Source organism: Onychostruthus taczanowskii, unplaced genomic scaffold, assembly GCF_017590055.1.
Source record: "Onychostruthus taczanowskii isolate IOZ18803 unplaced genomic scaffold, ASM1759005v1 scaffold13, whole genome shotgun sequence".
Lineage (NCBI taxonomy): Eukaryota > Metazoa > Chordata > Aves > Passeriformes > Passeridae > Onychostruthus > Onychostruthus taczanowskii.
The window spans coordinates 9,565,537-9,704,105 of NW_024498462.1; the positions used below are offsets into that span (position 1 = coordinate 9,565,537).

General features: G+C 48.5%; 7 protein-coding genes and 1 long non-coding RNA gene across 17 annotated transcripts in view; 4 read left to right on the plus strand and 4 right to left on the minus strand.

Annotated features, from left to right (window-relative positions):
* Positions 1 to 2,640: 2,640 nt before the first annotated feature.
* LOC121331922 lies at positions 2,641 to 6,864 on the plus strand. Its single transcript, XR_005952076.1, has 2 exons — positions 2,641 to 2,761; positions 6,090 to 6,864. It is a non-coding gene; the product is annotated as an uncharacterized LOC121331922 (long non-coding RNA).
* Positions 6,865 to 7,778: 914 nt separating this feature from the next.
* On the minus strand, positions 7,779 to 16,512 carry LOC121331923 (V-set and immunoglobulin domain-containing protein 4-like). Of its 2 annotated transcripts, XM_041396758.1 has the most exons (9): positions 16,420 to 16,512; positions 14,626 to 14,982; positions 13,740 to 14,012; positions 12,733 to 12,840; positions 12,035 to 12,100; positions 11,383 to 11,505; positions 11,104 to 11,125; positions 10,081 to 10,299; positions 7,779 to 8,310 (listed from the first exon to the last, which is right to left on the minus strand). In XM_041396758.1, the coding sequence occupies exons 1-8, from the start codon at positions 16,472 to 16,474 to the stop codon at positions 10,122 to 10,124; spliced, it is 1,182 nt and encodes a 393-aa protein (XP_041252692.1). In that variant the 5' UTR covers positions 16,475 to 16,512; the 3' UTR covers positions 7,779 to 8,310; positions 10,081 to 10,121. The 2 variants fall into 2 exon arrangements, with proteins under 2 accessions (XP_041252692.1, XP_041252691.1); XM_041396757.1 differs by having other exon boundaries at positions 7,779 to 10,299.
* A 3,083-nt stretch (positions 16,513 to 19,595) lies between these two features.
* LOC121331904 (V-set and immunoglobulin domain-containing protein 4-like) lies at positions 19,596 to 29,182 on the minus strand. 2 transcript variants are annotated; one of them, XM_041396737.1, is made up of 9 exons: positions 29,038 to 29,182; positions 28,015 to 28,371; positions 27,188 to 27,460; positions 26,226 to 26,294; positions 25,488 to 25,565; positions 25,081 to 25,149; positions 24,303 to 24,416; positions 23,162 to 23,183; positions 19,596 to 22,071 (listed from the first exon to the last, which is right to left on the minus strand). In XM_041396737.1, the coding sequence occupies exons 1-9, from the start codon at positions 29,090 to 29,092 to the stop codon at positions 21,888 to 21,890; spliced, it is 1,221 nt and encodes a 406-aa protein (XP_041252671.1). In that variant the 5' UTR covers positions 29,093 to 29,182; the 3' UTR covers positions 19,596 to 21,887. The 2 variants fall into 2 exon arrangements, with proteins under 2 accessions (XP_041252671.1, XP_041252670.1); XM_041396736.1 differs by lacking the exon at positions 26,226 to 26,294.
* A 3,336-nt stretch (positions 29,183 to 32,518) lies between these two features.
* LOC121331912 (heat shock factor protein 3-like) lies at positions 32,519 to 48,073 on the minus strand. Its single transcript, XM_041396744.1, has 15 exons — positions 48,048 to 48,073; positions 47,584 to 47,775; positions 47,361 to 47,415; positions 46,694 to 46,802; positions 45,040 to 45,167; positions 42,065 to 42,189; positions 41,125 to 41,200; positions 40,400 to 40,461; positions 39,880 to 39,961; positions 39,463 to 39,596; positions 38,436 to 38,681; positions 37,146 to 37,251; positions 36,536 to 36,601; positions 35,609 to 35,675; positions 32,519 to 35,063 (listed from the first exon to the last, which is right to left on the minus strand). The coding sequence occupies exons 1-15, from the start codon at positions 48,071 to 48,073 to the stop codon at positions 34,732 to 34,734; spliced, it is 1,806 nt and encodes a 601-aa protein (XP_041252678.1). The 3' UTR covers positions 32,519 to 34,731.
* HEPH (hephaestin) lies at positions 47,259 to 69,591 on the plus strand. 7 transcript variants are annotated; one of them, XM_041396705.1, is made up of 21 exons: positions 47,259 to 47,278; positions 50,502 to 50,698; positions 52,800 to 53,044; positions 53,532 to 53,744; positions 54,265 to 54,444; positions 54,784 to 55,038; positions 55,538 to 55,706; positions 56,900 to 57,039; positions 57,826 to 57,957; positions 58,122 to 58,333; positions 59,936 to 60,086; positions 60,398 to 60,610; positions 60,919 to 61,123; positions 61,389 to 61,528; positions 62,524 to 62,655; positions 63,548 to 63,654; positions 64,401 to 64,626; positions 65,937 to 66,076; positions 66,440 to 66,602; positions 67,301 to 67,333; positions 68,874 to 69,591. In XM_041396705.1, exons 2-21 carry the CDS (start codon positions 50,538 to 50,540, stop codon positions 69,116 to 69,118), a joined length of 3,462 nt encoding a protein of 1,153 aa, XP_041252639.1. In that variant the 5' UTR covers positions 47,259 to 47,278; positions 50,502 to 50,537; the 3' UTR covers positions 69,119 to 69,591. The 7 variants fall into 7 exon arrangements, with proteins under 7 accessions (XP_041252639.1, XP_041252642.1, XP_041252643.1 ...); XM_041396702.1 differs by lacking the exon at positions 47,259 to 47,278 and adding an exon at positions 47,750 to 47,914; XM_041396704.1 differs by lacking the exon at positions 47,259 to 47,278 and adding an exon at positions 47,750 to 47,907.
* A 15,510-nt stretch (positions 69,592 to 85,101) lies between these two features.
* LOC121331772 (probable G-protein coupled receptor 83) lies at positions 85,102 to 92,951 on the plus strand. Its single transcript, XM_041396509.1, has 4 exons — positions 85,102 to 85,975; positions 87,570 to 87,695; positions 89,338 to 89,471; positions 89,982 to 92,951. The coding sequence occupies exons 1-4, from the start codon at positions 85,598 to 85,600 to the stop codon at positions 90,604 to 90,606; spliced, it is 1,263 nt and encodes a 420-aa protein (XP_041252443.1). The 5' UTR covers positions 85,102 to 85,597; the 3' UTR covers positions 90,607 to 92,951.
* Positions 92,952 to 117,308: 24,357 nt separating this feature from the next.
* LOC121331797 (probable G-protein coupled receptor 83) lies at positions 117,309 to 123,778 on the plus strand. The gene is made up of 5 exons (XM_041396556.1): positions 117,309 to 117,381; positions 117,550 to 118,178; positions 118,967 to 119,092; positions 119,744 to 119,877; positions 123,136 to 123,778. Exons 2-5 carry the CDS (start codon positions 117,795 to 117,797, stop codon positions 123,728 to 123,730), a joined length of 1,239 nt encoding a protein of 412 aa, XP_041252490.1. The 5' UTR covers positions 117,309 to 117,381; positions 117,550 to 117,794; the 3' UTR covers positions 123,731 to 123,778.
* An 8,537-nt stretch (positions 123,779 to 132,315) lies between these two features.
* Positions 132,316 to 138,569, minus strand: part of EDA2R (ectodysplasin A2 receptor) — a 13,302-nt gene continuing 7,048 nt past the window's right edge. For both annotated transcript variants that reach the window (XM_041396422.1, XM_041396421.1), the window contains exons 6-9: positions 137,967 to 138,113; positions 137,345 to 137,823; positions 137,061 to 137,109; positions 132,316 to 136,684 (exon numbers count right to left, since the gene is read on the minus strand). In XM_041396422.1, the coding sequence (XP_041252356.1) occupies positions 136,389 to 136,684; positions 137,061 to 137,109; positions 137,345 to 137,823; positions 137,967 to 138,113 (971 nt within the window). In that variant the 3' untranslated portion in view covers positions 132,316 to 136,388. The remainder of the gene's footprint in view (positions 136,685 to 137,060; positions 137,110 to 137,344; positions 137,824 to 137,966; positions 138,114 to 138,569) is intronic.

The following is a 138,569-nucleotide window of genomic DNA, read 5'->3' on the forward strand; positions in this document are numbered from 1 at the left end:
TCAAGGCCTTATCCATCCTGGCCTTGAACTGTGACAGGGTTGGGCCTTTCACAACTTCCCTGGGCAATTTGTTCCAGTATCTCCCCACGTTTACAGGAAATAATTTCTTCCTAATATCCAGCCAAAATTTCCTCTTTCAGTTTGCACCCATTACTCCTTGTCCTGTCACTACAGTTCCTGATGAAGAGTCCCTTTCCAGCTTCCAGTATCTGTAGTTCCTTCAAATACTGAAGTTGCTATGAGGTCTTCACAATCCTTCTCTTCTCCAGGCTGAACAGCCGCAACTCTTTTCCCTGTCTTTGCTGGAGAGGTGCTCCAGTCCTCTTATCAACTTTGTGGATCTGCTCTGCACTTGCTCCAAGAGTTCCATGTTCTTTTTTGTTTCCTGTCTGTGTGGATTGATCTGCACAGAGCAGCATAGGTATTAAATGAGTCCCAGTTTTTCCATGTCCAGTACAAACATGCTGATCCTTCTGCTGATCCTTCATGTCAGGTAAAAAGTACAAGAATTTGAGACTGCAGTGTGAGAGAATTTGCTGCATGCTAATCAAATGGATACACTTCTTTTCAAGTGATTTTCCAAGAAAATTTGGGAAGCAGTATGCAGAAGCCTCTGAAACATTATTTGATGGCAGTCTGTGATGCCCACAGCTTCTCTACCTCCTTTCTTCCTCTTCCCAGAGCAAGCTACAGAGCTCTGAAAACAGTCCCTTCATTGGGAAATGCTGAGTGTGATTTCAAGGTTGTTGCACAGAGTAGGGCAGTGTGGTGACATCTGCAAAGTATAGAGGAAATCAGCTTCCCTGAAAGCCTTCCACCTTGGATGTTACTGTAGGCCCATAGGACTGGGCTGGGGTCAGGTGCAGGCAAAGCAGTGTCCTCTCTGGGGAAAGATGCTTGATCTCCCACTGCCCCAGCTGATGAGTCTCAGGTTTCTGGTGGCATATTGGCTAGAAAACCTTCATGGACTGAAGCTCATGCTGGCTTGCATAAAAAAAGCCTACATAGACTGCATGAACAGCCCTACTCCTTGCAGCCAGTTAAAACCAAAGTAAAAACAGATCAAAACCACCCAGACCTGTCCATTCCTCTTTTACTGTATATTTTAAAACACAGGCAAATGAAAGAGGAACTGGACAGTAACTGTATTCCTCATTATCTGACTTTTCCTCAGGCACAGGGAACGGGTTTGACTGTTGGCAGGCTGGCTGGTCTTACTATGTCTTCACAGAGTCTCAGAGTAGCTTGAGCATGCTCCCAGGGGATCAGTTATTTGGAGGCATAAATAAGTGCTTTCCAGATTAGGGGTTTGGCCAGAGCTGCAGAAACATAAAGTCTGTGGTTGCAGTCCTGGCACGCTGATAATGTAACTGAAAGCTGCTGGACTAAGGCAGGCCCCAGACACCAGCACTGGGTGGTGTCTGTGGGGTTTGGTTGAAGAGCCAGACAGCAGTGGGGAGGTAAAACTGGAAAGGAAGGGCTGCAGCTGAATGCTGGGAGTGGGAAAACCAATCCTGCAAGAGAGATATCCCTCAATTGTCCATCACACTATCAGGCCTAGCTGATGGCAAACATACCTGGGATGGTGCAGACACAGAACAATATATTTTTAATGAATCCTGGCTTTACAAAATATACTGTATCATACTGGCCTAGAAAGATGAGGAATGCCTCTAAAATTCCTGGGTTTCCTTGAAGTCGTTTTGGTCTTGCGTGGCCAGCCTGTGCTGCTGGCCTGGGCAAATGCAGCTTGCTGGTCTCTGTCCCCACAGCTGTGCTGGCCAGCTGGGGTTCTGGCCAGGCTGGATGACAACAGTACTGATTGTAGGTGCCACCTGAGACTGCCTCATACTGAGGGTGGTACAGGAGAGGAGAAACTCTGGGGCTTGCTTTGGTTACAATCTGAGCTATCCACTGGTGTTTACTTTTCTGTGCAGGCATTGTGGATGCTCCAGAGACGGGGACAGGGACCTCAGTGGACACCAGAGGGTGTGTGGAGGGACCGGCAGGGGCATGGAGGCAGGGCCAGCTTCTTGGTTGGGTGCTGGAACTGAGAAAGCCAATCCTGTCTGCTCGTGTGAGTGGAAGGGAACAGAAGAGCTGAGGCATGGCCATGAGTTCAAAAGCAAGGTGAGCCTTGCGGGGCAGCTTTTGGAACAAAACCTCGTGCAATGGCTGGAGCCTTGAGAACAGAACTCTGCTTCCCTGCACCTCACTCAGACTCCTCAGGGTAAGAGATGCACTCCTGGGCATGAGCCTGTGTCCCAAACCAGAGCCCTTCTGGCTGTTTGTGCCTTCACAGCCTCCTGCATGGCTCCTCAGCAGCCAGGGCAGCGGAGCATGACCACTGTGAGATGGAGGTGGCCGGACTGGGGACAATCATTGTGGCAATGAGGTGTCCTTCCCTGTGCTGCCGGTGGCTGTGTGTTGCAGGCCCTGTGTGCCCAGCCCCTGAGGGGTCACATAGGGCCTGCACTGGGCAAAGGCCGAGGCACTCGCCCTCACCCCGCTCGTGAACCTCGTGCAGGATGGGGAGAGCTGCTTTCACAACCTGGATGTGTTGTCACTCACATCCAGACATTTCCTGTTATCTAACCTCAGCCTTATCTTCCCCATTTGCAGCTTCCTCTTGAAGGAGGAGCAGCCCCTTCAAAACCGAGCTGTGTGCCCGGGCTGAGCCCCCACCGCGCTCCTGCACGACCCCCGCCACAGCCCCGCGCTGCCGGCTCGGCCTGCCGCGGCTCCAGACAGCCCCGCCATGGTAGGTGCCAGGTCCCCATCCTGCCCGTGGAAGGGGGGCTGGGGACAGGGGAGAATGTGTCCTTTGGGGTTCATCCCAAAGGCCTGTGGGTGTTGGGATGCAGAAAGGTGTGGGGTGTCCCTGTTCCTGGCAGTGAAGAAAGCTGTCCACCCCATGTTACACCTTGAACTTCGAGGGGTCTAAATCCTGCTTGGGTTTGGGCTGCTTCCCTTTGGTGCTGGGGCTGTGTCTGCCTAAGCCAGAGGGGCTTTTTGGTGGCTTCTTTCAGGGATGAGGGAGCATTTGGCTGGGTGTGCTTGGGGAGGGCAGGCTCAGGGATGGAATGCCACTGGTCCCAGCCAGGAAGCACGCACCCTGGACCATGGCTCCTTGATGAAGATAAATTATGATTAGCAGTGATATGTAGCCTTATTCAGCAGCAGGATACATGTGTGCATGCTCCCTCAGCTCACAGACACACACATGCTGCCTGGGAGCTGCTGGCAGCGGGAGATTTTGATCTAAATTAGTCATAGATGAGGCAGCTCACAATGAGCAGGGGAGGGTGTGGGATGGAGGAGGGTCTAACCAGGGAGAAACCCTGTCCCAGCTGTGTGCGAGTCTCTGCTCTTCAGCTCCATTTCTCACTGTCCCCATGGTTTCACTAGAGCAGATGAAAGTTTACTGCACGTACCCTCTTCCCCACTTTGGATGTCTGGGGATGGGGACAGAGTCCAATGTGCACAGACAGGGGCTGATGGGCTCAGGGCAGTGTGAGGGCTGTGGGAGCATGTGAGGGTGACCTGAAGGTAATGGGGGCATTATCAGGCCCTTCCTGGGGGCCTTGAAGTGAACCAGCATTTGTCTGGCAAAGCTCCTTGCAGTGTCCACTGCAGGGCTGGGGGCATAGGAAGGTCATATATGGAGCAGGACAGCATGCAGTGGAAGTCTGCCATGAGCAAAGCCTTATTTGTCTCTGTTAATGACAAACGCTTCCACCTCCTAGGAGAAGCACAAGCCAAGGTTTCAGCTGGCCAGGGGTGCAGCAGACCCTGTTGCCACTGATCTCTAGGGACTCTTGCTTTCAATTCAGGCTGTGATTTGTGTTTCACCAGTTGGAGAACAGAGATGACCTTGATTCCAGTTCCAATCCTGCAAAATAAAGGCATGCCTTGAAATGGCTGCAGCCTGCATCCTAGGGCTCTGCTACTCAGCATGTGAAAACCACACAGCCACACTTCCATGCATGCTGTTATTAGGTTTAGAGTTGAATCTCTCCAATAATCTTACTTTTCATTTATTTTCATGACAAGTTGCAGAACAGTCTGACAGCCCTGTAAAAATACCTGAGCGATGATGTGCAGCCCAGAGGGGACTTTTTGTGAATTTGGTAAGGGACTGACTTAAGAATGCAGGAAGAAAAATTCTTTCTGTTTGGCCTTCAGAGTATGCAGTAGATTGCCCAGTTTTATAACACTGAGCTTTTACTTGGGAATACCCACTTTAGCTTGAAACCAGAAGCTCTGACAATGACAAATCTATTCACATCAGATATGATCTCTATGGGTAGAGTTTCAAGTTCCATTCCCATCTGCTGATAGCATTATCTCCATTGTGTCCCCACCCCTTATCTGTCCCTCACAGCAACATTTTAAGCGGCTGTTTTTCTCCTCAGAAAGCCACAATGGGGGATTATTTTAAGCTTCAATTGCAGAAGCAGTGCTGCCTTGTTCTCTTCTTCCCCCTCCAAGGCCAGATCTGCCCCAGTTAGACATCTGCACTGAAGCTGAAGGCAATCTGCTCTCTGGTAACTGTGGAAGAGCCTGCTTAGTCTTTCTCTAGTGGCTTCCCCACATTTTGGTATGGCTTAGAGTCCTTTGGGGAATCACAAGTTCACATATACTTCAGTAGGCTGATCTTAAATCAGCTCATTAACATAGTTTTCTTATCTTCATGAAGTGCATATGCTGATTTTATCCATTGCCACATAGTTTTATCTGCCATGGCTGAACTGCATTTGGAATGAGGAGGCAGAGCACAGAACTGGTCACTATCTACATTGCACCCAAGGCGAAGGTGGAGACAGGGGAATGCCAGAATTGCAAAGCATGGTAGTGACTCAGTCTAGAAACAGCTTTTACCTTTAAAACTGTAGCTGTTTTCTTGCTCTTAAGTCTTACTCCACTCTCTTCTGGTTTTGGAGAACATGTATTTGCTATGCTTTCACCTGAAAAAACCTTTTCCTTTCCAGGTATGTTTCTGTATGTGATATTAGATGGAATGCTATGATCATCTGTGTAAAACAGTCACAGAAGTTAGAGGCAGAAATGATTGATGAATTGCCCAATGTATGATATTGTTAATATACTTAATCTAATTCTACTTTAGTAGAATTTTAATGGTCTACCTTAAAAATATAATTGCAAACATTGCAGTCTTTATTTTGATACTAAAAATACTTTCTCACAAACTGGTGATGCTGGTCATGTGAAATTAAAATCTGTGGACTGGCAAGGAAGCTAAAACACCATGCTAAAAACTCAGTTATATCTGGATATGTCCACAAAGAGAATGAATGACATAAACAGTGTGGTGCCGAATAGGTGTGTAACTTAGGAGCCAGTATTACGGATTTTTCTGGGAGAGTTCTACAGTATCAGAATTTCAAATCTGTTTCTAGAGTGATTTTCTAAACAGTCAACATCTGAGAAGGACACAGAACAGAGTAATACTGTGCAACATATTCTCTTGTGTATGTTTTGTTATTTAGTTTTCTTTAGGTGCATTTCTGCATTTCCTGCACACTCTTGTTAAAAGAACATGGGAATAACAGTAAATTTTGTATTTGTGCAAAGTGTGTGTGAATATGATGTTCACCTTTAAAGGCTGGATTATGCCAGCGTTTGGAGGTGGAAAGCTCCACTTATTGCAGGAAAGGTTTTCTGTGTTTGTTAGAAATTAAGCAGAAGGGGGTTAGTTTGTCAACGGAAGAGAAAGTTTCACTTCACTTCTGAAGAAATTCATTGTTTCCCATTGTGGAGCTTGGTTTTCTTTCAGCATCATAATCTTTACAGTAGTCTGCCCAAATAGAGGAGCCTCCAACAGAGTCAGTGATGAACCCCTATCTGTATGCCCAGGGGCACAGTTGTACTTCTTTTTCTGACTTTTGAATTAATGGAGTGGATATTTTCCTCAGCAGAAGGCAGTGTCTGCTGCTGTGGTTCTCTCTCATCCCAAAAAGAATGTAGGAGGGGGAAATATGGGAGGATAAATGATGCTTTTTGCTAACTGGAAAAAGCCTGTGAAGTTAACAACAGCTGCTGTGCTTCTTTTCCCTCTGTGTGCCCAGGCTGGTATCCGGCGAGGCCACTGTGACCCCGGGGAGCTGCAGTGTGGCACTGCGTGTATTTGACAAGCTGAGTCCGACACTCAGTGTGCAGAGTGTCAGTTTGTCAAATACCCCAAGTGAGGCACTGCTGAGCAACGCGACGCCGAGGGTGCAGCCCTTTCCTCCTGCTCTGGCAGGAGCCTTCCTCTCCAGAAACCCAGCGAGGTACTGAGCAACACATCCCATTGTTCCAGAACACCCGACGGATCCTGTGCTGCCAGGTTTCCCTTCCACCCCGGTTTTGGAAGTATCTGTTGGGGTACCCCTTCCAATAGTAAATCAGAGCAGAAGTGGTGCTGGTGCAACTTCTCTGCACTGTGAAAACAGGGAATTGAGCCCTAGGTCCTTGTTGTTTGCATCCAAATACAATGCTGTTCTCTTACGCTAGCCAGCTGTAAATTAAGCTCAGATAACAAGCATCCTTGCAACTACAATCACATCATCACGGCTAAAGGCAGCATTATCCATAATAAAGAATCTTGCCTTTGCACATGTAGTAATCTTTCTTATATGGAGTAGAAACTAATGAGGCTGCTCATTAACGTCCCTCTGACCCATTAGCCTGTGAAAAATGCATGTTTGCTCAATCTGTTTTAAATTAGGCCATGGAGTCCATTGCCCCTCCTGCGAACCCTGCTGTTTGGAGAGCACTTCTTGTCTTTGCATGGTTATTCCTAGTCAGCACTTGCAGCAAGGTTGCCTATTCTGCTATTTAATGAAAGTAATTCCCTCTAAATCATCTTCATTACTTGAAGATCTAATGATTGCTAAGTGTTTTCAGTAACTGACTTGTAGCATTTCAGATATGTCAGGGTAGGGGAATGACAGGGGGAGCATCCAGCCCAATTTGACAAATCAAACTCTTTGAGAGCATTTGACATGGAAAACTCAAAAATAAAATAAAAAAAAAATCCCAAGATTCTACTGACTAGTTTTAGGACAGTACCACCAGCAAATTTTGCAATATTTGAGAGTATTAATAAACTTGAATACTAAGCTTTTGGGCTTTTTGTTGCAACTATTTCTTAGTAAATATTTCAAAGAAGCTGGAGTTTGTACTAAGCTGGAACCCATGAATGTATGTAACTGCCTAAGCAAATTGTGTTCTGCTTTTTGACTAGCTTGTGCACTTCTGGACAAACATGGTCCACAAGTGGCCAGAAATGGCCCTGCTCCTTATGACTCACACTCCCATGGTCTCTCTCAAGCACCTCCTCATGACTCACAGACATGACCCTGACTTTTATCACTCAGGTCATCTTCAAAAGAGAGCAAGGTCTATGATTTCAGGCTTTGCTTTGTCCCCAGTGGATCCTCCATAAAGCACACAGCCATGTCAGCCCCAAGCTCTGCTGTCACTCAAACCTTGAGGTTTCAACAGACCCAACCTCCTTTGCACCACAGATGGCCAACGATTTGTTTATGCCCTTCATTCTTGTTTTCTCATACATTTCCAATTTTTGCTTCCAGTAGTTTGCTCTCTACTTTTTAGATAACTCTCCCCTTCAGCTCCCAGATCCTTCCAGATGACTGGGGTGAAGGGGAAAAAAGTAAGCCCCTCCCTCTCTTACAAGAACATCAAATTACAGTGGTACAAATTTCTCTGGGATTTCATCTCCCACCTCCCTGCTCTGAAGTATGGTACAAACCCAGCAGCTGTAAAAGCCAACAGGTCCCCTCCATGGGACAGGCACTGCAAGGGGAACTTCGAGTCTCATGACACTGTGCTGGCCACTTGAGGTAGTGTGTTTTTGGGAGGCAGTGTCCTTTCAGGGCAGAAGCTGAGCTTTTCCTTCCGTTCTGGAGCAGAGCTCAGCAGAAGAGCACAGTGCAAGGAAAGGAGAAGTTTTCTGGTTTCAGAAGAAAAATGTTCTGTTGCCAACAGGTTTTACTAGAAACATGAAAAACATGCTAAAAGTAAAATCAAGAAATAATAACACACTTGTTATCCAGGGAAAAACACCTTAGCACTGGAGACAGGCTTCTAATGTTTGCACTCTTCTGCTGCTTGTGACCAAAGTCCTGTTGCTGCCCTAACTAGAGGAGTGACAAGATGGAGTACATGGGGGCTGGTCCATCTGCTCCCCCTTTCTTAACTCCTGTTGCCTTCTTCCTCTGTAGCTTCTCCCAGGCTTCATGTCTTCTGAGGAAGGTGTCCAGACCTTGTCAGAGCAGATCAGTGCTGGGAGGAATCACAAGATGGAAAAACCATGGTGTTACATAGTCAATGAGTGAACCTGGAGCTCAGAGCTTTTAACAGCAGGAAAATTTGCACAAAATACCAAGCTAATTGAAAATGAATGAGGATTATTTTGGGGGGTGGGGGGAAGGAGAATGCCATGTCACATGTTTTGGGCCTAGATTTGCTGAGGTAAGGATGGGGAAGCTGAGAAATTTTCAGTTCCCTTCCCACCCAGCATTGACCTTGCATGATATGCTACTGCCCTGTGTGAGCATGGCTGCAGCTCTCCATTCCCCTCAACTCCTTTGTTCTGCACCACCCCTGGAACTGCTGATGCCAGCAGCTTCTGCAGAATGGGGTCTTCAGGACTGGCTGCCATGGGTCCCACAGGGACAGACTGGATCCAGACTTTGCCTCCCTGGAGCACAACCTGACAGCCAGCACAGCCATCCCTGCATGGCTGTCACCGTGCTTGTGAAGCCCTCACAATATAGGCAGGAGATTTTTTTTTTTCTCTGATCTTTCCCACCTCACATCCTGCAATTCAGAGCTGTAAAGGTAAAAGTGTGGCTCTACACAGCACTTAGGCCACAAACAGCAAAGTGACCCTGCTGACTCAAAAAGAGATGATACATGGCAGCAGAGATGAGCCTTGTGGGCGAAGTCAGGGCCAAGCAGGAGGGTGTGTGTGACTTGAGCTCAGCAGCTTCCCCATGTTTTCCTTGCTGCACTCACTGATATAAAAAAGGCAGTAATTCTTACAAATTTGGTTTGCTAAAGCCAGGAGGCATTCCTCCTCCCTGCCAAGTCCCTGGAGGACAAAGGGCTGCTGGCTGGAGGTACAGACAGAGAGGACAGAACAGACAGCAGCACTGCAGTACAGGCAAGATGCAAACAATTAACAATGACAAGGCAAATCAGGCTGCTGAGTGACAGTGTACTGTAGGGAATGCACTGCAGCTGAAGGCAGGAATTGCATCCATGTTGTACAACAGGTCAGCATTAGTAATCACACAGATTGACTTACATCCCTCAGAGTAAATTGGTGTCAGCCTGTTGTATTCAGAGAGGTCCCTTAATCATTATCCAAATGCCTCAAATTTCCCTCTATTTTATCATGCCTGTGGCCCCCAAACTGTAAAAATTAAATGCCAGCATTTCCTTCAACATCTGTTCTTGTTTTCCAGAAGAAAACCAGTGGGTGACAGTTCAGAGACTCATTCCCTCTCTCTCTGAGCACTGAGCTCCAGTCTGATAGCAAAAATTCCTGGAACACCAATCTCCCCTCTGTTGTCCCTTTACCACGCTGTAACAAAAAAAAAGAAGAAAGACTCAAGCACAGGCAGGATGTACAACCAGTACTTGCTGAACTGGAAAAGCCACAGGATCTCCATTTCCAGCACAATCCTGGTTCCTTGCAGCCTGGGATGTCTTAACAGGAACACACATTGGAGAGTATCCCTTGCTAGTGTTACTGAATGCCAGCATTGCACCAACTACTCCTGGATTTACAGGCTAAATAATTTCATGTTGTCACTCCTTCAGATCCTCTCTTCCTGCCCTGGGTCCTTCAGGTTGCTCAGAAACAACTTGCTCTATAGAAGTGGGTGGACATAAAGGTGGCGAGGGGTTTTTGCTCCCACAGGCAGGGCCTGGTCTGCCAAAGACTAAAAGGTTATGCAGTTCCTCTGGGTTACAGCAAGCAGTGAGAGCAGAACAGAGGGACAACAGGAGGAAGAGTTTCTCTCTGCTGAGTTCACTATTCAGTACCTGCAGCCCTGCATGGCTGCTCATGTGGAAAAGCTGGTACTCTAGTAAATTCCTTCTGTTCCATATTGAGATTCCATTGCAGTCACAAGGTTCTCATACTCAGGGCTTTTCCTGTCTTTCACGGTGGTCTTTTCAGTGCTGGAGCACGTTTCCTCCTGTAGGCACTTAGCAGGGACTTCCACCTCAGGGTGCAGCAGGGCGACATCTGCAGTGCGGCGGCTGGGACAGAGAGACAGAGTGAGAGGGATGACTGAAGCAGATGGCACTTCATTTACACCTTAGAGACAAGATCTACCACATAATCTGTGAACACCAAAATTCATACTATCCTAGTGAGGGCCTGGGGGGGCTCTGAAAGACACTAGAAAGTGATGCTAAAAGAATTACACAATAAGAAGCACTGGTTAATACTGGTGCTATAAACTCTCATGGCATTATCATGTTATACTCTAAACTTACCAGCAGACAGTCCAGCCTTTGGAAAATAAATACCAGGAATAATTGGGAAAATTTGCTACAGATGGCTATGGTGTGTTTCTGAGTAGGAAAGCAGCATGAAGGTGTTGAAGACTGAGATGAGGACAGGGCAGAAGATGTGTTTGTATAATCATATGTTAATAGGAACTCTGCAAAGTAATACTTGGCCAAGCACTAAGACATGTTTCTTATAGAGAAAGGCAAGTGTAGAGGGAACTTAAAGGAAGAGCTGAAAAATTCTGTCCTTTGCTTTGCTAAATAATGGCAAGAATTTCCCACAGAGAACAGGTTTCCCATGGCATGTGACAGACACAGCAAAGCACCCATAATATCTTTCTGTTTTTCTACCATATTAAAGAACAGTCTGGCTATCTCCTGTGACCACATGTTAAGTCCTCATGTTGCTAACTAAACTGCCAAGGTGTTCAGATCCTCCCCATGTAAGGAAAATAAATCTTTGCTTTTCACTGAGCAAAGAGGCTTTTTAGCAGCAGATACCAGTACAGTGCCCTCGGTCTTAATGCCCCAAGTAGAAATTGCACTCACAAAGCAACTTCATAGAGAGGTTCTGGAAAAAAAAAAAAAAAAAAAAAGAATCTAAGATAAGCGTCACAGAACAAAACCCAACTTCCAGCTGTTCCCACATTTAGGGAATAACCCTCCCATAGGCTTCTCTCTGGAAGGGATCAACCGGGGATGGGAGCGATGGGGATGGGACCGTCCCTCCCGCCCGTCAGCTCCGACCGGGCCCTCCACCGCCCACCCGTCCCCTCTTCCCGGGGCTGTCTCCAGCGCCCGGCCCCGGCTGGGTTTGTCGCTGCTCACCGTCCTTCCTCCGCCGCCGCCGCCAGCAGCCCAGCCCCGCCGCCAGCAGCGCGCCCAGCGCGGCGCCGCCCAGCGCGGCCGGCAGCCCGTAGAGCAGCGGGGACGCTGCGAGCCGCGGGGAACCTGCGGGGGACAGCGCTGTCACCGCGGCAGGGGGACACGGCCCGGGAGCCGCCAGTCCCCCGCTCCTTTGGACGGCCTTTCAAGCCTAACCGAGAAGCGGCCGAGGCCACTTGGGGTGCAGCCACTTGCCGGCAGTCACAGAATGCCGGGATGGTTTAGTTTGGAAGGGACCTTAAAGGGATCATCTCGTTCCATGCCCTGCCGTGGGCAGGGACACCTTCCACCAACCAGCTTGCTCCAAGCGCCTTCTAACCTGGCCTTGGACACTTCCAGGGATGGGGCATCCCTGCGTGAAAACAAACAGCAAACTTCAGGCTGCAAACACCCCCACCGACAGGCGTGTGGGTGGGAATCAGGTGCGCAGCTCCTGCCTGGATAGTGCCTCGTATTTGGCATGCCAGGGTTTGTTCCCTGCAGCCCTATCTGCCACAAGCACAGCAGCCAGATGTGGAGCTGGTCTGGGATGATGTTTGCCACCCTGCCCTTGCCAGTGCAAACCTGGTGTTTTCCAGCATGAGACTCCACTCACCTGTGTCTGTGAAAGGCCCTACTGGAGCAGTATCCATCCTGGAGACCCGTGTCGTTGGAACTGGATCTGTCAGTGGAGAATGGTGGATGCATTGCAGCCCCACTGGGCATCAGGAAAATGGGGTCTGCTGTGCCAACCTAGACTCACCTGTTATCCTGTATGTGTCTTGCCAGCAGGCCTGGGGCAGCATTTGGCACTCATGTCCCCCTCCCTGTCCTTTGCCCCACAGGTTCCTGGCAGCCGTGGCTGATATGAGGCATCATGCCTGGCTACAGCATGGCGTGAGAATGCTTTGGCTTTGCCCTGCTGGCACTTCCCTAGATTTCCAGAGGACACCTTCACTCTCTCTCCTATGGTGACTCTCTGGCTGGCCTGGGGGGCTTTGCCATGACATGCACCATAAACTTCCTGAGGTGTGGAGACCTGTGCCAGGTCTCTTGCCCCAGGCAACCTCCTTCTGAAGCTCTGCAGCCTCAACAGTTCTGGTCGCAGAGGGACACAGAAAACATTTTCTTGTCCCCTCCCATCATCGGGCACATTCCAAAGTAGGGGTGCCAGACTGTGGTGTTGCCTCTCTGGGGAGCAATCAAGACACAATTCATATTCAGCATAGGTGTCTGGTCTGGCTGTGGAAGAGAAACTCCCTGCCTTTGTCTTCTCCTGCCACAGAGGTGAATGACCCTGGCCTGGGCACTCACCTGTCACTGTGTGCTCCATGTCACTACTGTCTTCCTGACCTGTGGTTGAGTGGTGTCCCCGCGTGGTTCCCACATTCCTCTGCAAGGCCACAGTTGTTGTGGGCAGATCTGCAAGGTGAGGGCGAGGAGAGGCTTACACAGGGGTTTGACCACCATGGTGATGCTGCTGTGGTACAGAATTCCCCACAGGTGGGAGCAGGAGGAAGCAGCCCCCTCCCAGCTGACAGGAGGGGGATGCTGTGCCAGCAGCGTGAGGCAGCACCTGCAGCACTGAGCCCTGTTCCTGTGCTGCTCCCTGCAAGGTGTGACTGCGGGGAAAAGCAGCACAGCTCCGTGCCTGGGAGCTCAGCAGGCTCTGCCTCTTTCACAGGCCACTGCCATGTGCCTGTGCCTGGCTCTGCCAGCAGGGGCTTCACAGCTGTGCTGATCCAGGGACCAGCCACGGAGAGCTGCAAGTTTTCCACCAGGCACCCATCAGGGAATTGATTAGATATTGAAAAATTCCTCTGAGGCCATTGTGCCCAACCTGTCACACACTGTCCTGCAGACCTGGAGGGGTCGGAGCCTGGAATGAAGTGCAGTGTGTCTCCCTGAGACACGCAGCTGGTGCTGGGGAGCAAAGGCCAGTGTGGTTTGTTCTGCCACTGAATTACCACTCGCTCGTTCCTGCTTCTCAAAATAAAGCTTGTCTGCTTTGTCTCAACTTGCTGAATTGCAGAGGGCAGCATTACAGAGCCAGGGAGAACTTCAAAAAACCCACAGAGGAATAAATAAATTAACATTTGAAGGAGAAATCCTCTTTTGCATCAGAAAAGAGCAGTTCCTCAAAGAGGAGGAAATTGAACGCAGGAAATAGAGAAGGACACGGCTGGAGCCAGCAGGGAGGGCCGTGTCCGAGTGCTGAAGGCGTTTGGCCTTTCCTCCTTTGCGGGCAGGGCAGGAGGACGCGGTTCCTTTGCCGTGCAGAGGATTGGGATTTGTGCTGCCAGCCGCGCCGCGGCACTCACCTGTCACCGTCAGCTGCACGGCATCGCTGCGCTGCGCGGCGCCGGCCCCAGCCCTGTTGTGCGCCTCGCAGAAGTACGTGCCGCTGTCCGAGGGCCGCAGGCTGGGCCAGGCCAGCTCGGCCCCGCTGCTCAGGGGCTCGGCTCTGCCCGCCCGGAACCAGCGGTAGCTGATGGGAGGGGAGCCGCCGGCCTCGCAGCTCAGCCTGGTGCTGGCTCCGGCCGGCAGCGTCAGCCCCGGGCCTGCAGCTCTGATGATGGGCTTGGTGGCTGCCACTGCAACACAGAGCAGAGAGACCCGGGTCACGGAGCCCTGGCTGTGGTGGGGACGGTCCCCTGCCACAGCAGCTCTCGCTCCTGCTGTCGGTGCCTTCCCAAAAAAAGCAGCTCAGCTTTAGCATCTCCTCCCTGCACAGGATGAGCTCAGGTACCCTGTGTGTTAATCCAGATCACACCAGCTGCGCCATCATTGCCACTGCCCTTTCACAAACTCCTGATCTCTGGGGTGGGCGGCCCCCTTGCAGAAAGAGTTTTTTCTAGCACACATTGAGGATGCTCGGGAAGGGGAGAAGGCAGATTTGGCTCACACTACACCCACCTGCTGCAAGAACCACAGATATATTGGCTGCCTGCAAAGAACCAGACCTGGATATTATCTCAGACATCATGGGTTCAACTGGCCCATCAATAGATCCAACTGGCTCCCTTCCCCAGTTCATTCCTACAACTCCATGTGTTGAGAAGATTAACCAACACTGCAAGGGAAGAAGATGCTTCAACCCCCAACCTAGCGTGATGTGAAAGACTATTCACACCAACACTTGTTCCCCCCTACCTTCTTTTGGTTTAACCTGGCTGCACAAGAGCAGGACTTTACTGCTGGATTTACCTTTGACAACTTTAACTATAGTGGTCACCTCTCTTGTTATCAAGCTGTTATCTCTAGATCTCCAGATGATTTGACAAGTGTAGTGTCCACTGTCAGGTATTTCAAGGTTCTGAATGCGGAGTGAGGCATCCCCTGGGCTGTGCTTTTGGACGCTGACTCGGCCTCGGAATTTGGACAGCAAGATGTGGTCACCAGAGTCGTCCCTCCGGAAGATGGTAGAGGTGCTGGAGTCCCGCTCCAGGCTCCAGCTGAGCGTTTGCTGTGTGAAATCTTCTGAAGGCACATAGGTACACGGTACAGTGGTGGATCCCATCCATGTGCCCGTGACCTGGTGGACACTAGACAGATCCAGGAAGGCTGCGGGGAACAGCAGTGGAAGGGAAGAAATCAGAATGCAGCAGAGGAGGGGAACGTCCTCCGGAGAGACGGGACTCACCGGGCAGTAGGTGCCAGCTTGTGGCCAGGTCTCAGATGTGCTGTACACCACAGCACTAAGGCAGCCCACGTCATCAAGCATGGGGAAGTGAACATCTGCCTTGACCTCATGGCTATTTTTATTGTGTTTCTCTCTGGGAACTTGCCAATTCTTAATTCTTTCTCGGTACAGACAGTCTCCTTGTGGGCAAGAACATTTAGGGGTATTCCCTGCAGTACTGAACCTGGAATAGGAATGGTGGACCAAAGCCTATCCTTTTGCTTTAGCCTTGGAAAACTTCAGACCTGACACAGATCAGCACCCTGCCAAGCATTCAGGTAGGCACAGAAGAGTGGGCAGATTTTCTCCACATATTTCTCCAGCTGCCTGCCCATGGATCCCACATCTCCTTTGGGATGTGCCTCTTGTAAGTAGCAAATCACCTGAATTTCATTTGACTTGGCTCATCTCTCCCAATACCCCTTATTCTTCTCCCCTTTCCCCTCCCTGGAAAGACATTGTTTATATTCAACAGCTTTAGCTCACAAGAAGTTGGTTGAGAGGCAGATCCCAGTAATCTGCAAAGCTGGGGTTTTTTTATGAAGAAATGGGGAATATATTTCAACCCAATTTTCTGAATGTCAGGAGCAATCCTGTGCTTTTGTATACAATGTGTAAGAGCACTTTTCTCCTATTTCCCAAAACTATCCTCTGCTGCTGCCAGTGTCATACATGCCTGGAGGAAAGGGTATATTCAGTCAGGGGAATAGGAACTGAAGCCAAGGTCCCAGTCCCAGCTTTCCTGATGCAACCAGAGAGTCACTAGATAGGAGAGACCAAGGGGAATCAAACGTGCCAGCCCCTGGTCTCACAGCTCTTCTTCCCAGGGTCATGCTAACAGAACAATGAGGATGAGTTATTAAATTTAGAATGCATGTTCCAGCTTCATCAAGACTGTTTTGAAAGCTGGACACTGCCAAGGGTCCCAAAAAACTGTATTCTGCTCTTCCTTGGGGCAGGGAAGCTGACTTGCCCAATACTGCCCCATTTGCTACACTCTTGAAAGCCCCTCGTTGTATCTGTTGCCAAAGGAGACTCTCATGAATTCTCAGGCTCTGTGGTTAATATAATAAGCTAAAGACTTCCTAAATGACTTGTCAATTATAAAAAAACACCAAAAAGATGCTATAATTTGAAAGATTTTTGCTATCTTAGTACTCTGATTTTCTTTCTTATGCATTGAAGCATTTACTCACCATTGCAGCTGATGAAAGTCATCATAAAAAAAAAACCAAAAAGATGCTATAATTTAAAAGATTTTTGCTATCTTCTTAGTACTCTGATTTTTTTTTTTCTTATGTATTGAAGCATTTACTCACCATTGCAGCTGATGAAAGTCATCACAAACAGCACTATCCACCCAACTTCTCCCATTCTCCCAGAAGTGCAGGTCTGTCCTCCTTTCCCCAAGAGACTCCCAGCCTCCTGGGACCAGACTGCAAGTGAAGAACACTTCCCTTTATTCTGTCCTTTGTCATCTAGGATCCTCTTTCTGAAACATCACGAGTCCATTTCACTGCTGAGTTAGGTGAAGGGTGAAGGAAGGAGAAAGGCTGTATGGATCTTTCCAGTCCCATTCCCTGTCCCCATCCACTTCTCTTGATGCATCCAGGACCCAGCTGCCTTTCTGAGCTGCAAGTGCCCATTGCCAGGTCATGTTGAGCATCACAGACTCTCCCAGATCACGTTATGGCTGCAATAGTCCAGTTCATGGGCAAAAGTCATGGTCTGAAAGCACACACTGTTTGCCAAGGAGATGACTTCTGACTGGCAGCCAGGGGACATTCTGAGTGTACTCTGTGGGGTATCTTTAAAAGTGCTTCCAAGAATTATCTAGGTGTGATACACAGGATTGATCTGTGCTTACTAATTATTACCAGAAGGAGAAGGACTTACAGAAAGATAAGAAACATGTATAAAAGCAAATCTACTGGCCTAGTGAATTCTGTTACAGGGGTTTAATAACCACTAGAGGAGGTTTTTGGGGTTCATTCAGTAGCCATGCCTTAGCACATGGTTCTAACAGCTGCCCCAGGGAAACAGTATCTTTGAGCAGGAGGCAGATGTGTCTGAGGGACAGGGAGCTGTTTTCTATTGGAGCTGGGATGGGAATGGTTTTCCACAGCCTCATCCCATCACAGCAAATACCTGTCTGCTGGGGCTGAAACATTCACCTTGCAGCTGAACCCATCTCTGGAAGTGCTGCTCCATGTCAGTGACAGCTTATTCCCTCTCTGCTAGGATAATGAGAGCTGGAGATTATCTTCTTTTTCCCAGAGTGAGTGGGGTAATGAGTGCTGGGTGGATCTCATTTCAGTTCCAGGTAGAGGCATGCCCACCCGTGGGGCCCTTGCTGACTGTGATTCCAAGTTCCACCCTGCTGATCCCTGTGGTGAAATTTGTCTGGAGCAAAAAGCTAAATGTTGTGCTGCAAGATGTGGTGTGACAAATTCATCCAGGGCTCTGAGAGCCACCACCAGCTGCCATCCTGCTGAGGAAGAGGATGGGGGCAGCCACACCCCTTCTTGCAATGCATGTCTATGTAAGACATTGAAACTTCATTTTTGCTGACTTTTCTTCTTGACATCTTTGCTGCAGCTGCCAGTGGGGTACCAGTGCACATGGCCTGGATCCATCTGCCCATGCTGCCCCAAGAAGATTTTAGCAATGTTTGAGTCCTGCCTAAAAGCAAGAAAACAAGCAAAAAACCACATGTTAAAATAGCTAGCCGTGTCACTGAAAGAGGCAAATGTGTGAACTTTCATAGAGATGATTAAAACCCAACCCTTTCCACACCCTGATCCATGACTGGCAGTAGAGCCTTGCCCCAAATGAACAGTCTCCTACACAAAACAGTTTAAGAGAAGCTGAGTTTTGGGGAACACGCCCTGAAAGAAGTTGAGAACCCAAGCTAAAACTGCTGATTGGATTATTTTTTGAACCGGACATGCAAGACTTCCTGAGGCTCTAATTATGCAGGATTAAAAAAAAAAAAAGGCTATTTAACTAAAGCAGACATGAATAACTGTAGTTCCCCAAATGTGATGGACATGACATCTTTCTCTCCCTGGAAACAGACGTGGCTCCCTGAGTCACACAGTCAGCCCGTTTCTTCCTTACTGGAAGGACTCCTCACAGTTTTGTATCTGAACACGAGAAGAAAAAGCCTTCAATGTCTCAGACGTGTTGGCTAGATACCTGGTTTGTTAAAGTGCAGTATTTTATTCCAGTGTCTCTGCTCTGGGTTGAACTTGCTGCTCTCTCAAGAAGTGCTGCAGGTGAGGCACGGTGCAGCCTGTGCCCCCAGGTACCCACCTTCCTCCCACACACAGGACAGGAACTGTCTCAAGTGACATTTCTTCAAGTACCACAGCTCAGGCACTCTTTGTTCTGCCATTTCTGCTACTCATCTTGGGCTAACTAGAGGTGACACAGTAAAGTCCCCATGTCCCCAAACTTGAGCACAGATGGTCACTCAGACCCTGTTCATAGGGACCAGCTCTGCCGAGCCCACATCTTACATTCATCTTCTGACAAAGTTTATCAGTGGCCAGAGCAGTTTGCTACCATTTTTCTGGGGGATAAATAAGATCCTTAGCATTCAAGGAGGTGAAATTCAATACCCAACTATTAGCAAATGACCAAAAAGTAGATAACCTAAGAAGAAAGGTCTTATAGTACTCCTTTTCAACCATATGCACTCAAAGAAGAAACAATTTTTACTTGAGAATTTCTTGTTTGGTCCAGCCATAGCTAACTCATGGATCTGACTCAACAGAGGGTATTTTATTAAGTACTTTTTGGATGTCTCTCAGAAGCTGGTAGTGTGATCTCCCCCAGCCATTCACACCACAGTTCTGTCACATCAGATAATCATACAGTCAGTCATCAAAACATAACCTTGTTCCACTTCAAGAAACAGAAATTAGTGCAAATTAACATTTCCCCTTAAAGTTTATGTGACAGAAGAAACATGATGTACAAGTGCTCTCTCTGAAAAATTCACTTCCCTTCCCAGGAATTCCCAGGTCAATGACATTAGCTCTGGGTTGCTATTAGCTTGGCCAAATCCTTGTAAACAGCTCCTGATTCCAAGAAAGTGACCCATGTGTACGATGTCTTCTGGTTTCTTTCCTGGTGCTGCAGGTGGGCTGCCACCCCCAGCCATCAGAGCAGTGCAGATGTCCCTTACCTGCAGCCACCACACAGCACTGCTGCTGCTCTCTGGAGTCTCAGCACCATCTGATGCTGGCTTTTTTCAGGCTGCCCAGCTCCTCCTCCCAGTGCTCTGCAGAGGCTGGCTGAGCTCTGGGTTTGGTCAACAAATCTGTTGGTCTGGGATGATCTGCTGTGGCCCCAGCTCATCCTCTGCCACTGCACAGGTGCACAGCAGCTGCTCTTGTGCCCAGGTACACCCCAGACCAAGTCAGACCTTGTCCAGCTGTCCCCCAGTGCATGCAGACACAAAACACATGGAGGCCACAGTTCATGGATTTATTTTCAGTTTAATGAGCTTGCCTTACAACAGCTGTATTTAATATCATCAGCTCCTGGTGCTGGCTGTCCAGCCAGGATAACATTGCTGTTTAACCACATTGGGGGGGCTGCATTGCCTGTGGCTTTGCAGTGCAGCTGGAATTGAGTGATTTTGGGGCAAGCTGTGGGATTCCTTGCAGCCCTTACCCGTGGGGTTCCAGCAGTGAGAGCTCAGACCCAGTGTGACTGACCACCCTGTTCCTCAGTGGGACACCCTTCATCTCTGGATCTCTGCCTTCCCTCAGTGCTCCCTGCTCCTCTGGCTGGAGCTCTGGCCACGTCAGACCCCTCAGATGAAGAGCCCTGCAGGTCAATCCAGGTGGCCATATCCCCCCTCCAGAGGCCACAGCAGTCAGGCTGAGCTCAGATGGATGGGCTGTGCTCCAGCACCTGCCACATTTCCTTCCCACCCCCTCTGACCTCACACATGCAGAACACACACTCACACCTATTTTCTCCACATCTGCAATAAGCTGCATGTACATGTTGGCAGTTTTCTCCATGACAGCACCAGCAGCTGCCATGTATTCCCTTTTCATTCAGATATCAAGATGTCCCAGCCCTTGATTTTTAAGTACATTCTTAACAAAGAGAAATATAACTTGTAGCACAGGAGAAAGTATAAGGTCAGAGATAAGTGCCTGGAGAGTGTGCCTGGTAGTTTGTGCATTCTGATGAACTTTCAAATCATTAATTCCTCTAATTTCCCATTAGATGTCTGGCTGTCAGCCCTGGGTGAGCAGCACTGTGTTACACATTTATTTCTGTGTTACATACAAAGAAGTACTTTTCCTTGCCCTTTGAAAGTGCTACCAGATAATTATCACTAATTTCTGCATCCTTTTCAGAGAAGCTGTAAACAAGCTGTAACCCCTTCACCTTCTCAGCTCTGACCCCCACAGGCACACTTTGCTTATTTGCTTCTTCTCTTTTTTCTGAGACTGTTTGCACAGATGTCTTTTTGTACCAATAATTATTCTTTGCAATCATTCTCAGTAACTTTTCTTGCTCTGCTAAACCCAAGATGAGGCCAACATGCACAGGTCAGGTAGTGACATTCCATGGGCTTCACAGTACCACAATCCTGGTTTTTGACTGGAATACCTTTCCATTAGCACCTCACATTCCCTTTGAATTCTGGTGAGTTTTGAACTGATGCTTAGAGGCCTGCAGATGCACAGCTGGGGGCCCATTAATCCTGTGCCTATTACCACTGTTTTGCTCATCCCTGGGTCACTCCCTCTGTTTTACAACTGCCTGCATGGCCTTTAATGGGACACAGAGGATTGCCCTGCTCATTATAAAAAGGTTCCTCCATAACTCTGCATAATAGATTTACTCAGAGCAGTAGAAATTATTCATAATTTACCCCTTCAGGGTTCCTAAGGTGGAAGGAAAGTACTTCTTGAGTATCTAGTGAGGGGCTGTGAGTGGCTTGCTGGCATTCCAAAATGAAAAATTAGTGCAGAAATGCACACAGCAAAACACGTGAGGCACGTGTAAGCAATCCTACCCCAAACTTATGGAAAAGTACCTAATTCCTTTCAAACAGCCATCATGCATTTAAAGAGAGAGCAGAAAACACGAGCTCAGAAAGTGCCTGGTTGCAGTACCAGAAGCAGCCAGAGCCGTGGCCAGTGTGCCCAGACCTCGCTGCAGTGCTGTGGAGGGGGACCAAGGACAGCACAAGGACAGCAGGGGACATTCCTGCTTCCTGCACTGCTTCTCCTGGTGTGGCAGGTTCCTGAGTTTCTCTTGGCTTTAATCTGCCTTCCAGTGTTCCTATAAAATCTCTCTCCTATTAAATCTGTGCAGCATCAGGTGGGCAGGAGAAGAGCCGTTGATTCCCAAGCCAGCCACATCCTGCCCTGCTCACCCACGGGGAGGGGGATGCTGAGCAGCCCTCAGTGCTGGCTCTCCTCCCACCACACAAAGGCTGGAAACACTGGTTTTTTTGGCCAGATACAGCAGTAAATTCAGTACAGTGCTCCTAGCCTGGGACCTGCCTGCTGCAGCATTCAAAGGGCTTTCTTGGATAGAGGTGGTGAAAGGGAATCGAGGAAAACAAAATCAGAAATTCTATACAGCAGTCTATAACTGAAGTTCCTGCATTTTCACTGCAGGGACTGTGAAGGGAGAGCAACCACTGCTTGTGCAACCTATTTATCAGGGGCAAAAGGGAAAATAAATATGTATTTTGTCTGGGTGAAGGTGCTCCTCAGGACTGGTATCTGCAGAGCATTGTTGGTTCTCAGGAAGTGTCCCCTACTTCATACTCAGATTCCTGGGGATTTGCAACACAGCCAGACACATTCTTATTTACTTCTTGAGAGACTTTGTTTTCCCCAAGCTCCATCACATAGCTGTTTTCAGTGGCAGAGATGGGTTCCTCATAGTGACCTGTGCTTGAAGAAGCTGCTGCTCTCAAGTTGTGGCTGAAATCAAAAAGCAAAAAGAATAGCAACCAGAGTAAACAAAGCATCTCCAACCATCGGGATTTTGACATTATTATGGTCTGACTCAAGCCCATGTAAACTTGGGCCACTGGGCTATGGAAATATTCTGAAGGAGAGAATTTTTCCTTTGCTTTCTGGTGGCAGGAAAACCTTGGGCATTGTAGCAGCATTGCTTCCAACCATGAGAAAGTTTCCAGGGAGAAGCAGCAAAGGGTGTGCAAGCAATGAAAGGATTACCACCATTTCTTGCACAATCAGATAATTGCTGAAGAGAAATAAATATAAAAAATATTGGAGGAAGTGTAAATTAAGAACTGAAAACAGCCCACATCCACTGTCTGGCTTATGGCATCTAATATTTTTTAAATGAAGAGAGATCCTCTGAGGAGAAATGTCATCACAGCGTTTGTTCCATTGCTCAGGGTTCAAATGTTACTTAAACTGCTGCCTTACACACTGCTGGGGAAGCTGGCACATCCCACTGTAATACTCAAGTCAGCAGCACTTTGTACCTAGAGAAGTGGTTCTCCTTGTATGTTTTGGCCAGATTGTGAGGCTTTGCAGTAAAACTTCCACAGGTTACAAGTAGATCAGGATGTGAAACCTGAGTTTAGAAAGAGCTATAACTTCCTTCCTAGCTATGGTTAAAAGTAGCAAATTCATCCAGGGATATTTTCAGGATAAATTAGAATATAACCAGTCGTTTCTAGAAGGGGAGTTCCTTTCCTGTGCATTTGAAATAACACTGGGAATTTAGCCTTGGAAAAACACAGAGAATTTAGCCTTGGCAATCATCTTCAGTAGCCCTCCCTGGGCCTAGGAGTCAATAAGCAGCTCTTGCTCACTTCTACAATTCTGATATTGCCATGAAAAGCATCTTTCTTCCCCCATTCTTTGCTGCTGTGGAAAGCCCACAAGCCATCCTACAATGTGCTGTTGTGCTGTGAACCTCTTCACCCAGACTGCTTAAGGGGGTTTTCATTATGACAGCTAAGAGCAGTGCTTTTTATTCTGCTCTGATACATCCCCCCAGGACTCATCAGTGTGCCAGATAAAGGGTTATACTCACAGTTTTACATCATAGACTTGAGCTGGAAAAGAAAAATCAGAATTTGTGTCAATAATTTGCATTTACATTCCTTAAAAAAGAATTTCTTTGTTTATCTTCTTGGTTTAAGAAAATGATGTCTCAAGACAACAAAAATAACAGCCTTGGATATCATGTCAGGTAGGGGATGACTCAGTTTCCCAGGATTCAGTCCAAGAAAACAAAAAAAGTGGGTTATTTTGACCCAATGTCAAAGATAAAGTTGAGGTTAGAAACAAGAATTCCCCAGTTTCTCTAATCATTAGAAGTTCCATAAAGAACAGTTTTGAAAGTGGCTACTCTGGATTCCTTAAAAAAAAAAAAGAAAAAAAAAAGAAAAAGACAATTTTATTATTAATTGGTAGCACAGAGTCATAGGAAGATCATTAGCAAAACAAAGGAGAAAATAAAGTCTGTGGGATCTCAAACCCCAAAGCACATCTGTGTGCTCTCTGCACAGCTGGTGGGGAGGGGGCTCCAAGGAACATTTGGTCAAGGGGATTTCTCGTGCAGTGCAGGAGAGACAAAGCATTCAGTGAATGGATGCTATGACTGAAGATCAGAGAGGAAACAAATTCACATGGAATAGGGAGAATTGACAGTGACCTCTTCCCTCTGGGTGCCAGCTGCAGGAACTACTGAGCAGCAGCTGCTGCCAAAAGCTCTTCCCAGCAGCAGGACTTGGATAAGCCCTCTGCCAGGGGCTTTAAAGATCTGGAACAATGAGCCTGGCCAAGCAGGAGAGTCCGAGCCCTGGGATATCTGTGATCAGCAGTGAGAAACAACCATCTCAAGGCTCTGTGGCAGAGCAAGCCACACACCTTGGGATGGGCTGGGCAGGGACTGAGCTGCCCCAGAGCCAGGGCAGGGATGGAGGGTGCAGCTCAGGAGCCACTGCTGCTCCAACCCCACAGCTGGTGCCTGGAAGACCCTCCTGGCTGCAAGGACTTCTCTGCCTCTTTGGGTCTCCCACCACCTGTGGCATCTACTGCCTGCATGATGCCAGACGTGCCAGAGCTGCAGCTGGTGGCTGCAAGCTCTGCTCCAGACCCCAAACCCATCAAAGGTAAAGCCATGCTGGGCATGAGTAAAACATTCCGGTTTTCCAGAACATTCTACTCACTGTCTCTGGGCTTCCTCATGCACGTGATGAGAGAGATGACAAGGAAAACCACAGCACCACACACCACAGCAATCAGGACGACCAGGTACAGGGACAAGCCAGTCCTCTGGAAATCTAAAGCAATACAACAGAGGAATTTCAGACAGGGGAGCCCTCCTGGGTGACAGCAGCAGCAGGGACATGACATTTACCATGTCCCCAAGGCCAGCAGCAGCCAGCCCTGCCTGAGCACACGGGGCTGTGTCCCCACAGAGCCTTGGTCCTGTGGCTCTGGATGGGTGTTGTGTGACCCAGCACTGTGTACACCTCTCCAAGGACCACAGCTGTACAGACAGTGTCCTTCTCATGCTGAGGTGACCAGGGATGTGAGCTGGGCAGGAAAATTGCACTGCATATCATGAAATAAAGCTTTCCATTCAAGGATTCTGCTCAATTCTGTTTGGAAAGTCTAAACCTGTCACAATGATGCAAAGCTGGAGGATGTGTAGATCTGCTTGAGGCACACATTGAGGCTTTTCTGTTGTTTCAGCTTTGACAGTCCAAGATAAAAAATGGACTGACTGCTCAGGAACACAGCAACAACTCTATGTGCCCCATATGTCAACATTTTTTTTTTAAATTCTTCCATAAAAACATCCAGAGCCTTTTAAAGAGTCACCATGAAATTATCTGGGTACTCTGCAATTTGCAGTTAAAAAGGCAGAATACTAATTTTGAATACAGAGCATCTGGTTTGAATCCTTAATCTTCTTCTCAGCTTGGTTTTGCTCTTACTTACCACGAATCGTTTCATTCTTCCCTGGATATCCCACACCACTCTCAGAAGTTGTTGCTGTTATGGGCAGATCTGGAAAACAAACATGAGTTAAAGTCTGACAGTGCATTTCCAACCCTCACTTTAGCACCAGGAGATCTGGGATTCGAGCTGTAGGATCAGAGGAGAATGCTTGCAGCCCCTTTATAGGGCAGTGAAAACAGGCAAACTGCAGAAATGAGCACTATGTATACAGTGTACTATATAGTATATATATATATACACACTATATGTATATATAGTATATATACTGTATATATACTACCATAGTGTCACTGGATGGATACCATATATAGTATATATACATTTTTATGTATAACCAAACTGCATAGACACACACCAGGTACATTTGCATGTCTGTGCACACACACCTGCAGTAGTGGTGGGGCCCCATGGAGTCCAGGAGATTCCTGAGGTACCTGCAGGCACCAGCTCTGTTTGAGGTTTTTCTGCAAGAAAAATCAACACCTGTCAGCACCTTCCCTCGGCTTCCAGTGACTGACACCAGCTTCCACAATCCCCACGTGGTTGCCGGGGCACCAAAAATCCAAAATAAACATAATCCAGCCAGAGAATGTTCCCACACGCAGATCTGCTTTAGTCCAGGCAAAAATTCCCACATCCCACAAAAACAAATGTGAAACCACAAGCCCTCCCTCAAAACTGCTGTCCCTGGTCAAGTACATGTTTTCAGCTGGGGCTGAGGAAGCTTTTGCATCCCTTGCCTGCCACTGGAGACACCAGAACTGCCTCCCTTCAGCAGCTCTCATTCAGGATCAAATAACAAGCAAAAAAAACCCTTTAGAAAAGAACAAAACCCAGAACATCCCATCCCATATGATCTGCAACTTAGGAAAAGGCATTTTCAGCAGCCCTAAGACACTTGCAGTCTCTCCTACAAAGACAACATATAAGGCCACTGTGGACTGGAAACTGAGGGAAGGAAAATCTACTTTCAGAAACATATGAGTTAAATACTGAGGCACATGGACTGAAGTTCAGTAATGCCAAGACTTTGTACCCCAGCAATAAAACAACTTCCAGGCACTGGTGACACACTGCCCCAACACCCCACCCTTGCCATCAGCTGTCACTGCTCCCACCCTGACCTGTGGTTGAGTGGTGTCCCCCCGTGGTTCCCACATTCCTCTGCAAGGCCACAGTTGTTGTGGGCAGATCTGCAAGGTGAGGGCGAGGAGAGGCTTACACAGGGGTTTGACCACCATGGTGATGCTGCTGTGGTACAGAATTCCCCACAGGTGGGAGCAGGAGGAAGCAGCCCCCTCCCAGCTGACAGGAGGGGGATGCTGTGCCAGCAGCGTGAGGCAGCACCTGCAGCACTGAGCCCTGTTCCTGTGCTGCTCCCTGCAAGGTGTGACTGCGGGGAAAAGCAGCACAGCTCCGTGCCTGGGAGCTCAGCAGGCTCTGCCTCTTTCACAGGCCACTGCCATGTGCCTGTGCCTGGCTCTGCCAGCAGGGGCTTCACAGCTGTGCTGATCCAGGGACCAGCCACGGAGAGCTGCAAGTTTTCCACCAGGCACCCATCAGGGAATTGATTAGATATTGAAAAATTCCTCTGAGGCCATTGTGCCCAACCTGTCACACACTGTCCTGCAGACCTGGAGGGGTCGGAGCCTGGAATGAAGTGCAGTGTGTCTCCCTGAGACACGCAGCTGGTGCTGGGGAGCAAAGGCCAGTGTGGTTTGTTCTGCCACTGAATTACCACTCGCTCGTTCCTGCTTCTCAAAATAAAGCTTGTCTGCTTTGTCTCAACTTGCTGAATTGCAGTGGGCAGCACTACAGAGCCAGAGAGAACTTCAAGAAACCCACAGAGGAATAAATAAATTAACATTTGAAGGAGAAATCCTCTTTTGCATCAGAAAAGAGCAGTTCCTCAAAGAGGAGGAAATTGAACGCAGGAAATAGAGAAGGACACGGCTGGAGCCAGCAGCCGTGTCCGAGTGCTGAAGGCGTTTGGCCTTTCCTCCTTTGCGGGCAGGGCAGGAGGACGCGGTTCCTTTGCCGTGCAGAGGATTGGGATTTGTGCTGCCAGCCGCGCCGCGGCACTCACCTGTCACCGTCAGCTGCACGGCATCGCTGCGCTGCGCGGCGCCGGCCCCAGCCCTGTTGTGCGCCTCGCAGAAGTACGTGCCGCTGTCCGAGGGCCGCAGGCTGGGCCAGGCCAGCTCGGCCCCGCTGCTCAGGGGCTCGGCTCTGCCCGCCCGGAACCAGCGGTAGCTGATGGGAGGGGAGCCGCCGGCCTCGCAGCTCAGCCTGGTGCTGGCTCCGGCCGGCAGCGTCAGCCCCGGGCCTGCAGCTCTGATGATGGGCTTGGTGGCTGCCACTGCAACACAGAGCAGAGAGACCCGGGTCACGGAGCCCTGGCTGTGGTGGGGACGGTCCCCTGCCACAGCAGCTCTCGCTCCTGCTGTCGGTGCCTTCCCAAAAAAAGCAGCTCAGCTTTAGCATCTCCTCCCTGCACAGGATGAGCTCAGCTGTGCCACACAGGTGTCCTGCAGTCTCTGTGCCTCTATAAACCCCCCACATGGGCAGAGGGACGGCAAGAACATGCTGGTGAAATTTAGTCAAAGAACAGCAATACAGTATCCCTGGGACTTCCCACTGCTGCATGCCACTGGGAAACATTGAGCCACTGGCTACAGACAGAGCCGGGGCTGAACTGGTCCTGGAGGAGCCACAGTCCTCCCAGAGCTGCGGGGTGCTGTGTCCTGGGCAGAATTTCTCTCTGACCTATTTGCTGTTTCTTATTGGAGGCTGATACTGATCAGCAAAATGCTTCTGCGTGGAAACACACAGTCACTGCCTACCTGCTCTAATGCCCAAAAGCCTTCCTGAGCCAAGCCTTTCCCTCCTGAACAGTCTCGTCCTTGGATTTACCTTTAACAACCTCCAAACTGGTGGTGATCTCCTTTGCTATCAGGCTGTTGTTGCTGTCTCTCCAGGTGACCTGGCAAGTGTAGGTTCCTCTGTCAGAGATTTCCAGGCTCAGGATGAGAAGAGACACATTTCCTGGGGCATCCTTTGGGATGCTGACTCTGTCCCTGTACTCAGCCAGGAGGACGTGGTCCCCGGAGTCATCCCTCCGGAAGATGGTGCCTGAACCCTCGTCATGTACCACAGTCCAGGTGAGAGTTTGCTGCACGAGGTCCTCCACAGGCACATAGGCACAAGGCAGAGTGACAGAGTCCTTCCAGACCCCTTTGATTTCACTGAGGCCACTCAGGTCCAGAAAAGCTGCAGGAAGAAAGGAAGATGAAAATTAAGCCGCAGAGCGGCCAGGGTGAAGGCAGCTCCCAGGTGGTGAAGTCATGGCAAGAGCATTGGCAAAGAGAACCCACCAGATGAGAAACACAAGCAGGCACTGGGGAGTGTGGAGTTGGGCTGCTCAGGGGTGGGTTAACCAAAAATCAGTGTGGCATGAGGATGGGAGGTGGCTGATGGCCAGGGCACTGACTTCTGCCATGGGTGCAGCCTGGCTCTCCTGCTCTGCTGGGTGCTTTCCTGCCACCACCAGCACTGAGTGGAGCACAGGGTCAGAGTTATTGGGTATCTTAGGTTTGAGGGAATGAGTTGGTCTAAAGTCCAAGTTGCAGCTCCCTGGTCTCAGCCAATGTCTGCTCCAGACATCACCTCTGGGGCTTCTGAGGAACAGCAAAGACTTCCCTCCTCCACTGCCTATTTGTTTCTGAAACACACCATTCTCCCAGCCTAAGCCAAGCATGAGAAACTTAAACCACTGGCTAAAGAAACCCAAAACTCTTTTTCCTGTAAAAATGCAGACCATTGCCTTTGTCCCAGCACGTTTCTCTCACTCTGAGGACTGAATCTAAGCTCTTCCCAAAACAGAGCTGCCCCTGCCAAGCACACACAGGGCAGGGCCCGTGCCCAGCCCAGACTCACCGCTGCAGTGGAGAAAGGAACTCAGGAGCACAGCTGCTCGCAGCATCCTTCCCATCCTTCCTTCACAGCTGCTCCCTCTCCAGCCAGAGTGACCTGCTTTTCCCAGGCTGGGGTAAATCAGGAACACTTCCCTGCCTGGGCTCACTCTGTCACCGAGCATCCGGGACAACAGCTGGTGGCTTTTCCTTCCTCTTTATCAGAAACCAAGTGTCTCAGTGACCACCAGAGGCGTGGGCAGAGCGGAAACGCTAAGGAAGGGTGCAAAGAGGAAAGTGTAAGAGTTACTTCTACGTTATTTTGTAGCTTCTGCTGAGTATGTTTTTCCCCCTTCTGTTTTTTAATTTTTTTCCTTTATTTCTTTTGAGTCCTAGGCAACCATTTCTTCCTCTTTTCCTCCTTGTGTTGCTTGCTGACAAATAAGCTTTAACACAGAATTACACACACAGAGGTCTGAGAGAGAACTCATAAGGAGCTGAACTATCTAGGTCCTCACAATTGACTTTCTCACCAGCTTCTGTGAGACACCCACCACTATGCTTTAAGTTAAGGTTCATGAAACCCCTTAAATCTTTACATTACCAGTACAAGACAGATGATTGTCATAGGCCTCTTCCAGCTGGAATATTCTATATCACTCTACCACATTTAGAAGAGGATGAATTCAGGTATACAAATCTAAAGCCAAAAATTTCCCAAGAGCTGCAGGCATCTGAACCACAAATCCCACTGCATCTCACAAATGGATCCTCCCTTCTCACAGAGCAATTTAGCTGCTTGGTTTAATTGGTTAATTGTTTTCAATTACAAGCCCTGATTGGGGCCATACATCCCTGCAGTGCCTTCAGACTACTTGGGAACAGGTGAAGATGGAAATGCCCAGAGAGAAAAAGAGGAACTTGTCACAGCAGAAAATCTTTGAGACCATGCAATCATGGTTTCTTTACTGTAATGATATATTACTATTCATTAAATGTTATAGTTAATCTCTATAATTCAGTAATTGAACACGCACTAGCCCTAAGAGAAGTATCTGTTTTCTACTGAAATATCCCATTCGGGGGTTTTACTGCCTTTTACTGTTTTCTACAGCTCTCAATTTTTCTTCTGCTCCAGTAAAACAATCTCTTCTGCTTCCTTGCATTCAGCTGAACTGAAATGAGCGGTTGCTGTTGTTACACCCAAATTCAACACCCTATTTTCAAATACAAGTAATCAGACTAATTCAATGCAGCCAACCAAATCCCAGCCCCTGGTGTGGACACAGCCCTCCTGCAGTGCTAGTGAGACGTGGTTTGGGTCTGCAGAGAGAGTGGGATCCTCCCTTGTGGCCCTGTATTCCTCCACCAGAAATCTCCCATGAGATGCCACTCCAGCCTGCAGCCCCTGGGACAGGGAGAAGCAGGAAAAGCTGCTGTGGGCTGCAGTGTTCACGTATCGCTGGAACTCCTTTGCAGGGGACAGAGCTTGCTGGAGGAGGGTAGAAGCCTGCATTGTCTTGAACTAAGTCAAAGACAGTGGTTTGGCTGGGGTAGAATCAATTGTCTTCACAGTGGCTAATATGGGGTTATGTTTTGCATAGGCTGACAATACAGAGATGTTTTTGTTTTTGCTGATCAGTGTTAGAGCCGAGGCCTTTTCTGCTTTTTGTATGGCCTCGCTGGTGAAGGGGCTGGGGGTACAGGGGAGATGGGGAGGGGACACAGCCAGGACAGGTGACCCCAACTAACCCTGCCCATGACACCACACTCAGTACAGAAAGCTGGGGGGAAGAAGGAGGGGGGACATTTGGAGTGATGGTGTTTGCCTTCCCAAGTCACCATTACACATGATGGGGCTCTGCTCTCCTGGAGGTGTCTGAACACCTGTCTGCCCTGGGAAGCAGGGAGTAAATCCTTTGTTTTTCCTTGCTTGTATGCCAGCTTTCACTTTCACTATTAATCTGTCTTTATCTCAACCCAAGAGTTTTTCAGCTTTTACCTTTCCAATTCTCTCCACAATCCCACTCGTGAGAGAGTGAGCAAGTGGCTGTGTGGTGCTTGCTGCTGGCTGGGGTGAAAACACAACAGGAATGTAGCACTAGCAGGATCTGGACCAACCAGGAAGTTGAAACTCAAACTGTGTGACTAAAAAAGATGTGTAGGTATTTTTTCATGTATTTACATTTACCCTGTTGGTTGCGGGGGAACAGTGGCAGGAAAGTTTTATCCTTTATAAAATGCAGCACCAGGCACCTGTACCTAAGGTGACTTTGGCAGCAACGCCTTGCTTCTGCTTTGGGCATCTTTGATACCATGATGCTGCTTTTCAAAACAAGAATCTTGCTTTAGGAGACAGCAAAACATTCTGAGCGTGGATGGATGAGGTGGCATCACACAGCCCAGAAGAGACAGAGCAAAATCAGTTTTTCTTGTATTCTGGAAAGCTGTTAGCAAGCACACAGGAGATATGAACTGATGGCAAGGCTCCCACGGTTGGTGTGGGGAGGGCTGGGCTGGAAGAGTGCAAAAGTACATCTGAAAGGAGCATGCAAGAGGAACTTGGCACTTTCTCAGTCTGCACTCGCCACACCCGGGAGTGTTCTGTGGATTCCCAGCACGTGAATGATAAGGGAGAGCAATCTTTCCTCCCCAGACACAGAGATAAAGCCCAGGAGCCAGGCAGCAGCCATGTGCACTGATGCTGGAGAAGGAAGGAAGCTGCTGCTACAGCGAGGCCCCTGCGGTCACGGGTGACAAACGGGTGACCTCGGGCTGCAGTGGGGCAGTGCCCCCACCCCGGCTGGCACATGGGGCTGCTCAGTGCCTGGCCACTGGCCCTCGGGCACAGGCTGGGCAGCAGCAGCTGCACTGTGCTGCAGGCTCAGCCAGCCTGTCATGGCACAGGAGTCTGGCCATAGCTCCACATGCCCTGTCCTTGTCCTGAAGAGCAGCATGTTCTGTATAAAGATCCTTTTTCTTGGCAGTGGAAATGATCAGGAGTTCCTTACTTCAAGGAAAATCCCACAAAAACTGTAATGCCTGTGGTGCCAGTGCCAGTTACCCTGGGCAGTCTGCACAGGGGTGCCAGATCTGGGGTCTGCCTGATGCTACAGATGATCTGGGCTGTTCCATTTCCTCCTATTATCTCCAGTGAATATTTTAATCCATACCTTATGGAGCTGAGGGCCTTTCCTATTGGGGTCTGTGGAGAACATGTGCAGGTGTGCCCTACATCTGGTGTATTTTTCAGCACACACGGTATTTTGAGCTTTCACATCAACCCTTTTGAAAAACCAGTCCCAGGTGCTGTTCTCCCACGCTCTGGAAACAGACACTAGGCTTTCCTCATCACCCTAGTCAGTCCTGAACCAGCACGCAGCTGCATCATGAGGCCACGCCCCAGGAGCAGGAAAGGTCTTAATTCTGGAGAAATCAGTAAACAGGTTTGGGAAACATTGGCACAAACAGGAACACACACAAAGAATGTACAAGAAACACAGTAACCTTTTTGCAATTCTTGAGTTTAATTACTTCAGCATGTGGGGTTTTTTTTTTGTTATTCAGTCTTCCCCTTTCCATTGCAATCTTTCTTAGGAAAGTTGCACAAATACTTTTCCCGGACCTGTACATAAACCAGACACACAGATTTACAAACTTTTTTTTTCTTTTTGCAATTTTTGTAAGCCTTGGTTTCTTAGCTTCTTAAGAGAGAAAGTGTATTAAAAACCCATGATGCACTCAGATCCAATACCTGACAGTGAGCTGCGCTGAGGGGAGATGACTCTGAGACAGAGGAACATGACACTAATCCATGACAGAAATTACAGTCCAACCAGTGCAGGGAGTCAGAGGCACAGAACAACCTCCCAAAGAACTCTGCTGTCTGCATGGTGCTGTCAAACAGCACACAGAAAAGCCTGGTTTTCACTGATTCTTGACAAAACTGTGGCCTTTGAGAAGGAATTAACAAACCAAATGTGACCTGGGACAGATGCAACATGCTCACCTCCCCCACTTCCTTCAGCTCATGAAAACTTGAGACTATTCAGCCCTTGACCTCAGCAAGTCAGCAAAAGAAAGACTCTGAAGGCTTGACTAAGACAAACTTGACAAAAGGCAATTCAAAAGATGGAAATGAGAAGGGTCACAAGGTAAGAACAGGTACAGAAGCACAGAAATAAAATGACACTGAAGGTGTTACACGCTCAGGAGCAGGACCTTCCTCTGCAACTCAGAGATTTGGCAGTGAAGCACAAATCCAATGAAGATGGGCCAGCACAGATAACATGCATTATCTAGCAGGCTTCAGAATATCTACTTTGGATTCTTGAATATAAAAGAGCTCAGCACTTTTTAATTCAGGAACATTAGAGAGAACAAAGCCTGCAGGTAGCCTGAATTCCTAAAACTGGAAAAAATTTAAAGTAACTGTGCTGGCAGGAAATATCAGGTGATATTATCCAAGGGGGCTTCTACCTGCACCCAGGCCTCCTGCAGCCCCAGCAGTCTGCTGTCACTTCAGCACACAGCAGGTTTGTGTGGGCTGGTGAAGCTGTGACAGGCTTGGTACCAGCACACAGCTTGCAGCTCCACTGACACTGGGGCTGGGCTCCACAGTGCAGCTGCTCAGAGAACTTGGGAAACAGTGCCAAAAGAAACTCTGGGGAAGGATATTTTGGTGAAGTAGACACTAGTTTATGTAATTCATTGTCAAAAGACTCAGATGCATCTGGTTGATTTGACTTTAAGATTCCACGGGCAGAAACTGCAGCGTGAAACCTGATGTCCACACAGGGGCAGGGAACAAAAGCTGCAACCAGCACAGAGACACCTTAATGTGAGTCAGTGCAAGGCACCCCAGGGCTCCCCTTCTCATTTCAGGGACAGCTGCTGGCCTTTGCTCAACATGAGTCAGTCCTACTGACTATCTCCAAGGACACACAACCTGTGAACTGGGGGCAGGTTACCCCGGAGCTGCCATGCAATGTGCATGAGGAATCAGCACTACACAGGAGGGCAAGCACTTCCTACCACAACTCCTACAATCCAGGGCAATGGACGTGTGCTAGCATGTTAAAAAATAATACTCCACAGTTAAATGTCATTTTCCATAGGAAAAATGTTCCCTAAACCTAGGAGCAAATCTAGGAGTATGAAAGTAATCTAAGCAGATGCAAACAATCATAGCCAGTAACTATCAAAAAAAAAAAAAAAAAAAAAAAAGAAATCCAGAGTTAAAAACAAAATTTTAAAACAACTTAATTTCAAACAGTAGGCAAGCCACCCATTGAAGCAGGCTCTCCAAAGAGTAAAACCCAGGTTTAAAATATTACACACCACATTACTATCCAGCTGATAAAAACAAACACCACCCCCTAACAAAAAAACCCAGCCAAACTTTACAAACAGGATACAAACAGATTTCCTCTTGCAATAAGAATATTGGATAAAAAGTTATGGAATACACTGTGGCATGTTTACAGGGTTGTTGTTCTTCCCCTCTGTCTGGTGCCTTCACTCCACCAGCTCTTGTTGTTGTTGAGCTTGTGTTCAGTTGTCCCAGATGTGCTCCCTGCTTGCAGCAAGAGAACTTCCATTTGTCTGTGCAGAGCAGGGTCCCCAGGAAGCAGGTGAGGACCCAGCTCACACTTTTTGCTGCTCCACTCCTTTGGTGGTTATTCCATAGCACTAAGCTGCTTACAGATGTTCTATGAGTTCAAGAAATTTCTATCTCAGAGGCCTCATCTATGAAGTTAGCAACAGGACTGAGAAGCAGGAGTGGAAATAGTTTATACTCTCCATTCCCATCTTCTGGGAGGAGAGGTGGATCACCCATTCCCAGAGTGTCCAGAGGCTCGGCCTGGCTTGCTGGAGCTGCAAGTGGCACCACAGTTCCACTGGCTGATGGAGGCTGGAGAGCAGGTTTCTCCTCCAGGGGAGGCAGCAGAAAGTCTTTCGGATCCTCTGCCTTCCCTGCAGCTTCACCTGAAGGCAGCTCTTCAAATAAGGAAAGCAGAGGGTTGGCCCTGTACTGGATCAGCTGCATATCTGAGGGAAAAACAAACAGTTCAAACTGAAGGCTCTCACTCAAGACAGGGAAACCTGGGGAGGTTGCTTCAAACTTGGTGCACTGCAGGAAAGCCCCACAGCTGTCAGAGTGAAGCCAATGCCCCTGTGCCTGGAAACATCAGTGCCTGAAGCCCACTCCAAGCCCCTGACTCTCAAGCATGCAATGGCAGCACTGCAGTGGAAACCTGAGCAGCTCTGCCTCTGGGGGGATCACAGCCTGTTTAGGAGACAGTGCCACAAGGGCATTTGCAGTTCTGCTTCCCACTGTGGCACTCATGTCACGTTTCCATGTGAAAAGGGACACAGGATGGGACCCATGTTTTTTGTGTGAAAAACCTCAGGGCACAGGATGGGCCTTTAAAGACTGAGGCACAGCTTCAAGATCAGTGAAACATCACAGTCTTCACAAAAAGCTTAAGTCCAGACCAAAGAAGGAGCTATTATAGGCTACAAAATTCCATTTCAATATACAGTTTGCAAAGAGAGTGGAGCTGCCACAGAGCTCAGTGCTCCTTCCTGCCCACCTTTGCTTCCTGCTGTTTCCCTCTCACTTGCTCCCAGACCTTCAGTGCTCTCTGCCAAGTTTGCCATCTGAAACAAAGCAGACAGAGAGTTAAGACAGAATGTTTAACAACAACAGAATGGAAATCTTTACTGACTGGTTAACAGAATTAGATGTGAAAGGAGGAGGAAAGAGATAGAGCAACTGAGCAGTGAGCCTGTCATTGCACATGAAGGTCTGCACACAGGAGTTCTCAGGAGGAGGCACAGTGAAATACAGACAAACTTAACTTACTAAAACTAAAACAAGCTTCTAACTAGCAAATATTTGTTCTACCTTTCAAACCAAAAGCTTTATTATAATCAGTCTACATGTTAGTAGATAACAGTTAAACATGATTTCATCATGTAATTGAATTCTGCAGGCACTGCTTAAACACAGCTGCATTTTATATCAGTTGTAGTCAAAGCTCTTCTTACTGGGAAATCCTAGTTTAAATATTATTTCATATATAATATTTTAAAATATTATTAAAATAACACTCCCAAGGGTACTTTTTTAATAGTATGAATCAATTTTAGGAACTGGACCAAGAGAAGTAAGTTTGTGCTGAACTTCTGTGTATCTTCTGAGAAAACCCCACAGAGCCAAGTTCAGAACAACTACAGTATATTGCATTACAATTTTCATTTAGTACTTTTCCTTTAGTCTTCAGACAGGCATTCCAAGTGTATGACTGCATCAGGAATGTAGGACTGGAAATTATCTTGAGATCCCTCCTAAATTCCAACAAGCCAGCACTGGTAATTGAAACCCTGAGTCAGCTGGATGAGATGAACCAGCAGTGTCACCCTGTGCCACCAACCCTGTTCCCACCCTTGAGCTGCATCAAGCAAGATTCAACTCCCAGCATCACAATCACCCTCCCCACCACAGAAGTCAATCTTACATTTTCAATACCAGGGGGAGTTTCCATCAGGTTCATATCCAGGGCTGGCAGCTCCGGATTAAATGTCTGAAAATAAAACCAGATCATATGTCAGCCAATAAAGCTCTTGAAATAAAACTGCAGAGAGCTCTGAAAGGACTACAGCACCCAGTGAGCTGCTCCTTCCACTGAAGCATGGGGACAGTGGCACCTCCATGGGCCTTCAGCTGGGAGCTTCAAGCTGTGGCAGTAAACTGAGGTCACAGGAGAAAAGGTCACCCTATTTCCCAGTGATTCCAGGAATACAGCTAAGTTCCACTCCATATCATCCAGATGAATCCAATACAAGGATGTATGCCAGGATGTGAAGGTATGTGATTAGGAGATTGAGAAGGAGAAGTGAGGCAAATTTTTTTCCTTTTTTCCCCTCCCTTCAGTTCTGTAGAACAGGAATCCTGTATGACATGGAAAGACTCCCTGTACACTGTGAATACCTACGAATCATTCTATTTGTAATTATTTGCTTTTCAAGATGTTCCTGACTCTTACCCATTACAACATGAAATAAACTAGCAGCATTTCATGACACAACCTGAGCAGTATTTCTCAGAAATCATGAGGAGACACTCACGTCGCTGAACGCTTCGGCACCGAAGTTGTACTGCTTCCCTGACAGCATTGCTTGGAGTTCTTCAAGGCTGGCATCGATGCAGTTCAGAAAGTCCTGAATTTCCTCTCTAAAAAGACAGAATTACAGCACTATAAGGCACAGCTGGCAGGCAGGGCCTCCTCTTGCCCCACAGGACAGGTTGTCTACAATCCAGAATAGCCAAATGGATGAAATCACATTCCCATATCACCTTTCACTCCATTCTTTGAGGTACAGGTACAAGGGAAGACTACCTGAACAGCAAGCACAACTACAGCAGGTCAAAAAGCAGTTCCTCCTTCCATACCTACTTCCTCCCTCATTTGAGTACCTGGTGAATGTTCTCAGATCCCAGCCTGTACACCAGTATCTGTTTAAACAAAGGCTTTGATGGCTTTGCCCTGGGACAATAAGTGATAGGTAAAGGGCTGGAAATAAATCTGGGCCTGAAGGAACTCTACCTACTTTGAAACACTGGCTTGTTGCCAAACTGGACATGCTTCCAGGGACAGTGGGAAGGACATGAGGGTCAGTGAAGAACCTGAGAAGGCAGCTGCAGGCACAGTGCCCACACTGCATGTCTTGCTATGCCATGAGGTGCTCCTGTACTGAATTCCCAGCACTAAGGAACGGGCAGTTCCAAGGCACTGCCCCACATCCTGCAGTGCAGGAGGGAGGATACAGCAGGGCCTTCAGACCATGAATGCTGGGGCACCACCCCAGACCCTCCTACCTGCTGCTGACCGCAGCAGAAGAGCTGCAGGAACAAGGGTTAAAGCTTTGTCCTTGACAGAGCTCTCCTGCAGCCACAGTGGGCAGGAATCCACAGCCTGCACTCCTGATCCAGGGCACAGGGGAAACAGCTTTGTACAAATGAGGGCAGAGAAGGAAAGGAACAGTGAGATGACCACCAGGACAATCCACATCCAGGTCCCAGGAACAAAGGGCCCACAGTGCCAGCCTGAGATCAGTGCCCTGCACCTGCTGCTTGGCAGCACCTGGCAGTGACAGCAGTGGGCTGATGGGACACACTGATGGATGCACCAGCAGTCAGGCACACGTTACCACAGAGGTGACAGGGACACTTGCCCTTTTCCAGTGTGTGATACCAGCACTTTTTCAAGCCCTGGTAACAAAGCTGCAGAGAATTCACTTTGTCAATGACAATCCAAAAGCTAATTCCCTATATTCTGCCAAACACACTCTGCAGAACTCTTGACAGCATCCCACGAGGTGACAACAGCATTACACTTTTCAGAAACAAGTTCATACCTGTCCAGCAAAGGATCATTTTGGTTTCCAGAGTTGTTCTCATTCAAGATGGAGTCAATTACTGACACGGGGTCCTCTGGAGCATTTGGCTGTGCAGTGTGGAGCTCCACAGCAGCCGTGCCTATTTCGCTGGATTTGCTGACATCGTTTACAGGAACTGATGGGACAGGTTCTGCACAACTTAACTCACTTGGCTGTGATACTTGACAAAGAGGTAAGCCAGGATCTAGAGCTGCCTGTGGCTCTCTAAAATGTGACCCAAAGAGAAACAACAGACAGGAGAATTTATCAACTGCATTACTATTAATTTCAGGTTTAGTATCTCAGATCTTAATAAGATTAGGCCAGTCAAGGATTCAGGTAACAAACTGGTCATCAGAAAAAGCAGCAAAGTGGCAGATGAAGAATCTCTTGCTACAGCTTATACAGAGACTATGTATCAGAGAAAAACACCTCTTTTTTCCCAGCAAAAAAGCAGCAATATAGTATATAGGAATTAGGCAGGAGGGAATCTCCAAACAGACAGACTCTGGAAAGAAAAATATTCCAAATCAGCCCATATTTTACTTTGGGCATTAACAATTTAATGGGTTTTCAGTAAAATCTGTTGCCACACAGAGAATGCCTTCCCTAGGATTAGTGAAAGCAGTACTGAAACTGGAAATACAACTATACATCTTGATTTGCTAGCAATCTATATACATTTTGGATTATTAGAAACCTATATATGCATTCAGGTCCCTGCTCAATTGAAAAGTCAAGTATGTGTTCATTTGTTGAACAGACAGAAAAGCCTCAGCAAATTAAACCTGCAATGCCCATCAGCCTATCAGGCCTCCAGGGACTCCTGAACAGACATGAGCTCTGACAATGACCAATGCACCATGCTGTAGAAGGAAAGCCTGTCATGCACCTAATGTAAATTCAGAGAGAATTCTGCTCCCCAGAATCCAGATGGATCACCAACATTAACAGAACTACCCAGTTATCAACCCAGGCATAAATACTTCATATACTTTGGACATACCTGGCTCTGCCACTTGTGTGTGCCACAGCAAGGAGGCCATTGGTGGCATTTTCCAGGGTGTCAGTGATATCTCGGATTATCAGACCTGTACCATTTCCATCCTCTTCAGCTGCACTATGCTCAGAAAAAGCCATCTGCAGATACAGCACAGAGTGAGTGAACTACAGGCTCTGACTTTTTCTTTTCTCATACTGAAGCCCCATTCTCCTTGCAGCTTCTCTTTCCTGTTCACATTTCATCTGTGACAAGTTGCACGGATTTGCACGAATTTACAGCCAGCACGTTGCTTTAAAGCTGCCCATTACAAAAGGGAGAGCTTTTGATTACCAGGTTAGGGTATTTGTAGCTATAAGGAAGACTGATATCCCTGTGTATCATCCTGTCCAACCCACTGCCTGTGTCCCTGGGGAGACTTACAGCTTGGCCACTCTCCACAGGGATGCGGACATACTGACGACTGTACTTGGAGGGTGAAGCACCCGCAGCATCCGTGAGAGACCTGAGACAAAGCACAGCTTTAGTTCATCCTGCCTGCCTGAGGGAAGAGCTGCAGCAGTGCCAAGACAGGCAGCAATGGCCATCATTCCTGCCCTCCCAAGAAGCCTGGCTTTTGGGAAAAAAGTGTGTGTCAGGAAGGGTACTGCAGGCAGCCTGTCCTACACACACACTGTGGTTTGGAAGAAGTCAGTCACACGTGCACGTTTTGAGATTTACCATTTCTGGTAACTGTGCCCTTTGGAACTGAAAATGTGTAGAATATTCCCTTCCCACCCATTTTAGTGATAAGGAGGAAATACTTATTTTGTGCTTGACTGAAATTCCATCAGCTTTCTCAAGTTTGAATATACAAATGATAAAGATACCTGTCACACAAAAGAAACTGATTTATCCCTACAATTCACATCTGACACTGGTCTGGGACCTATCAAGTAATTACCTTTTTCTTTTGACCCCAACAATATAATTTCCTCGCATCAAACTTAGTATAAATTGAAGAATCTAAAAAGGAAAAACAAAAGAAAACCGAAACCAGGTGGTCAGCACAGCAATCCTAACATTAAATCCTTAATTCAGATTGCACTACAAAATGATAGTTACATGACAGAAATTAACAGGTATTTTGAAAAAACATTTGCAATTGTATTTTAAGGAACAAAGCAAGAGTTACAAAATGCATAGAAAAATTAGCCCATTTGCACAGTTGGCTTTTTTTTGAAATGCAATATAGCAGCACAAGTCACTAGAGAATTCCAGACCAGAAACAGCTGAGGAATAAACCAGAGAAAATTTTTTGCAGCGTGCAAACTCCTACAAGTTTCTGCGTTCCAAGTTCACTTCTCAAGTGGTCTAAATGTATCCTGGTCCAAGATCTTTCACAGACTCCATTCCATGTGCCTGCAATCTCTCAAGTTCTGGGCTCCTGTTACCATGCACTGTCTCCACACACTGACATCCTACTATGACTTTTCCTTAGTGCTTTGCTCGTGGTTCTTTACTGTGCTACTTCTGGGACACTCAGGAACTGTGACCATTTTCTTTATGCTGTATTAATACAGCCTGTTCAGCTCTGTGTCATTTGTCATTCTACATAAGCAAAGAATGCCATGAAGTATCACAGAGGCAGGAATAAGGATGGTAGCACTGAAGATGCTGCAATGGTACCTTAGACAGCAGCTTCTGTTGTTGACTGTGCTTCTGCCTTAGAACTGCCACTTCTTTCCACAGGGCCTTATTTTCTCTGCAATGCAGAATAAATCAGAAGACAGAGGATGAACAGAGTTTACTTTATATGCTCTAGTTTTACAGCTTTCAAACTTTTAGAGTACCTTGCAGAACCAATGGCAACATTCCCTCTGTGGATAACTAACCCTCAGTTAATTTGATCCACTAACAAACTCTGGGTTAACTTAACTCCATTTTCCATCAGCAGCATGAAACACTCACTTAAAAAGGACACCCTCATCCTCTGCTGCTCCACCAATAATCTTGATCTGAGGTATTCCTTCAAAGCCTCAAAGCTGTTGAATAAGGACTTTGTGTTACACTCAGGCTGTTTCCAAACACTGATGGCCTTGGGACAGATCTAAAGATGGTGTTCAAAGGGCTTGGCTATTTATTTTTTTAAGGAACAGAGAGAGAGAGAATGGTATCTCCTGGACTCTGGTTGATATCTGCTGGCATACCAATGACCTGAACAAATTACCAGTGCCTATATGAAGGGTATCTGAGAGAACAGAGATGAGGATGTGCAAAGTCCACTTCACGTTAGAAAGAAAACAAAACATCAATTGTCCCTCACTGCATCCAACCCTGTTTGTATTCAAAAAATCAAACGCTTTTATTGACCTAAAAACTACTACAGGTGCTGGCAACCAGAGTGAAATCTCAAGGCAGCCAACAAACACCCAGTCTAAATCTCCAGTCTGTAACTGAATTACAAAACCAAACAAGATTCATAATGTTGTGTGGGGTGGAATAGGCATTCTTAGGAAAAAAATATAGCTTCACCTGTTTCCAGTTCAAATGAAACCCATATTTAGCCAGTCTCCATCAGATATAAGCAACATTCAATGCATAAGTGCCCCGAAACAGCCGAGTCTACCTCTTCATGTTAGCCAGCCTGACATCCATGTTGTTCTGCTGCTCTCTCATCTCCTGCACCTCAGACAGGACTTTGTGCAAATCCTCTGTGCAGACCTTGAGATCCTCAGTCCTCACTGCAGACACCTGGAATAGGTACACACGCTTTACTACCAACAGTGCATGCTCCTTGCTGCAGGGAGTGCAGCCAGTCTGCAGGGCAGCACAAGCCCCATTACAAGAGCAGGTAAGACTGCAATTCTTACATGGCACAAAACATCACAACTGCTACAGGTGACAATCCTTAGGACAGGCTGCACTGTACGAACAAAACAAGATGCCAATGCAAACATGAGATTAGCACTTTGTACCTGGGCACAGCAGATTCATGACTGTAATTCACAATAAAAACCAGTCACTGCAAAGAGCATTCCCTGGGGGTTCCCTGCCTGGTGACAGTTTGCCCTCTAGTGTCACAGAGTGAACACCAGCCAAAAAAAACCCCACAGCTGACAGTGGAAGAACAAGATGATCACATTCCTTCTAGGTGTGGGTAAATCTGTCAGCAACGGAGTAACAAATTTCCAGTGAGTTACTGGGAGATGCAGGTGTCTAGCTAGATGCATCCTACTCAATCTGAAAATTTATGCCATACTAGTTGAATTGCAGATTCCCCTATGGGTGTTTCTTTCCTCTGCTAAGTGTATTCCAAAGTTATGGAGACTTGTCTGCAGAAGGAAGAGTCCAAACAGCTCTTCTTCTCACAGCACAATCTGTGAATGCTGCTGCTTCAAACCACGGTGGAAAAGCCATCAGAGAGCAAGAAGTTCCCCATCACCTTCCTGTACTTCTATATTAAACATTTTCCAGTTCCTTCAGCAACTCTCTCTGCAGCAGAAACATTGTTGGCTGCAACACAATTCAGGACTTTGAAAAAGACAGGTCTATAGTGCATCACATGCACATGTCTGAATGACACATCCAGGTTTTGTGGACATAATTTTGAACATCATTTTGCCAAATACTGACTATAATTGAGCCACGTGGAGTCATACCCAACCTGCAGCCTGCTGGGAGTTTTCTTGTTACTCTGCTAAATTCCAAGGACAATGTGAAAACATCTCAGGTGGATTCCATGGGGGAGATGAAAGCACCCATGTGGTATTTGCCTGCTGAGGTGTGAGGTAACTCCTGTGCAGGTGGGCTCACATATCTTGTCTTCCAAAGGGGAGTGGAATGGTCAGAAATGAACCAGTGGTGTTATTAACCAACATCCCATCCCTTTGTGCTGGAACAGAACACAGCTGTTGTGCAATCACTTCTCAGACATGACTAACTACTTTCTTGACACAATCCCATGGTGCAAAGGATGCACTGAAGGGTCTGACAGTTCTCCTCCCTGTCTGCAGTCTAGATGCTTTGCTGTTTGCTGCAGTTAATAAATTATGCTAATGTACACAGGGTGCATCCCAAATGGAATTCAATGCTGTCTGATTTCTCTTCAGCACATCACCCCTCCATCGGAAGACAACCAGAAGTTGTAGGAAGTGGGTGGAAATTCCAAATGCAGCCAGCTAGCCTCCAAAAAAACAAGAGCCAATATAAATTTTGCCCAAGTGCAAGGAACTGCTCTTCAGACTCCCAAACTGGTTAATCAGGGTACCCAGTCCTTGGGTGCTGAGGCACTGGCACAGGCTGCCCAGGGAAACTTGGCTGTCCATTGCCATCCCTGGCTGGATGGGGCTTGGAGCAACCTGGTCCAGTGAGAGGTGTCCCAGCCCATGGCAGTGGGTGGAAGGAGATGAGCTCTAAGGTGCCTTCCAACTCAAACCATTCTGGTATTCTGTGAAGACACACAGGGTATCTGCACGCCAGCAGAGCTAAAAGTGAAAGGGAGGAAAGCAAGTCTCCTGCATTCAAACCTGTATTACAGACAGAGGCTTGAAATACAGTTTATAGCCAATGCTGGAATATGGCCCCATTCCAGGCAGCAGAAGAGCAAGGAAATTAATGACTGCTTTACAAAAAAAATCACAAACATTTCCCGTGCAACAAAGAGTATCTTTCACCAACCTATTCAACACTTCACACGAATATCCTTGGCACTGAGCAGAGCTTTTGTCTTTCCATCTAGAACACTCCACCCAGTGCACCACCCCTGGGACGCATGGTGCCACACCTGACGTCAGCGTGCACCTGCCCTGCCAGGCGTGCAGGCTGGGACACGCTGGTCACAGCAGAGGGGGGGACAGGCCCCAGCCAGCGCCACTCCATCGATCCTGGCTCCGAGCAGGGGCAGCTCACTGAAGAATCAATCCAAACATCATTGCGGCTCTCCAGCCTACGCTGCGCTTTTATTGCCCTGGGCAATGCAGCCACACCTGACAACAGCCTGAAGAAAAGGTTCTGCTGTTCAAATGTCAACGTGATGTATCATGATACTCTCTTCCTCAGGATATTATGGGCTGTAATGTGCCAACAGAGGATAAATATCTGTGCAGAAACAGGTCAGACAAGGCCTGAACGAACAAAAGAAAAGCAGAAAGTGCTCATAAGGATGTAGCTTAGTGGCAACACAGTTTTGGAGGAGCAATAAACTTTAAGTAAACTCGTCCAAATGAACTGGTTACTGATGTCCTTGCTAATTTTTAATGAGTGCCAAATAGGAATGTATTTTCTTTTGCTTCTTCTACTTTGTGCCTTTCTTGGAGTTGAAGATGCTGACAGAGCTGCAGACCATGCTAAGCTGCAATCAGGGATATGAACTCTGTGGAGAAGGGCTATGGTTTGATGATGATGCAGAACATGATCCTACCCTGGTTCACAACCAAGAGCAGAGCAGATTTTGTCTAAGCACTGCACAAGGAGGCCCAGCCAAGCCAAGCCAAGCCACCTTGGTTCCCCTGGTATCTGCTGGCTGTGTTTGGAACACCCATATGAACTCCTGATAAGCCATTTTTCGTAACTAAGTGAAGTAAACATGTGCTTGGACTATACCTTGCGCTTGATGTTTTCCAGTAAATGTGCCTTCCCCTGCTTGAAGAAAGGGTGCTGGAACTCAATGACTGAGCTTTTCTCTGCTGTAATGATACCATTCTCCAGAGCAATCACCTTCCTGAAACCATCTGTGGAGAGGAAATCAACAAAGCCATTTCTTCCAGTTGAAAGATGACTCGGAATACATACAGCTTAAGAAAAGTCCGGTGCTACCAAAACACCCACTGCACTACAGTCACTGGGGGCAGAAACAGTGAAAAACAGCCAAGGTGCTCAGTGATTTCATTGCTCTGATCTTCACAGCTAGAGGATACGTCCACAGTACCACTGCCTGCCCCTGGCAGGCTGCACATGCAGCTGCACAGCAGAGGCCAGCCATGACCAAACCATCACAGCCACGTACAAACCTTCACAAATTAGTTAGAAATGAGATTTAGATTTACATCTTGAATAGAATCATGTCCCAGTGGATGCAGAGGAGTAGTGCACTTTCCCTTTTATCCCTGATAACTACACATCAAAACAAATGCTGTCATGTACCATCATGGTCTACAGAATGAAGCAAGGCAGAGAAGTTAATTCCTTGGCTGCCTATGCAAACACCTGGGGCAGAGCACCTGCCATTTCCATCACTGCTCAAACACCACAGGGTAGGTGCATGATTCAGCTGACAGGCCAATCCACATCTCTCCTCAGTCAAGGTTTTAACACAATTATGCACTCCAACTATTATTAGAAAGCCAGGATAGATCCAGCAGGAAAAGGAGGCTGCCACTACAATGTATAGCTACATAGGAATATTTGCTTTTTTTTCATTTATCCAGGCTGCAAGGGAAGAGATGATAGTTTCTTTGCATTATCCTCTGTCACTCAAGTGATGGATCTTACAAACACAAGCGCACAACACAAACAGAAGCATCTACCCTCTGTCCAGAGACCAAACAGACGTGCTACAGGTTACAAAACCTATACAGGCATCAGCTAGAGAGATCAGGCAAACCTATTGGGCAAGGACAGAGAGCTCCTCCCTGTCAGTCTGAAATTCTAACTAAGGTAGCACCTCCTGTGCTGTTTTTCCCTCCACTGGTTCCAGAAGCTTCTGCAGTTACTCCTGCATGCTGCACTGTGCCCTTGAGCCACCCTCACTGCACCCCTCTGCCTGGCCACACTGCACATGGTGCTCTCACGCTGAGCAGAGAAAACACACTGAGAAATGCAGTGCAGCTTGGCCCATCAGTAGGACTGTGTTCCAACACAGCAAAGCAGGCAAGAGCAGCGGTAGCCCCAAAATCCAGGCAAGTTTTCTTCACATTCTAGGTGAAAGGGTGCACACACAGCCTCTACTCCCCTGGGGACACACATGTTTGCTGCAAGAGCAACGCTGGAGCTCAGGGAACCTCACACTAGCTCTAGGCACCAGCACATATTTCTTACAGCTCTTACTCAAAAGGGCTTGGAGCTAAAACACAAGAACCAAACACTACACCATGCTCTACCATCAGTCTTTTCTTTTGTAAAGCAAACTTAAGGCCAGGGCTCAGGATTTTAGGGATGAAAATCTTGCCAAGTCCATTTGCTTGTTTAAAGAAATCCAAACCAAAGCCAGCAGCCATGAACTTGGCAGACAGAGCGCGTAGGAACCGCTGATGCTTACACATGTTGAGCTGCCGTATGAAGCTGGAGATATTGTTGTGTTTGAAGTACTTGGGGAGCAGCTCCTTGGCAAACCTCTGCTCATCCAGAATGCAGAAATTCTCGCCATTCTAGGAAACAAGCAGAAGCAACAGTTAGTGAATAAGCACAGCTTTTCTAAGGTGTTGCTCTTAACTGAAGATCACAAATCAGCAAAGACTGTTCTGACAGCAGGGAAGGGCAAAAGACTTCACCAAGTGAACTGTCTGTGGGAACACCTGGGACTGGACTAAAAAGCTTGAATTCAAAGACACAATTACATAGGACACTTCTACTGAACAGGGAATTTTCTTAAAGCCCTGACACACTGATCTTAATTAAAAGCAAAATTTTTCCAAAAACCCGCTCCCTTCGCCCCCAGTAAATATAAGCATTGCACAAGCCCAATGGAATCCATGCCACTAAAGAGATTTCATCTCCTTTCATCAGCCTGCCCAGCTCCTGACAAGATTCTTCCATTGTACGTGCTATGTCATCACTAAAAATAACCACGTAACGTTGCTCAGCTACCGAAAGTTCAGACAACACAACCCAGCGGTGACCAGGGGTAAGTGTGACACCAGCAGTGCCGGATTTTTAACATGCTCAAGACCAAACTTCCTGGAAACAGGAAGAGCTTTTTGCATCACTTTTATATTGTTCATGAAGAAGACAAAAATACTGCGTTTCTTTTCATCTTTGTCTCTGTTAAGGGCAAACGGCTGGAAAAAAAGTGGAGAAAAATCCTACGGATTTAAAAATGTCAGGGAGCAAAAGCAAACGCAGTGCGTGTCTGGGGTGTGCGGTCAGCGTGCCCGCGGGGCACATCCCGCCCCGCTCCGGAAGGAAAATGGACACTTAATGGCTCCTGACCGCGTCCTCTGGCCGCTCGGGGCTGCGGAGCGGCGATTCGGGACGGTGTCCGGGGATGTCCCGCCGCGGGCCGCACGCGGGGGGCCGGCCACCGGGGCAGGGCCCGGGCACGGCCCCGTGCGCGCCGGCTCCCGCAGGTGCGGGGCGGAGCGGCCCGGCCCGCCCTGTGGGCGGGAGCGGGCGCGGTCGGCGCTGCGGGGCCGGGCCGGGCAGGGGCTCGGTCAGCCCTTGGAGGCAGAGACCCTTTGTCCCTGCCGGGCTGGTCCCGCCGGCGCTCCCGCGTCCCGCTCCGCAGCCCCGCCGCGCCGCCTCCCTGCTCCGCACGTAAGGGGTGAGCCGTCCGTGCTCCTGCCTTCCTTCTGGGCTTTCCCCTCGCTCTCGGGCTCTGGTTTCCCTGCAGTCAGGTGTCGGGGACTATCCCTGCATCGCCCGTCTCGGTCAGATAGCAGTTGGATCGCACCAACCCGCCCGAAATCTGATTTCCGTTCATTCGCGATTCCTGTGCTGTCGGGGACCCGGTGAAGGGCAGTCCTGGGGGAGGATTCTGCTGTAAAGTATAAGATTCAGGGATGGATGTAGTATAAAACTTGGACTGGTTTTGGTTTTCTTTTTTTTTTTTTTTTTCCACCTTAATCAAGGCAAATATTAATATCAATGAAAAATTGAAACCAAAAACTTTTGAAACTAATTTAGCTACTTTGACATCGCACTAGTCGGGTAAATAAATGGTGATTAGTTACTGTGAAGGGTATGTGAGCGCCGACTTTGTGACATCTGCTACCTCCCCATTCAGGGGTATTTCTGCTGTTCCCTGGAGTTACCCCAGAGGTGTGTGCGATGTTGTGGCCCAGCTCTAAGCAGAGCCCAGGCGGGACTCTTGTAAAGCCTCGGGAAGGCTGTGCCGCAGAGCTGTCCTTGGCTGATCCGTGGGGCGCTCAGGACAGGCTGTGGCCGTGCGTGACACCGGTTCGGGGCGGCGAGCACGGCGGGGTTGTCTCCGTGCTCGGTGTTCGTGGAGAAAGCAGCAGCACTGCTCGGTGCTGTGGCGCTGCCTGCCCAGAGCAGCCTGCCCCGCCTGAGGGCCTTGAGGAGGCCGCGGCGCGCCCGGAGCTCCGCGAACTTTGCCCTGAGCTGACACGGAGGCCGCAGCCCGGGCTGAGTCAGGAGCATCCCGCTGCCCTTCCCTCGGGGCGGGTGTTGGTAGCGTGGCAGGCTGAGGGCTGAGGCTGTTTCTTTACATATTGTTGTCACCGTTGCCTTTTTGTGGTCTGCGGTGTGAAACAGCGCAGGTATGGCTTGCCAGACTCCGTCCTTTGTGTGCCTGTTGGCACAGAGTGACACAAGAAAGGAGTTTTACCTCGCTGTGAACAGCAGCAGGGAATAAGTCAGTGGCTGAGTGGTGTGTAGGGTGGGCATGAGCCGGTGTGCTGCTGTTGTTCCCACGCTGCTGGAGCTGTTCTGTGTCTGAGTTTTGTCAGGTGTATCGCCAGGAGCTTCGGAAGGGCACTGGCTGGTGGAGCCACTGGAGCAGAGCTGTACTGTGTTGCATCCGCAGCATCTCCGATTTAGAGATCCCTACAGCTTCCTTCTGAGAAAGGAGGGAAAGAAGGTGTCTCCGAACTTTGTCCAATTTATTGCCTATTTGGAAACAGCAGTACTTGAGTGTCATTAGCTTCTGAGAATGGCACAGCATGTATGGAAATCAAGAAGTGAAGCTTTGGAAGGTGTTTAGTCCACTGCAATGTGCTGGGGTTGAATCATGTCTGTTGGGTATCAGATGTTAAGAGATGTTTCAAAGCAGCTCTGTGCAATGCTGTGCTGACTAAAAGCTTACAGAATATCCAGCTTTGCTGCAGACAGACTTTATACATTCATATTGCTGTTACAAAGACAGTAAGAATAAGTAATGACAGTCTCTTTATGAAAAACCTTTGCCATGGTGCTGTGTCACCGTCCCTTTCTGTATGAAAAGGAAAACTGATTCTTCTGAGTTTTCTTGCTGGGTCATGTTTCTCATTCTTCTGCTTTCTGTTTCTCTCTGCTATTCTGAGTTGCTGTTGCATGTCTCAAGAGCTGAATCTCAACAGCTCTTTAGGTGTGGTTTGTTTGCTGGCTACATCCAGCTTTGTTAAGGGTATCATTGTGTGAGAGCTTTTGTAGTCATTTTCATGTGATTTTTAAATGCAGTTTAATCCTTCCTTATCTTTTGGTAATTCTACTGCCCCATATTGCATCAGGTTCTCCTTCATACAGGCGGTTCTTTGAGCCTTTATTCAATCATATTTTGGTGATTTCAGACACTTTCCCCAACTTTTTCCCAACTGTAGAGTATTTCTGATGCTTATTGCCAACAAGCTTGGTGTCAATTGGAAGTTTTATGAGTTACTTACTGATCAAAATTATGGGGAAAAGAATGGAACAGAAAGGAAAAACTTTGTGCAGCCTATTTGAGATATACTCCTGGATTACAGATAGCTGCTCCCTAAGAGCCATCTTTAAAGAAGTTAAAATTTAAAATTACTTCATAGTGACTAAACTGTACTTCCTCAGGTGACTTAGAATAGAGAGACCTTGGTGACAGTTTAATATATACATATACTTGCTCAGGACTATTTGCTTGAGCTTTGTAAGCCTTTTTGTGGGCCTGTAAGATTATTTGGAATGTGAGCAGTAGTGAAAAAAAGGATTAATTAAGCTATTATGAGAGCAGCATGTTTGGTATTGGGGACTCATTACCAAGGCATGATCTCCATCCACCTTGTGTGTCAATTTTGTTACAGAGAGATTTCCTTCTTCAATATTTGAGTGATGATCCCAATAATACTTACACCTGCTTTCTTCATACCCTCTCAAAATGTCCAGCACCTTCAAACCAAATGGTCATATCCTGTTTCATTCTTTTTGTCTTTCCCAAACAGGTGTAGCTTCCAAAAACACCTTTCCTTCAGGCTGAGATGGGATCAGTCTGGTGGCTGCTGCTCTGCATCCCCATGCTGTCACCCACATCTGCTGAGGGTGTGATCCGAGTTTATTACCTGGGGATCCACGAGGTGGACTGGAACTATGCTCCAACAGGGAGGAATGTGCTTGCTAACCAGAGCATTGCACGTAACAGGTACGTTCCCTTTGAGCAGAATTCAGTCTGGGGCTGGCTTTGAGCTGTCCTTTGATGTGTAATTTCATGCAAGTGTTGTGGGGGCATCTGAGCAAGCAAAAGACACACTCCCGTAGATTCTGATCTTTATGAGCTTAATGTTTAACTATGTTTTATGCTCCTGTGGTAAAACCTGTGTCAGTGGGAAAAGGGATGGTTAGTTTGGAGAGTCCAGAGCCCATACTCTAGAGAGAAGTGTATGGAAAACAAACAGGGAACAGAAAATGGAGCAGATGCAGAACAGATTGTTCTAAAATCGCCCAGATTTTGCAATGCTCTGCCCTGAAGTTTCATTTTGCTTAGTTCCAGCTGGTGATCAGCTTGTTTATCCTGAAGCATGATGACTCTTCATCTTTATATAAATGGCTTCACAGAGCCAGCTTGTTTTTGTTGCAGTGGAATTTCGAGCCTTAGACTTAATGGGACTTCCTGCATGGGATTTTAGGGGCTGTTTGAAAAACATTTTTGTTTCTCTTGCGAAAGTAGATCTGGAAACTGCAATAATTGGTTTGAGTTACTACACAAACAGTATTTTGGGTTTAGTTTTCAAAACATCAAGCCTTTTTCTTTGGCTGGTGTTTTTTTGTGTGTGTAGTTTGTTTTGTTTTTTAAAGGTTTCCATAGTATTTTAAGGGCATTTGTACTTTTTTTCCTTGCTCTCATTTTCTGTGGCAAATAGCTGGTATTTTTTGACCTTCTCTCAGTCCTTTACCCCTCCAAAATAACTGACACTCAGGTTCACACACCTCCTTCAGAAACAGCACAGCAGGAACAGGAAGGGTGCACAGAAGCATCAAGGTCTGTTAGTTTAGCATGGAAAAGTCTCTGTTCTCTGGAGATGCTGTGTAGATTTAAATGAGTTCACAGGAAACACCCCAAAATTCAGGGTTAATAAAGATGTTACTGCTGTCTCCTAAATTGGTAGTGAATGCAGTAGATTTTGTTTGGTTTCTCTCATAATACATGAAGAGAAAGAAATGAAATTCAGGGCCATTGAACTTAAAAGCAATTTAAAAACTCTTGTCACTGCAAACAATTCGCTAATGGACCTATTTGTACAATGATTGCAGAAATGAAACTGGCAATTAGAAAGGGATGAGATGTTGATATGATTGATAGAAGTAGCAAATTATTTCAAGGAGTTTTTTTTTTTTTTTGTTGAGAAGAAATGGACTGTGTGGAGAAAGAGGCACATCTGTAAAACATCTTAAACTCTGCTGATAATTTCTGCAGGGATGACTTGGCAAAGGACTGAACTCTGGATTGCATAGCCAGAGCCAAGCCCTGCCTATTTTTGAATATGAGGCCAGTGTTTAGTATTTGGCTCTCTGCTGTTCATTCTCTGAGATGTGCCTTAGGATTTACCTCCCTTCCAGGGCTGCTCATGCTGTGGGTGATCAGTCTAAAGGGGGAAGTGAGGGGAGTGACCTTGTCTCTCGTTTAGGCTGGTTCCAGTAATAGCTGCACTGTGATTCATCTCTTATCTATTAAGAATTACCCATAATGAGCAAATATGCTTGTGAGTTAAACTTTAGTACCTGTATGAGGTTTTAACTCTGGAAGCTGGTTATGTGCTGGGTATGTACCTGCCTGACTCTTCTGCCGCTCTGGAAGGAATTTGGAAACTGTTAAGTAGAAAATCGTGTTTCAGATTTCAAATTTTGGCCAGAGAACTCAGGACTCCACTCTATCTGCCTTGTGATTTAGCTGGAAATGCCACAGAGGAATCAAAGTGAGTTTTGAAGAGCCCAGTGAAGACTGAAGGAGGCATGAGAAGGGTTCTCCCTGTGACACCCACATGGGATTGTCTGGGAAGCACTGTCCTTCCCGTTTCTTGTTTGCAGGGCACAGTTCAGGGAGCGCTTTGTGTCTGTTGGTGAAGAGCTGGGGTTGAGGCTGTGGCCATGCATGGGTGGCTTAGGACATCCCAGGGTCCTCTAATGCCAAAGCTTTCAGCTGTACCCCGGAAAATGGAGTGTCACCATCACTCTGCTGTCTCCATCACTGACCAGCTGTTGTGTATAATGATGACTCATAGTGCCTTTCCCTTTGAATCCAACAGCCAGGCCTCAGCATTCCTGCAGTCTGGGAAAGACAGGGTGGGAAGCACCTACAAGAAAGCTGTCTATAAGCAATACACGGACTCCACGTACAGCACTGAGATCCCCAAGCCTGCCTGGCTGGGGTTCCTCGGGCCTGTCATCCGAGCAGAAGTGGGGGATACCATTCAAGTACACCTAAAAAATTTTGCTACTCGACCGTATACAATCCATCCTCATGGAGTTTTCTACAAAAAGGACTCTGAAGGTAAATGAGCCACTGCCATCGTGGAGACAGATTTTTCTCACTGGGAACTTAGGAGTATGCATGGAGGAGAACTGTTCATAAAGCCCCAGCTGGAAGGCAACTGCATTTGGGTGTTTGGTGAAGACACCAGGTCATGGGTTAGCAGGGTCATGGGGCTGGAGTCCTGACCTGGGGCCAGGTTTCCTGATTTTAGAACCTCCAAAACACTGATCAACTCTAGAGATTGTAGAGAGACTGTGGGGGCACAGTGCAGAATTGAAGGCAAAGCAGCACTAGGCAGAATAGAAATAATCCTGCTGACTGTGTGCTGACCTGTTTACTGGGCAAGTTGCCTTACAGTGGCTCTGTGCCTCAGTGCCTCTTTGAGGAAGTGATGATTAAACACTATTTTGGCCTTGGGATGCTGAGTCTCAGCTCAGTGTAAGGTTACATGTGTGGGCATCTTGGCTCTTCTTGAATGGATGTTGTGATTGCTCAATTGTTCTAGGATCCCTGTATCCTGATATGTCCCCCCAGGATCAGAAGAAGGATGATGCTGTTTTCCCAGGAAGGAATTACACCTATACTTGGACTGTTCCTGAAGATCACAGTCCAACTGATGATGACCCAAACTGCTTGACCTGGATCTACCACTCTCATATTGATGCACCAAGGGACATTGCATCTGGATTAATTGGGCCTTTACTTACATGTAAAACAGGTAAAAACACCAAGAGAAAACATGAATAGGGATAGGATGTGAAGACACTCTGTGCAGCTCCCAGCTTCAGGGGGAAATGCAGCTTGCTTGGAGAGGACAGTACCTGGGCTCTGGCTGGATTCTGGTCATTGCATTGTCATTATCCCATAGTGGTTGGGCAGGTGAGCTTGCAGGCCTCTTGAATCCAAGAGAGCTGCTTGATTCCACATTAAAAGCAAGGCTCTTGTCCAAGGTCTAGTTTGTGTATGAAAATCATGGTGACAGGAGTGAGAAGACTGAAGGTGTAGTTGAGTTGTGCAGTGGGCAGAGCTCCTTGGGAGAGAGAGCTGTATTGGCAGGGATATATTGGAAAAGGGTGAGCTTGCTGCTCTGTGGTGAGCTGTGAGGATGGTGGGAAAGCATCTGTCTCCAACTCATGTGACAAGACTTCCTCTGCTGCTGTGGTTCTAATCTCTTGCCTGATGTGTGATTTTCTACATGAGTAATTTTCTGCATTCATTCCTCTCTCCTTTCACCTCAGGAACGCTGACTGGCAGCTCTCAAAGACGCTGGGATGTGGATGTTGATTTTTTTCTGATGTTCAGTGTGGTGGATGAGAACCTAAGCTGGTACCTGGATGAGAACATTGCATCATTCTGCACAGATCCTGGCTCTGTGGACAAAGAAGATGGGGAATTTCAGGAGAGCAACAAAATGCACGGTCAGTGTCACCTCTCTGAAGCCACTATGTCTGCCAAGACACTCAGGAGTGTCAGAGCTCCAGGATCTGCTCTGAGGTCATGTGCTTAGCAAGTAATATCTCAGGGACAGGGCAACAACTTCAGAAAATTGAAGTATTGTTTTGGTTTTATCTTTGGCTTGAGTGAGCTTTCCTAACCTTTGTTTTAGGAATGAGCTGTGGAGTGGGCTCTCCAAAGCAGAGGAGGAAGAGGAGTTCTGGTTAGGTCCATCCTCCTCTTGTGTCTGTGCTGTCACCCACTGGCAGGAGCTCTGAAGGCCCCTTTTCTGCTCTCTAATTTTGGCTTGCTTGTTTTTGCAGCTATTAATGGTTATGTGTTTGGCAACCTCCCTGAGCTGAAGATGTGTGCTGGGGATTCTGTTTCATGGTACCTCTTTGGGATGGGCAATGAAATTGATGTTCACACAGCCTACTTCCATGGAGAGACACTCAGAATCCGGGGCCACAGGACAGACGTGGCCAGCCTCTTCCCAGCCACTTTTGTTACAGCAGATATGATCCCCAGGAACCCTGGGAGATGGCTGCTGAGCTGCCAGGTCAATGATCACATACAAGGTAAGGCAGAGGGTGGAATGTCATGGACTCTGTGTCCTCTGGTTTTGATGTACATGATGTACAGTGTGGTAGGGAACAGTGTCTTGGGCATGGAAAAATGTCCCTAGATCAGTGGGTGATGCCTTGTCTTGTAAAATTGGAGTGGGTTGGTTACTAATGTGCAGGGCGGCTTTGGTGGGGGTGACTTGTACCGTGGTGTGATGTTTGGTGTTTGGTAGGGCTGAAGGCTGAGATGAGGCAGTGCCTTAAGAGCTCTGGTCCCTGTAAGAGGCACTTGCATGATAGATCTGAGGACAGCAGAAGACTCTAGTCACTCTCAGCCCATACTTGCATAGCATCCAATATCTAAGGCTGGAAGTTCTGCTCACAGAACTCCTTGCTGTGGAGTTACTCACCTTCTCCCATCCATGTGCCTTTTGGGACAGCAGAGGGGAGGTGGGACTGCCCATCAGGCTGGCTGGAGGGGCTAAATGAGTGTCCACCTTCGTGTCTTGTGCAGCTGGGATGGGGGCACTCTATGAAGTGCGGCCCTGCTCTCGGCAAGCTGCAGCCCCCAGCCTGGGAGGGCGAGTTCGGAAGTATTTCATAGCTGCCAAGGAGGTGCAGTGGGACTACGGCCCCTCGGCGCTCGACCAGCTCAGTGGGAAGCAGCTCACTGACACAGACAGGTGAGTGGGAGGCTGCTGGGCTTGGCCAGGGTTGGGGGAGTCTGGCCTGCATCAGGAAAATGTGGAATTTCTTTCTTTTCAAAATATGTGCCTGCTGCTCACATGGAGTGCATTTCCTGGGAAGGTAAATCGGCCTGTCTAGAAAAGGAGGCTACTGCAGCTGGACTGCACTGAGAGCAGCACAGCTACCTTGGGGCCTTCCCAGGAGAGTGCTGCGTGGCACAGCTGTAGCCACAAGCAGCAGAAGTCCCAGCAGATGTACAACGTGAGCTGCCACATTTGTCTCTGGGCTTAATTTCTGCTTGCTGTTCCTAACCTAGGAACAGATTGATTTATTTGAGAAATGATTCAAAAAGCCCCTGATTTATTTGAGAAATGATTCAAAAAGCCCCTGGTGCAGCAGACACAGGGTGGCATTGCTGGCCTGCAGTTGGGCCTCAGGCTGGTGCTGCTGCAGGATGCAATTTCTAGGAAATCAGATGCCAGCACTTGGGTGGCAGCCCTCCATCCCATGGTCAGGTGACTGGGGTAGCAGTTGAGACACTTCCCGTTCAGTCTTTGGCTAACTGAAAGGGATTCTTCTCCTTCCACAGAGATGACGTCCCTTCCTTGTAATCTGTTGGAGAGGATGTACCTTATTCAGATGGAGAAGAGGAAATGTAGAGTAGTTAATTATTTACCCAGTGCCATGCAGCAAGCCTTGCAGACCTTAGACCTGTGAGCTGGCCTTGTAACTGCACTGCCTCTCCTGCAAGGCTTGTTACTTATATTTGGTGAGGGTGGTAGTGGAGGAAATAAATACCTTTACAGCTGTTTATTTTAGTTGGGAATGGGGCTCTCCCCAGCTTCTGAAGAGGTTGGAGTTCTAGCACTGCCTTCCCACTGACTGCACTCCAGTTTTGTTCATTCCTTCACACATCTTTTGTAGTGATGCTGATCACACCTGGCACATTCACCTGGGATAGGGCTGTGTGCTACAGGTGCTCCCTGAACACACACACAGTCTGTATGCATGAGTCTGTAAGGGCAAAAAAAGCTTTGCAGAGTCAAAGCTGTGCTTATTCCAAATTAGAAATGCTGTCCTTGTCTGAAATACTGCTTGATTTGGGGATGCTGATGGCCTTGCCAGTGTGAGCAGGGGAGCAGGGCTCATTTTTATGTGACATGACCTGACATTTGCTTTTTGCATTTAGTCCTGCTGAGCAGTATTTCAAGCGTAGCCTCCACCGCATTGGGGGTGTCTATTGGAAGGCAAAGTATGTGGAATATACTGATGAGAGCTTTCGTGAGGAAAAGCAGCAATCAGAAGAAGAGAAACACCTTGGAATACTTGGTGAGAATCATCCAGGAACACAAATCCCCTGTCAGTGTCTGTGAGAAGGGTGCTGATGCTGGGAGTGCCAGGTGGCTGTACCTGCCTGCTCATTTTGGGGGGCAGGGAGGGGCACAAGAAGTGCTTCACAACAGTCACATCTGAACAAGCCAAGGTGCAGGGTGGTAGAATGGACAGAATCACTGCAGGGCTCATTCTGAAGGTGTTCTAGAGGTAAGAGTGAGGGGTACAGTAATGTGACTAGAGCTAAGTAGGTCACAGCAATAGCTCCTGGTTATGTGTTTTTGGCTGAGCCCCCTTCAAGGCATGCTGCAAACCCCATGTTCTCACAGAGAGCTCTCTCTCCTGAATGGGTGCTTGGGGACAGGCATGGTGAAGGCTCATAGCTCCTCTCTGGCTGGCTGCTCATGGGCTTACAGACTGTGGTGGGCTTGGAGCATCTCACAGCTCTGAGGCACATGTTTTGGGCAGCTGAGGAGGCTTTACTTAGGTGGGGGAGAGACATGGGCCTATCCTGAGGGCATTCCAGCACATTTGGCTGTTCTGTTACTTCCCTGTATGAAGGTGTGATGCCTCTCTGAGTTCTCCTGTGCACCCAAACTGCTTTCAGACAATCCTTGCTAGCCTCTGCTCCCATTGAGCTCCCTTCAGCAGCAATAAGGCCAGACAATCTGCTGCCTCTTATCTTTGGCCCTGCAGCTTGGAGGAAGGTGCCCTGTCTGCTTTGGTTTGTCTGATGGCCTGGGGAAGTGCTCTGTTGTTGATGCTCTCCCTGCTCTATTCTAGGTCCGGTGATCAAAGCTGAAGTTGGAGACACCATCCTGGTGACATTTTTTAACAAAGCCTCGTGGCCCTTCAGCATCCATCCACATGGAGTGTCCTATGGGAAGGCATCAGAAGGGATGTGGTACCATGATGGTTGGTGGATCCCTTTTCTTGAGTACCTCCCCATCACCCTTCAGAGGTGCTGGGTGTTTGGTTGACACGAGCGAAGTAAAGCCTGCTCTGAAAGTAGCTGCTGAGAAGGTGTAACAGAATTTGTGCAGAGACTCAGGAATAACCCTGTAATCCCTGTTTTAAAGGCCTGTCCCAGAGTGGGGTTTCTGTGGCACCACTGCACAACTTCACCTACCGCTGGACTGTGCCAAGGCACGTGGGGCCCACGTCCAGTGATCCTCCCTGCCTCACCTGGCTGTACAGCTCAGCTGCAAATCCTGTCAGAGACTCCAGCTCAGGCTTGGTGGGGCCTCTGCTCATCTGCAAGTCAGGCACTTTGGATGACAACAACAAGCAGGTAAAGGGGTTTTCCTGCCCTGTTCCTACCAGGTCTTTGCTTTCATGTAGAGAAAGGAAGCATCAGCAAAACATTAGGGAGCATGTTAAAAACAAATGTGCAGTGGTGTGAGTCCAGGAGAGTCAAATCAGAGCCTTGTTGTTGGCCAAGTTAATGCTGGTACAGCTGGTACCCAGGTCTTGCCTGGGAGAAGCCAGTAGTGTTCTGGGCTCTCAAGAGCTGCCCTCAAAACAGTTCCTGAGCTCTGCTTTTAATTCACAGATAAACTTGGCTGAAAAACTGTACCTTGGAACAGTTACCTTATCGCTTGTCCTGAGGCTTGTGTAGCAGGCTGCTTTCAGAGAGGCATGTGGAATAGTCCTTGTAGTCCCAGAAACACTGAAAAGACATTTTTGCTTACAGGTGTTCTGCTTGGGTGACACAATGCTTTGAGGTTTGGGTGAGCCTCATTTATTCTGCCAGAGAAGTTAATTTTCAAGCAGAGCTGGCTACAAAAAAGCATATGCTTTTGATGGAGAGGTGAAACCTGAAGGGCAGCCAAAACTTCCTCTTGAAATTTCACTCAGAAGTAGTCTATTCCTGGCAGTGAATCTAGGGAAGACAGTAAATTGGTATCCCTGAGGAGGTACCAGACAGAGGAGCAGAGCCTTGTTGTGTTAGACAGCAGATGGCAAATCAAATCCCAACTGCTGTCCTGCAGTGTGGCTCAGGGAGTGGTGACAGATCTGGGCACTGCTGTCCTCAGAGCCTTCCTGGGGGAGCTCACAGTCAGTGGGGGCACCATGTGCCTAAATCAGGAGTGCAGAAGAAGTCAATGTGCACCCAGGGTGGAAAGGTGGATCTGCTGAGCAAAGAGGATTGGGAATACATACAGCCCTTGAGGTGAAGGAGCTGTGATAAACATGGGCAGGTATTGGAAGCATGTAAGCAAAAGAGACAGACCTTTGTGAATGTAAGGGAGAAATCACCTGGGGTGGCAATTCTGGCTCCACAGTCTCAGGCAAACCTTTAATGAATGCTTAGTTGTGGAAGGTGCATGGCCACTCTGCTGTACCCATGTGCTGCAGCCTGGGAATTGCTCACCTTCTCAGCAGGCCTGTGTGCTGCTGGGGACAGTGACACCAGTGAGAGAGTCTGGACACCATCACAGTGGTCTTTTAGTGGGGAAACACCATGCTTTGGAGTGCATTTATTGGGAGAATTAAGACTCTGAAGGATTTAGGGTAATTAAAGAATCTCCAATCCAGTGATAGTAGGCAGGAGGGGTGTGGTGTGGTCATCAGCCTGCCTTGTGTCTGGGCTCTGATCTTGGGTCTGGTTTGGACAGACACCTTAGGTGTAGGGGAGGAAGGGGGCACTGACTTCATGACCTTGGCTGAGTTTTGTTCATTTTATTAATGTGAACTATTATGGAAAATGCACAAGTGGTGCCTTTATGAAATAAAAGAGGAATGTTCAACATGAGTAAAGGGACAGAGTCCTGTCCTTCAATAAGCCATGTTTTAAAATAAAGGGAATACAAGACCCAAGAAAAAGAGATTTAACTCTAAGGATACTTAATTTTTGCATTTTAAAAGTTAACAACCATCATTGTAATTATAGAAAGGGATCGACAAAGAATTTTATCTTCTCTTCAACGTGTTTGATGAGAACCTCAGCTGGTATTTAAATGCCAACATAAAGTACTACTTGAGGATGGAAGAGACATCTGTGGAAAAGGATGATGACTTTGAGGAATCCAACAGGATGCATGGTATGGTTGGATGCTGCTCTCTGACAGCAGGGATGAACCTGCAAAGCACGGGCTGATGGTCACCTAAAGGCTGAGCTGGGGGCAGGAAGGGCTGTGTGGTGTTGGCCTGGAATCCAGCCAGGCTGGAGGCACCAGGAGAGACATGGACAAGCAGCACAGCTGTCTGGAGAAGTGTGCTCTCAGTGTATCCAGGGGTGAATTACAAACAAGTTACCTTTCTTCTGACTGGCAGGCCTGTCCTACAAGGTGTATACTCAAAATCTCTTGGCTGACACCTGCCTGCAGAGAGTTAATTGCTTTCTCCTTTCCAGCCATCAATGGACTTATGTTTGGTAACTTGCCTGGGCTGGACGTGTGTGAAGGAGACAAAGTGTCCTGGCACCTCCTGGGCTTGGGCAGCGAAGCTGACGTCCACAGAGCTGTGTTTCAGGGAAACACCGTGCAGATCAACGGGATGCGGAGAGATTCAGCCAGCCTGTTCCCCCACACATTTGCCACTGCTTTTATGCAGCCTGATAACAGTGGTGAGTGCCTGCACACCTGACTGGGCAGAAGGAAGAGTCTCCCGTTGTGGTATTTGCTCCTGTGGCAGATTCTTTAGTGTGGTATGAACTCTTACAGGGTGAGCTGTACTACAGGTGCCTAATGTGTAAGAAAGCTTCCTGAGATGATGTATGTGTAGGACTTCGTGCCATTCCTGCTTGATTTCTCCAGTGGCTCCTTTAACCTTGGCCTGTGGCAGCCAAGCTCCCTAAGCACCACATAGCACATACACCAGTCTCCTGGCATCTTCAAAAGCAACTGATTTCCTTGTTCATCCTGCCTCCCTCAGGGACTTTTGAGATCTACTGCCAGACGAGCAATCACTACCAGTCTGGGATGAGGCAGCAGTACAGCGTTTCCAGGTGTGGAAGGCCGGGCTCTGCCCATCGCTACCGGGGCGTGCGCACGTTCTACCTGGCGGCGGAGGAGCTGCTCTGGGACTACGCCCCCGACCGCAGCTGGGAGAGGGAGCGGCACAACCACTCTGCAGAGAGGTAGAGCCCACCTGCTGGGGAAGCCTGTGCCAGTGTCCCAGCAGACCCTGCTGGAGCCTTTTGGGTGTCTTGGCCACCCTGTGACCTGGTGCACGTGCTGGTGGTGCTGCCGATGGGAGCGCAGCCCTCCGTGTCGTTATGTTCTCCTTTGCAGCCCAGGTTGGCGCTGGGAAGCCCCTTCAGCTTGTGAACCCCCTGACACAAGTTAGTTGTTTGTTGTCCATGAGGTTTTGGTTTATCTCAGCACTTGTTCTGCATTTCTCAGCTATGCTGATGTGTTTCTGAGCAACGAGAATGGACTGCTGGGCTCCAGGTACAAGAAAGCAGTTTACAGGGAGTACACGGATGGCACTTTCCAAACCCCCAAGGCCAGGATGAGTGGTGATGAGCACCTGGGGATACTAGGTAAGGAAGTATGCAAGGGGTTCACCTTCCTCTCACACAGGAATGGGACTGGGGCTCTAGAGCTGCAGTGGCTCACAGCTGTAATCTGAAGGCTAGGGATACTAGGTAAGGAAGTGTGCAAGGGGTTCACCTTCCTCTCACACTCAGGAGTGGGACTGGGGCTCTAGAGCTGCAGTGGCTCACAGCTGTAATCTGAAGGCTCACTGGATATTTAGGCATCTGCTGTGTCAGTGCAGAGAAATTGGGACTGTCTCCTACTCACATCTGCCACCTTGGAGACAGCAGTTAGAAGAGTCCTTGTAGGACAGCCTGGGCTTTTCCACTTGCCTTTGTACCAGCGTTCTGTCATAGCTTGGGCAAAGCATGTTTCACAGCTGCATTTCTCTGACTATGGGACAGGAACAACCACTGACTTCTGGAGAGGGGTCTGAGAAATAGAGGGGAAAATCTGTAGCTGTGAGAAATGCTTCTGGGGCAAGAGTGGGCAGCCTTGGGAAGCGGAGGAGCATTTTGCACTGACTAGTGGAGGTCTGTGGAGGCAGATCTCTGTGTTGTGAACCCAAGGCTGTAAGTGGTGTCAGGGCAGCCAGGCTGAGGCAGCATCTGCCACTTGAAATAGGCTGCAGCTCTGATTTGTGACACTGTCAGGCTCAGTTGAACATTACCACATTTTTTGAAACTGGTAGCAAGGGGTTATCAACATGTGACATTTAGCATAGCAGTATTCAGGAATCAAGCCTTAGCTGTGCTGTGCCCAGTTAAGATGTGTAACCACCTTCATTGTCCTCATTATGAAAATCAGTCTGGTGTCCTAAGACTTGGATTGGGACTGACATCCAGTTCTCTTTTTGGGAGGTAGAGAAGAGGAAGGGGACCATCATAAATATTATAAGGTACTATTTCTGGGGAGAAGATGTTGAGAGAAGGGTGGGAATATTCCAAGAGATGTGCTGGTGGATTTTGCTGGTCTCAGAGTACACTCTTCCTGTCTGAAGGCCCTTTTCTGTGGGCGGAGGTGGGCGACATTCTCAACGTCGTGTTCAAGAACAACGCCTCGCGACCCTACTCCATCCATGCACACGGGGTGCTGGAGCAGCAGGCTGGACATCCCCAGGTGGCAAACCCTGGTAGGTCCCTGTCTCCAGCTGCATTCCTGTGTGGGCTCACACGGCTGATTTTATCCCAGAGCCAGACTGGTTTCCTTAAGCAGCCTCAGATGTCCTGGTTTTGTTACAGTAGAGTGCTGGAACTGGACAGTAACTGGTATTTCAGGTCCAGCACAGTTTCAGTGATACCATTTGTGTGGGGATGGCAGCCCTCTGGGACATGTGTAGGACATTCTTCTGTGTGCAGCCTTATCCCACCCACACTGAATGTGGTCTCTGTGTGGGAAGGGGAAGGTGATGGCAGGTGACAGCTCAGCCAGTCCTGGGATGGGGGAGACTGTTCTTTGGGATGCATGAGCACAAAAGTATGAAAATACTATGAAATGGGAGAAATGCACAATTGCTTGCTGGGATCTGACTGAAATGGCCTTTTTGTCTCATGATTCAGATACCAGTGTATTTAATTTTTGGTCCCCTCCAGCTCACCCAGCCTGTCCAAGGCACAGTCAGGCTGTCAGCCAGATCCTGTCTTTGTGAAATGGACTGGCTAATATGAAAAAAGGGTGATTTTAAATCCCAGTTTGAATCAGCATCATAAAATCACTTCAAAGAGAAGAAAGAATATCTTAAGCTCCATCTGAATGAACTTCCATGGTCAGGTCCAGTCTCAAAAGCAGCAGATAAACACTGTCTGGTACCAGAACAATGCAAATTTACATCCTGTGACCCCTCTGTCTTGCTCTGCGAGGGGAGCTTCCACCCTGCTTTGTGTTTGAGTAAGGCAGATACAATATCTGGCAAATACAGAATTGATTTTGTGGTTTGGAGACAGGATTTTCTTTTTCCATTTGGTTTTGCTGCTGCTTAGAGAGAGGGTGTGTCACCTGGTGTGTGGTGCTGTTCTGTCCCTCAGGTGACATTGTGACATACCGGTGGGAAATTCCTGAGAGATCTGGTCCAGGGCCAAATGATTCAGCCTGTGTTCCATGGATCTACTACTCTGCAGTGGACCCAGTAAAGGTAAAATAAAAGTTATAACCAGAAAAGTCTAATTAGACCAATTTTTTACCCCATTGTTAGAAAACAATGTGAGTTGGGTACAATATAGAGATTGGCCCGGGTAAGAGGTGGAAGAATCACCTGGTAACATGTCCAGCCTTCTCCATGGAGAGGAAATCATAGGAATTTGTCCTGATGTCTGCCCTTATTTTTTCCTAATAAACCTTCATAAAACAATTCCCCTGTCTCTCCTTGCTACTAACCTCCCTCCAGTTATTTGTAGGCTTTTAGAATATCTCCCAGCTGGTCATGGTTTCAACTGGTGAGAGCCATGGGGCTAATCTACAAGAGGCAGAAATTGTCCAAAATAAACCTCATGAATAAAGCAGGCAGATTTGACCATTGCTAGAAGTGTCATAGCACTAATTTCACAGGGCAACAACCTGGAGGATCCTGCAATAAACCATCTCATTCACCCGGAAATAATGGCCTTTTTATCTCAAGTTGCAGATGTTTTTGCAGTTACCAAGTGGAAAATACTTTGATACCATCCATATTTATGACTTTTGGATTTGCATTTATAAGAGCATGTACAGTTCCTGTTCCTGTGCTTCAGTGGCTGATACTCTCCAACAAGAATACTTGTACAGCAGCACTGGTTGTTTTAAGTGGGGTGATGGAATAGAAAACAACTGCTGAAAGGCAAAGAACTGCATAAAAGAGGGTGAGAATGTCCCTGCCTCAGTGCTCTCCTTCCTTCTGCCCAGGATCTGTACAGTGGGCTGGTCGGGCCCCTGAAGGTCTGCCGGAGAGGAGCCCTGCGGTCCAGTGGGACCAGGAAGGATGTAAAGAGGGAGTTTGCTCTGCTCTTCCTGGTTTTTGATGAAAATCAATCCTGGTACTTGGAGGAGAATGTGGAACGTTCCAGTAAGGGAAGTCACAAGGAGATCAACCTGCTGGATGAGAAATTTGTGGAAAGCAACAAAATGCACGGTAACATTGGTGTTGTTTCTGCAACCTCTCTAAGTAGGGAGCCTGACTTGTGGTGAATGTCCTCACCCTTTCCTATTATCAGTAGCACAGACAGAACTAAACTGTCTGTTCTCAATATTGCAGCACACCTACAGCCCTAATCTTTGATCTGCAGTGAAGGCTGATCATTGTGGCTGTCCCTGTAAGGAGGAATAGCAACATCCAAGCCAGAGAGGTTAATCTCTGATGTGTCTGAGTGACTCAGAAAAGGAAATAAAATCAAACATGAAATTAACTTGTCAGACAAATTTAATTCTGTTTGTCTCAGGGACCATCAGAGTACGTTAGGCTTCAAATTAATTTTCTGAGCTGTGTGGCTGCAAGATGTGGCTCAGTTGTTTTAGATCTTAGGTTATTTCTCTCATAGAAGGATGAACACATTTGTTTAAATTAGCATGTTGTTTGTTAGTTTATCTCCATATTATATTTAAGATAACCTCAGCAAAACAAGTCCCTTGACAGTTGTGGAGATAAGAATACTGAGGAGTTGCATTTTGTGTACTGTCATTACTACTGCTTTTGTATGGGTGAGATAAAGACTCTCCAAATACACATCCATCAATATATAGTTGTTAACCCAGTATTACAGCTAGCAGAACCACCATGCTGAAGTTGGATACTTGTTTTAGGCTACACAAATTGCCCAGGGCAGACCTGGCAGGAAAAACCTGGTGCTTTGCCCTCAGATCCTGCCTCTTCCCATCTTATTCCCTCTGTTGTCATCTGAGCATGGAAGTCTGTGTGTGTGTGCCATAGCAGTCAGCTCACTCACTGTTTTGATCCCTTTCTTGTATGTGCAATCACAGCAGGATTCCTTCCAGCTGTGCTACTTGAGAAAGTAGGTAAATCCTAACCCCTGGCAGGATTTACCCCTTTTCAATGTTCATCAAGGAAATTGCTCAGACATTTATGTGTATGTAGGTATATACATGCTTGTCCATGACTGGGCTGGAAATGCTATTTTTGTGCATTTTGACTTCTAGAAGCAACCACTTCTGCTGGCTGACTGCAGGTTTTCAGCAAAGGTAGTTCTTGAGATTTATTTGAGCTGAGCTACAGCATGGCCTTGAGTGCAAGTGACTTGTCTGTGAGCAGAGTGGACAAGCAGCTGAGCTGGGGGACTGTCCTGTGGGGGACACTAACTGCTGCTACACTGGGTGCTGTATGAGCTTTGTAGCCTCTAATTTGCTGCCTTCCTCAGCAGAGATGCAGCACCCATACAATTCCACTGACAGCTAACAGCCTTTTGCCCTCTGGTATTCCCTGCACAGCAATCAATGGCAGGCTCTATGCCACCTTGCCTGGGCTGACCATGTACGAGGGAGAGAAGGTGAGCTGGTACCTGCTGGGAATGGGTCACGAGGTTGATGTCCACACAGTCCATTTTCATGCTGAGACCTTCATATACAAGGTAAGAATATCTGCTGATGGTGAAGATGCTGACCACTGATACCAGCACTTCTGCCTGACTCTGTGTTTGAGTGTTTTTTAATGCCTCTGCAGCAGCTCCACCCAGCTGGGAAAAGGATGTGGTTTTACACATCCCAGTCTGACTCCCTGAGCCTGTGTTGTGCTGAGATGTCCAACTTAATCCTTGTTAGGGTTAGGCATTACCAGACCATTTGCTTTCCAAGCTGCAGGCCTGGAGCTGCTTTTTGAAAGCTTTGGGGTTTTTTGAGCATTAAAAAGCTGAAGTGGTCCCCAGCAACACTAGCATTTTCTTCCTGAGAAGATGCATTGAGCACTGCAGCTCATGGCCTCCCTTTTCTGACAGAATGGCAAAAGCTACAGAGCAGATGTTGTGGATCTGTTCCCTGGGACCTTTGAAATGGTGGAGATGCTGGTTGGGAACCCTGGGACGTGGCTGCTTCACTGTCATGTGTCTGACCATATCCATGCTGGGATGGAGATCCTCTTCACTGTCCTGCCTAGAGGAGGTAGGGAGCTGTCACTGTAAAACATTCAGCAGCACTTCCTGCTACTGCTGTCAAATTCTGAGTGCTTGTATCTCAGCTCTCTCACATACTATGAAAATCCAGTTAATGGAGCAGATAATTACCTAAGTGTTATTAAATTATGATGTTCCCTTTAAATATGGTAATGCCTGGAGCTGGAGTTAAAAACAAATTGTTTTCTGGAGTTTATGTTACCTGTGTTGTTATTCTGAGTTTGATTTTTTGCTTGTGTCTGAATTGCTCTGTTCAGCTCTCTGCCAGTAATTGCTGTTACTGAGAGCTGGAAGGTGCTCAGAGGTGAATGACTCTCAGTACTGGGTTTGGCTGTAATGGAGCCCACATGGTGATGTGGTTTTAGGTGTATTATCAAAACAGTGAATGCCCCAGTGTTTCAGCCGTGGGTGCCTGCCCAGTGTCAGGGCCATCTCTGTTTCTCCCTCAGCACTTTTCCTTCTGAAGGATGGAAAGGGTTGTGCCTTGGAACTGGGGCTGCCTCTGAAGCAGTTGATACAAAAATTCTCATGTCACGTAGAGAGGGAAAACATGGACAGGACAAAGGACAGTCTGCTAGTTCTGGAAAAGCATATTGCCTCTGGATCTGACCCTTGCCAGATGTGCCTTGTTCTGGGCTTTGCCTGCTCAGCTCAACACCTTCTCACCCTCCTTTTGTTTCCTTTCAGAGTCAGAGCTGGAAGACTTGACTGCCACCCCAGGTATGGTGTGTACAGCACTGCCAAACCCTGTCTGTGGGAAGGGGAGAGGGCAAATCCCTGAGCAACACAGATTTGGATCTGTGTAAGGGGAGGGAGGAACACACAGCACCCACAACCTCTACTCTGCCAGCCTGGCAGTTCCTTGGTGTGAGGCCTTGCTTCACTAGATAACAGGGAGGGCACCAGTCTGTCCTCTGGTGATAGCAATAAGGAAGTTGAGCTGGTTAGGTTTGTTAGCCTGTGTTAGGTGGAAAAGATTAGTGACCTCACAGCCTGTAGTGCCTGCTATGTATGGATTCAGATTCAGAGTGTGAGCTTAGATACTGGCAGAGATTTGGAGGAGGGTGCCTGGGATGAGTTGTCTTCCCTCTTTGGACTGTCGGTGACCCTGTGGTTTAGGGAAGTTTCACAATCATCTCTACAAGCTGAAGGGATGGAGTCAGCATGCAAAAAGCTCATCTGCCTTCTGCTCTCATGTTCCCCTGAGAAAAGAGCCCAAGCACATGCCTGGAGTTTTTGGGCGTTGCAAAGAACAGATGTGAGAAGGCATTTGGTTGAGCAGCACAGGGAGAAGAGGAGTAGTAGATATGATCCCTTTGAAATGTTCTGTGGTAGAAATTGGAGTAGTGTTCACTGGTGGTTTATTTTCCTGATTTTTCATCTTCACAACTCCATTTTTCAGCTGCTGTGAGGAAATTCAGCTGAGCTGATTTGAGAGCCAGTTCAGGCCAGCTACAATTGCAGCCACTTACTTACAACTCAGCAGACTTTCTCCACTGTTAGTTCAGTAATTTTCTCCCCAACATCTTCCTCACTCAAAGTGGACAAACCAGAAGAGGAGTAGGAAATATGTGAGAGCAGTAGTGCAAGTATTAAATAATTTGGTTTCATACCATATGCAGATACCAGCTTGTGTGTGCTCACCAGGCAGAAAGCTTGGCCAGCAGTTGCCTGAGCAGACAGCCCCTTTTCTCAGGAGGCAGCTGCTGCCTCTGTGTGGAGACACAAGCAAGCTCAGGATCTTGGCTCACTGTGGGCATGGCTGAGTTAGTGCACTCAGTGGTGTGCAGGACAGCAGCCATGGGCACAGGGAGTGTGCACTGGGGCAACTTGCAGCAGCCCCAGCCTGGACACGTTCTCATCTCTGGGCTGGGCACAGCAGTAGCTCACTGGGCTTGGACACCTGTGAGACACTGTCAGGTTCTGGGGTGGAGCAGGTTAGGGAATCATCTCAAATCTTTGTGTGGGCTCAGGGATGAGGGTCTGACAGATGGATGGCACTGGGGCCTCCTTTGAATCATTGAGATTGGAAAAGACTTCTAAGATCACTGAGTACAACCATGAACTCAGCACTGTCATGCCTACCACTGAAACATGTCTCCAAGCTCCATATCTACACATCTTTTGAACATTTCCAGGGTTGGTGATTCCACTACTTTGCATCATGTTTTTCTTAATGCTCCTTTGTTGCATTTCTTGCAACCTTTCAGCTCTGGTATTGCTGGCTGTTGTTGAAAATACCTTTCTGTTTGTGTCTCAGGGTTGCCGCTTGAGGATGAGGATGAGTCCCAGAAGGTGATGCTTTTTGGATCTAAGGTGGCCCAAGAGCAGATAGAGGCCACAGTCATCTCTCTGGCTGTTGTAGGAGTCCTGCTGCTCCTGGCTGCTGCTGTCCTCCTGGGAGCAGTCATCCATCTCGAGAAGCAAAGGAGGTTACGACGCAATCGGAGATCCATCCTGGATGACGGATTCAAACTCATGTCTCAAAAGAATTCTGGTCTCTGAAAGCCGTGTACAAACACTGGGCTGTGTGCTTGGAGCAGGGGCTGGATCCTTGTCCACAGCAAAGATTTTGGGGCATCATTTCAATTGTGCACTGTACTTCTAGAAGCTGAGGAGGCAAAGCTGGAGCCCTGACCTCTTCATATATTCTCCTCAGCCCTCTGTAAAGAAAGTCCAGCAGGGATCCAAGGACCCTTTGAACTGACTGAAGACAAATAATGATTTAAAAAGGTCCTTCGGAATACTCTCCTTCCCCAAGGAAGAGGGTGGACATTTTCTTCTCTCCAGAACAGCTCCAATTGGTCTTTCCTAGCAGAATAGCTTAGGCCAGATTCCAGTCTTACTCCATTGCCAGAACAGAGTTGGGAATTGTCTCCCAAGAAACTGTGAACCATTAATGTAATTAATTTGAAGGAGAGAAAGATAATATTTTCAGTTTTGTGAATCAATGAAGAATACAGAAAAAAGATTGTTAATTTAGAGTTGGATTGCTGTTTTTGATGAGTAAGTGGGCAGACACAGATTCAGGGCACTGCATCCCACTGTGAGAACCCATCAAGGACCATGACGAGCTGTGCCTCACTGTCAGCCTTGCTGTGACACATCCTTTTGCTCTTTGCTGGGGGTGGGTGGTGAGACCAGAGTTCTGTAGCTCATCTGTGGGCTGTGGAGCCATCTCCCAGCATCAGTGTGCTCACACATATCATCATAACATCCTCCTGTGTGTGCCCACACATCCCACAGTCCCATCTCCCTGTGGGTCCAGTACTGAGCCCTTCCCTATGAAATACCTGCCCAGCTCCTCCCCTGAATCCCATTACCCAAATGGATGCAGGTTAGTGCTTCCATATTTCTGTGCCTGGTTTTAAGATGGAAAGCGCATAAAAGCAATCTGTTCTGGGTGGCTTTCAGAGGCAATTAAAGCAGCTAAGTGGTTCTAATTATAATGGCCTGCTGAGGGCTCCTTAGGTATAACAGCACCATTTTCTTCAGAACAGTAGTTATCACATACATAATCATGTTCAATTCATATCAAGCCCCTGCATATTTCCAGCTGCCTTTTCCTTTGGCAGGGAGGACAAAGCTCATTCTTTTTCCTTCATTACACTTCATTAAGCCTGGTGAGGGGCTGGAGGGCTGTTGAGTACTCTGAATATGGATGAACTTTGCTCAGATTCAAGGCTGGTTCAGTTGCTACTGCAAACCAGAGGTTTCCAAACCCATCAGTTGCAGGGAATTTTAGAAGCCATGGCATGAGAAATAAGAACAAAGAAAGAAGTCTTTATTTTATTTTTTCCTCCTTGACTTGTTAAAAAATGTTTTGGGTCTGCAATGAGACAAAGGAGTGAGTTTAAATGTATTTCCCTGCTTCAGGGCAGCAGAACAGGGAAATTGCCTTTCCTGCAGCTCTGCAGCCTGATCTCAGACTGGGCTTTGGGTGCTGGCCCCAAGCAGGGCAGCAGAGGGTTTGGAGCTGGATTTTGCACATTCCATAAACAGCAGGCTGCCAAAATTCCTCCAATGTAATGTTTTTTGAGCCAAGTGGAGCATCAGTGGCAGAGGTCTCCTCTCCAGCAGGGCTTGTGAGGAGCACTGGGGACAGGCTCTGGAGGAGCCTGTGCTGTGAGGGCTGTGAGCACCAATTCCTCCTCAAACTGAGAAAACTCAAAGGAAAGCTTTGGACAAAACAGAAACAGATCATTTTTCTAGAACCTTCTGTTGCAGCAAACTGACAAAGCACAGTGTATCAGCAAGTACAAGGATCACAGAGTCTGGTCCTTAGGTGAATGGCCCATGCAGGGATTGAGCCCTCAATCCTGGCATTATTAGCACCATGCTTTAACCATCTGAGCTAGTCCAATAAACCTCCACCATAAACCCACCCTGCTTTAACCCATACTGCCAGTATGACTTCAGAACAGGTTTACTGCCATGGAATAATGGGTGTTGCAGGTTTTGTATGGGATAAATGTAAGGAGCAATTAATACTGCCTGTTGTAGTTGCTTTAGGAAGTGCTTTGTCTGTGTTTTAACACTGTCCTTCCTAGACTCCCACTAGCTGCAATGACATTTTCCAAAGTTGACCCAGATGATCACCCACCTCTTTGAAGCCTTCCAGGCTGTCTCAGGTGCCTGCAAAGCAGAGTTACTTGTTGCATTGCAGCAGCTGGCTGTTTGCAGCAGGGCTGGGGTGGATCCCTGTGCTGTCACCCTGCTCAGTGATGGGCAGGCAGCCATGCCCTCAGCCATGGCCTCAGTGTAGCTCATCCTCCTGCTGACTCCCCCTCTGACTGTGCCTGGGACATGTGTGAGTCAAAAGCCTTTTTGGTTGTGCACATGGAAATATAAAGTTCTGGTTTTGTACTTTTTTTTTTTGAAACACAAAAGTTAATGTGGAATTAATCTGTAATACTCCATGAAACAACTGAGACTGTAATTGTCAGCAAAAGAGTTTGCTGGGCTCTCGGCTGTTGGGCTGCTTCTAATTTTGAACTAAATTGCTTGGTGATCCAGACTGTCCATGCAGCCTATTTGCAATTTTGTTGGCATAGCAAATTATAGGAGTGATGGCAAGTCTGGAGTGATGTGCTCACAGACTGCCTGGGGAGAGGAATTTTGGCACAACAGCTGCCAAAACAAGGGGATCTGAGCAGAAGAGAGAGCTGCATCTGGTGTTTTCATGTATGGAGTCTGGGATATGGGGTGTAGGAATAAGGCAATGTGCACACACGAGGTACCAGACCTGCTGCAGCACTCATCTTGGAAACAATCAATACATTCAGTCACAGACTGTTCTGGGATGTGAGAAGAGCAGGACTGGGCATGTGATTGATCAAACAGCTGTTGCTGAAATTAGCATTTATGGTGTTAAAAATCAAAGACAGCCTGTGTTGGAAATCTGTTTGTTAATTTGTTCTTACATTGGGGAAGTAAATATGTTGCTCACCAGGTGCCTTATAAACCTAATATCGTTTGGTGTTTTTGACAGACAGGCTTCATTCTGCATTCTTTATCTGTGGGAAGGGCTGGGTGAGATGAAACAGTCACCTATCCTTGAAGAGACATAAGGAAACAGTAAAGGAGGTGTTCAGGCTGTTAGGAGAAGATGTGGGCAGGGAACCTGCTGTGTGAGAGACAGTTCAATGCATGCTGTGCATGGCTGGTAGGCACAAGAAAGAGAAATACTCTCTTATTCAGTGTCATCAAGTATAACAAAGAAGTTGTGTATGTCAATATGGGAAGCTTTGCAGTCTGTCACTGTAAGGAGCTGACAGAAACCCAGCCTGTAGGACCTTCTTATTGGATCCTTATTTTCATATTTAGGGTTTGTTTCTTCCAAGGAAAGGTTTCCTTTTTAGAGGCAAGCGAAGAGCAGCCATCTTCTTTGGATCAGGCTGACCTGCTTTGTGAGAAGCAAACAAGCCCAGAGCAAAGCTGAGGATGGTGGTGAGCACAGTGTGTCCCTGCCTGCCCATGGTGTCCTGCTGCTGGAGGCTGTGCTGGCACAGCAGTGGCTGTCTGAGGGAACGGGGCTGGCAGTGAGACAGTTCTATTCTCCGTGTCACTGCCAAATGCAGGAAGGTCTTATGCAAAACATAACATGTGGGAGAGGCCACTGGTGTGGGTGGTTTTGTAGTGTCAGCCCCTCCAGGTTTGGTGTTCCCTCTCATCCCTTTGAAAACTTCCAGGTCGTTGTGCTTTGGAGCCAGTGGGGTAAGGGATGTACAGCCAGATTTGGATGGGCTTATCAAAACTGAGCCTCTTGTACAAGGCTGAACATGAGAATTGTGACTAGTCCAATTTGCAGACTCTCAGTTTGTTAAACATCAAAAGAACCCAAGGAGTGAGAGCAGCATGGGTATGAGGAGGTGGCTGGTCCAGCAGGGCCAGAAGAGCTTGTTAGTGCTGAAACAATCTTCAACCTCCTTTCATCAATACCCTGTGAATATACAACTCAGTAGGTTACAGCTGGCATGTGACCCCAGAAAACTTCCTTTCTGCTTCATTTTATCAATGCAAAAAAAAATATTTTTTCTTGGGAAGAGCTGCTGTTTGATTTATCTGCTCAATGGCCCAGATGTTCGAGATTGTGCTGCTCTAAACCTGTCTACAGATGTTCCTGGGTACATGCACATTTCTGCACCAACCCAGTGTACAATATTATTATTCCAAGGGCTGCACAAGTACAAGGGAGGGGCCTCATAGGTTGTACAGCTGCACAGGAGGGGCCCTGTTGCCCACTCCCAGCCCTGGAGCCAGTGGCTGGCTCCTGTCCTGTACCAGCCACACTCTTAAACATGTAGCTCTTTGCAAAGCTGAGCATTTAAAACCATTTCCCACTGCTGAAGGCATGTCATGCCTTTAAGTTGTAATCTCTTGTTTCACAAAAAAGTCAATGCACATTTCCTGGCTGAAAGATTTTGCTTCAATAAAGCTGGAACAGGCATTCCAGCTCTACTTTCTGAATATCTGAGGGAGATTTATGTCAAAACTACCCTCTTTCGAAAAGTCTTCACAGGGGAAAACGCAAATTATCATTTCAGCTCACAAAGCTGTTTTGATGTGACCAAGACGATTAATTTGATTCTGACAAGGTATGACTGAAACTATTAAAAAATATATATTGATGTTTTAGGCTGGGACTAGAGCCTACAGTAACTGAAGTTTGAGTTTGTCCCTTTCTCCAGTTATGGGCACAGACCCAAGGCAGATGCCTGGGAAGGGCCAAAGATGGTCCTTGAGTGAAGCTGCCACCCAAGTCCAATCTGCCCTCTCCTTGTGAGCTCCTCCCTGCCCATCCTTGCTCCCTCTGAAGGTCTGGCTGCAAGTCTTGTGTCAGAATGGGTTGTGGCTCATGGTTCTCTCTCTGCAGCCTTTAGAGATTTTTAGTTTGGGGGTGTTTTGTGGGGTAGCCTGGAAGAACTGACCAGGATCCCTTGGCGTTGCTAACTGCCAATCTGAGAAGCCCAGTGGGTGAGGAACCATGGCTTTTATACTTTTGTTAATATTCCAGATCCACAGCTCAGAAATGGATCCTCTTGGGTCCTGTTCTGATCCTCAGTGAGTGGAACCCACAGACTTAAGGCAGAACTACAAATTTTAGGTGTAAAAATACCAAGTTTCACAGTTGCTTTATGAGGACCCTCCTGGGAAGTTGATTGCTGGTGCTGTGGCTGAGTTATGTGATTTCCCTTGGGTGAAGCTCTACAAAGATTTGATAAAACTGATAGCAGTGTTTCATTAGCCAGCAAATTCCCAAAAGGCTGATCATCAGCAGAGCATCAAATTACTGTCTGCAGTGATAGAGGATGGGAGACTGGGCCACAGCTTTTAATGCTTTGAGAAACTCAGATAAATCACTGTCAGGGTAAGTTATCATCTTCAGACAAGTTGAGAGCCTGAAGACTGGTTACAAGTGGAGAGGCTGGGGGGAAGGATCTGGAATCATCAAGCTGAGCCACTGTAACACAGTGCTTGAAATGCCCAGGGGCATCACTTAGCATAATGGCTGATGCCTCCATGCTGTGACCTCAGGCTCTGGCAGGAAGCAGCTGGCATCTCAAAAGGCTTTGGGAGTAAATTGGTGCTGCTCCTTAATTTTCTAAGAATTTAAATAGCCATAGGTGATGTTGGTATTTCACTCCATGTTTCAGACAGCAATTTCATTCTTACCCAGGGGGATATCAGTATTGCTGAAACACAAATTATATCCTAATTTGGGGGATTTTGAATAGTCAAGTGAAATGGAACCAAGATTTAAAATTCTTCTCATTTCAGTTTGCCCAAATATTGCCCAATCAAGCCAAACACCTCCTCAGACTTTGCCCATATTTAATCAATATCATCAATTCTTGTGTCCTGAGCCACGTGGTCCTGCACTTGATCTGTGACCTCTGACAGCTCTTTGTCTACACAGTCATGCTCTGTTAGGGCTTTCCTGTGGATCCTTTTCACTAGGCTGCTTTGTGCTGCTTTATTTATCTGCCCTTCCATAACCTCACTGCCTCAGTACTGCTTCATGAGTGGGTGCCATCCCTGCCTACCCACCAGGATTTGTCCCACTGACCACCTCTCCCAGGGTCTCCTGCTGCTGCTCTGCATGCTCCACTGAGCAGTTCCTTGAGTCCCCTGCAGCACCCAGCTTTACTGCTGCTTTTTCCTAAATGGTGAATCTCAGAAGAACAGCAAATTTGTTTTACAAGTGTGTTGCCATGGCAATGCCACATCTGGATCTTGTGCCTGTTTGTACCTGGGCTGTACAGGTACGTCCTGTAACCGAGAGTCTGGCATCAGAGAGCAGATGATGATTTTGATGGAATGGCAATAAGTTGTAAAGCACATTCTGAACATGTCCTGCACCCTTCTGGGTCTGTCCTTGTCCTGCCAGCTGTTAGTCATGACCCAGCTTTCTGTAGGATAAAGATACATAAATTACTAAACCAAATGGAGGAGAGTCAGTGAACCCCTGGATATCTTGTCTCAAGATATTTGCCATAGTGATGGCAAATAAATGTCACAGTGTGGACTGGAAGGGCAACAAACCTTAGCTGGATTCTTACCTAGCACAACAAATTCTTGACTGCAGGGCACAATCCCACACATGACAGAACTCAGCTGGGTTTCTCTGGGTTTCTGGTTTGTTTTGTGTGATAAGAAAGCATCTTTTCAGCAGGTTGTCTACCTGGTCCCTCTGACATTTCGATGCAAAACCTCTGTGAAGGCAGAAGTAATTTGTTCTGTTCCTGCTGAGCGAGCCCCTCGCCGGCTCCTGGGTGTGTGTCACAGTGATATTGGCTGTGGCAAACGTGATCAGCCCAGCCTGTGGAGCACAGCACAGAGAGGGAATGTGAGAACTGATTGAGGGAAATCAGGACTTTGCAAGGAAGGAGGGTCCCGAAGGAGCCTCTGTCATAAATGAGAATTGCACTTTGTGTGCTTGGCTGCTGCCCTGGCAGCATCAAACTCTGTTTATCTGGGGTTTGTGGCCAGTGGCCCCAGCCCAGCACTGTGGATTCCAGGCCTGGGTCACCGCCCCCAGCCCTTGCCAATGCACTCTCAAAACATCTGTGTTTGTGCTGGTGCTCCTCACAAAAGCCTGAGATGTTTTCATTGCTGTCAGAGAATTTAGCACAGGCATTAGCACACCTTCCATGTCCTGTGTGTAAGCTCTGGGAACTTGGCCGCACAGAAAACAGGAAAAAAGTCATATTGTCCTAGATGCTGATTAGTAACAGATGGAGCAAGGTGGTGGCCAGAGATTCAGGGCTGCTTTTGCCTGCTTTTCTGTGGCAAAAAGACACTGCAAAAAAACAAATCATCCTAAAGCAAATGCTTGTGCAGAAGTAGTTTCTTTGATTTTTGTTTCACACACATGGGGATGTTTTCAGTGTTCTTCTTGCAATTTTGGCTGACTGCTTATGCTTACAACTGCTTCACCCTCCAGCAGCTCCAGCTGCTCAGCAGTGGCTCCAGAAGTCCCTGCCCAGCATGGGTCAAAGCAGCACTATGGATCAGAGGACAGAAAGGCATCCTTTGTGTGCAGGGCTGGTTGTTTTGCTTCAGGTTGACTCATGCAAATGTTCCAGTGATTCAGAAAGAGACGATATTTGGTTATGGAGACGTGCTGTGCAGGGTCTGAGGTTCAGCAATTCAGGTGCTGTTGTTGATAATTGAACCTTTGTAATTAATAGCCACTTCCACTCAGGGCTCTCAAGGTTTTTGAGTGTTATCCTGTTAAGTTGGCAGCGGAAGAGGTTTGTAAGACTGCCAGGCACAAAATCCTCTGCACAGCATGGGAGAAGTTTGGATGTAATTCAGGGCCACTTTGCTTCAGATGGACTATAATTAAAACTTCATAATACCTTCTGGAGGTCATATTTGTGTGCAAATCAGGTACACAGGTTCATAAAACCTTTTTGGCCAGTGAGAGGTGCTGAAAGGAGACAGCCTGTTCCCAAACAGCTCATTATTTTTGAACATTCATGGGGCTAAGTTCTGGGAAATTTTAGGAAAACACAAACAATAAGAATACCATTCATTTCAAAGGGATCAGGATTATAGCTAAAGACAGGAATAGCTGTGTAAACTTCAAAGCTACTTTTATAAAATTAAGTGCATTTCTCTGTGTTTTGGGTCAGTCTTCAGTACCTTTTGAGCTGCTGGGATGTCAGGGGGTTTTTCTCCCTTGTTTCTTTTTTTTCCTCCTGCATTTCTCCCTTGTTACACAGTGTACCCATTCCGGAGTGATGTGTAATCACCCAAACCAAATCACTAAGAAGTGATTGGACAGAAACTTTTCTAAATTAGATTATTTGGCTCCCAAATTGCATCTTCCCCCTCTTCCCCCACAACTGATTTCAGGACAGATGCAATTGCAGCCATGATCTATTGATGACCAGAGGAGATGTAAGCCCTCAGAGAAGCTGCCTATGTTTGATTAATGCCCAAGTCTGTCCAGCCTAAGGAGAAGGTCCTTTAAGTAAACAGCAGCAGAAAGTAAAAAAAAAAAAGTAGGAATTTGTAGTCTTGTGTTGAAAATCTCTCACACAGGAAACCTCTCATTGACTTTTGTATTTCTTTTCAAATTCTGACTGTTAGAAAAGAGGTAATACAGTCTCAAACTTCATTTCTTTCTCTTTTTCAGTTACCTCCTTTCAGGCATTTCTTTCAAGCTGAGAGCCCAGATACAATGGTAGTCTCTGAAAGAAAATAGTTATGATGATGACCGCAGCCCTGGTGGCATTGTTCCTCCTTGAGATTCACCAGTGTGAAAGAAATGAATGACATTACCTTAAAAAATATGTTCTGGAAGCAGGTGAGATCTCATCAGGCTGATTCATCAAGCAAAGCCTTTAGGGTAGTTTGACTCAGGCACTTTTTTCTTTCCCTAGCACATACTTCCCTGCACCAAGGAACTCCCATTCTCAGTGATTCAGTCCTTTGGAATGGCTTTATCTGTCATTCAGAACATTTTTTTCCTTTATTGTTACTTCCAGGACAGTGAATGGTTCAGCACTTGCCAGTGGGTCTGGCTGAGCTGTGCTCCTGCTTAACAGGGAACACACATGAAGATGTTCTTGTCTCTTGCTTATTTTAGCTGGGTGAGGTTGCCTTTTTTTTTTTCTTTTTTCTTTTTTTTTTTTTCTTTTTTTTCCCCCCCACTCCTGTCACTCATGTTGCAGAGAAATAAAGAAGAACAAAGGCTGTCTCATTACACTTTCACTGCAAGTAATTAATCTGGCATGTGTTTGTGTTTCTGTAACGTGGAATGTTGTGTGCTGGGGAGAAAACAAGACCAAATAATTTCTACTCTCCTGATCACTGTCAATTTACAGTATAGGTAAGAACTTTAAAATACAGTAACTTGGAAACTAAAAAAAGTTTCAGGAAAGGTTTTAAAGGAGAAAGTGATTTATTCTACTCTGCTGATCACTGTCAATTTACAGTATGGGTAAGAACTTTAAAATACAGTCACTTGGAAACTAAAAAAAAGTTTCAGGAAAGGTTTTAAAGGAGAAAGTGATTTACTGGAGAAGAGTTTGAGACTGATGGGGTGATGGTGTTGGGACTGCAGAGGTGCCTGGTGCTGTCACTGAGCTGAGGGTCAGCAGAGCAGTGCTGGGGTCGATGCTGGGGGCAGCAGCAGGGAGGACAGTGCTCAGGCTGAGCTGCAGGAGGGGTCAGTGCACCCCATTCCTTGGAAGTATCCTGGTGCCCACGGCTCCCAGATGCCCAGGTGTGGGGTGGGCAGTTCAGGCTGTGGTGTCCCAAGCTCCCCTGGCTGCCCTGGGCAGGTGGTGGGCAGAGAGCAGGGTTCAACCTGGATGTTCACTCTTCTGTCTTAAAAGTACTTCTACACAGTAATTTTTATAAACACCCCCTGTAATCCACCATACCTTTGCCAAGTCACCTCATCAAATTACTGGTGGTACTTTGAAAAAAGTGCAGTCCCCCCATACAGGGGGCTGTGCCAGGGCAGGGGACAGTGCCACAGCCCTGTGTCCTGGTGCCAGCATCAGACCTCTACAGCAGGAGACACACTGAGACCAGAAGCCTCAGACTAAACAGGAAAAAAGGATACTTCCAAAGCATCTTGTGGTTTTTCTAATATCTCTTTATCTTTAGCACCAGCGCAAACAAACATCTCTTCCTGGACACACATTCAGCTTCTTTTCTTCCCAGCTTTCTTTCAGATCCAAGTGTTACATGGAGTCCCACAAGACCAAGCTGCTGCCACCTGCACTGTGCTGGAGCAGCAGCTCCAGGGCATCCCCCTCATTTCAGGATGGAGCTGCCTGGTGGGAGCTGTGGGACCACCTGGTGCCACAGCAGGAGCATGATGGGTGGTTTCTGGCACCTGTCCCCATCTTCTGCTCTCAGCTGGGAAGAACTGCTCCGAGACCACCTCCTGCTACCTTACCCAAAGCCAAGGAACAGCAGTTTGGGCCCTGATTTGTGCTCCTCCCAAGGCTCTCTGTTTCCCTGAACTGAATGCTGATACCACCAACCTGGCTTCCCCCAGGGCCAGGAAACAGGCAAAGAGAAGAAAGGCTGGGATGTTATGGAGAGAGGGTAGCAGCTGTGTAATTTTACATAACAGCACAATTTTGGGAGGTTTCAGCTGATTGTACCATAATAGCAGCAGGTTTTGTGCACCTGATGGAGCTGCAGTTGGTCTGTGCTCAGAAATGGGTCAGTGAGAGGGGTGAGCTGAGGGCCATCACCCTTCCCTCGGGGCAGCAGTGGAGCTCTGCATTTCACCCTGAGTCCTGCGCTTGGTTTCTGTCTCTGTGAAGAGGTGCTGAGGCACGGGGTGGCAGGGCTTAGCTGGGAAATGGTCAGCAGAACCCCTTCAACACCAGCTGTGCCCCTGCTGCTCTTAGCAGACATCCTGCCAAGCTTTCCTCCAGCCACAGCCCTTGTTTGGAGCTCACTTCTGAGCGCTGACATCACTGCTGCAGCTTGCCAAGGAGCTTTGGGAGCCCATGGAGTCAGGAGGGCTCTCAGGAGGGGTGCCGATGTGTCCGTGTGCCAGAGAGAGGTTTGTCTTCGGGGTGTGTTGTTCCTCTGTCCCTGAAATTTTGGATGTTGAGAAGAGATTTGGAAGAGATTTGGGCATTCACAGATCATCTGGGAACGTGGCATCTGGCATCTAAAGGAAAAAGTACATGTAAATTTTTTTTTTCCCTTGCAAGCCAGGAATTGTAGTGAGTGCAGCTGGGGCTGTAAGGAGAGAAAACAAAGCAGTGGATAATTCTGCTTTTCCTAGAGCAGTCAGATAAAGGGTAGTTGAAAAGAGAGAAGGGAATGAATGCTAGAAATGTTTTTCATACTATGCAAATATAGGAATGCAAACTAACCCAAGCTGGAATCGTCATCAGTGTTTCCAAAACTTAGCCCCTGAAATATCTGAAGAAATGAAAAAGAAAAAAACAAAATCCAAGAAGGAATAAGAGGCACTGAAAAAAGCTGTGAATGCTTTAAGGGCAAAAGAATCCCAGTGGGAGATGCCCCAACTGTCAAGGATGTGAAGGGCACTGTGGAGTAGATGAGTGCTGGTGGGGGTGAGGGGTGATATTTTGGCTGAGCTGTTTCCAGAGCCAACCTCCCCACTCCTGAGACGAGGCCATTTTCTGATTCTCAGTGTCATCAACCACCTCTGCCCTCCCTGCACAGGGCCACGTCCCCTGGAGGCATTTGCCTCCTCCAGCTCTGTACCAAGACCCCAAACTCAGCAACTGAACTCTGGCCTGAGAGACTGAAGTTGGAAATGTTATTATTTTAAATAAGTATTTGCTTCTGAAGTACAGCAAAGTATTTTTAATTTTTTTTTAATTGAATGAGGTGAAATGTATTGTCCATAGCTAAAACTTTAGATTGTTGGTGATGGCATTTATGTCCTGGCTTTCATTCAGATTTTCAGTGAAAAACCAGCATTTTCAGAATATAACCTGCAGAACACCACCTATTCTCCAGTCACTCTCTGAAAAAGAAAGATGCTGCTCATGGTGGGTTTTGGGACTGTATGTGCAGGGCTCATGGCATCCCTGTCTTCAGAAATGTTTCCTTTCAAATCATACTTTATCTTCTTCTGCATCACTTATTCAAGGACCCTGGCTCTTGATTTCTGTCTGAACATTTGTAGCTGCTGGTACACTCAGACTGGGAGGTTTTTTGGTTTTTTTTTTGGTTTTTTTTTTTTTTTTTGGTTTTTATTTTATTTTTCAAAACTTCAAAGTAGTTTTCCTTCCAGAGGAGTTCCCTTCAAGCTAAAGAAAAAAGGCTTGACAGAGGCTTCAGGAGCAACTCCCCACCCTTTGCCAGTGTCAGCTGGCTCTGGAACAACCCACCTGGCTTTTTCTCTTGGTATTGAATCCTCTAGAAGGTGAAAAACCCCCAACATTGCCTGAACCTGGCAGTGCTCACTTCTGTCTCCTGAGGGACCATGAGTGACAGTTGCCATGTCAACTCCCCTGTACATCTTGTCTCCTCTGTGTCTGCTGAGCCTTCTTTGCCAAGAGCCAATCTTCTGCATTAGTGCCTGTCAAATTCCATGTCCTGAGCCAACAGAGACTGCCTTGGCTTTACTTCACAGCCATTTGATAGTCACAGGGAATAGCTTGAAGTTTTAGAGTAAAACTTTGTCCTTTCAGCTGAGAACAACATCCTCTGCCCTCCTTAAGCTGTGTGTGCTGGAGCTGCTCCTCTCTGGGTGTCTGGCACATGGAATTAGAAGTCAGAGAAGACAGCAGAGAAGTCATGGTAAACCTGTCAGGTACATTGTACTGAGCTAGAGCTGATTCTTCCTCTGGCTTTGGGGAGTTCTTCCTCACCAGCTAAGGGACACTCAGCTAACCCAGGCTGCTCTCTAGGAAAGGACGTGGTCCATTACATTTTCCAACAAGCTTTTGGCTCCAAGGCCATGCAGCTCCTCCAGTTCACTGTTCCAGTTCACTGTGGATAATTTTGATGTCAGGCTTCACTGCAGAAAGGCTGGTCTAGCATATTTGAAAAAGTAATTTCCAGCTTCTTAGTCAAGTATCAGCACCCTGGTATCCCACACGTGTCCTCCCTTGTTTGTTCTCTCTGTCTGTCTGCAGCATGAGAATCCAATTACACTGCTCCAAGAAAGCTCTGAGAATAAAAGCTCAAATACTCTTTCAAGGGGATGCAATTCAGTATCTGGCTGAGACAGTTTGTGCCTAGTGCCTTCCTTCCACATTTTTCCCCACAAAGAGGGATTTTTCTTATGGAAAAAAACAAAAGCCATCGAGACTGGTAAATTTTCCACATTAAGAGTGGTAAATGTTATGATTTTGCCCAAAAAGTCTGCCCTCAGTAAGTGAAAATATTTTGTAAAACCTGGATTATAGCTGCAATGGCTCTCATATGTCAAGAGGGAGCACACAGTGAATGATGTGAGTGGGATGCAGGAGCACACAGGTGATGCTCGTGTTGCTGTGAGCTGAGCAATCTTTCCCTCCCCGGGAGCCAAATCTTGGCTCACCTGCACAGAAAGGCATCCTGTATAGTGTGGTTTTGAATGGTTAACACCTGCCTGAATTACACAGCTGCTTTATTTAATGTATTACTGGGGTATTCACTCTGTCATCACAAAATGTGAGTTATTTATTATGATCAAGTCCATGAAATGTCCTGGAAAATGCCCGTGCCTGTTTGTCCCACGTTTTCTGAGTCACAAAAGCAGGACTAATCATTGCAAATTAAGAAGAATGCAGTGTCCCAAGTGCATTAAAGCAAATATGAAAAAAGAAAATGTTGCAGATTCATGCTATATGAGGAATGTCAAGACCCTTATTTCTAACACAATTTTTGAGTGAAATAAAACTTCAGGGGTTGTTCTATAGCTCTTGTTGTTTCTGTTATTTATCAAACTTTTATTTAACATAGAAAAGGATAAATTATGAAACTCTCTGGGGCAGAGGAATCTTGCAAGAAGCTGCATAGTGCAACAAACACTTGAATTGAATTTTCCTCATTTGGACTTGACAATTTCAGCTGTTGAATTTTCTCCCTTTGAACGAGGCTCAGGCACTGAAAATTCCTGTCTGCTTCCAGCTGCTTTCAGCTGGAAAGGATGGATGGAGAACACCAAGGCAAGAAACCAAAAAATCCACAGTTGGAACATGATGAGATTATCTGCATTAGGAAAAGTTCTAACACATTGTCTTGGGTTCACAGGATTTCTCATCTGCCTTCTTGTGAAGTCTTCACATACCTCATAAATATGAAACATAACAATCTGCAGGGACCTGTGGGGACAATTTCATTCAGTTTTTGATCTCAATACTCCAGTCATGAAATCATTTTCTTACATCTTTGAGGGAGCAGACAGGTACAAGCATTTGAATGCGTGTACCCCCTGAGCCTATAGTAACAGCCTGCAGAGAAAATCTCCATTGTAATTATGATTTGTCTCATCATTAAATTTTGTCCAGTAGCAGAGATGAATCATGTCTTTAGAATTCATTTCCTTAAAATTAGCTTAAATTCAGGTGCAAGTGCAAGCAGCCTTGACCCTGGATGCTTTTACATGCTGTACAATGAGTGTGAATGCTGAATTATCTCACTTCTCTCTGTCAGGCAGGAAAAGGTCCCTGGAGGGAAGTACAGGAAAGATTCCATGAACCCACTGAGCTCAGGGACTTGTTCCCAACAGGCCCCTTGGCCTCCATGAGCAAAGGCAATGAACCATGGCAATGACCTATGAAAACACTTGAGATCTGGTGTTTTCATGTTCCCAAGGATCTGCATTTTTATAGTATAGCTCTGATTTCTCTGGCCCTTATCAATATTGATCTGATGAGATCACATTAGATCTGTTCAGAAGATGGATATGCGTCTCAACTGACATTTCAGCAATCTGACATTTCTTTTCAAAAGAGCACTACAAGGAGAATGCTAAATAATCTCACACAAATGAAAATTTCCAATAGTTTGTGTCTCAAGTAATGTCAACATGTAAAAGCCAAAAATCTTCTACAAAGAAACAAAGGGTGGCACAATTCACCTGGACGGCTTGGCAAAAGTACATTTCTCCCTTGCTTTGTCTGTCTGGCTGAGAGGAGCTAGCACCAATGCATGATGAACCCCAAAGCCTGCTTTGAGCAGCTCAGAATGTTTGCAGGTGAATAATAAATGCAGGAAGCCAGCATGTGATTGCTGAACTGTTTGTACCTGCAAGAGAATAAATCTGTTCCACAGGAATATGGGGTGAGAGTTACCCACCTCTAGCACACCCAGGACATCTCACTGCTGTTGGGTTCGTGCATGAGCAGCCAGTGCTGCTGTGCCCCTTACCCTCCTGATGCACAGCAGGAAAAAGGCAGGGAACATGGCAAAGGGGCTTGTGGGGGTCATACAGCAAAGGAGCCCGGGATGGAGCCCTGTGTGTTCCTGCAGCCTCTGCCAGGCTGCTGCAGAGGTGCCAGCAGGTGCCTGAGTGCCCCGGGCTCAGCACAGACCCCAGCCCAGCCAGGATGCAGAGAGTGCAGCTGGCCATCCTGGCTGCCCCTGTGCCTGCTGCTCCTATTGTCAGGTTGCATTTCACTTTTCACTCTATTCTCTGCACCACATGAGAGCAGGAAGGGGCTGGGGCCAAGCACGAGGCCCTCAGATGTTCTCTGCTAAAACTCTGTTATGAAGAGAAAGAGAAGTGCCACAAAGTAGTGAAGATGATTCACCCCCATCTAGCAGTTGTGCCGAGTGTCCGGAGAAGAGCAGAGAGCAGACAGGGGAGATCATAGCACATCCACCCTCCATCTGTGCTTTGCTGCTCTCTGGATCTGCACATGTCAGGCTGTGCTGTTGCCCACGTGTGGGTTGTGATACACCTCAGGAAAAACTGGGAAGAGATCTGCCATTGGCTCCTTCCTGTGCAGTGTGTCATCTGGCAGCTGTGTATATCACAGGGAACACAGGGACCATTCTGCTGCTGAGCAAAGCTGCTTCACTGAGTAGTCAGAGATACTTGGAGGGGGAAAAGCAAACTGAAAGACAGCCCTTGATTTTTTGTTTCTGCCAAGCTCTGAAAACTCTCGTGAAACAGAAACGTGATGGATTAAGGACTGTGTGGAGAACCAGTAAAGCAGATTTCCAAGGATAAATTGCAGATTGAAGAAGAACAGTGCCCAAAAGGAATTATTCACTAAGATTTCTTCCTTGGTGCAGAGAGAAAGTGTTTGGGGATCTCTGATATTTCAGCCTCTGAATCAGCATCTCTGAGGGGGACATATGGGACTTAAGAAGGACAGCCGACAGGGAGCCTCTGAGGTGAAGCTGATGTGTCCCCAGCACAGGCAGAAGGACCCATTTATCAACCCTTTTCTCTAGTTTGCAACCATGGGGCAGAGTTTTAAAAGGCAAATGTGTGTGCTCCCTCCTGCAAACACTGGCTTTAGGAGCTGAGCTGGCAGAAGGTGCTGACGAGTGTGGCTGGACCAGGGCTCTGCTGCCCCAGCCATGAGACAGCACACCTGGTTCCCCTTGCAGTACATGTCCAAGCCCTTCTGGAGAGCAGAGAACCACAACACGACCAGCTTCTTCTCTGCACTGTACGGCTTCCCTAACCAGTCCTTCTTCCACAGTGACTTGAATCTGGAGGACCTGGGGGACTTTGATAGCGGAGCCAAGTATGAGGGCGAGTCACAGAGCCGGACAGTGAAGGCGCTGCTGATTGTCGCCTACTCTGTGATCATCTGCATCTCTCTCTTCGGCAACATCCTGGTGTGCCACGTGGTCATCAAGAACAAGAGGATGCACTCTGCCACCAACCTTTTCATCGTAAATCTGGCTGTTGCTGATGTGATGATCACCACCCTGAACACGCCCTTCACACTGGTGAGCCCCGTCCAGCCGTGCCTGCCGGTGTCTGTGTGTGCCTGTCAGCTGTGTGCACTGGGATTGAAGGGCTGGGACCAGGCTGGGATCCAGACGTACTTTTGCCCCCCTTACTCTTTTGCCTTTTGGACAGGGTGCAGTCATGGCCCCCATCCCAAACACCCCCTGAGCAAGTGGAGCTGGGGGCTCAGCCCCCTCCTCGCAGTCCATTGCAGGGGGCACTCTGCCGCAGCTTTCCCCCTCTGCCTGGGCAAGGCACAGATCTGGGAGCCCTTTTTTCCTGTAGACGGGGAAGGAAGGGGGGACAAGTTTGACATGAGAAAATCCAACTAATGGCTGGTTTCCTATGGAAACAACATGAACCAGGTCAGTCCCTGTGCAACACCTCAGGGAAGTGCTCAGGCTGCACTGAACAGTGTCGTATGTCCCTCCCTCCCTTGGACACCACAGAGGGTGCTTCCTGGAGCTAATAGTCCTTTTTTTATTTTCAGTGACTAAAAATATATATGATATAAAAGAACATTAAATTAACAAGGTGGGAAAAATTAAAGATTAATTTCTTGCCCCACTGTCACAGACTATACAAGCCATGTACACAGGACTCTGCTCCTGGATTTAACCCAGCACTCCTGTTCAAAATCCTCCTGCTTCATCCCTGCCCAGAGTGATCTTCAGCCTTCCAAAAGCAGGTCTTGAATTAGCTATTGGAATTCACCCTTATTTAAACTGATGCTGTTTCTTTGGTGGGACTTTCCTGCCTTGCTCTGATGGGATTTGCATCCCGTAATTTGTTCAGGGAGAGCCTGGTGCCCTCTTGTGTGTTCGCACACAAACAGCCACACACTAGGCATGTTTAATTAAATTTCTATCAGCTCTCTCAGGAGCGAGCTTTACACCAGCACCAGAGATCCAGCACACTGCTCCAGTTCAGTGACAGTCAGTGCTGCAAGAGTCACCCCTACAGGGAAATTAATTAGCCTAATTGAAAACAGATTAGCTAGTCTTGACTAATTTTCCATGGACAGATGCTTTGTAGTAAATATACTTTACTTCAAATTAGCTTAATATGCAGCAAAATGAGTGGCATTAATTTGTGATTAATATTACACAATCAGGAATAACTAGGAAATGAGGCAATTTGGTACATTCTCCTCTGCAGAAAAGCCATAATCAGTAAGACTTCTCTGGGAACAGGTGAGATGGATTCCATGGACTTCTCTCACTAAGTTTGGAGACCATGCAGCTTTCAGCATCCACCAAGGGTATAATGTTTTCTGGGAGGCACTAGGTGTGCCCGGCAGAGCCTTGTTGAGGGGCAGAGCTAATATTTCTTTATGTGTTCCAGAAGGGCTATGTAAATGTACAAGTGTACACACACACAACATACACAGAGCACTGCTCAAGCCATTGGTTTGCACAGTGCACTAAATCTCACCTCACTTTGAGACCCTCTTGCACAGACACTGTTTCACTAGGAAAAAAACGAGGATAAAGCACCTCCAAAGCTTCAGGAAGCTGTATTAAAGCACCTGAGAAGCTAATTTGCTTCTCTTCAGGTATTGCTCCTCTTAATCTGATGTTGTCTGTTCTTCAGGTGAGGTTTGTGAGCAGCACCTGGGTTTTTGGAAAGCTGATGTGTCACATCAGCCGGTTTGTTCAGTACTGCTCTGTCCACGTGTCTGTGCTGACCCTTGCTGCCATTGCGCTGGACCGGCACCAGGTATGTTGAAGACACCAATCCTGTGTTTGCTAGAAAATATTGTGCTAAATACATAGTTGTTTCCTCCTCAAATTCCCGTACCAGGAAACCTATACTGTTTTGAGACTCAGGGAGCAGAGGGGAGAACTCCAGCTTTCCATGTAAAATGGAAATCACCCTCACTGTAAAAAATATGGGCGTTTTGTCCATGGCAGTGGACAAAACACCCATATTTTTTACAGTGAGGGTGATGAAACACTGCAACAGGCTGTCCAGAGATGTTGTGGTTAGTGAGAGTCTCTGTCCTTGCAGATACTGAAAACCTCAGATCAGTGCCAGACAGCCTGGTCCAGCCCTGCTCTGCCTGGGCCATTGGGCTCGTGGGCTCCCTGCCCTCCTCAGCCCTGCCCCAGAGCACAGCCCCAAGAGCAGGGTGGGGATGAGTGTTGAATTCAAATATCAGCCAGCCCACACCATCTCTCCACACAGATTTATGAGAGTCTGTCTGTTCTGACACTTGCCCCATACCTTGCCTTAGGCTGGAAACAGTAAGAACTATGTTAACTCATCCAGTTCAAGGTAAGAAATTCTCTCCTCCTCCAGCCTTGGAAAACCTTTCAAGTCAAGCAATCAGTACAGACTGAAGGGTTTCCTGAAGTGAAACAGGAGTTTGTAAATTGTTCTTTAGCTGATGAGTGCTGAGTGCTGGGAGGCCAGATCTAGCAAGGTGAGCTCTCAGGCAGACTGGATTTCTTGCAGGGCTGGAGTCACTGAAACAGTTGCTACAGAAAAGCAACTTCACCTGATAAATGCCGTGGCTGGATGAACTTCGAAACAAGAACTGGCTCCACCTGGTGTCAGAAAATCGCGGGGACTGCCAGAGCATAAATCAGCCACTTCTGTCCTTTTTACCACAAAGAGTTTGACAGTCTGTCTATTTCATGTGCAATATTACAGCTCCTGAAATTCACAGCACTTTGACAGTGATTCATTTTAATCAGCAGCTTCTGGGTTGATTGCAAGGCATGGCTAGGTATCAAGAAGTGTTTGTTTAATTAAGGGCAAACAATACATGCCCTTAAATTCAGTGGAAGGGGTTCCTCAGGGCTGGAATGAACTAGTATGGCCCAAGGAGATAAAGCCAGAAGTGAGGAGATGTCCTGGACAAAAGAGAAACCTACACTTGCCTCTATAAATATTGCTAATCCTGAGAAATATCACAGCAGACAGATACTCCAGGGAAGCTGTACAACTTGATTAAGTAGGTATTTATAATGGGACTAGAAATGACTTGCATAAAATACCGAAGACCTCATAAGCCAAGAGATCATCTGGATGACATGGTAGGTCTATTTCTATTTATTAGGTCATTGCCTAAGGTAATCCCCCACAGTGCATATAGCTCAACAGAGATCTCACTTCCATGGTCTCTGGAGGTCTGCTGATGGGTCACACAGAATGTGTTTCTCTGCTCAGGCTCTGGGCCAGCAGTAACATCCAATACATGCAAAACTCCATGCTTTTCCCAGCCCTTGTGCTCCCTGAAGTCCTGTAAGTGAGTCTGCCTTTTAACACTAAAGAGATGTGGAGCTGCCACATGCAACATGGGGCTCAAAGAGTGACCAAGACGCTGTAAATCCTCAGGAGTTGTTGTTCTCTGCAGGTGATCATGCACCCTCTCAAGCCACGCATGTCCATGGTGAAAGGAGGGATTTGCATCATCATCATCTGGGTTATGGCCAGCTGCTTCTCACTGCCCCACGCCATTTATCAGACTCTGACAAGGTTTTATATTGGGTAAGATATTTATATATTTTTTGTTGTATGATATTTGCAAAGCCCCAGAGTAGCCAAGGCCACACCCCTCCACCCATGTTATTAGAGCAGAAAGGGTGGTGAAAGAGAGAAGTTTTCATTCCCTTCACATGGGTGCTGTGTCTGTCACAAAGGGACAATGACAATTGATGGAATTGCTTCCAGGCTGGTTCATTAGTTGTTTTGGGCTCAGAGGTTCAACCATGTAATTTGGGGCAGGCACAGGGGACAGGGCCTCCTCGACAGCAGAGGACACAGATGCCAGTTGGATGATTTCTTTCTTTTCCTGGGGATGTGTTTAAGGTAACCTTCATTGGAGCCAAAGGTCAAACCTAGAGTAAAGTTTTCCATTGAAAGTGGCACCTTCGTATGACACCAAATGAGTTCTGCTACCTGTACCTGTACTGAAACTTGTCTGAATGTCTGAGCTGGTTGTCCTCAGACATGTGGAGCTGGTGGTGGAATTGAGAGCTCTTTCTCTTTGATCTTCAGAAACAGAACCATCCGAATGGTCTGCCTCCCCAGTTTCCCTCCTCCTGCTGATCTTTTCTGGAAGTACTTGGACCTGACTACGTTTGTTCTCTTGTATGTTCTGCCCTTGCTTGTGATCTCCATCACATACGCCATAGTGGCCAAGAAGCTCTGGCTGAGGAACGCCATTGGGGACCTCACCATGGAGCAATACTACGCCCATCAGAGGAAGAAGAAGATGACGCTGAAGATGCTGATGGTGGTGGTGGTCGTGTTTGCCGTCTGCTGGTTTCCCCTGAACTGCTACGTGGTGCTGATCTCCTGCAGGGCCATCCACAGCAGCAACGCTCTGTACTTTGCTTTTCACTGGTTCGCCATGAGCAGCACCTGCTACAACCCCTTCATCTACTGCTGGCTGAACGAGAGCTTCCGCACGGAGCTGCGGTCCCTGCTGTGCGTGTGCCGCCGCAGGAGCACGGCTCAGGGCCACGCTCTGCAGCCCATCTCTCCCCTGTTCCGGCACGCCAAGGCTGAGAACTGCCCGTGCCAAAGAAGCAGCACACGCCCGAAGGCACAGACACCCTCCCAGAGGAACTCTGCAAGGACAGACATATCCAGCGTGCAGCCGATTGTGGCAGAGAGCTGAACCTTTCATCTGACAGCTGGGCAGCATCACACAGGGATTGCAAAATCGTGGGGAAATGGGCTTGGAAAGGCCTCTGGAGACCATCAAATCAACCTTCCAGCCACAGCATGCAAATTTCAACCTTTGGGTCATTCAGGGCCTTGTTCTCTCAGGTATCAAAATTCTCTAGGGATGAATTGCCCACTTGTGAGCTCCAGAATGAGGGGTGTTGAGTGAAGTTTTCATTGGAACAGTCAGCAAAAATGAAAAGAATTATTTAAAAGCACACAAAGCCTTTCATGGTCTAAGCAAACATGGGGAAGCTACACTGGTTATAAACACACCAGCTACCCACTGTGGCTTGATGTAAAGCTGTTAGGGCTTTAACTTCGTGAATTGACATTTCTTTGGCACAAAATCAAAATTATTTTCACTTTCAATAATGTTTTATTTTTTACCAGTCCTCAAGGGCAGCAGCAGCAGCAGCAACCTTTAAGCAGCTTTGGAACTGGACGTTCTGCCTTTGTCTGAGATGGAACCAGCAAACTAGACCTGCAGGTTTTCAACCCAAAAGGCAGGAGATTGAAGAAGTTTAACCTGTAACATGTAAACAGCCATGCATTCCCTGCTCAATTAAACTGAGCATCTGACAATGTGCCACAGTATTTGCCTCAAGCACAGATCCTCGTGTTCCAGCTACATTGCTGGTGGCAGGGTACCAGCAGTGCTGGTCCTGGTCCAAACAGTGCCTCTGGAATTCAAGAGATAGCTGGGATTCCTGGGGATGTGTGTGCCTGACAGCTGGCACCAGCAGCTGCTGCTCTGGGGGCTCACAGTGGAGCCAGCCACCACATTTCAGAGCTGGGTTTGGGTTGCTAGAGGGAGATACCCAGTGGGAGCACATGGCAAACTTCAGCCTATGGCTATGAAAAGCCACTCAGAAAGAATAACCAATTTCTTTGTGTCCATTTTGCACTGGCTCAGCCCTTTTGTTGGTAAAGGGTTGAGCTTCAAAAGACAGTGAAAAGGAAATGAGCTTCAGTCTTCCCATGCAAAATACTCTAAATTACACTTCTATAGCTGAGCATTTCCACCCAGACTGGCAGCATGTCACAGCTGCAGACCTGCATGAAAGGCTGCTTCAATTTGGAAATCAAGATGCTTTGATGGGTACAAAAATATGTGACCTGAGAATGTATTTGTATTTCAAAAAGAAACTGTGAAGGGGAGGAAAGAGTAAGAATAACACTAATCTTGCTTTTTCCTAAGTTATTGTGGGAAGCAGGAGGACAACTACAGCTGGGACAGGGATCTGGCATGGCTTGGGACACTGCAAATCCCAGTGGCATCGGCAGTACTAAGGCTTCAGGTCTGGGCTCCCATCTGAGGCACAGTGATCTCTTTTCCTTCACATCTGCAGGAATTGCTTTGCAGACGATATGCTATGGGGAGGAAATGGAATTAGAAACATCTCAGAGAGCAAATACCCAAGGCTCAGGTATCGGCTCTGACCAGGTGAACCTTTGATTTGGTTCCACTGGACTGGAGTCCTGTCTGGAGCTGGCACCATAGAGGGAGTACCAAAACCTTTAATTCTGTGTTACAAGTAAATTACAGTATTAAACAGATGTCACTCCTAAGCTGGGTGTTTTACTGTCTGGAAAACTGGGAATCCATGACACTGCAAATGGCATTTCCCTACTATTACTATCTGGAGGCTTCTATAAACAAGTTGTCTCTTCTTAAAAAAACAAATCAATCACAAATGCAAATAAACAATGTTACTGTAACTTAGTAAAACTTATTCAAATGCTCTTTTCTTTACATAGGAAAAAATCAATGAGATTAAAGAATGCAGTTTGCATGTATATCCCAACCCACTCCCAGAGAACTGTTGAACTCCTTACTCTAAATAAATCAAAGTCTGTTCTTGCCCCTCATCCTTCAGCAGGACAGCATGCTGGCTCAGCATCCTTCAGCCTTGTGTGAATGGATGGATGGTGCAGGCCAAGGTCAAACCCACAGGCTGCCCATCTGACCGTGGCAGTGGGCAGACATCATCCCTCACCTGGCAAAAGCTCTCCAAGGGACGGTTTGCTCCCAGATGAAAAGCTGACATTGTTTCCTCAGAGCACATCCCATGCTGATTCTTGCACAGCAGTCATTTCCTCAGTAGGAGTGTGCAGTCTGGCAGTGTTGAGCTGCCTTAAAAAACATCGTTTCTTTGAGGTGATTGTTTCTGTAAAAGTCTGGCAAACCTCCTTCTGATTACACACAGCCTCCCACTGGATGCTCTTGCTTTAGTACGCGCTCTGTTAAAATATCTGTGTGATTGTAATACAGTGAGATTTGATCCACCAATGTTCTTTGGGGGCTAACAGTCAAATAAAATACTGGTTCAGCACCATCTCTCTCCTCTGGGTTTTGTGTAACTTTTGAGTTATGAAAAGGAGATGATATTCCCTCTTACAAGAGGATTAGCAAAAAAGCATAGACTGCTGCTCGTGGCAGATATAAACCCATGACCAAAACTTTTGTCGCCATGTGTCTTGATTTCTTTCAGCATGAAAAGCCCTTTCCACAAAGAAGTGCTGTGGTTACCCAGGTGAGGAGTCAGCCATGGATGTGCCCTGACTGCAAATGCTGTTTCATTGCCATGTGCCTCCCTGCAGCTCACGCAGTCAATGGCTGGTCCCAGCAGCACTTTTTGCCTGGCACATTGGTCCAGGCTGGAGCATGGGATACTTTAAGGTCTCCTTCAATTTAATTGTCATTCTCCAATAAACACTTCCATGAAGAGAAGCACAGCCTGATCAATTCCTTGTGCATTTCTCCCTGGTGCTCCTGCTGGGATGCTCAGCCATCCCCTGGCTCCCTTCCCCTTGCTGGGGAACTCGTGCTCTCCCTCACATGACTGCAAGCAAACAGGGCAGGAACTGTGCACAGCAAGTCTGCTACAGCTCTGCCACACATGAAAATTGGTCATCACAGTCAGATTTGTTTGGAAGGGGCTGCTCAGTATCAACGTGCACACTATGATTGTGCCAGACCAGGCTCGCTGGGAAAGCTGCAAATAGGGCAGCAAGAGCTCAGGCAGGTAACTGGTCACAGAGGATGATACATCAATTTCCAGCTACACATCTACTGAAAACCAGCAATATGCCAAATACAGAGCCCTGCAGCCACATTAAAATAACCTTTTAGCATTCAAAGTGTTAAAATCAGGTGACTACACCAAAAGAAGAGAATATTTTATTGCCCGCCCTGAAGAGCTGTTTCTTATCTCCCCTTTTGAAGAAACTTTCCAAGCAGAATAATGAACCTGCAGCTGTGAATCATTTAACCAGCCCTGATGAGTTTTGTGCAGCTCCACAGAGGGGTCACAGGCTTTTTGAGCCACTTCTGAGTGATTAAAATGAAAGCTGTTAAATGGGTTCACTTCAACATTGCCCAAAGCACTGTGGCACTCTCCAAATCCAGACCAAATGGCTTTAGTTTGAAAAACAGAGGCATGTAGGAATAGGAATGTGCAAGTCAGAGGAAAGGGAAAGACATCCCTCCATGGAGGGTTCCTCTTTGGCTTTAACTGTGGTAAGAAGACACCCGAGAGTCTTCTCGTAGGGTGCTCTATCCCCCAAAACACAGTGTTGAACAGACCAGAGGGGTCACCCGAGCTGATACTCAGTTTGGGATTGTTGCTATTGTCAAAGAGCCCAGTGCTCATTGCACTGGAGTTAAGCTTCCCAGTGAAGTAATTATTAGCTAACTGAATAACTATTAAGCTGGTAAAACCAAGTTACTCGGTCTGACACTTTACTGCTGCTGTGGACTTTGGTAATTTAAAAAATTTTTTATCCCTGACTCAGGTACAGGAATTGCTTCTTCTTGATGGTTTTTCCGTACAAGGGAAGTGTTAACTCACACAGTGCAATTGTTTGCACAGAGACTGGTACCTCAGGTGAAGAAGAATGGGCCTGGTCTTCTACACATCAGAATGAGAAGCCACTCTTTTTTCTTTCACAGGAGGAAAAAATTCAGCTTTTTCAGGTGGAAAATCCTCTTCTGCGGCATCTGCACTGACCCTTAACTGATCCTGAATTTATTTATATTTTTAATATTCCTCTGTCACTATGCAGACAATAGTAAGTGGGGTTTGTCTTGACATTCAGCTCACAGAAACCTGGCGTAAAGTGCCTCCCAGGATGTGTGTGGGCAAGGGGCTGGGCATGGGTGGCTGCCACAAAGAGGTGGGACAGAGCCTTCAAGCACAGGGACACTGCAGGAGCAGGATGGAGCCTGGAGGGCTGGCTGGCAGTGTTTGGGAACACTGAGGACCCGGGGGGTGGCACATGACACAGGCTGTGTCCTGTCCCATCTCTCACCCACTGTAAATCTAAAGGCCAGGAAGAGCAGAGTGTTTTTTCAGCTGGAATGTGTGACATTGAGGTCCTGTCATTACTGAAGGCTTTATGACTCTTTATAAGACCTGCATTGCCAACAGGGCTTTATACAGGTACTTTATACACCTGCCCTGGCTCAGCTGTTTCCCCTCTGCCAGTGAAATGCAGGAATTGGTGTCACCAGTGGTTTCTATTCCTGGAGGTTTGCTTTGCTATGTTCCAGAATGTGAGGTGCGGAGCCAACTTCTCCCAGGAGAAAGTGCCCCCACCTCTGAAACTCAAACACCGTAACCGGGATGTATCTGCGGGTTTTCCCCGGCAGATCCCAGCTCGCTCGGCTGCTCCTGTGCCAAAGGAAGTTTTGAGTTCAAGGAGCAGGAAAATACGCACGGCTCTCATGGCCACAGGCGGTCCCGGGAGCCCAGGGCTGAGGGGCCGCTATCTAATGACCGGTGCCACCGGGAAGGGCCGCAGCAGCGTCGTTAAATGGAGAAAACGACCCGGGAGAGGGCACGGCGGGAGCCGGGAGAGGGCACCGAGAGATCGGGAACGGCAGCGGGAGCCGGGAGAGGGCACCGGGAGATCGGGAACGGCGGCGGGAGCCGGGAATGGGCACCGGGAGATCGGGAACTGCGGCGGGAGCCGGGAATGGGCACCGAGAGATCGGGAACGGCAGCGGGAGCCAGCAGGGAGCGCTGTGGCACCGCCCCGCCTCAGGGCGGCCACACGGTGCCGCAGCGACCCCTGGCGGCCCGCGGTCCCCCCCCCCACCCGGCCGCCGTGCCCCGAGGGCCCTGAGGCAGAAAAGGCCCCGGGAACACCGGGACCGGGACCGGGAGGGCCCATGAGGGGTGCCCTTGACCTGGAGTGGGCCCGCGAGGGGTGCCCGTGACCCGGGGTGGGCCGCGAGGGGTGCCCGTGACCTGGGTGGGCCGCCGCTCACCCAGTGAGCATCCACGCCTCACTGACTGCCGAGCTCGGGGCGGTTCTCAGAGAATTTGAAAAATCGAATCAAAATGTAATTCAGGGTTTAATTCAGTGCGAAACACCGTACAGACTTGGGCACCGGTCTGAGCTTCTCAGTCATCTGCAACAGGAGAGAAGAATGTGATATGTGATAAAAAGTGTGTGCATGTGCCTGCCTGTCCTTGGGGGTTCACCTGCTCTTCCAGAGGCTCCAGGTGCGATAAACCGGGCACCCTGCTCTCTTGGGATGTGGCACAGTGACACTGCAGGATGTGCCACAGTGTCACTGCACCCTGCTGTCTTGGGATGTGCCACGGTGACACTGTAGGATGTGCCACGGTGACACTGCACCCTGCTCATTTGGGATGTGCCACAGTGACACTGTAGGATACGCCACGGTGACACTGCACCCTGCTCGTTTGGGATGTGCCACGGTGACACTGCACCCTGCTCTCTTGGGATGTGCCACAGTGACACTGCTCGTGCCAGTGCTGGTGGTCTGGAGCTGTGCTGGTGCCTTGGCAGGGACTCCTTGAGCCTCGGACACAGCAGTGGCTGAGCAGTTTGGTGTCTCAGCTGGCAGGGCACAGTCAAACGAACGAGACAAGGCAGCCTGAGCTGAAGCTCCAGTCACTGCCCCGAGCCCTGGGCTGCTGTGAGTGGCAGCACAGACTGGCCCAGGAAGGGCAGCAGTTGTGTCCCCAACACCTCCCTGACAGACCCGAGCTGCCAGCCTGGCAGGGGGCTGGGGGGACTGTAAGGGGACTGTGCCATGCTGTGACTCTCACAGCCACGTCAGTAGAAGGTGGAACTGCCCGGACTCTGGCTGAGCCCCAGGTAAACACAGACCCCCCTAGCTGGAACCACTTCCATGGAGAGGCTGTGGGCAGAGGGGATGTGACTCACAGCACACACTGGGATGGAGAGCTGAGAGCTAATGAACAAATCAAACACTTGCAAACAAGCCCCTTTGAGTGCCACTGCCACATTCCTGTTGAGGCTCAGGACATTTCAGGATCCACTCCACAATCCTTCGTTATTCATGTGTCTAAAAATAGGTCTTGATGGCTTGCAGTGGTCAGCCACAACAGAGTAGCCAAATACCTCTGATACATTGAACTTAAATCTTCAGACTCATCCAAAAAAGACCAGGGAGGTGACAGATTTCCAGTGAAGCTGAACCAAATGTTGGGGGTGTCAGTTTTTGCCCTCTGACATAATGTCTCTCCTTTACAGCTGGTGATTTGTGAGTAAGAATATTGCACCTAATATATATGAAAGCCCACAGCTAAAAAACACTTGCCCTGGGAAAGTTATAACAAACAGATGAATCCCACAGATACTTCTCCCAGTCATTAATGTCTCCCAGAATATCATCACTGCTCTGAAGGCTGGTTTGAACAACGTGTCATCTTTTTTCTTCATTTCTGCTCATGAGTCAGCATCCTGTCTTTTGTTCACTCTTCTCCTGAGTCTCCTGAGGTAGCAGAATCAGACCATCAATAAGCCACTATAAATCATTACTTGTTTCCATGGCTTTCAGGGAAGCAATAAAACCCTTCCCTTGGCTGTGTAACCGAGTTCATCGAGCCAGTGGTACTGCAGCCAAGCACGCGTTTTCTGGGGATGCCCCAGAGCCTCGCACAGCAGGTCAGCCTGGTGGGATCAGGCACCTGAGAACCCAGACAGACAGACCAGCAGGTGTCACTCAGTCTGAGGCAGTTTTAACTTAATCCTGTAGAGCATCGTGCACTGAGTACCCCTGGCTGTGAACTAAAGGTTATTTATTGGCCGTGTTACTGCCTACAGTGTATTACCCAGACACTGCCAAGTGTGAGTCCAGGTACAACTGGCTAAGTGAAATTCAAGCACCATGTGCCTTTCCCCACGTCCTCAAGATCTGGGTTTGGCTGTGTTCTGGGAGCCTCTTCCTGGGATTAGGGATGTGCTTTGGTGTTTTGCCTCCAGCTGAGGAGAGCTGGCTGCCATCCCGGGGCCTGCTGCTGGGGCTGGAAGGTAACCTGATAATTTTGCTTCAATTGTCAAATTGTCATGCTTCTTTTGAGCAGAATCCCCCTTCAGTCTTCCCCAGAATGTTTGTTATTTCCTGGGAGTTATTCACTCTGTTTTAGCCTTTGCTGTTTGACTCCTGGCTGTGCCCTCAGTCACCCATATGCTGAAACACAGCTTTTTTTTAGTGGATCTCTTGGGCAGCAGCTCCCAAAGTCAGGTACCCAGTGCATGCAGCTTGTGACATCTTCAGCTTAGGGAACTCCTCTGATGTGGAGGAGTTTCTGGTAATTAATGTGTGTGTATAAATGTCAGCTCAATTTTCTTGGTGATCTAGGTGTTTTAGATTAACTAAATTACCTCATTCTTTCCTGTGATAGCAAATGTCTATCTGTCTGTTAAAACATTTTTTGCCCTCTTTTCCTTGGCAATTTGCACCCTGAACTGCTGGAGACTTCAAAAGTTTGGCATTCAAAATGGAAAGAGTTCTGTTTTTTGTTCCCTGTATGACAATTTTTTAAATGAAGTTGAAAAGAAAAGAAAGCTGGAACTTGGCAGGTGTGTTTAAACAAAGCAAAAATCACTTCAAATATGAAATTAAGGGTTCCTCTCATTTTCTGAAAACAGGCAGTTTTCTTTAGCAGCTGTTCCTGCTATTTCAAGAAACATTAAGTGGAAAACATAAAACTTCTGCCTCTGGACAAAGGAAGATTCCAACGGTAAATTTTTTTGAGAATTCTTTACCTGCCTGAAACCCAAGCAAACACACCACAGAGAAGAGCCCCCAGAGGCCCTGGTTGAAAAGGAGAACCTGTTCCCTTCAGCAGACTGTTATTTCAGCACTGTCTGCTGGAGATGATCATGATCTAAAACCACCACGTGGAGTCAAGGAAGGGATCCCAGGGGTTCTGCTGCTCCTCTGCTGGGAGCTTTTTACCAGTTTCCCAAAATCCCTGAGATAATTCAGACACAAGGAAGGGGATGACAAGGATAAAAGAAGTCTGTGATGCCAGTATGACAGCTGTCAGTCACACAAGACTTTCAAAGTGTTTTATGGAAAAGGCCAGTTTCACAGGAGATCCAGGCAGCAAAAGGATTTGCCAGTTGCAATTGGATATCAAAATGTTTTAGCCTAAGATACAAACTAGCATTATCAATCTGAAATTGGAAAAATCTTGGGTGAAAAATATTTTCTGGTAGCACATTAAGTATACCTTTTGTAATATTTTCCTATTGCAGACAACTTTGTTTGTATAGAAATCTCCTCCTGGGCTGGCTGGTGCATTTCTGTCACTGGGGCATGGACACCAAAGCAGGGGAACAAAAATGAGCCAGTATTTTCTTTGTTTCCATTCCAACTGTGTGTGCTCAGGCTGCTGCCCAGGGCTCTGTGGTTTGGACCCACCTGCAGGCTCACATCACCAACCCCACTGACCTTGGTTTAAAGGTTTCCTCATTAAGTTGAAGAGTCCCTGAAGAAAGACCCTTCCCTGTGCCCGGTACTGACCAGACTGTGTTCCTGCTCAACAGAGCTGTCCTCTGGGAAGCTGCTTCCCCCAGGACTGCCTGGGCACCCTGGCTGGGGCTTGCCCCGTCCTCTTCCCATAGCCTGGACAGTGTTAAAGATGCTGGATGTACCACAATGAGGCTTCAGTAATTTTAAGACTTGGTTTCAAGCTTGGTTTTAAGGCCTTCACTAATGATCTTGACAACCTGTAAGAATGTGAATGAGTCTCCTCCTAACTGCTCAGGGAGCACTTGGTAATACAGTGTAAGCCACAGAAAGGTCTGGAATGTGAAATATATTTTCACATTTTTTTTCTTTCATCAATTCTTTCTTCCCATATATACTATGGGAAGAAAGAATTTTAAAACTAGCGGTGGGGTTTTGCTAGAACTGGAAGATCAATGGGAGGGTCCCCACAGCCTTTTACTGCTTGATTCTATGTTCTGTGGTTTTAACGACTGTTGGAGCAAATTGCAATCAGCTCTGGGCTGATCAGGGCTTGTAGGCCCCCCCTTTCATGGGGCCTTGGAAATTAGAGTCAATATTCACTGAATTGATGCTTCTGGGCATTTTTCCCTGCTCAGTCATACCCAGAGGCTCTTCTCTGGTATCACTAACTTTATCTTAAGAGTAATCACAGATTCTCCCAGGTTCTAGAAACTGCGATGTGAAGTCCAAGCCATATGAAGGAACTTGTTCCTCAGCAGCTTTATCTACCATCATGATTTGTTTAACTGGTGCTCATTCTGGGTAAATCACAGCTGGTGGAGAACAGCAGAGGCACTGAACTGAGGCACTCTCTGCAGCACTGCAGGGGCTGGGTACTGGTGAGACAGAAATGGTCATAGCAATAAGCACAGCTCATTGGAAATTGGGAGGGCGTGTGGCAACTAGGGAGAGCTCTCAGATGAGGCAACAGGAGCCTGCTCAGCCCAGGCTCTGAACTGCTCATGTCTTGGCAGTCCTTTCCCACTTTTTTTCTTTTTTTTTTTTTTTTTTTTTTTTTTTTTTTTTTTTTTTTTTTTTTTTTTTTCCTGAAGCAGGTAAAGGTTTAGTTGTTTTCTAATACTTTGAGGTCTGGAAGTCTTGTGAGCACTTGCTTCCCATCTATCCCATCCCTTGAAGTAACTTTCCCATAGGGGCATCTACTTCCCCACATCTTTGGTGGGATAAAATCTTCTCCAGCTCCTCTCCCCTTTCTTCTTTTCTGATGATGCTGGACTAGTCATCCTGGGCATAAAGCCATTGGGGGAGGAGGTCACAATGTTCCTGTGCAGTGATTAACAGCAAGTGTTCTTGGAGCAAAGAAGTGAGCTGACTCTTTAAAATAACATTCATCAAAGGAAAGAGCCTGCTGGTTGCTAATTTTTGAGGGATAGTCACTATCCTCCCTCTGTGGGTTGATAATCCAGAATTGACTCACTGACTAAAGTTGTCTAAACCATCGTATTTCTAAAGTGTTGCATTTCAGACCAGGGCTTAAAGGGCCAGGAGTGGGGCTGGCTAACACCCTTAGGTATGTGTCACCATCCAGTTTGAGGGAACATTACAACCACAGGAGCAATCTCTAAAAGCTCCAGCTATCAAAAGCTGCCTCTCCAGTTGCTCCCAATAACCCACTCTGTTTTCACATAAAAACCATATGCTTTGGAAAGAGGCAGTGTGTTTGGGAAGCCAATAACTGGATAGGACACAGAAAATAGATTCTCCCACCAGTGTGTTTGAGGGACTTGGTCAGGCAGACTCTCAGAGGCAATGCCAGACACAGAACTGGAATTATCCTCACAACGATGCATGACTTGAAACCATGCTATTAAATCCTTGCCCAGCAAGTGGAAGGCTTCCTCCTTGGTGGGAAAAGCTCCTCCTGGGCTGGGGGGCTTTGGCCAGTGTACCTCCCTCCTCCAAGAACACCTTGCCTCCAGCAGTCACCCACATGGATAGACTGTTTGAAGCACAGGCCTTCCTGCAGAAGTTGTTCTACTTCAGTGGTGTGTGTAAGTTAAAAATCATCTAAAATAATAATTATGTCCTTTGCAGTTCAGTAGGGAACTGCTCAGCTCTCTTCACCACCATCACCAAAGTGGGGGGGGAGATGCATCAGCTGCAAGTGGGGCTGAGCAGGCACTCACAGCCCCACAGGAGGCACTGAGAAATGCAGTCTTTCACAGGAATGTACATGGTACCACATGTCTGAGACCTTGGCAAGGATCAAGACTTGCTTTTCTAAGCCCATCTCTAGAGTTCCTCTCCTGCTTGTCCCAGCTTCATGGACACTTATCTAGGGAGAGGGACATCTGGCAGGTTTGGCAGTGATACAATTTGTATTTGGTAAAATGGGAGCCTGGACTCTGCCCTGCATCCAGTGTTCAGCCTTTGCTGTCTCCAGGCAGAGCCACCTGCAGGGAAAACAGGTGGAGGAGCAGGGTTCCCATGCAGAGCAATGCTCTTCAGCCCGTGCTGGCACCCTGCCCTGTGTCCCCTCGCTGTGCTCCAGCCAGGTGTCCTCAGGACCACCAGCAGCCTGAGTGCTTCTGTGTGCTGCTGTTCAAACATGGAAAAATCTTAAAACAATCAAAGAACAATCAGGAAAGCCCGTCTTTCTTGGAGTCCTACCCAGTTTTCTGCAAATTGCTCAACACAAATTAAAGTATTTTAAAATGATCCCAAAACTGCTATGAATTATATGTTTGGGTTTCTTGGTAGCCCAGGAATGGAAGGCTGTTGCAACCCCATTCTGCTATTATTACTGCTATTTTAACTTTCACCTCTTGGATGGAAAAAGCATTTTATGTCTTGAATACTTCCTCTTGCTCTGGTCATGCAGGAATCCTGAATATTGACGGTCTCATTAATTGTGCATAGCCTTCAGCAATCAGTCAGGCAGCTGACAAGGTCTTTTGGCAGAGGAATTTTTGGTGATAAAGTCATACTTTGGGCTACAGACAAAATAATTCTTTTAATGGACACATTTATTGGAAAATTCAACACATATTCAGAAGACCAGGAAAACTGCAGTATAGAAATAGCCTCCTCCAAAGTAAAAATCTCCAACCATCAAAGGTGCCTCTATGGTGACTTCTAATAATGCCAGTTTCCTGTTCTTCCATAAAACCCACATGCATTTTGCAGGGGAGAGAAAGAGAAAAGGAAAATACAGTGTCAGTCAGATAACTGTCCCTTCTCCCAAGTCTCAGCAAACATCTGAGGCATTAATATCAGGAAAGCGTGTCTCCTGAATGTGTGCTCTGATTTATATCTTGGTTCTGTCTGGGGAGTGCAGGATCCTCTGTGCACAGCAAAATTTATCTTCTACACAAAGAGCTTTTCGTAGTAATTGCACTTCACTGACTGAGCTTGTCCAGAACTTCAAAAATATCTTTCCTAACACCTCCCCATGCTGAGATGGAGTGTTTGGCAGTCTGGCCTTCTGCTAGTTGAGATAGGAGTTTCCAGTACATGTACCATTAAAAAGTGGGAAGGCTGTTTTGTGCCAGTGTCAAGTGCTGTTGGCATGTTTGCTGCTGCTCAGCCATGCAACAGCTGGGACTAGATCTCCCCTCTGTGGGTCAGACGTGTCACTTGGTAAAAATAAAACCAGCTGAGAAAGCCCTGCCTCCAGGGCACAGCAAGGTCTGTTCCCCTGTCACAGCCAGGATGCTGTTGGGGGCAGCGTTAGAGTTTCACCCTGGTGAGATGTGCAGAGTTTGTGCCAGTGTGTTCCCAGAGATGTGGCAGAACCTCTGTGATGCCCATGGGGTGTGCAGGAGTGCCCGTGGCACACAGCAGGGGTGCCCATGGTGTGTGGCAGTGCCCATGGTGCCTGTGGTGGATGTTGGTGCCCAGGCTGTCAAATCTGCCCCAGCTGCCCTGCACTGGCAGCCAGTGTGAGGACAAAGCCCAGTGACCAGCCCCAGGTGAGGGCCAGGGGTGTTCCCTCTCTGCAGAGCCTTGGTGTCATCTTCAGGCTGAGGAAAAGGGGCACTGAGTGCAGGGACCCTGAAGGGATGCTGCTGCAGGGCAGGCTGGGGAGGGAAGGCAGGGTGGCTTCCCTTGTTGTTCTAGTGCCTGGGCAACCCTGGTGTTTATTGAGCAGGTCGTGTGGAATGAAACAGAAGAGCAGATGTGAGTGAAGTGCCATGTCTCTGCTGGCCACCCAAAAAAGGATGCCTGGCACTGCTCTGCTGAGGAGAGGGGTGGCTCAGAGATGGAGCCTTTGAGCTCTCGCTCCCACATTAATACCGGTTTTCCCTCTTTGCCCTCAGCAAATAATTTCTCTTCTCTTTCCATAAAGTGAGGTTAATGATAGCAATTTCTCTGCTTCACAGGAGGGCTGGGAATGAATTAATATTTGTCAAATAATATGAGACATTAAAAACAATATTTATGTGGAATGAAACTTCAGCAGAGGAAATGCAGTTTTGAAATGTTTGGGATCTCAGGAATGAAATAGCTGGACATGATGAGTCTAGACTGAGGAACACAAATTAATGTCAGAAATATTTGTGAGTTCATGTGATCTGGAATGCCTGTGGCTGGTGTGGTGCGAGCACAGGGTTTGGGGAGCAGGGTGCTGGTTTTCTGCAGAGCACAGAAAAGAGTTCTGTCACTGGGAGTCGAGAGGAGACCACAAGGGAACAACAGGGATCCTAGTGACGGGCTTCGTGTCCCTTTTTGCACCTGCATGTTAGCATTACACGTCAGGCTTCTAACATAAACATTCCCAGCAGCTGACAAGCGTCTCCCTTGGAAAGCCTGGCCCAGCATTTATCCCTTTGCCAGCGCTGAAGTGGAAAAGATAAATGAAGAATTCATATTGTTGGACTAGAGTCTGTTCGTCAATAATTCCAAGTAGTTCCTGAATTAGGCTATTACTAATTATCTTTTTTCACCATAATTGGGTGGACAAGGGGTTCTGGCAGGCAGTGCATGAGACATACAGGAGAAAATGATTAAAGCAGTGCCAAAAATATCACCATACTGGAGTCATGACTCAGATCCTGACCTTTCAAATAGCACTGCGGAGAGCCTGAGCTCATTTGGATGGGATCCCAGGGATCCAGGTGAGAGTGACAGCATGGTTCAGCATGGCCAGCTTTGGAGAGAGGGAAGAAACTGGGGATGTCCTGGAAGGGGGACAGAAAACTAAAGGGCATGAGGAACTTCAGATGAAGCTGTTTCTCCTTCTCTGTCTCTGGCCTTCTTGAAGAAAAGGGTAATTCCACACTCTTGAGCTTAACTGTTTTACCTGTCAGCACTCCTGATCACTCCCTGCAAAGAATGTGCATTCTCTGGTTAATGTGATTATCAGCAGTAATTAATTCCAGCTTCCAGTAATAAATTACAGCTTCTTCTTGATCAACGTTTCAAAAGCTCTTTAAGCTTGTGTCAAGTCGTGTTTGCTCAGAAGGAGGAGTTATCCATCACTCCTATGGAACTCAGGATTCCTTGTGGATTGCTGCTACTGCAAGAGACTCAATTTCAAAGGCAAAGTGCCTGCTGTGAGACTGGCACAGAACTCCAAAGTTGGCTCTGAAGGGACAGTCACAGGTGGGTCCTCATCAAGACCTCATCAGGCTGAGAGGAAAAGCTTTGTCCTGAGCAGGGATCTGTGGAATCCTCCCTCATGCTCTGTCTGAGGACTCTTTTGGGGAAGCTGCTGCAGGGGCAGAACCTGGCTCTGACACCAGGAGGGCACCCAGCCCCACAGAGGAGTGTCCCTCCCTCCCAAGGCAGCTCCACCGGCCTCCAGCTGGCACAGGGAGCAAGAGTGGCTGTGCCCTGTATCAGGGGGGAGCTGTGACCCAGCTGGGGTCTGTCCATCCCCCTGCCCTCCCACTCCCTGGGATGTGATTCCTGCCAAGCCACACAGACAGCTGCCAGCAGCAGAGGAATGTTTGTCTGCGTGCATTCCTTGTTAATAAAAATAAGTCTTTTTTAAGGTCATAGGCAGAGGAGTTGTCATGTCACATCCTGTTCTGTGTCTCCACAGCAACACCAAACTTCCCAAACACGGAGCAGAGCAGTGATGGTCTGTCTGCAGTGCATGAACTCGGGCTGTCCTGGCTGTGTCACCCACTGGCCCCCTTCCCAGAGTGGGAGCATGCAGAGCAGCGTGGGTGGCAAACTGGCACGGTGCTGCCTCGGTGATGCTCTCTGCTTCACTCCTGGGACCAGGGAGATGCTGCCTGTGCACCCCAGCAGAGCCCACTGGGTCCCCTCAATGGCAGATGTAAAAATAAATATAGCCTCTCAATATTTGGCTCCCATGTCCAGAGTCACTCACTTTCCCTTGGATATACAGGTGTTTGACCATGGATGTTTCACAGGATCATGGGCACTATTTTCTCTCTCCTAAGAGAAAATTGCTCAGCCAGATAAAATAAGCAAAAAATGCTGGTTGTGCTGATTCATAAGGAAACAATTTCCCTTCTATTTTAGCACTGTACAGCAGGAAATTGCAGAGTGATTTGCTGGAGGAGCAAGAAAATCAGGAAAGGACAGATTGTACAGCATTTTTTGAGGGTCGGATAATTCTTCACTCCCTTTGAATCTGTCAGCAGGTTTGTGCTGCATCATATGGTGTAGACTAGAGATTCATCTGCATCTTCAGTAAGCTCCAGCTTCAGGAGAAGCATAAAAGAAGAAGCTTGGAGCTCAGTGGGTCTTATTTATACTACTGGAAAATGATATCTGAGGGGCAGTGTCTCCATGTGTGCTCCTGGCTGCATTGGCTGTGCTGGGGTTTGTTCATGAGCTGATGGATAAAAAACCTGCAGAATTGCTTATGGAGTGGTGGTTTTGGCACCCAATCCCAGTAGGTTTGTGAAGGGCTGAAGCTCTAGAAGTTTGTGAAGGTCCTGGCTCTGTGAGTGCAGGAGTCTGGTGGGTTTGTGTCCAGGGCTGATTTCTGGGCTGTGGGGAGCTGGGGGGCACAGCGGGGACTGCTTGTGTCTGCTCTGTGTTTTTGGCCTCCTCCCGCTGGGTACCCACACTTGGGCAGGGACTCTGCTCCTCACAGGGATGTGGTTGAAGTTCCAGTTCCCAGATCTTGAAGTATTTAGGGATTTCAGGAGAAGTTTAGGCTTCACTTTGCATCTAAAAGCCTGATTTGCTGCCATAGCAGTATAATTGCTTATTCTTGTTGGCTTTTTAGAGTTGTGAAGTGATTTCTCCCTCCAGGGAATCCTTCTATATCTCTCTCCTGTGCTGCTGGTCAGGCTGTTCCACAGCTCTCCCTTCCCTGAGTGTCACTGCAGTCCTGTGATGGTTCAATGGCAGCTGATTTTTCTGCCCATTTTGCCTCTCATACTCCAAATGACCTGCAGAAAAGATGCAGGAAAGACACTATTTTGTGATGCTTGGAAATGCCAGTTCAGAACTCCTGAAAATTCAGAACCTCAGGGTTTGCCCCCCCAATCCTTTGCACTTTGAACAGCATCTTGATGAAGGATTAGCTCAGCTGCAGTTACCTTCACTTTTTGTTTCTGAGATCATAGTTATCCTTGTCTGTGTGCAGTTTTTCATGCTAAGGGACCATTAAGCCAAGCATGTGCTCAGATATGGAAAAAAAAAACCATGGAGGCCATGGAGTGTTAAAGATCATAAAGAGAATGAGACTGTGCTGGGCAGAGGGGACAGAAGGAGCAGCACAGCCACCTCCAGAGATGTGCCTCCTCCCTCCCTGTGTCACCCTGCTCAGGAGTTTGGCACCAGGAGCTGTCCCCTCTTGCAAACCTTTGCATCTTTATAAATTTCTCAACAAAAGTTTTCTCTCTGTCTTTCCTGGTTGGGGAAGAAACCCAATTGAAAATGGCATAGGAGTGGGGATGCTCTTTCCTGGCATCTTAATGAAGCAAATCCTACAAGCCATCTGAAGAGGTTCTAGGAAATCTCTGTCCTCACCCAGGGATAAACTGCCTGAGTATCCAGGAAGAGTTTTCCTGCAGCACCTCTAAAGGCACGTTCCCAGCCTGTGAAGAGCTGCCCCTTGTCTTCTGATTCCTCTTATGTTGTTATTGCCAGAGATTAGTGTTAATTGCTGAGCCCCGTGGAAAGGGAGTGCTTGGATGGTTTGGAGTGCCTGCAAAAGGAGTGTCACATATTTCAAAGTGTTTGATAAACAGGGGAGCAAAGGCAGACAACAGCATCAAAGCCCGTGCTGTGCTCTCCTGTTGTGGCAGGCAGCTTTTGAGAGAGGGAGCAGATTGCTGAAGGCCATCATATTACTGGAGAACATGAACCTGCTTGACTGGTGACCCCTGGCAGCCCCAGCAGGTGATGGATAGAACAGAGGGAGACACTAGCAGGACAATTACACTTCACATCTTTTCCTTTAATGCACTGTCTTCTAGAAAGGAGGTGGGAGCAAAGTGGACAAAAAACCCCATTGTTGTATCTAGATTTGGAGTTCTGAATATTCTTTGTTCATCTCCAGACCACTCCAGTGTTTCAAGTATGAGAGATACAGGTTGAATCAAAGCTTTTATTAGAGAATTAGATTCATTTGAATCAAAATGCCTATGTAAGAAATTTGAATATAATCCAGCAGAAAGTGTCTGTCATGTCCTGGCAGCTCATCTTCAGAATATGGCTGCATATTGATGAAGTGCTATTGAATAAGAAATATTCAGTCCTGAAGAAGAAACAGAAGTCCTGAAGGAGAACTGTAAAAGCAGGCTGTCATCAAACAGACATGTGATCAATCAGAGTTCATGTTGCTCAAGAGATCTTTACTCTGCTCATATCCATTAGTGCTGCTCTGGCTCTGAGCCTTAGTGAGGGCTCTGCTGAGGAATCTGCCCATGGCTGCAATTGCAGCTGAGTCTGGAACAATCCTGAGCTGGGAGAGGATGCCCTGAGCCTGTGGTACCCATCTGCTGTGCTGCAGGAGCCTGAGCTGCCCCTGCTCCTGCAACACCTACACCTGGAACCCACCAGACCTAGGGCATGGTTTATGTTACAGGGTACTATTGTTTTGCTGTTCCTGTTTCCCTACAAGTACACACAACAGAGTTTTCTGTTTTAAGCCTTCCTTTAAGCTGTTGGTGTGTTTGAGCCAAATCACAGGCTAAGGAGAGAAGAGAGAAGATTTCTCACTGTGCAGCCTGGCAAAGAACCTCACTGCTGAAGGTCCCTCCTTGTCACAGCAACAAAGGCTATGGCCAACTGGGGCCTTCCAGTGCTCTGTGTCAGTGCTGATTGACTGGAGTACAAAACACAGGCTGGTGGTCAGGGATGTGGGATTGCAGCTGTCTCCAAAGCCACACTGATTTTTACCACATCAGTCAGCTTCTGGTACATGGGGAATGTGTCATTTTGTTATCACCTGAGCTGCAAGCAAAGCAGAATCATATCAGCTCATCTTTGTTCACAGCTGCCACACAACTGCAACACTGAGTTCTGTTCTTTCCCTCTTCCCAGGGAATTCAGGATTTTCTCCTGGATCTGAATGGGAGGACTTAGACTGCCAAAATAAGGAGCCAGCCCAAGACCTGTGGTGTACCTCTGCTCTCAAATGAGGTCTTCAGTGCTGACAACAGGTTGTTTATTTCACAGAACTATTTTAGGGTTCAGGTCCACAAATCAGTTTAGGCTGGTCTAAGCCAGCCATCCCTCCATTCCAGCAAGCCACATCAGGGCCACTGACCTGCACTTACTAGTTTCACTCAGATTATACCCCTGTTGATTAGCACAAATGAGCTGAATAGAAAGTGGAAAATGCCTCTTTGAGCTCAGCATTGAATTCTCTACACAAAAAGGAAATGCCTGTCTCCTGAGTTTCTTTTCAATTTTTTGTTGACAAATTCTTAAGTGAACAAAGACAGGCTCCTGGTTCTCCTGCTTTGCAGCCATTCATGTGCCTCTGGGAAAGGTTCAGCTTCTGTGCTTGCCAGACTAGTAAAGGAAACAGAAAAAACATGAAACATTAGTTCATTTAAATCCTAGGCACTCTAAAGTCTTAAGAAAATAGAAAAAAATATTTGGCAGATAACATCCACCTGATGCCCACAGCCTCAAGGGCCTGGGTTGGGAAATATAACAGAAGGGGCTTCTTTGAGGTGAAGTTTCCTAAATAAGTTATCTTAGGAAAAAAATGGAAGAAAAAAGGAGAGGGCCTGAGTCCCAGATTGGATAAGCCCCAAATACAGAAATTAATCAATCACCCGGTGTAATTAATCACCCAGTGAACTGGAGAAATCTAGGGAGGATCTGGGCAGGCTTGCTGGAGGTCCCAGCACCAAAGGGGATGGCATTGAACCTAATAAAGGCTTTGAAATGCTGCTCTGTGTTTCCTCTTGGGAAAAGCCTCAGTAGCAGCAGCAGCAGCAGCAGCAGCAGCAGCAGCAGCAGCAGCAACATTTCCCTTGGTCTCCACACTTTTGCCCAGCAGGAACCCCCTGCCATGTGTGGGTCTCTTTGTGCTGCCAAAGGCTCTGCAGCCTCATGGGTTTCAGGGATTTGGAGATGTGCTGGGCACTGTGCAGGTGTTGGGGAGGGTAGGCAGGAAGCATGGGCAGCCCTTGCCAGCATCCTCTTCCCATTCCTGTTCCTTCCAGCCCTGGCCCAGTGGTCCCTGCCCCAGCAGCAGCCCGGAGGCGTTTGGACCTCCTATTTTTGCTGAACTTCTCAAAAGCAAAAAGAGATTTTGTAATTTTTCCTCTTACACCTGGAAAGGGAGGAACCCCACAAGACTGTGATTTAGATCAGTCCCTGGAGCAAGAAAGCTGAGCAGAAGCAAGAAATCAGCATTTCTGAAACCTCTCCTGGTACCTGAGGTATCTTAGCTCTGGAGCAAAGGAACAATCCCTCCTCTGTTCTGACAGGTATTGAACCCTGAGCAGAGATCCCTGAATCCAGGAGAAACCCAGGATTTTCAAAATATAGCCAAGCTTCATTTTGGCAAGGAGAATATTTCCTGCCATGGCTGGGGAGGGGCCCAACCCCTGCAGAACCCAAATCCAAGGGGCAGTAACTGGGCTGCAGCAAGCAGCTCCTGCCCAGCACCAGCTGGGGGACTGAGTTGTGACCTTGCTGCCACAGCCTGGGAGGCTTTATTAGCTGAGGTCTCTGATAGTAAGTTAGTTATTTTTGTGTTTGTTTGTTTGTTTGTTTGTGGTTTGTTTTTGTGAAAACTTAATTTTCTGGTTTAATAAATAACATGTTTTTCCCCTGAGCTGGGCTGGCTCCCTGCAGATGCCCACCCATCACTGCTTGCCTGGTCCCTTTGCTGCAGGAGAGGTTCCAGTGGCTAAGGGCCAAGTGATGCTGGTGGCTGGAGACCAAAGGAACTGGTAAGAAGACACATACCTTCAGGTATATCCTTTCTGGTTCTGCTCATTCCTGAACTTGTTCTGCAGTCACAGTTCTGGAGGATTTAATACAAAAGTTTTTGATAAAAATAGCGTATTACTATTGTGAAGAGGAAAAATCCTGCCTTGAATTTACCCAGCAGTGAAATGTACATTGATGGGCCTTGACTTCACCCTGTGGGCCTGTTTCCATTTAAGCTGATAAAAATTCTGCAGATAAACCAGCCAGAGCTGGCACAGGTAATGTGTTTTGCCCAATAATTGTAGCTGGGAGCAGAGGATGCTGGCTGGCAGTGTTCTGCAGCCATATGCTGGCTGGGTATTCTGTGTGTTGATTTCTTGCCTGGGTTGTTTAGAATTCTGCACCAGTAAGTAAAGAAATGGAAAATTACTGCCTTGTCTACAGTTGTTACAGAAATCTAAGTCTCCAAGTGGCCCTGGAAATCTTTGTGCTGCTTGATTCTAGGGCCAGAGCTCACTCCTCAGTGCTCTTGTTTAGCTCCTGACACTGAGCTTTGGAGGCTCCAATTATCTCCAGTACTAGATTTTGGCGAGTCACCCCAGTGATGTCTGGCTGCTCCAGGGCAGAGGGGCAGAATGGGGCTGCACAGGGACCTGCCTGAGCAATCCCAGCACTCTCCAGTTTTCCACAGCAGTGAGAAATGCCCCTTTCTTTCTAAACCTGTCCAGCCATTCCTCTTTGTTGCAGTTCCCTGAAGTTGTCCCCTGGCCATCCATGTGTCCCATGCAGGCAGACAGGCAGCCAGTCACTCTCTGTCCATCCTCAAGCCTGCCCTGTGCCCACCCAGATCAGCCTCATCAAGAGTTTTTGCAGGGGAAACCAGTGGAAATCCTCCTAGGGATCCAAAAGGAGACGTCTTCTTTATCCATGGTGCCTCCTTCCACCAAGGGGGTCATGTCTCTGACATGTGTCTGCATGCTCCAATAAATCACATTTCTCCAGTATGTATTAATCCTTTTTTTTTTTTTTCCAGGCTGCTTGGAAGAGAATTTGGATGAAAAATAATCAGGATCGCCCCTGCAGCCCCTTTCAGGAAGGATGCCCTCCTGGCCATCTTTTGTTCCCTTGGTGGTAAAGTAGTTTGACTTATAATTTAAGAGCAAGATAATCACTACTTTTGTGTTTGAGCTCTTTAGACCTCCCAGGAAAGTGCCAATTGGATTATGCTCTTCAGATTTTATTGCTGTAATTTCACAACCTCTTTTAACTGAATGAGCTGAAAATTAAGTTTTAAATGCTTCAGCACAAGTGTCTGTCAGAGCTGCCCCTCCTTTCCTGGCTGTTTGTGCTCCTGCTTCCATGCGTTTGCAAACCCAGAATGATGGACTTTGGCACCCTGCTAGGACCCTGCAGCACCTGCTGCAGCTCAGCTTTGCAGAGGCTCCTGCCCCCTGTGCCCCTCACCATCAGCTGCTGGGGCTGTGGTTGTTCTGCTGGTCAGGAATCTGGCAGAGCCTCAGCACGCTCCGCGCTCTGGCTGAGCTGCTCCCGAGTCCTGGCTGCCCTGGGCTGTGTGGCAGAGCTGCACCCCTGCCTGGGGCTCCCAGGCCCAGGGGTCACTGCCAGGGGTGACACAGGAAGGTACCTGTCACCAGTGCTGCTGGTGGCTGAACCATTCCTCCCAAACCCAGAAACTGGGCAAACACATGGATCCTGGGGGATCCTACCTGGGATCCTTGAGGGATCCTTCCAGCTGAGGGAGTGAGCTTCTACCAGGGCTCCACAACTCAGGGGCTTTCTGAGCTGACACATCCCTCAACAGCTACACACAGATATTTGCCACACAGTGAGGTCCCTGAATCAGGGCCTGGTGGGTCACTTGTCCCCAGATAGAGCTCAGCAGGATGCTACAGCTGCCATCAGCCTCTGCACGATTGTCCCTTGCTGGCTCAGGCAACTTCAGCTTTGGTCACATCTCTTCCTTTGGTCAGAGCTGCACAAAGGACAGAGTTTTGAAGTAAACTTATTTTACCAATACTTTTCAAGTTCTTTCTTCATTCCTCCCTTCCTTTGGTGTATGAGTCATTCCAGCAAACCTACCATGCTTTAAATTAATCGGGTCTTGGAAGGGAACAGAGATAATGAGCCATTCCAGGATGGCATTTCTTAAAAGCCAGGGAATGTACAGCAGAGGGGAGGGTGCTGCCTGAGTCTTCCTCACCTTGTCAAACATATCCACCTCTTTCCTGAGCTTGTGACAGGGTCTGTGCAGTGTCTGACAGCTGCTGGCCTCCACTCCAGACCCCTCTGAAGGGAAGCTGCTCTGACAAAGTCCTGCTTGCAGAGCTGCAGCTCTCTGGCCTCAAACCAGCCATGTGCTCGCACAGGGGCTGGGTTCAGACGCTGGGAGAGGTGTCTGAGTTTGGAACTGTTCAACAAAGGTGAGAATAGTCCTTGTGAGCTCAGTGCAGTGGGGGTGTGAGTGTGGCTGGCACGTGGTCCCACCTGGATGTGGGGGTGTCTGCTCACTGCTCCTGTACCTGTGCAGGAGGACTCAAAGAAGCACTGGCTGGTGCCCCCACAGAGTGAGCTACAGGCAGGGATGAGGGCATTAATATCCCCAATAACAGCCCCCATATTCCCAAGAACAGCCCCCATGCACACCACACACAGAAAGTGACTTACCCCTTCCACTCTTTGCCAAGATCCTTTCGTTAGCAAAGAGTTTTCTGTTAAGGAAAACAGGATTTTAAAAATTTTGTTTTGTTTGTTTGTTTACTTGTTTTTCTGTCTCGACTACCACATGGAGGGGGGAGAAGAACCTCCTAAAAAGAAAACACCGTACAGAGTGTTCAAGGCTCAGAGGGTTCTGAAGCTGAGAGTTCACCCCAGCAAAGGGCAATGAAATTGATGGGTTGAATTCCCACACAGATGGGCTGCACCAAACCAAAGGGCAGACTTTGATGGCCCAAGCCACGGCCAGGCTGGAGCACTCAGAGCTGGGAGGACAGCACAGGTATGAGCTGGCTGTTACCTGCTAGGGTTTCACATCCCTAGCATCCTTAGCTGGCACCCTTGAAAATCAGAGTGCCAGCAATCAGACAGGAATTGGGTGTGTGTCAGTCATTCTGTATGGCTTTTTTTCCAAGGAGAAGAAAAAAAAATAAAGAAGTCTGAAGATCCAGCCCCAGTGGGCCTCTAGACAAAGCCCATCAGAGTGGGGAGGGGGCACAGTTATAATGGTAGATTGTAATAGATAGATACAATGGTAGTTCTCTTTGTTCTGTCACCCAAACCTTACAGCTGAACCTCAAGGACTATCAAATCCATTATAAAGCTTTTCTTTTCCAACTACCCTGAAGTTGCATTATTAGTAGCTATTATGCAATTACCATTTGTATTTTGAATAATGAAGTCTAAATTGTAACTGTTCACAGGACATCAATTTCAATTGCTATGGCATTATTGCTCTTTTCTTATTTCTCCTTTTGAAGCCCATTTTGTACAAGGTGCCTCTCCACCCACTCGCCTGTGCTGAAGCTCAGAGCCAGTCAGAGCACATGACAACAGCAGGCTCTGGCCTGACCTAATGCACATGAAAACACTGTTCCCATGTCAGTGGCAACTGATGCCACATCATACTCTGACCCTGGGGAAATTGAGCTTTGGTTATCATGAACGACTATTTGCACTTCCCAGTTCCTGCCTCCTGAATTTTAATTTGATTTAAGTTGGAAGATGAGTTTAAAATTTGATTGCAGTTTCTGTTGTATATGTGCAATATCCATTGTTTAGAAATGTGGTGTGTCCATGCCAGGTGAGAGGAGCCTGAAAGCCTCTGTGGGGCTGCGGAAATCTCGGGTGGGAGGAAGGTTCCAGAAGCACTCAGAGAGCCAGGCTCAGGTGGAAGTGCCTGGTGCTGAAGCTCTCACCCTGCTGCCACCTCAGGCAAACCCGAGCTGGGCTCTGACACGTGTCTGGGCTGTGCACATTAGTACATGCAATGTAAAGATTGGTAATTAATATTTCAGGGGCTCAGCTATACTTTCTGTGTCCTAAAATCTAACAGACACTAATGGTCTGAGGGCAAAAGGAGTTCCTCATTTCCAAAGCCTCTGGTGCCTGTGTATCTAAACTTTTATTAATTCTTCTAAAAGGACCTTCTGACATTTAAGAGTAAGACACAAGAAAGAAAGGCACTGAATACCTTTAATACCTCCTCTATGCAGTCTCCTCAGAGACAGGCAGGTAACTGGAATTTTGCTCAAGAAGGACAGGGAGAAAACTATAACAATTTTATTCCACAACACAACCATTCCTGCTCCTGAAGTGTTTTCTGACAGATAAAAACCAGACATGCATCACCCAGAGGCTCGCCTAATGACATGGAACACATGGGGCTGGCAGCTCCCTCAGGGGTCTGAGGGCAGGAGAGAGAGGCTGGCTGGGATTATTGCTCTGTAAGGGATCAAGCCTTAACTCCTTAGCCAGTGGGGGCCTGAGTGTTTCAGGAGGTTCTAGCACATAGTGTAGTTTAATAATTTGCACCAGGAGAAAGCTAACATGCCTGGGATTTTGCTGGAAATATGATTAGACTAAACTCAGCTCTCCTCTTCTGAGCTTGCAGCTCTAAAGCCAGTGACAATGTATGCCAGCATGAACAGCATGGGAGGATAATGAAACAGCTCTTTGCATGCACAAGAATCTCACAGCCACAGTGAGAATGGCTTCAGGGGGACTAAAAAGTAGCAGAAACCTCCCAGATCATCTTGCTATAGCGGTAATAAACATCCAGTGTGTCTTTTCTGTAGCCCTCAGGCAAGAAACTCCAGAGAGCAACTGCAAAGCTCATTCTGGTTCTGCTGAAAGCAACTGGAGCTCTGCCACAGTCAGGACTGGTGCACCTTTTAGACCTGGGAATCCATAAATACAAAATTCTAAGCAAAGAACCAGTTCCTTGTAAATATACACCAAATATACAAATCTTTCTTTCTCTCTTCATCTGGACTCTTCTTCTACTATTTGCCAGGAAGATCTTAATTATTCTTTCCAAGAATCTATGGCTGACACAGTGCAAGCTGGGATACTCAGTTTGCTCCATGGCAAAAAGCCCCCAAACTAGGAAAAATCTAACATTATACCTGTCATCATTGTTTGTATGTCCTGATAGAGGTTACAAATGCCAGGTACCAGGACAGACATCAGGCTTATGAACAACATTTTAAAATGCATTCTTAATTGGAATTAGGAAAAAGTAGATAATTTGGAAAATATAAATGTTCTTGTCATTGGAAAACACTGGATGACCACAGCTGTTTATTGAACTGCACTGGGCTGTTAAACCCCACACTGACAATGAAAGTGAATTCTTGGCTCCTTGTGTCAGCATAGGACCTTTTTACTCAGAAGCAGAATTTGGAGTCTGGCAGGAGGCACATTCTCTGTGTCCCATGTTCCTCCCATGTGTTCCCCATCCTGTAGCTACTCCCCTGCCTTAGTCCTTGCATGGCCTGGCCACAGCATGGGCATGGACAGGGGAAGGAGATCATGCAGATGACTGGAAATGGACAGGAAAAACACTCACATTATATATATATGTATATATATATATTTATATGGAATAAGTGATACACATGGAGTGCAAAATGAGAAAGATTATACTATCTCGTTTAAAAATATGTTGCCTAAAGTCTTTGAAACCTAAACTCTCTTCTGTGTCAGCACCTGTCAAGAGTGACCCAGCCGTGAGAAAAACACCCATCAAAAAACAAGCGCTGAAACTCCACCAGGAGCCTTTCGGCAAAGATTCGGCCCGGCAGAGGTTTGTGAGGATGGTTTTCCCTTTTTCCCGTTAAGGCACTCTGCAAGCACGGATGCTCCGTGCCCGCTGGCCGCTGTGGTGGGCGCTGCCCTCCGCCCCGGCCCCGCAGCAGCCCCTCTGGGTACGGGGGAGTGGTACCGGCACCGGCACCGGCACCGGCGGGAGCGGTGCGCGCGGGGCGCCGCGGCACCGATTAACCCCGGCAAGGACTCTCGGGGCTCCGCCCGCGCCGATGCATGAATGGAGCAGCCCCGCCCCGAGCGGCGGCGCCGGCCCCGCCGGCCGCACGTGCGGGCGGGCCGGGGGTGCGCGGTGAGAGGAGTGCGGTGCGGTGCGGTGCGGTGCGGTGCGGTGCGGTGCGGGGCGGTGCGGTGCGTGCGGTGCGGTGCGGTGCGGTGCGTGCGGTGCGGTGCGGTGCGGGGCGCCGGTGCAGCGCGGAGAGTGCGCGGGGCGAGACGGGTGTGCACGGTGCGGGGGCTGTGTGCGGTGCAGGGGTGCGGGGTCAGGCGGGTGTGCAAGGTGCGGGGGCTGTGTGCGGTGCAAGGGTGCGGGGTCAGGCGGGTGTGCAAGGCGCGCGGAGTGTGTGCGGTGAGGGGGTGCGGTGCGGAAGGTGCGCGGTGCAGCGCGGGCTGTGTGCGGTGCAGGGTGTGTTGAGAGTGGCGTGTGTCCGGTGCGGGGTGTGCAGTGCGGGGTGTCCGGTGCGGGGTGTCCGGTGCGGGGTGTCCGGTGCGGGGTGTGCGGTGCGGGCTGTCCAGCGCAGGAGCCGGAGGAGCCGCTGCTGCCCCTTGGGACCGGGCACGGTCGGGAACAAAAACGCGGTGAGAGAGAGTAAAGGTAGGAGTTAGGGAGGGGGGTAAGGGTGGGGAGTTTGGTTTCTCCTTGTGGTTGGGGTGTGCAGGGAACTGGAGTGTAATCATGATGTAATGTATTCAGTGTCACATACAGACCTAGCTGATCCAGAAAGTGTAGTGTTGGTTTCTATTCAGAATTCAGATCGTTGCTGGAAAGACGTCTTTGGATTTGTTTAGAGCAGAAGGTGAGCGTTTCTGCATTGGAAAGAAGTTCCTGTGACAGCAGCACGGGATGGTCAGGGAGCCTGCTTGAGCCCAGAGCTCACCTGTGAAGTTCTTGCTCTTCTTGCGGTGTGAGAGAGTGTGTGGTCCCAAACCAGCCTGTTTCTGACACGCCACTGGTACTGCTCCCCAGCAGGGAAGACTGGGGTTGACCTGCCATGCCTCACTCGCCGCTTCAGCCATCCAGGTCACAGGTGACAGGGTTTCTTGAGGAGTTTGACCATTACTCTTCCCTGGCCAAACTCATGTCCATCTACCACGCGACGAACAGGAGCATCTTCAACTGGACAGAGAGCCGCATTGTTGAGTGGGAGAAGTTTGCTGAGCTGGCTAAATATGAGCCAGAATCCCAGAAACCAACAGTGAAAGCGCTGCTAATCGTGGCGTACTCAGTCATTATCGTCATGTCTCTCTTTGGGAACATGCTGGTGTGCCACGTGGTGCTGAAGAACAAGAGGATGCACTCAGCCACCAGCCTCTTCATCGTCAACCTGGCAGTGTCAGACATCATGATCACACTGCTCAACACGCCTTTCACCTTGGTAAGTAGCTGGTCTTGCTGTCCCTTCAACCAGGACAGGAGTCTCCCACCCACCAGAACTCTGCCTGGTGGTCACAGGCTTTCCATGCACTCTCTCCTAGGGCTGAGGTGGGAACCCAACACCACCAAGTCTAACTGATAACTCTACCAGGCAAGTAAAACACTGTTCAGCAACCTGTGGGCTCTCTGTTGCTCTGTTAGACTCTGTAACTCCTAGAAACTCCAAAGTTTATCACAATGTGTGCTACCAAACCCCAGCAAGAGCTTCGTGGGGAATGAGAACAAGTTCCTGTGTTTTTAATGTTTGTGCAGGAGAGCACTAGAGAGTCCCTTAGTGGGTCAGAACACTCTGAATGTCAGTCATACTGGGTGACTGGAAGAAAGTAGTCAAGCTTTTCAGAGATGCCAGCTGGATAAAGGCTTCAATGAAAGCTTTCCAAATCTGACAGTGGGGTTGATATCAAACCTTGGTCCACTTTTTCCAAATATAGTTGTTAGTGTAATAAAAAGCTTTTACCACTGTTCACAATGTCTGTAGAACTGGCCAGGAGGGCTGTGGCATCACCACTTCATAGTCAGTGGGGTTTGACCCTATAAACTCTTCTGTAAAGGAGTTTCAGAGACCAGGATAGCTGATCTTTCTATAAGTTTCAGGTGAAGCTGCCCAACCAGCCAGACCCCCTGAGCCAGCTCAGGTTCCAGCCACAGGACTTGTTGGAAAACAACCCAAATCCTCTTGGATTCATTTTCACCACATTTTCTGGCTGATGAGCTGTTGTTTCCCCTCAGGTCCGGTTTGTGAACAGCACGTGGGTTTTTGGAAAGGCCATGTGCCACATCAGCCGCTTTGTGCAGTACTGCTCCCTCCACGTGTCCACGCTGACCCTGACGGCCATCGCTCTCGACAGGCACCAGGTGACACTGCCTGCCCCTCTTCTTTCATGGCTCTGAGAGGAGACTTGAGCTATGATAAGTTTTTCTGTCCATGGCCATGACAAACGCTGGCTCTGTGTCCAGTGCAGAGCAGCAAGGACAGCCCAGGCCATGTGCTTGTCCCCAGCAATCACTCCCCTTTCATGTGCCATTGTCAAATAGTAAGTTCCAGATTATCAGATTTTATCATTTTAAAGATCTAACAAAGAAAATCTCATGAAAGGAGAATTTCTGCCTCAGCAGAGAGGAAGAAAGCTCAGCTTCACAGGCCCAGCTGGAACAAGAAATGTTTTTTATATAGTTCATATAGAATAAAAAACATACCCTTGAGTGAAGACACTTGGGTAGGTATCTTCCCTTTTTTTTAACCTAATGTAACCTCCAGTTTAAGGAAAACAGTTCTCACATTACAAAATTGAGGATAAAGTTTGAAAGCTCTTCTGAGCAGATTGAGAAGTTCAGTGTTTCCCATTTTCCAGGTCACTCTAATGACAGGACATTTTCCTAATCATGCCTGTCATTTTCCTATCATTAGCTGTGTTAGGTTATGTCACAAACTGCCCACTCCTCTTGTGGACTGTGAGGACCTTTGCTTCCTGTGGAAGAAGAGTCACAATGGAGTCTCTGTTGCAGGTCATCCTGAACCCTCTGAAGCAGAGGATGTCCCTGACAAAGGGAGCTCTGAGCATCTCTGTTATCTGGCTGATGGCAACCTGTTTCTCCCTGCCCCATGCTGTCTATCAAAAGCTTTTCCAGTATAACTACAGGTGAGTGATCTCCCCTTCCCAGTGAGCGTGTGGAGGCCTGGCAGCCCCTGTGCAGTGCCACTTGCTCAGCAGGGAGGGCACCTGAGCGTCCCAGGCACGGGATGGGTGATGTGGGATGAGAGGGAGTTGGTGCATGGGTGACATCCCACTTCCCCCAGCAGAGGCTGGGGCTGTGGAAGAGCTGCCTGGCCTGTGCTCTGTCTGGCTTGCTGTCCAGGGTTTGCTGTTGCCACCTCCTGCATGCCCAGATGAGGATCTGGGTCCATTCCCAGCCACGTGCTGGGGCAGTCCCAGGCACAGCCTGGCTGGGGCACAGCTGTTGGCAACACAACCTCCTCCAGTGCCATGGCCTTGCCAGGAGAGGCTCTGTCCTGAGAAGGTAATTTTCTCCTGAGGGACTTTCCTCTTGCCTCCTTTTGCCTGCTCAGCTCCTCAGACCCAGCAAGACCAAGCCCATCCAACTCGCCCAGGCAGGGGGGAGAGACAAAGTCAAACTGCAGTTTCAAAAAGAAAGAAAATAAACTTCCTGTTGGGAATACCTGTGCTGACATCACCGAGGCTCTGCAGGGAGCAGGAGCAGGGCACCACCCTAGTTTGTCAGCAGGGCTACTGATCCCTCTTCCCCAGGATTTCCTACATTGAGTCTCAGGTTGTGACTTCCCATGTGGATTTAGGAAGCAGGACCAACCTTCTCTGAAGCTTGAGGTTCCTCTGCCCGATGTTACACTAACAAGAAAAACATAGAGAACATACATTCTTCATGAAGCAGGGCTGTGGGGGACCAGTGGTGCAGGTGAGGCACCAGTGCTTTAGCAGGAACTGGAGCTCTCCTGATGTGCCGTGGTGCCTCTTCTCAGGAATGGGAACTCTTTGCTTGGCTGAACACAATAACAGCAGGTGAAGTGAAATTTCACATCAACATAAGGATAAGGATTGAAATACCAGAAAAAAAGAGAAGGTTCTAATGTAGAGGGAAAGAAAGAAAAAGAAAAAAAAATTAAAAGCAGAAGCTTATCTCCCCACAAAAGACCCAGCAATGGCACTTGTCTCTGCTGTCACTCTCTGCCAGGGAGAAATACAAACCCCAAACTCTGGGGTTCTTTTCCCTTGCAGTCCTTTCCTCTGTGGTACCCAACCTGTTCTGTCCCTCCTGTCCCCACCAGCCTGTGGCATTGCTGTGACCTCTCTTGTCTAGAAAACAGTCTGTAACAGTACCCAAGTGGGATTTTTGTGGCAGGTGTCACACTGCTGGTGCTGCCCTTCGCAGGAATCCCAGCCTTGAGGCCAAGGGGATAATCTTACCATGACCTGTATTTTCAGGCTGAGATCAGCATCCAAGGGAGTGGGGCAAGGAGACACTGACAGGCAGCAGGAATGAGATTTCTATTGTAGACATTGACCTTCTGTATAAAGGACAAATCTAATTTCCTGCAGCCCAGCCAGATCCCTCCTGTTGATGAGGCAGGAGAGCGTGAGTGCCTGCCTAGGCTGTCTGTGCTTTTGGTGTCCAAGGGGCTACACCAGCTGGCAGTGGGATGGGGGCTTCACAGCCCTCCCCTGCCTGTGCTTGTGCCTGATGTGCTGCCACAGCCAGGGGATATCATACTCGATGTGCAGACTGTAAACACAGGGCAGGGTTACTCCGTGCTTGCGTTGCTCCGCAGCTGTGCTTGGGGATTAGGGAACAAATTGCTCATGAATGAACGAACCCTACGATCTGTTTCGGGGCACCTGTCTCTGTTCATCCTTTGGCATGGCCAGAGGAAACCGAGCCCTGTGTTGGCACGAGGCAGCTCAGCAATATAAGGACTTCCAGGACATGCTATTCCTGTCCTTGCTTTCCATTGAAAAAAAAAAAAATCGCAGTTGTAATATTGCTTGTAATAGCTCCTGCAGGGTCAGGGCTTCTGGGATTGCTTCCAGGGAATGGTTAGGGTTCTGGGATAGGAAACAGGGGCTCCACCAACATCCCTCTCTGGCTGCACTATGCAGCAGCCATCTGAGTCCCTGATCATATCAGCACTCACCGAAACACTCTCCTGTCAGATCCCCTTTGGCAGGTCTCCTCTGCCAGTGGTGAGGTCGCCCAGATCCAGGGGAGGAAAAGTCAAGACTGCAGTTGAAAAAAGATGATTCTCCCTTCTGTGTCAGTTCCCATCTTGCGTGGCATCTCCAGGTCCTCTGTACTTGGTGAACCCATTGTCACTCCTCTGACCTCATCCCCTGCTCCAGCTGCCTGTTCTCAGCAATCTCCTATTTGTGGCACAAAAAGCAGCTCCAGCAGTTGAAAACAGGATAATAAAGATATTAATCAATACTGCAGTGAATAGTACAGCTTGATGGGGGCTCAAATCTCTGCTGAATAGAGGACAACCAAGGACAAGGGATGAAGAAAGAAGAGTAAAATGGAATAAGAGAAAGAAAAAGAGAGGGGAAAGAAAAGAAAAGGAGAAAACATCCACTGGAAATAAATTCCGTTACTCCAGCTGCAGGGTGTGGAGGGGACGTGGTACAGTGAAGGGTGATGGGATGAGAGCCACTGCTGACCTGGCAGTGGGGAAAGAAAAAGAGAAAACATCCACTGGAAAAAAATTCCATTACTCCAGCTGCAGCGTGTGGAGGGGACATGTGGTACAGTGAAGGGTGATGGGATGAGAGCCACTGCTGACCTGGCAGTGGGAACACATCCAGATCCTGGGGCTGGATGGGATGGGACAGGTGTGAGAGGTTGTTAAAATGAGCTGTTGTGTATGGTTACGCTTTCTTTTGTTAGTTCATTGTCAGTGGTTCAACTGGAGCCAAGCGAATAATCATCACACCAGTTTTAAGAGGTAGCAGGAAGGTTGTAGGGGCTGATGGCAAGGGAATGGTGGGTAGGCAAGGGAAGGGAGGTGGGTTGGTCATGCCTGTGAGGCTTTCTCACAGCCTCCAGCCCTTCCCTCCCCTCCAGAACAGCTTTGGCTTGAAGCTGATGCAGTGGCTCTGGCTGAGGGATCCTGTGCTGGGGGTGTGGCAGGGCAAGGGGTCCTGGCTGCTGGGGGACACAGCAGGGTGGCTGCTCCCATGGAGGGCAGGGGCTGCAGGTCCAGCCTGAGAGAGACTTGCCAGAGCTGTGGCTCTGTGTCCTCCCACTGTCCCCACTACACCTCTGAGCAGGTGGCTGTGGGCAGTGTGAGACCCCCACTGCGGTTTGCCGAGCCAGCAGCACCCGTGGGACAGCAATGGCCACATGCCATATCTGAATTTCCTGTTTTCAAGGGAAGCCACTGTCCGGAGTCTGTGCCTCCCTGACTTCCCCGAGCCTGCAGAGTTGGTCTGGAAGTATCTGGACCTGTCTACCTTTCTTCTTCTTTACCTCCTGCCTCTGCTGATCATCACCGTCACCTACATGCGCCTGGCCAAGAAGCTGTGGCTCCGCAATGCCATCGGGGACGTCACCATGCAGCAGTACGTCACCCACCACAGGAACAAGAAGAAGAGCATCAAGATGCTGATGCTGGTGGTGGTGGTCTTTGCAGTCTGCTGGTTCCCCCTGAACTGCTACGTGGTGCTGATCTCCAGCCTGGGCATCAAGACGAAGAACTCGCTCTATTTCGCGCTGCACTGGTTCGCCATGAGCAGCACCTGCTACAACCCCTTCATCTACTGCTGGCTGAACGAGAGCTTCCGCACGGGGCTCCGCTCCCTGCTCTGCATCTGCCAGAAGGTGCCACAGCCTCAGGAGCAGGCGCTGCCACCCAGGCCCGTGTCCTGCCGCGAGGCGTGGCTGGAGCAGGCCAGGTGCAGGAAGGGACCGGCCTCCCAGGCCAGCTGCTCCACCAGGAACCTCCCGCTGGCCAGCACGGACCTGTGAGCCACGGGGTGAGGGGAGTTACCTGCTTGTGGGGGGCACCAAAGGGCATCTCCCGCTCTTTTCTCAGGAACCTGCATTGCTGCTCTGTTGTTTTACTGCTGATTTTTGGCTTGTCTTACTATAGCCCCTCCTCTGCTTGGCATGGTGGGTGCACAGCCTCTCCAGCACTCTACCAGTAAAACCCACGCTGCAACTGGCCCAGGGGGCAGGAATATGTACAGGGGGCATGGAGCTTCTCAAACATCGTGATCTGCTTTCAGGTTTTCCCATTTAGTGCTATCAGAGGGAGTGGACCCAGGTTTCTGTCACTGGCTGTGACATGTATCATAACGTGGGGCTCTGCACAGCAGCAGAAAAAAATCCGTGATGACAGATGTCTGAAGGAAGGACTTGGGCATGCAGATGAGCTCCATCCACAGGGAGCCTCACCAATTAGTGTATAGCAAAGCCTCCTACAGAGGTAAGGATTGTTTACAGAGATTTTGCTGTCAGATTCTGCTGCTCCTCCTGCCCTGTCTCTGTCCCACCCTCAGCAGCTGGAAGCCAGCCCCAGACAAGGGGAGTAGGGATGCACCCCAGGAGTCATGGCCGTTGGCTCAGATGGCACGATGACAGATTAATGTAGTCCACCGAGAAGTTCTTTTTATTATAAATATATTTATTCAGTAAAGAGAACTACACTGGCACTTTATAAAAGGCCACAAAATATTTCACCAGGGCTGTAGCATTCACTCACTGAAGAATGGAATCATTCTGCATTGTTACTAGTTGCTGTAAAAGTCTCATTTAAACAACAGGAGGGCAAGAAAGGGCTGGAAGGAATGTCCTGTGAGGAGCAACCAAGAACTCTGGGCCTGTCTAGTTGGTGCAAACCAGGTGATGGATTTCAGTAGCCCAAGGGCAGCCGTGTCTGCTGTGGGGGTTCCTGTTCTGTCCTGGTGATAGCTCAGACAGATCCTCAGCCCAGAGAGGCAGTGGGGGAGCTGGGTGGATTGAGGGAATAAGAACATACTCCCACCACCTTCCCAGGGGAGAATAAGCCAGACCAAAGAAGGGAAATTAAGGACTGATTTTTATGTTTGTTTTTTGGTTTTTTTTTTTTTTTTTGTTATTTTCAGTTTTTGCAGTGAGAAGGAAAAGGACAGAAAGGAGGGGGATCCTAGCTTCAGGCCACTTGACCCCAGCTGGGCACCTTGGGTGTGCACTGCAGTGCCTGCACCAGAAGAAAACAGCAGAACACGAGGAGTGGCAGCAAGAATGGATGAATACTTCATCCCTGAGGCACTTTGCTTGGAGCTCACACTTATTGAACATGAGAATTCAAAGCTGTGCTGGTTGCCAGCACCGTCCTCCCTCAGTGTACAGAAGGGTTTGTTTTCAGTCAAAAAACATCACTATGAGTTTCTCAGAATGTTGAGACAATCTCTAATTAATAAGCATCACCTCATTTAATTAGTAAAAGAAGCTATCGTTTGTTTTTTTTCCTGTTCCTTGCTCCTCACTAGCTTTTGGTGAGCAGCTCTCAAACTGCCATGTATTGTCTTTAATATTTCTTAGGTTTGTTTTTCTTCCTTTCTTTCTTTAAATGGCTGAATAACCTTTTTGTGGAGGAGTCCAAGCCCTTACTCCAAAGAAGGGGTCTCACCACGCTGCCTTGATCTTCTGCTAATCCCTGTAGTTATCTATCTCTTGCTGTCAGAAATAACCTGGCTGGTTTTCCTTGGATCTGTCAATCGCAGCATCTCCTCGTTGCTGAATTTTTCTCCCCTAAAAGGGCAGGATGTAAGAGCTGAGTGTATCGAATCTCCGTAATGGCTCAGCTATCTGGACTGATAATTATCAATGCCTGAGTGAGAATCAGAACTTTGCATGCTGTGCCCAGTGCCTCAAGGCTCCTGTATCACTTGAGGATGTCCTGACGCCCAGCAGCTCTCAGGCAAACATAAAATGCACAATACATATAAAAAAAGCATAACCTGAGCGTCGTTTGACCAGGGCATGGACAGTGCCTGGGGAGCAGGAGGCTGCATCTCTGCTGGACTCCAAGCCATCCTCTGGAAAAGGGAATCTGTGAAATTCGGCTTCTGCTGGGTCTCAGTCAACTCAGTACATAAATAGATGCTTAAACATTCCTTATAAACATTCCTTGATGTGTCTCCCTCCCGCCGGGCACCTGTGGAAATGGCGCTGAGCGGCGCCGGGATCCCAGGCGGAGCTCCCGGGGAGCGGAGCAAGGCTGAGCTCCGCTCCCGGCCGGCCCGGGCTGCTGGGGCAGCGCAGCAGCGCTCTTTGCTCCCTGCACACACCACCCTGGGACCCGGCAGGAGTGTGGGGTGCGAGGAGAATCCTTCGGGAAGCCTCTGCCACCGGGAGACCCCTCCTTCTTCCTCCCGGTGCCCCCGATGGCTGCGGCGCGGCTCTCTCGGCAGGCAAAGCCCCCGGGAGAGTTTGGAGGGCAAATTATTGAAACACTGAGTCACCACACGTCTACTCCCGGGAAACTATTTGAGCACACACAAATCAGCGTGCAAAGATCCAGCGAGACATGTCTGAGTGATTAACAGCCCGAATTTATTAAGGTTAGCTCATGCCAAATGCAGCAGAGTGCCTTCAGCAGAGTTGCTGATGAAGACGATAACAGGGAACGCAGTGCAGGGGATACCTGAATTCCAGAGACAAATCCTCTTATATAGCCCCACCACATAATGAACAAAGAAACCACAACATGCCAACTAGATTAACAAAAAGCTAGCAGAAAAACCCCCACAATGAGTCAGAAAATTAGCTCAGGAAGGAGAAACAGAATACAATTATCATCACTTAGCTCTTCAAGTGGAAAACAGTACGGAGGGGCTGGCCAAAGCACGCTGCAGGGATAAGGGGGAATGTCCTCGGTTAAATCCAGCTTAAGCCCTGGATGTTGGGGTGTAGGTGGGCCAGTGTCAAACCATCATCTTGCACTGAGAAGTAACTCGGTGCCTTAGGTCAATCACACAGCAGGGGAGGAAGAGGGAGGAAGGAGCCGGGCCCTTACCTGGGAGACGATGTGAAAGGCACACCCCGAATTCCCGCGTGGGAGATGATGTGCAGCCGCCCTGTGCCCCAGGCAGCAGCAAAGTCTCTCCCTGGAGCCGGGGCACACAAGCTCTGCTCTCTCACTGACTGTGGAGACAACCTGCCTGCCCCCCAAAGACGCCACCTGCCCCCACAGAGCCCACCTGCCCCCCAAAGAACTCACCTGTGCCCAGAGACCCGCCTGCTCTCCCCCGCTGCCTCCTCCCGCCACCGCTCCTGCTCTGCGGTGGGCAAAGGAACGCGTCTGATCTCCCAGGCTTTGGAGGGAGCCCAGGCAGGAATACCGGCAAGTGAGGACAGGTTTAGCACCGGGCACGGGCTGCAGGCAGCGCTTGGTTTGAAGACTGATGGCATTTCACAAGCTGCCCTGTCCCACCAGTGCTCAGCAGTGATCCCCACCCCAGTTCCCGGGTCTGCTCCCAAACTGCTTCCCTGAGGTGATACCAGAGCACTCCCAGAGCTTGGCTCGTCCCAGTCTGAGCCCAGCAGGTACATTGGAGGCATCTCCTTGCCCAGATGTGCTGCAGATGTTGTTTCTGCACTAGAGCAGATGTTCCTTGGGGTCCCTGCTGGGCAGGGGGCCAGCAGCAGGTACCAAAGGCTGCTCTGAGCAGTGCTGGGAGAGCCAGGAGGGAGCAGCCCGAGCAGGCAGGAGTGTGGGTGCTGTGCCTGGGGTGTGCTGGAGCCAGCCCTCCCTCGGGAGGTCACATGGAGCCTCCACAGGCAGCAGATCAAAAGCACCTCTTGCCCTGCTCCCCATCCCTTGGTGTTTTGTTGTTTGCCCTGGTAATAAGGGCTGAATTAATGCACTTGGTTCTTGATTGATGTTTCACTCCCCCAGCAGCCCACACTGGCTGATGCTGCTCAGTTCAGTAGTGCCAGATTGTAGAAGTGGAGAGCAGCTGTCACTTAAGCAGACGTGAGAGGGCAAAAATGGTAATAAACACCCCAAAAGCCACAGGCTGAGCTCTGCAGGAACCAGGTCTGGTTGTACAACACAATAGTCTGTCACTTGAAGAGACTTCTCCATGACAGGCCCATAAAAGTCTCCTTGGCAGATGAGAACAGAATAATTGCTTTATAAGATCAGATGAATGGACCATCTAATGCATCTGCTGGAGACAAACCCAATTGCTTTATGGGACACTGTAAGGGGCAAGCACGGGGAGTGTCCCCATTAATGGAATTCCTGCTTATTACTTCACAATTAATGGCCCTTCAGAGCATAAAGGTTTATATCCTCTATGTCATTCCCACATGCTTTCATTGCATACATCTGTATCCCATCCATGCTGTGTCCTGCAGGCTGTGGGACCTTGGTGGTCTCCTGTCTCCAGGATTTCCACTCTGCAGGGACCTGGTGTAGCTGACAGCAACAACAGGGATTTTCAAAGCCTCATCTTGACCATTTCTTGCTGTTCCTACAGCACTGCAGAAGTAATTTCCATTTCAAGCCCACACTTGGAGCCAAGCTGAACACCACCATCAGTGTGATTCCTGGTGCCCAGACTGTGTGTACTGTTAGGAGATAATTTATGATACCTAACAAAAATGATGGCAGCAAGTTTCAGAGCAGCAGATTTTGTTCCTATTTTTGAAACAGACAATTTTTTTTGCAGCCACATCCTGCCTCAGGCAGTTTTCCACAGGAATTAAGCAATCAATTAATCAATGGCCTTAACATTTTGCAGCTTCCTTCTCCTTCCACAGCTTATTTTGACCTTTTGCTGGTGATACAGGCTAAATGTGGCAGAATTCAGAATACAAGGAGTGCCTGGATTCCTTCTATGATGGATTTACCACATTTCCATCAGTGGGGAGTTGCAGTAGGCTGGGTGGCTCTGGGCTGTTTTGGACAGTTTAATTTGCTTCTGAACTGTGATACACTGCTCAGACCTTTCACATTCAGGTTAATAAACCAAGTCTCTCCTAAAGGCTGGAAAGGAATTGAGTTTTAGTTTTTAGCATTACAGTTCTTCTTCCACAGTATGTTGTCATTCCTGAACTCCTCTTCACAGTTCAGTTATTTAAGTGTTTGTCTCCATTTCCCACCCTGTTCTGGAGTTAAACCCACCAGTTGCTCGTGCTGAGGAACAGTGACTGATGCCAACTGTTCCCTCGTGGATGGCAATAGCTGCACTCCAAATAAAGTCTTAATGCAGTGTCCCTTTCCTCTTTATGTTCATGTTTCTATGGCAGGACGTGAATTTCCCCCCCATTATTAAATGTGACACACCCTTTGTTCTATTTAACAGAATTGCACTAACTTGCCTTCCTTTGCCTTCAATTCAGGAGAATATAAGTATTTTGCTGTCTTGCACAGCTTGCAGGGCAGGATGTAAGGATATTCATTCTCCAGGGGAGCTGTTATGATTAGCAGAGCTAATAAAAACCATGAATATTTAGCAATATATTCAGGCATTTCAGCTATAAATGGGAACATCAGCACTTGACTGATTCTCAGCTTCTTTGTGAAATCAGGTTGTCAAATTGTTTGTTTTGCCTTTGTTTCTCCTGCTCACTGTGAAGGAAGGAGGGATTGAGGGGGAAGGTGACACAAGGGTCCTATTTTCCTATCTGCAGTGTTGAGCATTGCTTACACCTTCTCTGCTCCCCCTCCCTGTAGAAAGTGGGGACAGGAGCCTTTCCCCCATTCCATTTCTGCCTGTATTGATGTGTTTGTGCCCACACACACACTCTGGATGCCAAGCTGCCATTTTTAATGCCTTTCCATGGCACAGGTGCTGCAGGGCAGGAGCACAACCCTGTTGGTGCCCAGGGCAGAGGGTGTGGGGCATAACTTGGGTATGGAAATTCATGTCTCTCTAACGGATTTCAGTCTTCAATTTTAGCAATGGAAATTTATCTGCCGGCTCCCCTGGCCCCTGTGCAGGGGCCAGGGGCACATGGAGGGCAGGTGTTTAAGGTTTCTTTACTGGTGAGCCTCCTGGTTAGGGTTAGGCAAGGAAATGAAGGGTGAAAGCAGGGACGCTGTTTGCCAAGGAACTCCAGAGCTGTCAGTCTCATTCCTGCCCTTTTCTCACTAAATGCTGCAGCTCAGACTCCGCTGAGGACTGTGTGCTTGCCCTCTCCTGCACAGAAAAGGGCAGCCACCCCCTCCCTGTAACTACAGAATTTCAATCAGTGTTTTAACAAAACATTGTTCTTAATCCAGGTAATCTCAGCCCAAAGCAAATGCAGGGCTTTAGGAAAAAGTGCAACTGTGAAAACTCTTGCTCTGTGCCTCCAGAACCTGCACACAAGGGAGATCTTAGAAAGCTCCTCTGACTTCACTGTCCATAGACCATGCAGTCCTTGTTAACACAGGGCTCATTAATTAATCTGGTTCCAAGCAGGATCCCACCTGGAACACTTCATTACTGGGAACACCTCCCAACCCTGACCAGTCCCCTCTGGCTTAACCCCTTTGCCACTCAGTGCTCATGGGGAGAAGGACATGAGTGGGGACAGAGTGGGGTCTCCTGTGAGAAGGATTCAAAGACCTCCTGTGACTGCAATCTCACCTCAGCAGCTCTGAGATAAGCTCTGCTCAGGGGTCCCTGTCCACACAAGGACAGGGCCATGGTCCCCACCTCTGCAGGTACATTTCAGGGTGTGCAGGTGAGGTATCCACACCCCACACATTTCACTTGGGTTATTCAGAGCAAAACCCCATAGGTCAGGAACACGTGTCTCAGCAGGGCTGCTGGCTGTGCTGTGTGACTGCTGGGAGCAGCAGGACAGACGTCTGCTTTCCTGCTCCAAAGACAGCTCAGGAGAGGGCCCAGTGCATGTGCCTCGTGGGGGCCAAACAGCATTCCCGGGCATTCCCTGGCATTCCCTCTGCAGCTGGAGGCTCGCCAAGCTGTCAGTGCCTCTGCACAGCTCTGCATCCCAGCTGGAGATGTTCCTGCTGGAGGCAGCTGAGGTAAGGACCGGGTACCTCTGCCCCCTGACCTGCTGCCAGCCTCTGTCAAGAGTGGCTGAGGTGGCACCAGGACTGGGGGGGGAGCCAGCCTTGTTCTGACCACCGAGGAGAGGGTCCTCAGCCACACACTTGTCTGCTCACACGGAGCATGTGTGTTTCTCTGCCAGCTCTGCTTCACAGGAGCTGCCTCTTATCCCAGCATGGAGGACAAGAATCCCAAGTACTTTGAGGGGAACATGATTGATTTATCATCGCTCCTTGGGCTCCAGCCAAAAACAAGGCAAGACCAGACAACACAAGCAGTCTGAGGTGAGGAGCAGAGGGGGTGTGAAGCTTTTGATCACCGGGAGTTCCTGCCTTGGGTGGGAGCATCTGCTGTGCATGGGAGAGGCACTCCTGTACTTCCAGAAGGACAGACCCAAGGTGTGGCCAAACCCACCCCCCTTTTGCCTGCTGCAGTATGGAATCAGCTGAGAATGCAGAGTTTGGATGGTCACAACCCCAGGGCCAGGAGTCACTCAAAGGTAAGGCATGGCATACATTGAATTCCCATCCCAAAAGCGTGCAGGAAGCTGCTCTCCCAACGGACACTTCTGGCCCTCTCCTGCTGCAGTGACAGTGGCCTCAGCCAAGTGACAGGCACAGGCAGAGCTTTGGGCTCAGGTCACCCACGGGAGGGACACAGCACCCTGCCCACACCTTCTGCCTTGGGCTGGTGCAGGCAGGGACTCTGGGATCATCACCCCTTGCAGACTGTGGTGAGATTGGCACTCTGGGAACACCTGGGCTGCACCACGTACAGGCCCTGTGACAGCAGGCTTCAGGAACCCACACCCTGCACAGAAAAGGCTTCTTCGGATGCTGTGGATGCTGAGCATCTCCACCACTGCCATGGCTTTGTGTTTGGTGCTGGATGAGTAGTTTTTCTGGGCCCTGACTGCAGAGGCTGTGCTGTCCATAGCTGTGGTATGACAGAGGCAGCCAGGGCTGCAGACACAGCACTGCATGGGGATCCTCACAGGCAGGATGGGCTGCAGCACTGCAAACACTCAGGGAGCCTGCCAGAGTTTGGACAAGCATAATAGCTTTAATTAGAACAGAAAACACCCTTGATGCTAATTATTTTTTAAACATAGCAGTATAAGGGCATGAATAGGCTTAACAAGCCCTGTAATTACTGAGCTTTAACAGCAGCTGCTCCTCAGCGAAGCTTCTGGGAGTTCCTTGGGCATCGTGGAGGGGTCTCTGCCTCCCCCTGTCCCCAGGCCATGCAGTGAACCACACCTGAGACTTGGCCACTCTGGGGAACGTGAAACCCATGTAAAAACTAAAGCTGATGCCTGTGGTGGGGGCAGAGACCCTGGGGGACAGACCCAGGACCACGGCCACCATCCAGCACCACCCTCTCCAGCCCCTCCTGCCCATTCCCACACTGGGATGAGGCTGATGACCTGCAGCATATCTCTTCATTCTTCATCTTCATCAGCCCCCTTCCAGCCCCCACTGACCCTGCAGCATCAGCCCCCACCAGCAGGTGGGCAGCAACACCCAGGGGAATCAAAACTCACCACGCGTCACCATGTCTGGCTCCAAAATTTATTGAACTACAAACACACATCACTCAAGAGCACCAGGTCTGGAGGAATGTGAGGGATCGACCCCCTTCCATTAGCAGGGGGCAGGAGCTTCAGCTTCTGCTTGATTTGAACACAGACAACACCCCAAACCCAACACAAATAATGCTACAGCAGAATTACAACGGTAATGGCACAGAATTTACAAAAATATAAATAACCTATTCGTAACCTTAAAGAAAAATAACATCTAGCATAAAAAACAACATACATTCCCTTGGGTAAACCATGGCTACAGAAATGTAGTGATTTGTTTTTTTTGAAAAGCACCAGAGTCTGAAGCATTAAATAATCCAACACAGAGGGGGTACCTCCCCCCAACACTTGCAGACTCTTCCAAGAAGTGTGCCCAGATCAGTAACACCAAGTCTTCTTCAGTATTGCCTATTTCTGTAAATGCATATTGGAGGGACAGCTCTCATGAGCTCCCTGTTCAGGAACAGCACCCGAGGGATGTTCACCAATTGTTCACCAGAATAAACACTTTAACAACAGTGAAGTATGTGCCTATTTTAAGTCTATGCTTAAGAGCTTCCCAGAACAGGGCTAGATTTAAACTTATCATACAAATTCCTCTGCAAATCAGACTTCCAGGCAAGACTGGTGTGGAAACCAATCACTTGTGAAAAAAATAACCCCATTGCACTGGAGTGTTTCCACTGTTCAGTCCTAGCTCAAGTTTGCACAGATTCCAGAGTTATTTGATTTCTTTAATCTCTCTGTGAGCCATGACAGCTTGGCACAAATGGCTTCCTGAGGCTGTGACGTGAGATCCAGCACTACAGGAATTTCCCTACCTTACATTCTATGTGCTATGTTGAAAATACTATTAAAAAGCAAAAGTCAAGTATCAAGTCCATTGGTTCCCCAGTGAAGCAGTTCCCTGCTCAGGGATCACTGTTGTTCTGATGTCTGGGTCACAGCATTATCCCTGTTTTCAAGGCTCTCATGGTTCCCTGAGGGCTCTGGCTGGGCTCAAGGCAGCCTGGGCAAGGGGTCTTAGGGTGGGCTAAAGGCTACCTGTTGAACTTTTGGCCCTTGTAAACACAGCTGGTTTTGTGAGCACAGCTGAAGGAAGTTGACTGCCATGAGCACAGTGAGAGTGGGGAGCAGCCTTTGGCTGGGAGCTGGGGGAGCCTCACTGCTGAAAAGCCACATCCTGCAAAGCTCCTGTGCAGTGTCCAGCCCTGCTGGGGCACCAGCCACTGTGACTGGCACTGACACCACATGTGAGGCTCTGAGGACGAGCCCAGAACAGCTCAAACACACATAAAACCAGTCCCTGCCAGCCAGAGCTGAGGCAGCACACCCTGTGGCACATCAGGGCCTGAGGGGCAGCACCAGTGGGGCAGGAGCTGTGGCAGGGCACAGACCACCCTGCACACCCTGTATGGCCCATACCCACACCCAGCACAGCACACAGCCACCGTGCTGCACCCTCAAGGCAGGGGGCGAGTATTGAGTACAGGTAATATTGCTCAGACATCAAACAATTGAAAAAGAAGTTTACATTAAAAACTATGAGGAAAATGAGGTTGATTTCTTTATAAAAGTGAGAAAAGCCCCTAAACAAATGAACTAAAGCCTCACTTCTTTTGCTTGGCCCAAAGCCCCACCCCAGCACACCAGTGGAGCTGCCCAGCATGTGAAGAGATTTGCAGCACACACCTGGGGCAGGTCCCCATCATCCACAGCTCTGATTTAACAGCCCTTGCTGCCCATCTCCTGCTCCTGACACTGCCATGTGACACGAGCAGCTGGCTCTGCCATCCTGCCTGGCTGCCACTGCTCTGTGCGCTCCAAGTGACCACACACTGCTGGCACTGGTGACACAGGAACGCACAGGACAAGCTGCCCAGTCCAGTTCCAACTTCAAAGGCGGGGCCAGCAAGCTGAGCTGCAGGGAGGCTCTTACTCAGAGGCAGTGGGTGAAGTTATTTTCCTTCCCGCTGGAAGTGACTATGTCCACAGAGAGATTAAATATTTATTGGATTTTGTGAGGTGATTAAACCCAGCACTCTCCCTGCCACAGAAAAGCCTCAAACAGGAAATCCCTGGCCCCAGGCTGTGTGTGCTATAGCAACACTCCCCAACAGTCCAAGAGTGCAGCAAGAGTCTGACTAATCCTGGCCCCACATGGCTCAAAGTTCAATGCTGTAGGTCTTGAGGAGCAAAGAGCAATAAAATAACCTTGAATATGGAAGAAACAAGCAGTGAGGGAAAGTGCCAGGTCCAGCTCAAACTGCCCATGCCTTTGTTTATCTGAGCACATCCGGGGTGTGTTCAAGCCCCAATATCTTTAAACAGGGAAAGAAAACACCAGCAGCTATCACTGCCCGGGTGTGGGGGAAGTCTGCCTTCCCAGAAGGGCATCTGCTTCTTTGAGGTACCGTGGTCAGATAAAGAAAAATTCTGTGGGCTCAGCCGAGGGGCCTGGGAGGGGGCAGCAGGCAGTGGGGGAACAGTGCCACTTGCTGGTGACCACCACACCACGGCCTTGTGCTGAGACCCCGGTGACAGGCAGGACAGCCGAGAGCACTCGGCAGGCCCAGCCAGGGCAGCGAGGGACAAACGAGCGCCACCAGCTCGGCCCCAGTGATGCTGTCTGCGAGTCTCGGGACAGCTGGGGTGACACTGATCACATCGCAGATCATCCTGAGTTGGAAGGGACCACTTAGATCACAGAGTCTAACTCTTAAGTGAACGGCCCATGGAGGGGTTGAGCCCTCAGCCCCGCTGTTAACAGCAGGCTCTGCCAGCTCTGGGAGCTGAGCCACGGCCGCAGCCCCGCCGGCAGCTGCTCTGCCGTGACCCCCGGCGTGCCTGGCCGCCCCCGTGCCGCTGTGCCCCGCTCAGGAACGTGCTCTGCAGCCCCCGCTCCTGTCCAGGCCACCAGCACAGCCCCGCTGGCCAGGGCACACCGAGAACAGCCCAGCTGCCTGCAGCCCCCAGGCTCAGGCACAACACTGAAATCAGGGTGACTGGTGACAGCAGGACCATGGCAAGTCATGACAAATCCCCCCAGGATGAAATACCAAGCCAGAAGGGTGCTCCCCCTTCCCAGTAGCAACTCCCAGGAATGAGAAATCAGGCCATTTTAGGCAGGAAAAAAAAATAAAAATATTATTTTAAACGAGGAGGAGCTTCTGGAGGAGCTCCTGCTGTGGCTGGCACAGGAATGTCACTGCTGCCTGTGACCACAGCCACAGCTCCAGCCCTCAGCTGCCACCGCGGTGCAGCGTCCCTGCCCCTGACACTCTGTGCCACCACAGGCAGTCTGTGAAGCCCTGGAGGCGATGGGCAGTGTACAGCCACGGGGCTGGGGTGAGCCAGCACCTGCCCATGGCCAACAGCCACAGCCCAATGAGGGCTTAAATCAGCTCATCCTGAGAGCCAGTCCGAAACTCATGCCAGGATGCCACACTGCACCACAAATGGACACGAGAGGAAGGTGCCAGGCTGGCACAGAAGGACAAAGGCTGGAGCCTGGCACATCAGCCATGGCCAGGTCCTCTGCCAAGGAAATCACAGCAGAGGGAAAGAAGCAACTGAAAAGTAAACTGAGAAAGTGGGTGTGGCACCTGGGAGAGCAGAGCATGGGCCAGAGGAAGGATGGGAAAGCTGGAATGGAAGGCAGGAGATGGCTGGGCTCATAGGAGAGCACTGCCCATGTGAGCCCCATGGCTGAGGAAGCCCATGGCAACAGTGGGGCAGGACAGGGCTCACTGCAGAACCCGAGCACCACAGTATGGGCAGCACAGCAACTGACAGGGAAGGGTGTCACAGCTAGAGAAAAAACAGCCTCTGCAGGGGCCTGAGCAAGCCCTCCCCCATGCAGCAGGGCAAAGGCACAGCTGTGCTTCCTGAACCCCTGCGCAGTGACACCCGTCACGTCCATTCCATGACGCAAAGACCATGTTCTCCTGCCATGCACACCAGCGAGGTTATGTGACTGCAGGCCACTGGATCCTCTCTCACAGGAGTAGCAATTCATGGAGCTTCCTCCGTCCCTCCCCGTGCCCTAGCGCTGGCGGTCGGGCGCGGGGCTGAGCGTGAAGTGGTCGCAGAGCAGAAGCAAGGCGTCGAAGCGCTGGAGCCGCTGCAGCGCCTGCGCCAGCAGCGGGACGGTGACCGCGGCTCCCGCGTAGGTGAAGTGTGCCACCAGCTGCTCAAAGCCCGAGATCCGCCCCAGCAGCTGCGGCATGAGCCCCAGCTCCAGCGCCACGTGGCTGAAGTTCTTCACGCCGTTCAAGGAAGGGTCCAACAAGAAGGCGAGAGACTGCACCAAGGAATGGGGCAGCTCTGCTATTGGGAGACCTGAGGGGAGCAACACAGCGAAGCTGGGTTAGTACACATCCTACCAAACAGGAAAAGAGAACAGCCAGCTGGAGAGCTTCAGCCCCTGCTGAGCAGGTGAAAGGCCACCCTGCCAGGGCAGGTATCTCCTCCAACATCACTTTTAGAGCTCAGCAGCATGGAGCTGGCTCAGTCCTGGGGAAGCTGGTAACTGGTGACAGCTGGGTCACATGCCCACAGGCCACTCAAAGCAGCATCACTGAAAATATACCCTGTGGACCAGTCAGGTGAGTCCCTGGTGGGGACATGGTGGGCTTCTGGAGGAGCTCCCTTCCAAGAACCTGTCTCTGACATGCCCGTACTTGGAGTACAAAGGTGAGAGTGGAAGGCCACTTACCACTGGCCGTGCTGCTGATCTGAGTCACCAGGCTCTGGGCATCATCCACCTGGCAAGACAAAGACCCCAAGGTTGGTGGCAGTCTGCTGAGAACAGCAATGCCTGGCTCTGCTCCCAGGGCCTTCAGAGGGGCCCAGGGAATGGTGCTGCTTCTCCAGCCTGACCACCCCCATATTAACGTAACTCAGTCCATGTTCTGACCCCTATGAAGGGCCCAGCCTCCGTGCCTGAGCCTTGGGCAACTGGCAGCAGTTCTGAGGAGTGATAAGGCAGGAGGAACTTACCGGCTGCTCCCCAGGTGGGATTTCAGCTGTGGGCAAGTGATGAGCCCTCTCTTGCACCCCAGCACTGCTCTCTGCTGGAATCCTCTTCACAGCCCGGCCTGCTGCGTCCTCCAGCCGCTCACCACCCACGAACTCCGCCTGGCTGGAGAACTTTTGGAGGTCCAGCTCAGTGCACTCCACGGGTGCATGCGGCCACTTGTGCTGCATCTCAGAGGCACAGGAGGAGAGGGGGGCCAGGGCCTCCACCGTGCCCGGCCGGCCCTGCCTGGGGGTGGGGGGCGGCAGGACCCCGTCCAGGCAGTCCCCATGGCCCGAGGCCCGGATGAGGGGCTGGCTTTCCAGGAGGCTCCTGCCCAGCTGGGCCTTGGAGGCAGTGCTGGCTGCGATGGCTGGCGGCAAGTCCATCTCTGGCTGGAGAGAGGGGAGCTGGAGACCCACGGCTTCCCCGTCAGAAATGAACTGCACCGCTTCCACGGGGCCTAGAACCAGAAACCAGCACGCATCAGTGAAGCTCACCATCCAGCTCCATCCTTCCTGCCTCAGGGCATCTCAGCCTGGGACCAGGTGAGCTGGAGCCCATCACCACCCTCCCTTCCCCAGGAAAGGCAGCAAGAGCAGGTACCTTCCGCCTGCCTGTAGCAAGGGCTCAAATTCTTCACACCCAGGCAGCAGGGTCCAGACATCTGCTCCTCACACAGGAACCTGCCAGGTGCTGCTGCAGTTGGGAACGTTGCTCGCTGGCCCGAGAAGTTCTGAGTCCTCAGGAAGACTTGGAGGATAGAGGAGAAACAGCCTAAGCAAAGGTTTGGCTCGCTTCCCTAGCATGTCCTCAGCCCTGTGGTATGTCGGCCAGCGAGGAGCTGGGAGCCCAGCAGCTCCCTGGCATGCTGCTGGATGCCATCCTGCCCTAACCCTGGCCACCACACCTACAGCCCTTTTCATTCTGCAGCAAAGAGCACCCAACCAGAAAAACCTCAGAAGGGAGGATTGCCAGTTGCGACAGTGAAATGGCCTCTTCCTCCTCCTCCTGATGGCCCTAAGAAGGAGGGAAGCTCCTCTGTGTCACTGAGCAGGTAAAGCACACACAAAGAGAGGTCCTGCAGGCATGAGAAGCAGGATGAGGTGTCTATTCTGTATGAGCTGAGGAACATTTGGGTCACTGTGCTGTGAATTCAGCAATGCTTTACGCAGCAAGAAGGGGCCACGGGCACAGGTGAATGGCAGG

What these genes read in the sequence shown, in the direction of transcription:
- HEPH (XM_041396705.1), top strand. Translation starts at nt 50,538, where the DNA reads ATGGGATCAGTCTGGTGGCTGCTGCTCTGCATCCCCATGCTGTCACCC. An exon ending in GGAAAGCAACAAAATGCACG is followed by an intron (nt 64,627 to 65,936) that starts GTAACATTGGTG and finishes TTCCCTGCACAG; the next exon opens with CAATCAATGGCAGGCTCTAT. An exon ending in AGACTTGACTGCCACCCCAG is followed by an intron (nt 67,334 to 68,873) that starts GTATGGTGTGTA and finishes TTTGTGTCTCAG; the next exon opens with GGTTGCCGCTTGAGGATGAG.
- LOC121331772 (XM_041396509.1), top strand. Translation starts at nt 85,598, where the DNA reads ATGAGACAGCACACCTGGTTCCCCTTGCAGTACATGTCCAAGCCCTTC. An exon ending in TGAACACGCCCTTCACACTG is followed by an intron (nt 85,976 to 87,569) that starts GTGAGCCCCGTC and finishes TCTGTTCTTCAG; the next exon opens with GTGAGGTTTGTGAGCAGCAC. An exon ending in TTGCGCTGGACCGGCACCAG is followed by an intron (nt 87,696 to 89,337) that starts GTATGTTGAAGA and finishes TGTTCTCTGCAG; the next exon opens with GTGATCATGCACCCTCTCAA.
- LOC121331912 (XM_041396744.1), bottom strand. Translation starts at nt 48,073, where the DNA reads ATGAACGGAAATCAGATTTCGGGCGG. An exon ending in AATGATCCTTTGCTGGACAG is followed by an intron (nt 37,252 to 38,435) that starts GTATGAACTTGT and finishes CTGTCTTTTTAG; the next exon opens with AGAGGAAATTCAGGACTTTC. An exon ending in GGAAACAGCAGGAAGCAAAG is followed by an intron (nt 35,064 to 35,608) that starts GTGGGCAGGAAG and finishes TTTTTCCCTCAG; the next exon opens with ATATGCAGCTGATCCAGTAC.
- LOC121331904 (XM_041396737.1), bottom strand. Translation starts at nt 29,092, where the DNA reads ATGGGAAGGATGCTGCGAGCAGCTGTGCTCCTGAGTTCCTTTCTCCAC. An exon ending in CAGTTTGGAGGTTGTTAAAG is followed by an intron (nt 27,461 to 28,014) that starts GTAAATCCAAGG and finishes TCTGTGTTGCAG; the next exon opens with TGGCAGCCACCAAGCCCATC. An exon ending in CATGAGGAAGCCCAGAGACA is followed by an intron (nt 23,184 to 24,302) that starts GTGAGTAGAATG and finishes TTTCTTTTCCAG; the next exon opens with CTCAAGTCTATGATGTAAAA.
- LOC121331923 (XM_041396758.1), bottom strand. Translation starts at nt 16,474, where the DNA reads ATGGGAGAAGTTGGGTGGATAGTGCTGTTTGTGATGACTTTCATCAGC. An exon ending in TATAGTTAAAGTTGTCAAAG is followed by an intron (nt 14,013 to 14,625) that starts GTAAATCCAGCA and finishes TCTGTGTTGCAG; the next exon opens with TGGCAGCCACCAAGCCCATC. An exon ending in CCTCTCTATGAAGTTGCTTT is followed by an intron (nt 10,300 to 11,103) that starts GTGAGTGCAATT and finishes TCTCTGTCCCAG; the next exon opens with CCGCCGCACTGCAGATGTCG.
- LOC121331797 (XM_041396556.1), top strand. Translation starts at nt 117,795, where the DNA reads ATGCCTCACTCGCCGCTTCAGCCATCCAGGTCACAGGTGACAGGGTTT. An exon ending in TCAACACGCCTTTCACCTTG is followed by an intron (nt 118,179 to 118,966) that starts GTAAGTAGCTGG and finishes GTTTCCCCTCAG; the next exon opens with GTCCGGTTTGTGAACAGCAC. An exon ending in TCGCTCTCGACAGGCACCAG is followed by an intron (nt 119,093 to 119,743) that starts GTGACACTGCCT and finishes TCTCTGTTGCAG; the next exon opens with GTCATCCTGAACCCTCTGAA.